The sequence below is a fragment of the Pelodiscus sinensis genome, chromosome 3 (genome assembly GCF_052426305.1).
Source record: "Pelodiscus sinensis isolate ZL-2025 chromosome 3, ASM5242630v1, whole genome shotgun sequence".
Taxonomy (NCBI): Eukaryota; Metazoa; Chordata; order Testudines; family Trionychidae; genus Pelodiscus; species Pelodiscus sinensis.
In genome coordinates this window covers 188,242,551-188,386,729 of record NC_143054.1, presented here as the reverse complement: position 1 = coordinate 188,386,729, position 144,179 = coordinate 188,242,551, and the positions used below count along the sequence as shown (strand labels likewise).

At 43.2% G+C, this 144,179-nt stretch overlaps 1 protein-coding gene across 2 annotated transcripts; it reads left to right on the top strand.

The window, feature by feature from the left end:
• The first annotated feature begins 30,855 nt into the window (after nt 1-30,855).
• On the top strand, nt 30,856-140,904 carry COMMD1 (copper metabolism domain containing 1). Of its 2 annotated transcripts, none has more exons than XM_075925619.2 (3): nt 30,856-31,155; nt 70,570-70,851; nt 80,901-87,019. In XM_075925619.2, the coding sequence occupies exons 1-3, from the start codon at nt 30,970-30,972 to the stop codon at nt 80,913-80,915; spliced, it is 483 nt and encodes a 160-aa protein (XP_075781734.1). In that variant the 5' UTR covers nt 30,856-30,969; the 3' UTR covers nt 80,916-87,019. The 2 variants fall into 2 exon arrangements, with proteins under 2 accessions (XP_075781734.1, XP_075781733.1); XM_075925618.2 differs by lacking the exon at nt 80,901-87,019 and adding an exon at nt 140,759-140,904 and having other exon boundaries at nt 30,862-31,155.
• The last annotated feature ends 3,275 nt before the right edge of the window (nt 140,905-144,179 follow it).

Genomic DNA, 144,179 nt, shown 5'->3' with positions numbered 1-144,179 from the left:
AACTGATTAATAACTTGACACAAGCACAAAGTTTTCAAAGGTGCCAAATGACTAGAAGCACAAATACCTTTGAAAATCAATAGTTTGTGTCCCTAAGTCATTAGGTACCGTATTTTCCGGCGTATAAGACGACTTTTTATACTAAAAAACATCCCCCCAAAATTGGGGGTTGTCTTATACGCCGAGTATAAACATACTGTAGCTTCGGCTACTGTGACGGGGTGCCCCCGTCCCTGGATGCGCCTGCGGACGACCCCGGCAGCGGGGGGAGGAGAGCAGGAGCCAGCTCGCTCCCCTGGCGGTGCGGCGCGTGCGCCCGAGTCTGCCCGCCACGTTTAAAAGGCGGACGGACCAGTTGGTCAGGGGCGGAAGTGGCGGAGAGCGTGGGGCCGGCCGGGGCGTCCCAGGGAGTGACCGCAGACGCTGGCTGGAGGAGGATTGTGGCGGGCACGGCTGGGAGCAGGGAGGCAGCCAAGGGGCCTCCGGGGACGACTGTGGACGCCGGCCGAGGGAGGAGGCCGGCAGAAACCCCGGGCAGCGGCGGCGGGGGCAAGCAGGGAGCACGGAGCTGACACGAGAGGCAGGCACCGCGGCAGGGCGCCCCGGGGTGCCAAAGCGGCAGAGGTGGCCCGAGAGGTCACGAGGTGGCGGAGGACGGTGACGCGAGGGGAAGAGAGTTCCAGACCCCCGGACGTGCACTGGACCCGGAGGCGAGGCAGCCCGAGACGCTGGCCCTTGGAGAGACACTTCCAACAGACCCAGAGGGGCCGTGAGTAGCCCCCCTGACGGGCGCCGGGTCCTCCCCATCCCAGATTACGGGGACTCTCCCCCAACCGGGGAAGCGGACGGCTTGTTGGGCGGTAGGTTGGTCTCTCCCAGATAAATGGGCGTAGACCGCAACCTAAACCCCCCTGTGCAAGCAAACCTAGAGCAAAGCTAGGGAGTGGAGCCTCCGTGCAGTCAATGCGAGGACCCGTCCCCACAAGGGTTTGGGCGGGGGGAAGGGCGAGGCGGGCTATTTTACAACCTTTGCCAATCCGAGCAGGCTTTGTATGCATTAATAGAATACACTGCTTGCCGGGATTGGCTCAGCGCGGTACATACAGTATCAGCACAGGGACGTTCTGTATAGGGGGGTAGTCTTATACGGCGAGTATAGGCCAAAACCTATGTTTTAGCTGGAAAATTAGGGGGTCGTCTTATACGCCCAGTCGCCTTATACACCCGAAAATACAGTACTTTTGAAAATTCCACGCATAGGCATTTACAATTTGGTTGAACTCATTAAGGGGGTGTTTTTGCCCAAGCAGAGACTCCTGTTAAAGTAAGACCTAGGCCCTGGTGTCCAACCAGTTCTGAAGCTATAGCAAACTAGCCATACTGAACTAGCCAAATAGCCACATGTGGCTAGTGGCTAGCGTGTTCGACACCACAGACCTAGAGTTACTATAACTGATGCTAATTGGAGAAAAAGCTGCATCACAGAAAAGGGCTAGTAGGATGATGAAAGGAATAAAAAACCTATCTTATGAGAGCAGACTCAAGGAGCTTTTTTGTTTAACCTAACCAAATGAAGGCTGAGATAAGATGCCATTGCTCTTTATGCCCTGGAAGAAGCAGAGCGTCCATACTACCAAGCCTGTTATTTCGAAATAACAACTCCTACTTTCCTTGGGGAATAAGCTTATTTCTAAATAGCTATTTCAGGAGTTATTATTTCAAAATTAGTTATTTTGAAATAATTTCCTAGCGTGGACATGCCCTATAATACAGCAGAGGAAAATCCCATTGTTGACACAAGAGTAAATGGATATACACTGGCCATCAACAAATTCAGGCTTGAAATTAGGCAAAGGTTTCTAACCATCAGAGGCATAAGAACATCTATACTGGGTCAGACCAAAGATCCATTTATCCCAGTATCCTGTCTTCTGACAGTGGCAAATGCTTAGTGCCCCAGAGGGAATGAACAGAACAGGTAACCATCAAGTGATCCCTTCCCTATCACCCATTCCCAGCTTCTGACAAACAGAGACTAGGGTCACCATTCCTGCCCATTCTGGCTAATAGCCATTGATGAACCTATCCTCCATGAATTTATCAAGCTCTTTTTTGGAACCCTCTTCATGTCCTGTTTCTTCACAACATCCTCTGGCAAGATGTTCCACAGACTGACTATGTGTTGTGTGAAGAAATACTTCCTTTTGTTTTAAATCTGATACTTACTAATTTTATTTGGTGACTCCTAGTTTTTGTGTGACGAAAGCAAGTAAATATTTTTTTCTTACTTATTTTCTCCATACCAGTCATGATTTTATAGACCTCTATCATATTCCCCTTTAGTCTCCTCTTTTGGAAGATGAAAAGTCCTTGTTTTATTGATCTCTCCTCATATGGCAGCCATTCCAAACCCCTCATAATTTTTGTTGCCCTTTTCTGAATTTTTCCAATACCAAGATATCTTTTTTGAGGTGACCACATCTTCATGCAGTATCCAAAATGTGGGCATACCATGGATTCATATACAGGTAATAAGACATTCTCTGTCTTATGATCTATCTTTTTAAATTATGCCTAACATTCTGTTTGCTTTTTTGACTGCCACTGCACATTAAGTGGATATTTTTAGAGAACTATCCATAATTACTCCAAGATCTCTTGAGTAGTAATAACTAATTTAGTCCCCAACATTTTATGCATATAGTTGGGATTATATTTTCTAATATGCATTACTTTGCATTTTATCAACATTAAAATTCACTTGTCATTTTGTTGCCCAGTCACCTAGTTTTGTTTGAAGCTCTTCACAGCCTGCTTTGGACATAGCTATCTTGAAGCGTTTAGTATCATCTGCAAATTTTGCCACCTGACTGTTTCACCCCATTTTTTCAGATAATTTTTCAATATGTTGAATAGGATTGGTCCCAGTACAGACCCCAGTGGTACATCTCTAGTTATCTCTCTCCATTCTGAAAACTGACCTTTGTTTTATATCTTTTAACCAGTTATTGATCCATGAGGGGACCCTCCGTCTTATCGCATGACAGTTTACTTTGCTTAAGAGCCTTGATAAGGGACTTTGTCAAAAGCTTTCTGGAAATCTAAGTACGCAATGTCCATCGGATTTCTTTTTTCCATATGCTTGTTGACTCCCACAAAGAATTCCACTAAATTAGTGAGACGTGATTTTCCTTTAGAAAAACTACGTTGACTTTTCCCCAACAAATTATGTTCATTTATGTGTCTAACCATTTTGTTCTTTACTATAGTTTCAACCAATTTGCCTGGTACTGAAGTTAGACTTTCCAGTATGTAATTACCAGGAACACCTCTAGAGTCCTTTTTGAAAATTGGTGTCACATTAGCTATCCTCCAGTCATTTGGTACAGAAGCGGATTTAAAGGATAGGTTACAAACCACAATTAGTAGTGGGCCTGCAATTTCAATTTCATTTCTTTTAGAACTCTTGGGTTAATTCCATCTGTTCCTGGTGACTTACTACTGTTTAGTTTATCAGTTTGTTCCAAAACCTCCTCCAATGACACCTCAATCTGGGACAACACCTCAAATCTGTCACCTAAACAGATTGGTTCAGGTTTGAGAATCTCTCTAATATCGTCATCCATGAAGACTGATGCAAAGAATTCATTTAGTTTCTCTGCAATGACCTTATCATCTTTGGATACATCTACACAACAGTGTTATTTTGGAATAACTGACATTATATCAGAATAACAAAATGTGCATCTACACAGCAAGCCATTATTTCAAAATAATGTCAGATCCATGTACTCCTCCAAACCTGTCAGCTTAACCCCAGTCCTTAGTTTAAAAAATACTCTATGACCTTTTGAAGTTTAAGTGCCAGCAATCTGGTTCTATTTTGGTTTAGGTAAGCCTATTCTTCCTGTATAGCCTCCCCCATTTCCCAAAAGCTTCCCTAGTTCCTAATAAATCTAAATCTCTCCTCCATAGACCATCATCTCACCCACACACTGAGAACCTGCAGTTCTGCCTGTCTACCTGACCCTGCACATGGAACTGGAAGCATTTCAGAGAACGCTACTTTGAGGTCCTGGATTTCTTTCCTAACACCCTAAATTTGGCCTCCAGGACCTGTCTCCTATCCTTCCCTGTGTCATCGGTACCTACATGTACCACGACCACTGGCTCCTCCCCAGCACTGTACGTAAGTCTATCTACTTCTTTGCAAATGCCTTCCAAGGGAAGCAGTGAACTTAAGGAAAACCTAAATGATTTCAAGGCTGAACTTGATACATTTGTGGAAAGGTTGATACGAGGAGACTGCCTAAAATGGCATGTAGCTGATCTTCAGGGCTCGACAAATAATGCAATCTACTCACCTGTGGCGAGTAGATTGCAACCCGGAAGAGCTGGGTTCAGGTGATCTGTGCATGTGCAGAACGATCTGCGCATGCGCAGATCACCAGACAGTGCGGCTGGCGAGCGGGGCTTGCCACGGTTCAGCAAGCCCTGCTGATCTGAGACTGCTAGCAGCAAACATCTCCAATGACCAATTATGGGACACTAGTTGGAGCAGGGATATGAATTACTATGTAGAGCTGTATTTCCAGGGGTCTGGCTTGTGGGTCTTGCTAACGTTCACCATTTGGGGGATTGGGAAGAAATTTCCCTCCATGTCAGTTGCCAGAGACTCTGTGGGGGTTTTGCCTACCTTTGCAGCTGGGGCATGGATCACTTTCAGATTAATGGTTTCCCCTGTCCACTGGAGTTAGGATAAGACATAATGAGCTTAATCTACAGTAAGGAAGATTTAGGTTATATATTAGTGTGATAGGGTGGAGAAGGCCCCGACATCCTTGCTGAAGGCCTTTCCGCACACTGCCCAGCAACAGGAGCAGAAGAGAGGTCCTCCAAGCAGAACAGACTGGCAGCCTCTGCTGTAGCAATCAAGGTGCAGCAGGCTGATAGAAAAGAAGCTGCTAGACCAGGTCTTGGCAGTTCCTTCCCGGAGCTTGACCCAGGCAGACCTCAGGGCTGACTGGGAGAACATCAGCACTCTGGATAGCGCCGAGTAGGAGCTGGACTTCATACCTGATCTGAACCAGGTCCCACAGCTGGCCACAGCTGAAGACTAGCCAAGAAGCCAATGCCAACCCTTGCAGAAACCTAGACAAGGGGAACGTGGTCACAAGGCCCTAGAGAAAAGACTGAATGGAGTAGCTTTCCGGGGAAGTGGCCCAGGGACATAACGGCAACCAATCACTTAGAGACTCAGCAGGTAACTGCTACTTATAGGGTCCCTGGGCTGAGACCCAGAAGAGTGGGTGGGCCTGGGTCCCCCCTAACTTCCAGCAACCATACCAGGGAGTAAAAGAAGAGGCCAGGTCCCAGGCCAGATACTGGACACTTCCTCTCCCACAGACAGTTGAGTAGAGACTATAAGACACCCACCCTCAGCCATTGAGGAGCGCTCATAAAAAGGACAGAGCCCTTTACAATTAGGAAAATCTTTCTAGCTGTAAGAATAGTTTATTAGTAGGAAAAGAAACCAAGGTTATGCAGTTCCCATCATTGGAAGCTTTTAAGTACAGGTTAGACAAATTCCTGTTAGTGATGCTATAGGTATACTTGGTCCTGCACCAACCAGTAAGGGAATATTAAAATGAGACATATCAAAAGACTTCTTTTCTCAAAGATTAAAGAATAAAGTGGCTAATAGCAGATTTATACTTACTTATAATCAGCTATCTGTGAATGACAAGAAATATATTGCATGAGACTCTAGAGCAAAAGAACACTAGGTCCTCCCTATATAGTTTCTCTCATTTTTTTCACAGCTACCAGCTTAATTAAGGAATTAAGTGAAGCTGACAGAAATAGCTGATGTGCATGTATATCAATAATTCTTTTTGATTTACTTTTTTAGACTAGTTCAAAAGATTCCTAGTAAAAACCATTTAAAAACAGGAGACTAAAGTGCAAAGAAAAAAAAAAGTTATGCAATTTCATTACTCCCACATAGTGTATGATGCAAAGCCCCTGGACGTCTATAGAAGCTTATAAGGAGAACTGTGTAAAAGACAGCTTCTAAAAATACCAGAATATGAGATAATAGGGTCTAACCTGGCATTAAAGGAACCAGAACCAAAAGTGCAAGTTAACGTGTTGGCTGCAATGTACAGCACACCCTGGGCTGTAGTTGTGCTGCTGGTGCTGATATGGGATGGTTAACTGTAAGCATCACAGGAACAAGTGAGAAATGTCAAACACCTGTGAAATTTGACCATTACTTCTCATGAAACTTTGTACTCTATGGTTTTGTCAGGATTTCCCTGGCTTTCCTGCACTTCTCCTAGGTACATCTAAACTTGCAGGAAGATCAGCACTATGGTGGTCAATCTTCCAGCATTCGATTTAATGGGTCTAATAAAGATCCGCTAAATCGAACACTGAGGGCACCCCATCAGCACTAGTACTCCTCACTATCCCGTCAACCTCCCAGGGGTGGCCCGTGAGCCTAGGCAAACTAGGCAGTTGCCTAGGGCGCCACTGGCCCGGGCGCCTGATGATGATGTCACGGCCATTGATGGCCGTGCAAGCGGGGGCACCAATTGCACCTTCTGCCTAGGGCGCCAGCTGTCGCAGCCAGCCTCAGACCACTCCTGCAACCTCCCACTGTGGGAACAGTGCTGAGGTTTGACTTGAGGTACATTGACTCCTGTCATGTTATTTATGTAGCTGGAATTGCATACCTTAAGCCAACCTTCCCCCATAGAATAGATCTGGCTCTAATGAGACCAGCTGATATGGCTTTCAAAAGCTGAAGACTGATGTATAATGTTTCCCCCTCTGCATATGTTTTTGCAGAAGAGAATAATATGACATGATGTTATTTGTAACAATGTAATAATTTGCTATGCAGATACAGTATGAGGCCCTAGACAAACATTTCCTACTATAAGAGGAAGATAATCCTATCCATAGTACAGTACTGAAAATCACCACTCTCAGAGCTTGTCTACTTACCGGGAGATCAACACTGCAGAGATCGATCTCTCAGGGTTCGGTTTATTGGGTCTAATAAGGACTTGCTAAATCAACCACTGATGGTGCCCCCCATCAACTCCAGTATTCCATCAGGTTGCAAGGAGTAAGGGAAGTCGATGGGAGATTTTCTCCCATCGACCTCCCACAGTGGAGGTGCCATAGAAACTCCACCAAAGGTACATCAACTCCAGCTATAGTATTCAAATAGCTGGAGCTGTGTATCTTAAGCTGACTTTTTTCCCTAGTGTAGACCTGGCTTCACAGAAAGTGAGCTGTAAGCTTACCTTCTCATTTTACACTGAATTTCATAGTAAGAGACAGTAAAGCTTCCTTGGGATCCATTTTGGTGTAATTTTTTAAAAATGACATTCTACATATCTATCAGTGAAGTGACCTTCCCAAGTTCCTGCGGGTGTATTCATGTTTGCAAATGATATAGATCTCCTGTCTTTGAATGCAGAATTAAAGTCACAGCTCCATTTCATCCAACCTGGGCTTTGGTATGGTCTCATTATGGTTCCCTGGCAACAAAGTTCACTACGGCACTCTCATGAATGTTAACTATTCTTATTCATGCAACCTTTAGTCACTTCCTTAGCGTTTTGCAGAAATAAATGAGTGTATCAGTGTTATCTGCTCCTTCCAATATCAGACTCAAACACAAATCATTTTCTGTTCAGAGAGAAAATTATTAATAGGATTTTATCTAACAGTGTAGCTTCTATTTTTCTCTATAGACATTTAGTGCTGGAATCATAGCCTATTACTTTATCTGAAAAAGATACAACAGTAATCCCATTTCTTCTCACATCGTCTAAAACAAACCTGACTGTTGATATCTGTTCTTCGCGAATAGCATGAATGTGTGCTTGTATGTGACTATCCTGGGTATATAAATAAATATTTTTTAGAAGGGGGAAAAGTACCATTGCAATTTTAAAATTTTTCTAATAATGTTGCATCTAGAAAAATAAAAAGAGCAACAAAGGATAGGATCATTAAAAGGTTGCACTACCTAGTATGTATAAGCATTCTTTTTTTTGTGTGTGTGTGTTTTTTTTATTAATGAACTAGAAGGCTTACCCGGCATTGTCTGGGTCCTTCAGGGCAGGGGCTGGCAGTGGGAGCAGGGCGGGTGTAGGAGTCAGAGCAGGGCCTTGTGGATGTGGGGGGACAGGGCAGGAGGCTGGGGGGTCTGAGTAGCTGAGAGAGAGAGAGATTGGGATGAAGAGGATCTCAGGATGCAGGGGTCCCATCCACCAGGGCTGTCTCTCACCCCCCTCAGCGAGCGGGGTCTTTTCTCCCCTCCCTCAGCTCCTGCAGCTGACAGGAGTTTTCTCTCCCCACCCAGGCTCCTCAGCCAGCATAGGTCTTCTGTCTCCTCCCTCCCTCCCCCTCAATCCCTCCAGACACCAGTGGCCTTCTATTCCTCCCCCACAACTTCCTCGGCTGCCAGGGGCCTTCTGTCTCAGCCCTGCCCACCATGGCCCTTCTCTCTCCCCCGGCCATCCTGGCTGCCAGGAGCCTTCTGTCGTCCCCCAGCCTCCCCTCCACCCAGTGCTGTGGCTGGGGTGGGGAAGGGTTTGAGGCAGGAGGACTTACCAGGTCTGGTAACAGGCAGGATGGTGGATCCCCAGCCCTGCTGGCCATTCTCTTTGGGGTGCAACTGCTCTCAGTGATCTCTCTGCAGGATAGCTCTACCCTGTGCTTGCTGCCTCCAGTGGCCACTCTCAGTATCACATCTCTCCTCTCTGGGCCTCTCCCTTTGCATGTTATGGAAAACAGTCCCATTCCTGGCACTTCCTATTTACTTGGCACAACCAAATCCTGACCTTGCTTTAAGTTAGAAGAAAAGGAAGCTGCCTACTAAATTTGGTGATCCTAGCTCTTATAGTTGAGGAGTTCTTGAACAAACAGACTTGCAGACAGACACATAGACAGATGGATGCAAGACAGACACACAAATGCCCTTTCTGCTAGGCATTGCACATAAATGTAGTAAAAGAGAATCTCTCCCTTGAAGAACTTACAGGTTAAATAGAGAAAGACATATAAAGAGTGGGAGGGGAAACAAAATCTGAGAGAGTGAAGTGAATCTCCTAAGGTCACATAGGAGATCAGTGGCAGAGCTAGGAAAAGAATCCAGCTCACTATTCTATCTATATGCCCAGGGGCTGTACTCACACAGCTCCTCTGATTAGGACTGATAGTGAGTTTAAGATTATACTCTTTTAAAACAAACACATTAGAAATGGGCCTCACACACAAAAGATGAGATTCTAATTTGGTCTAAATCAGTGTAGGTCCTTCTGTCAGACATATATGCCTTCTACAGGAGAGAAAGTTTTGAAATTTTAGACAGAAGATATGCAGTAGAAATGGTACATTCAAAGCATACTAATACCTACAAATCTATTTCTGATCACAAAAATTCCCCATGGCAGGAAGCACCAAATAATCCTCTGAGGGCAATCACAGCAGAGAGTCCAAGAACTGAATGGAGATCAGGAAACGCATAGTCCCTGAGGTGAAACTGGTTGGGAGAAGGTGGTAAGAAAACTTGTCTTGCCACTGACTTTACTGAATGTGTTGTGTGAAAAGTGTAAACAAAAACACTTGAAGTTAATAAAGAACCGGTTGTTTATAGTGGGCTGTGAATCAAACCCTGTGTGACTAAGTATATGAGTAGTCCTATTGAATTCAGTATAAAGTTAAGCAAATACTTACATGTTTGCAGGATGGGGCCTATGTCATTTAAAGTAAAATCTCTTAATTACCCAGCCTATCCTTCTCCCCCAATTATTTTTAATTAAAATAATACTGAGATCTTATATATTCAATATATCTGTGGCCATGTTGGTCCCAGGTTATTACAGATGTAAAGTGAATTAGGTAATATCTTTTACTGAACCATTCATGTTGCTCAGAGAGAGAAGTTTTCAAGGAACTGGTTCAAAACTTGTCTCTCAGCAACAGAACTTGGTCCAGTACATATAATACCTCATTCATCTTGGCTCTCCAGCTCTTATATAGCACTCTTTACCTTAAGAACTCAGAGCACTTCAAAAGGAAGAAAATAATACCTTGATTTTTCACCGTGTCACTTTATTACTCTATTAGGGTACGTCTACACTTGCTCCCTAGTTCGTACTAGGGATGCAAATGTAGCCGACCAAAATTGCTAATGAAGTGGGGATTTAAATATCCCGCTCTTCATTAGCATAATCTTGCCCGCGCGCTATTCTGCTCACCAGCTGATTCGAACCAGGAAGTGCGCTTCAGGACGCATTAGTTCAAATCAAACCCCTTAGTTCGAACTAACATTACTCCTCAAAAAATGAGGAGTAACGTTAGTTTGAACCAAAGGATATTTAAATCCCTGCTTCATTAGCAATTTCAGTTGGCTACTTTTGCATCCCTAGTTCGAACTAGGGAGCAAGTGTAGATGTACTCTTAGAGAAGGAATTCCAGGGGAAAACATCCTAGAAAATTGAACTGTGAACACAGGCCTCAAAATTCTCTTAAGTTAGGAGTGCCAGTTGTCCAGTTTTCGACTGGAACTTCCAATTGAAAAGGGACCCTAGTGGCTCCGGTCAGCATTGCCAACCAGGCCATTAGAAGTGTGGTTGGAGGTGCAGTGGGGCTAAGACAGACTCCCTACCTGCAGTAACTCTGCACAGCTCTTGGAAGCAGTGACATGTCCCCCTTCCAGCTCCTATGAGTAGGGGCAGTTGGAGGCTCCAAATGGTACCCCTGCCTCAAGCACCGGCACTGCATTTCCCATTGGCTGGGAACCATGGCCAATGCGAGCTGAGGGTGATGCCTGCAGATAGTGCAGTGTGCAAAGCTACCTAGCTATGCCTCTGCATAGGAGGTGGTGGAGGTACATACCACTGCTTCTGGGAGCTGCTTGAGATGAGTGCCATCTGGAGCCTGCACCCCTGAGGCCGCCCATGTCCCAATGCCATACTCCAGCCATTAGCCCTTCCTCCCTTTGAATCCTTGGATCTCAGCCTGGAGCACACATGCACCCTTGTACCCCAACCCTCTTCCCCCACCCAGAGCTCGCTTCCATACTCTCAACTTCTCATTTCTAGCTCCACCTCAGAAACCACACCCCCAGCCCAGAGCCTGTATCCCCTCCAACACCCCAATCCCCTGCCTTAGCCCAGAGTCCCCTTCTATACCCCAAGCTCCTCAGCTCCACCCCCCAATCTGGAGCCCGGTCCCACCTCCATACCCCTTATCCCCTGTGCCCAGAGCTTGCATCTCCAGCTGGAGCTCTCACTTTCTCTCACATCCCAACCCACTGCTTCAGCAGGAAGCCCCTTGCCACAGCTTGAACACCTCATTTCGGGGCCCACCCTGGAGCCCACAGCCCCAGCCACATCCCAACCCTCTGAGCCAGCCTGGTGAAAATGAGTGAGTGAGGGTGAGGAGAGTGAATGACAGAGAAAGGGGGGGATGGAGTGAACAGGGGCAAGACCTGGGAGAAGGGGGCATGGTGAGGGCAGAGGAGGAGAAGGGGCTGTGCAAGGGTGTTTGTTTTGTGCAGGTAGGAGACTGGTAACCCTATTTACGGTATAACTATATGACCCTGTAACTTCACACACTCCCGTCTCCCTGGGGATTCTGTTCCCCTATGACAGCCTGCATTAGCTTTTTGGAACTATGTCACATGCAGCTACCTTCTCATTATACTCCACTGTTGGGAGTTATGCAGGCATGCAAGCCCCGGCAGGTGGGCCTCACAACTCATAGGAAAGGCATGAGTATTCAAAGAATACAATGAGAGTTTCCATCACAATACAACACGGCCAAGGAAGTCTGACATTTCGTCAGGAACAAGAATGCACCTGCAAACCCTGTCACCTATCCCTCAGCCCAAAGAACTACTCATGGTTCCATAGGAGAGCGTGCAAACCTACAGACTAAGCACAGAAGGCAAAGGTGACTTTATGCCCTCACTGTGCCATCCAAATAGTGGACTATAGTGGGGGCCAGAATGTGCATAAGTTTGCACAGCCCTAGGGGTTTGCCCTTTAGTTTTGACTCCTAGTGTACTCACTATACTAGGCCTGTGAGGAGGTGCAGCCAGAGTCATCCCATCCATAGGACAGTTCAGGGTGGGGCCCAGAGCAACCTGGAGTGTTGTGGGGGTGGTCCTAGAGCCAGCAGCAGGGGTCAGGTCCATCCCCAGCTTGCTCTGCTGCTTCATCTTCCAGCTAGGTCACTCTACTTCCCACCACCATAGTGAGTGTGGGGGGGAGAGCCGACCCCCACTGCCAGCGACATGACCCCTCATAATCCCCCAGGTCATGTCACTTGGGGGAAGGGGGCATGACAGGAGCAGAGCAGAGGTGGGAAGAGGTGGAGAGGAGCAAGGCCTGGGGCAGAGGCTTGGTTGTCCTTGGCCCCATACCACCCAAGGGACAGTTCTGGGAGCAGCATTGGGTCTTTCCAGTTTCTTTGTGGCCCATATGCACTATGAGAACAGCATAGAGAGACCAGAGCAGAGGGACCAGAATACAGCCTTAAAATTGTGAAGTTTTGCCATTTGGCTTAATGCAAAGCTACATGCTGCATTTGTGGCTCTACATGGTGCAAAGGGGGTTGATATCAGATATCATTAGCACTCCTATGCTTACTGACATGATCTAAAAGTGTTTCCTTCAGCAAGCATGCCTTGATTTTCTTGAATTTAGCAGAAATGCAGAATAATATTAACATGCTCTGATGTAGGTATGCCTGGGTGCTTGCAATATAAGGGCAGGAGAAAGGGGAAAATAGGTCTCGAGTGCCCCTCACCATTATGTTAGGACGCTAGGTAAGGTTTCAATTGTGGTTTCATGAATACTCTTCTGTATTAATCCTTTCCAAACTGGCTATTGCATCAACACTGGTGGCTCTGTCAGAGAAGATACACACTCATTCCAACGCCACACAGAACCAGTTTATCCATTAGAATTGCTACATGGATTTGAATTGATGCTGTGAATATTGATAACATGCTTTTCTGTCACATTTCTTTTTAGCTTGGAGAAGGAACTGAACAAATTCTGGGATGAAAGATCTTTAGGTTTAAATTTCCAGCAGTTGGCCCTAGTTCAAGATGGGTTTAAGAAGCCCATTGAATAATTGGGACTTTTTTCTTCTCCACATTGTTTGGATATAACTATCTAGAGAGTGAGAAACTGTTTCAATCTATTTAGCTGATATAAGAGATTAGAAGCCTCTTTCGGTAATATATACCTTGGTCTGAGTTAGCCTAAAATGAGTTTAAGATGAATTCCCTGAAATAATGGTTCCTGGTATGTGATCTGGATGCTGAGTATTAGTTCTTAAAGCAATTGTATTCTGATCTGATTTCTTCACAGGCTGTTGTTGTTTAGCAAGGTTTATACAGGGAAGGTTTATATGGGGACACTTCTTTCATTTAAGCAAGGATTGGGCATCACATTTCTCAAATAATTTAAAGATAGGGCAAGGAAGCATTTGACATAGGAGCCAAAGGTCTGATTTTCCTTGCCCTACATCTTGTGTAGTCATTTGTACCAGTGAAAAGTGAGATCAAAAGGCTACTGAATCAGAGCAATAGTGTTTTACGGCTCCTTTTCACTGGTGAAAATGACTAGACGGGATGCAGGTCAATGGAAAATCAAGTCCCAGGCATCTAGGAAGAGTGTTTATTTTTTATCCCATTGACACATCCACTTAGCTAAAGTCATAGAATCATAGAATCATAGAATAATAGGACTGGAAGGGACCTCGAGAGGTCATCGAGTCCAGCCCCCCGCCCTCAAGGCAGGATCAAGCTCCGTCTACACTATCCCTGACAGATGTCTATCTAACCTGTTCTTAAATATCTCCAGAGAGGGAGATTCCACCACCTCCCTTGGCAATTTATTCCAATATTTGACCACCCTGACAGTTAGGAATTTTTTCCTAATGTCCAATCTAAACCTCCCCTGCTGCACTTTAAGCCCATTACTCCTTGTCCTGTCCTCAGAAACCAAGAGGAACAAATTTTTGCCTTCCTCCTTGTGACACCCTTTTAGATATTTGAAAACCGCTATCATGTCCCCCCTTAATCTTCTTTTTTCCAAACTAATAAAGTTAGAATAACATAGTTAGAATAAAGAAACTATGAGCCGTCTATTACTTAGGAGTGATAGTAAATTTACCATCGTCAAGTCCTTTGACTGACAACTCTTGAAGCCAGGCATTGTCTTTACTAAGTGGCTGTGTCTACATTGGTGCGATCTTTCGCAAAAGCAGTTGCTTTTGCGCAAAAACTTGCCTGTCTACACTGGCCGCGAGTTCTTGCGCAAGTACACTGACATTCTAATGTGTGAAATCAGTGCTTCTTGCACAAGAACTCTGATGCTCCCACTCAGGAATAAGACCTCTTGCGCAACTGTTCTTGGCAGGCAATACGAATTTCTTGCGCAAGAAAGCCCTATGGTTAAAATGGCCATCAGAGCTTTCTTGCGCAAGAGAGCGTCTACACTGGCATGGATGCTCTTGCACAAAAGTACCTCTCTTGTGCAAACGCACATGCCAGTGTAGACACTCTCTTCTGAAAGAGTTTTTGCACAAGAACTCTTCTGCAAAAGAGTTCTTGTGCAAAATCATGCTAGTGTAGACGTAGCCTGTGTGTATGCAGTGCCTAGCACATGGAGTCCTGATTTTGTATCAGGCCTTTAAGTGTTTTTGTAGTGCATATAATAAATAATATTGTCTAAGTTCACCATATACATCTTCTTTCTAGCATATCAAATATTTTTTCAGCAACCAGACTTTGATTCTGGTAAGTCCTTAGCAGTGCTCTACAACACTGTGATTAGACCCTGATGGACAATCTTTCACTGATATAGCCAGTATGATCATTAATATTTTACAATCTAAACTGAAAAAGGAAATTGAACATGTCCTCTGAATGAAACTGTCTGCTCCAACTTATCTTTTCCAGGCTTGTGGAAGACTGTGAGAGATGAAATAATAAGATGGGATGAGAAAACATCACCCTGTAAGAAAATGGTATAGGTTGTAAATCATAGGGACAAATGCATCTTGGAACATTCAGAGATTAACACCCTCAAAAAAACCTTAAAGCAAAATCTCAAGAATTGGCTAATAATAGAGATAGCTAAGCACTAGATTAGGTTCCCAATTTCCAAATTTCAACAATTTTTTTCATTTGTGGAAAAAAGCTTTTTTTTTTCTTTAAATTACTTTTTATTGAAGAATTTTAACCACCTCCATTTGCAGTACAGTATTTCCCGTTGGTACTAAATATAATCTAATTTAGGCTGTGGCTGAAAGGTGTTGCACAGCTTTAATTGATATTCAAATGCTTGGAGCAAGTTACAGCCTTTCCTCACCTAATGGGCTCAAAATTTTGCCTTTGGAATCAATGGCAGTTTTCTTACTGACTTGTACAGGAGCAGGATTGAACCCCTTAATGCAGTGGTCCCCAACGTTTTGAGGCTGCCGGGCGCCTGGGCGTAGGGCCGCTCACGCGCTGCGCGTACGGGGGCGGGGCCGCTCACAGGCCACGTGACTGGGGCGGGGCCAAGCATGCACCACACGCCCGAGGTCGGCACCAGCTGCCTAGGTTCCGCGCGGCCAGGGCTGGCGCGGGCACGCGTGGCGCCCCCGGAGCCGGGGCTGGGGCCGGGGCCAAGGCCAGCGCCAGGGCCGGCAAGGGCACGCGCGGCGCCCCTGGGGCGAGGGTCAGGGTCGGCACCGACACATGCGGCGCACCCGGGGCCGGGGCCAGCCCTGATTGCTCCTCGGGCGCACGTAAAGGGCCTAGCAGGCGCCATGGCGCCCGCGGGCACCAGGTTGGGGACCACAGCCTTAATGTAATCCAAGTCCCTTCCTACATCCAAATCAGCCACTAGTTTACTTCCCTTGGTATCTCTGGCTACATCTACACAGCTTCCCTCTTCTGCAAAAGCTGTGCAAAAGAGATTAGCATATTGCCACAGATTAGCATATTGCCACACATAATTAATTAGGAACCATTTTTGCGCAAGAGATTTTTGCACAAAAAGGTACCATCTACACAGCGCTTTTTGTGCAAAAACGCCCTCTTGCACAAGAGCCATTCTTCCTCAATTTTTCAGGAAGAATGGCTCTTGCATGAAAAACTCTTGTGCAAAAATGGCTCCTAATTAATTATGCAAATGAAGCACAATAGTATGTAGCAGTATGGTAATCTGCACTTCATTTGCATAGGCTTTTGCAGAAGAGGGAAGCTGTGTAGACGTAACCCATCTGTCTAGTACCTGTCAGCAGGATGTCTTGAAAACTGTTGTGCTGAAAGAGAGAAGCTTTAGCATTATCTCAAAACACTGAAGAATATGAAATATAATGGCAATTTAAAATGATCTAAATATTTTTTCTAGAGCTCACCCTCCCTCATGTGGGAATGCAAATGGAGAGCAATGGAAGAAATAGGCTTTATTTATAAAAGTAAACATTGCTTCAGCTTTAAATCCATGTTTGCATATATACATGTCTGTGTCATGTGAGGCTGAAGGCATGTACTCCCAAGGAACTGTTCTTATCTTACCTTTTGGGGTTGGGGATTTGAGATTTGTTCTCATCTCACTATTTTGGGATGGAGGATGTAAAGGTCTTGTTTTACTATGTGCATCTGAGGATATATGCACTCAGGGTCCATTTTCTCATGCCTGGTTATGGTATATTATAACTCACGCCTGTAGTCACTACATCTACGGGATATTGTATGAAGAGAAGGTACATGCAGAGTCATGTTCCAGTATGAAATTCTGGCATAAAGAGATGGAAGCTGTAGCTGGTGTGAATTTACTTGTATTTCTTTTATTTGGGACATGTTGCATAACCCCCAGTATCTGTCATCCTGGGAGAGAAAGTTTATACTGTACTGAGGCTAATATATTAACACAGAAGAGATGACTCCTGCCATGGCTGCAAACATAGGGCAGCACAACATTTACCAAGGTTTTCCACAGCCCATCCAGCTGTAGGACAGTAAATACAGTGTGTGTGTGTGTGTGTGTGTGTGTCTATATATATATATATATACATACAGTATATTACAGCCAACTTGAGTCTAACAGGCAAATTTACAGCCAGTTTGAGTATCAGAGCTGGTGTGATTTACCACCAGCCTCTCAGTGTATTCTGTGACTGAAAACTATCCAGTTTAAGTCGATAAATGTTTGAAGGAATGAGACACAAGCAGAATAACTCAAGAGGCTTTATTAGTATCTATATAATGGACTGGCTGAGTCTCAACCCAGTCTCAGACAGAATTTGTTAAAACCACTTATTGACATTGTTAGTCCTAAGTGTAAATATTAAGCACCAAACTTGTAATGAACAAGCTTTTTTATTGCTTCAAAGCTTGACCCTGACATTGCTCTGAGTTAGATCCAGACTGGGCTGGCTTGAGAAAGAGACTCTGGGAAAAAAAGAGAGAGCTTCCTTTTAGGAAATAGAGGTCACAAGGTACTGTATTTAATTCTATGACATATGCCAGTGGTTCTCAATCCTTTTTATACTGTGGACCAGCAAACCCATTCACAAACTTTTGGTGGACTGGTGTCAAAGTCAGACACAGGACTCACAGATTTGTCCGACCGCTCTGTTTATTAGCAAAGCTGCTCTGCTAATACACTCAGAAAATGTGAGTACCATACAAGGTTCAAACCCTTTGATTTATACAGTCAAAATAAAGCCAAATTAGCAAGATTAAAAGGTGGCAAAACTTCACATGATTAGTATGAGGCTAGTCAAGTATCTTAATTTCCATATCAAGCACACAGCAATCTCCTGTCCATATCTCCCTGGTAATCTCAATTACTTTGTGCCTAATGTTAGAAAAAAAACTGCTCCCCCAGTAAAAAAGTTTGGCCAGGCTGCTCTTGTTATAGGGGGCTGCAGTACTCCTTGGGAGAAACCGGCCGCACTCTTCCTGCATACCATTGCCTTTAGAAAAAGGGAAGGTGTGAAAAGGGGAAAATAGCCTCAGACTCTCCCACCCATCACCTTGGCATGAGAACTGCGGGGCTTACCTGGTCGCATGAAACCTGCACAGTTTCGGCCCAAACCCTGGGACACAGACCCCCCACTTGGTGACCATTGGGCCATATATGGTAATATGCAAGCGCAGGAAAGCGATGTGCAGATTTGAGGATAAATACCCATGGCACAGTTCGCTCTAGGAGGTCTTCGCAACACACGTACCAACGTGCGTGTGCCTTCCCGTATACTTCAAAGCGCTGCCGGCCTGATCAACCAACCAGCCACCTCCCCCAACTCTCGGGCATAACCAAGGCCTTCGCAACCGAACCAATATCTTTGAAATGTTCCGTGTGCTGTGTAAGTTGGAATATATTATTTGATTTTCTTTGTTGTATAAGCTTAGTGTTGTAGTTGTTTTGGGTAGTACATAGAGTTTGTAGTTATCACTCTTATTTAATTAGTGTAGCTGGATATTGTTAGAATAGAAACTATTCCCCTTGCCATTCCCATCCTTATATCTGTCCCAGCGAAGATAATGGAGCAGGTAATTAAGGAAATTATATGCAAACACTTGGAAGGTAATAAAGTGATAGAGAATAGCCAGCATGGGTTTGTGAAGAACAAGTCATGCCAAACTAATCTGATTGCTTTCTTTGATAGGATAACAAGCCTTGTGGATAAGGGAGAAGCGGTGGATGTCATATACCTAGACTTTAGTAAGGCATTTGATACGGTCTCGATGATATTCTTATTGATGAACTAGGCAAATATAACTTAGATAGGGCCACGATAAGGTGGGTGCATAATTGGCTGGATAACCGTAGTCAGAGAGTTGTTGTTAACGGTTCTAAATCCTGCTGGAAAGGGATAACAAGTGGAGTTCCTCAAGGGTCTGTTTTGGGACCCGTACTGTTCAATATCTTCATCAATGATGTAGATATTGGGATAGAGAGTACGCTTATTAAGTTTGCAGATGATACCAAACTGGGTGGGGTTGCAACTTCTTTGGAGGATAGGGACATAATTCAAAATGACCTTAGCAAGTTAGAGAAATGGTCAGAGGTAAATAGGATGAGGTTTAATAAAGAGAAATGCAAAGTGCTCCACTTAGGAAGGAACAATCAGTTCCATACATACAAGATGGGAAGCGACTGTCTAGGAAGGAGCATGGCGGAAAGGGATCTAGGGGTCATAGTGGACCACAAGTTGAATATGAGTCAACAGTGTGATGCTGTTGCAAAAAAAGCAAATATGATTCTAGGTTGTATCAACAGGTGTGTTGTAAGCAAAACTCGTGAAGTCATTCTGCCGCTCTACTCTGCACTAGTTAGGCCTCAGCTGGAGTACTGTGTCCAGTTCTGGGCGCCACATTTCAAGAAAGATGTGGAGAAATTGGAAAGGGTACAGAGAAGAGCGACAAGAATGATTAAAGGTTTAGAGAACATGACCTATGAAGTCAGGCTTCATGAACTGGGCTTGTTTAGTTTGGAAAAAAGAAGATTAAGGGGGGACATGATAGCGGTTTTCAAATATCTAAAAGGGTGTCACAAGGAGGAAGGAGAAAATTTGTTCCTCTTGGTTTCTGAGGACAGGACAAGGAGTAATGGGCTTAAAGTGCAGCAGGGGAGGTTTAGATTGGACATTAGGAAAAAATTCCTAACTGTCAGGGTGGTCAAATATTGGAATAAATTGCCAAGGGAGGTGGTGGAATCTCCCTCACTGGAGATATTTAAGAACAGGTTGGATAGACATCTGTCAGGGATAGTGTAGACGAAGCTTGGTCCTGCCTTGACGGCAGGGGGCTGGACTCGATGACCTCTTGAGGTCCCTTCCAGTCCTATTATTCTATGATTCTATGATTGCTTATAGATACATAGATTATTTCCTTATGATTTTGATTATACGTTTATTATGGTAAGTTACAGTAGGTTTATAGTGGCAGTTTGGCTGTATCTCGAGGGACTTGTAGGCCACATTCTGTATGTTGAGCTAAGGCAAAGCTACCATACACATGCCTGGCACCTTTCACCCAGATTGGAAAGCCAATGCTTAGTTATTCAAGATCTTTCACCTAGTTAAAACAACCTTCAATGGCATCAGGGCTTTCAAAAATACCCTAAACTTAGCAGGTCCAGCATTACTTGGAAAAACTCCAAATAACTGGTTAAGACCAGACTAAAAACCAGGTAGGAGAGAAATAAATGTCATACATAACCACAAAAGGCCCAGGGTAAATAATAAGTTGAGATCAGTGATATACTGAGCTATAGGAAAAAAGACACTTCACCGTTAGTAAGGTGAGGAAATGCAAACAAGGAGAAAAAGGAAATATTCCTTAATGAATATGTATCAAACATAATAATGCCAGCATAACATATTATAAAAGTGGCAATCTAGCCTGGAAGTGGTAGGAGAAGACAATATAATCTTTGGGACATGCCAGAATTGTGGCCATTGGTGAAGATGGCACAGAGAGGGTGAACCACTATTTCAGTGTATAGCCTGGTCTATCAGCTGGGGGGGAAAGAAAGTGGGGGGACAGCCACCCCACATCTTGGCTCTGCATTGTGGGCATGTGTATGTGAATTCATCGCCCCAAACATTCTGCCCACCAGTTGTATAGAACTCACCGGGCAGGTTTTATGCAGACTGAATGGATGTAATCCTAGGTTAGATTGTGGCATAAAACATATAAACCGGCAGAGATTAAATTAAAGAAGAACTAGAAATGGGCAGTGCTATGAAAAAATATATTTTAAAATTATTTGGAACAATTAAGTGAAGCCTATTGTTGGACTGTATAACTTGCTAATCTAATTATTCCTACCCTAATGGTCCCTCCTTGTTTGCTAGATTCAACTTGTTACATCTTGTTTTAGGTTGCAAACTCTTTGGAACAAGCCCATTGTCTTCCTAAATATTTTTGTTCTTCACAAAGCTCAAAGTTCCCCTGTTTGGGAACTTTGGGCATTACTATAGTAATAAAAAGCAATCATCGTCTTTGATAACAGAAATTGAAGAGAAACATGTTTCTTCATTAATACTGTCAGATGGGTTTTGCCAAACTAGTTACGTGTGTGACCCTTTTGAGATTCATGAAGTTCTGTTGATTTTCAGCACAGTTGATAAAACACAGAGATGAAAAGTACTTATTTCACAGTTTATGCTAGATAAAACTAATTAACTATAAATGTCAAGTAGCCACAATTTAATTAATTCTGGTTCATTTATCCACCATAATTAGATTTTTTTTCACAATGCAGCTGTCTTGTTTTCCAAAAGTATATCTAAAGAAGCATAACATGCTGCACAGTTTTTCAGATAAGAGGACCAGGGGAGGCAGGATGTGGTGAGGGAAGGAGACAAACAGCAATAATTATAATCATGACAGAATGATTTAGCTCTGAAATAACAGGAATATAAACATTGCTCCTGATTGTACTCTCACTCTTGCTGGTGTAACTCCTCTGACTGATTTACAATGGTGTAACTGGGAGCAGTATCAAGGCACTGTACTTGTAAGCGATTATTAAAAATATGAATTAACTGAAAACACTGACATTTCAGATGAGCATGATATTTAAGCTGATCAATAATACATTTATTTATTTTAGTAATTATCAGACAGCCTCCATTATAAAGCACTTTCAATATTATTTTTCCATTTCATTCTGCATTTTTTTTGGTTGCCTTTGAAACTGCTACTGCACATTTAGCAAAGGTTTTCTTTGAACTTCTCATAGTATCACCTGGATCTTCTTTCTGAGTAGTTACAGTTAATATGTATAGGTGGTTCAAATTAGTCCTTCTAATATACGTGTCAGATTATTGCTTCCAAATGCCTTGCGTTTGTCAACAGTGAATTCATTTGCCATCTACCCATAATCTGTAAATCACTGCTGCCGCATCTGAGCCGCCTTGTAATTTACATTCACAGAGAGTATTCTGTCTAACAATCACTGATTATTGGGCACTCCAATTTTCTGTTTGTATCAACAGGTTGAATATAGATCATTAAAATGTGCGACTTTCAAGGGACATTTTCTGTCTAAAATTCTAGGATTCATGCATATTACATCTTTCTAGGTATAAAAGTAAAGTGCCTGCACAAAATGATTTAATATAATTTCTGCTGTGGTATTTTTATAGGCTTAATTTTATTTTAACTTGAAATGCTCACTGCTAAACAATTGAGGACGGATGGGGGAAATTTGTCATGTTATCTTTCCTCTTCGTACCTCAGAGCAGAGCAGGCCAAATGTGGGACCAAAAATAAGGAGCATCCTAAAGTTGACGACAACAGGAAACAGCAATCCATCAATGCACTCAAACACATGCTTCCTTTCAACATGTGAATAGTCCCATAGGTGAAGTATTAATAATTCTATACTCTTTAAGTCACTGCACTGCAGTAAGGAAAAGCAGAATATCCCACTGCATATATGTGGAAGAAAAGAACAGTTGCAAAGATTGAGGATGCTATGAAACACTCACCATTGAAAACTTCATTAAATACATCCTATGATTAGTATTTTATTTCTTTCAGAGAAATACATTTAATTTTAAGACAGAAGTTAAAAAATCCAAGGCCAACTTTATTGCAGGTTTCATAACAAATAAAATACCTGGTTTTCACAGTCCTGAATATTTTTGAAGAGGTTGAATAGGGCACAGAATAATGACTAAATATAGAAGTGTAAGAATCGTATCCTCTTCAGTTTTGCTTCTCCCAGCCTAACTATCTGACTCTCTTACAAAGATATGTGTCCATTAAAAGCAAGAAGTACATTTTCAGCTCATTTTATGAGTGATGCATTGGTATTGTTTAGTAAGTTTCTACAGTCATCTAGTTAAAGAGTTTAAAATCCTTACAACAGTTAAAGCTTTAAGAGACTTTACCAAAAAAGAATGTTCTGGCTGAATATAAGAGCACTGAAGCACTGTAATGCTCTTTGTTTCAGGATTAAGGAAACTAAACATAATAAAAAATAAATCTGGAAAAACTTGAGGAATGAATATCACTCTTAATGAGCTGGCAAGCACAATGTGAAAACCCACCTAAATAGGGAAAGCCAGAGCTTTGCTGCTTTATCTTCATTCAAATTCATGGAAGAATAAATCAACAGTGGGTAAAAAGTCTCTGAGCAAGCCTGAGTATGACATGCTGCACCACAGGAATTATGAAAGCTATGAATTTTTCTTTACTTTGTGTTTGCGTTTGCTTAATTTAAACTGTCCAGAGAGAAATAAAAGGCTCCTTTATAGGTTGTTTATAATGAGCAGATAGAAAGATGTTTTGTTATAGTAACTATCAAATTACTTTAGCTCTGATGATTAAATTAGAAATAAGGTATTGTCAACTGTGTTACATAACTCGTAGTTATGTGAACTATGGTATTAATCAGCACAAAGAACAGCACATGTATAGCCCGGATGGAAAAACTGTTCTAGTGGGTTGTTCATTCTTGGATTTCAAATAATATTTCAGCTCCAAAAACTACTTCTAGTGCCGTCAATAAGGAAAAAAACAAAGATTCTTTAAAAAATCAAAACTATATATTGAAATTTGTGTGGAGCATCTGTCTGGTATGATTTAAATTTGTTCTTTGCTTGTCTTGAATATAGCATTATATTTGCACACTGTCTCATATATGACACACAGCTATAAACAAATAAAAGATCAGGCTGTTCCATTCCAACAGTAAATAGGATTAAGGGTTTGGGCTTTTTGTTTTTGTATTCAACTCATTCCTTATCCTTTATATAGTGAGTTTATTAAAATCAATACATTGGTTGTTTGATTTCCAGGAAAACTCAAGATAGGTTCTGAATTTGAAGTAAATGCTACTTTTCCAAACTATAACAGGAAGCAGCAACTTTGCTTGCCTAATGCTCCCATACTGGTGGACAGCCTCTTGATATGTAACCAGGCTAAACCCTTGCAACATTAAATCTCTTGTGAAAAATAGCTCATTCATACAAACTGATACTTTTGCGTGCAGAATGCATCCCACATTTACAAAGGATGCAGCTGAGAATCTCTTCTCTGTTTTTATTCCTGACCTAATGTTACCACAGTCAAAAGAATCTAAGATTTTTTTCAATGATCAGATAAACTGTATTTCCAATCTTTCCAAGTAAACAAACAGAGGTTGTCTGTTAAATGTTGTCTATTTGCTTTTTCACATTACTACCAACAGTTCATTTCTAGGGAGGTGGTGGTTGTGGAATCCATCACCGGAGATATTTAGGAGCAGGTTGAGTAAACATCCATCAGGGTGTTGCATAAATTGCAAGGTTTCGTCCCCTTGGAGGCTAGTCTGATTTACCCCAAGAAGAGAGTCACACTTTCAGGCTGGGTCCAACTCAAGTTTATTGGTTGCAACCACGGTACGGCTAAGGAACTCAATGTTCAAATCAGAGCCGACCCCCAACATCTCATATGCAGGGGTTTTTATAGGGTTCACATCCTTCCTGGTTTAGGTGCCTTAACATGATAGGTTACTTCATTTTTTGACGTTTAGCATTCCTATAGGTCAGGTTAATTTTCCAAACGAGGTTAAATACAGTGCCTACTTGCTGACTTTGCGGTTACAGCTGTATTACATTCATTCACTCTTGCTGAACAATGGGCAAGCCATACTTCCCTTTTCCCTTTCCTGCTTGAGCCGGTCACAAGTTTAAAGGATGTGGAATCTATCCATATCTCTACTTAACAGAAGACTGGTTTCACCTCCCCTCGTCTCCTTATTATAAGTTATTACCTGTGACAGGCCTTGACCTTTGTCATGTCTTACTCCTATACAAATAGCAAATATATCTAAGCATTAGCAATGTATGTATATTGTACGTGCCCCTCATAGGGGAATCAATGGCTCCGGGGGATTTGACTTCCCTTTTACACATCAAGGGAAGATCTAGAGATGCTTTTGAGTGGCATGGAACAGGAGCTCAGCACCCCCTCATCCTTCGTGCAGTGGGGAGCCCGTGCTGCCACTGGAGCCCTCTCTCTTTCCCTGTGTCTGGGGCCAGCCCCGGGGACTGCATGGCCATGGTGCCTCTAGGGCCAGCCCAGGAACCATGTGGCCATGGTAATGGCGCCCCCGGGGCCACCACCCAGGACAGCTGGGAAGTCACCATATGGCTCTGGCCCCAGCTTCAGCCCTAGGGCATGGGAGTGCTGGGGAGCTGCTGTGGCTATGGCGATGGCTGCTGCTGCGGTGGGGGATCAGGCTGCTGTTCTTACTGCCATCATCACTGGTGGAGCAGTGCTGGAGACAGAGGCTTGTGTGCTGCTTAAAGTATCAAACGACGAACCTGAGATCAGAGAACTCAGCAAGGAAAAGCCAGGCCAAGGATCACACTACACAGTAAGATTTTCATCTTACTTTATTAATGAAGCTGCTAAAATCTAAGTAGGACTATTATTGACTTCTAAAAGTATCAATGGCACACAGACCTGTCAATAGAAGTGAGTAAGTTAAATCTCGGCACGCTGTTTCTGAAAGATTGCCGACCCTTGATCTAGACCAGTGTTTCTTAAACTGTGTTCCGAGGCACACCGGTGTGCCACGAGGCAGTCGGAGGTATGCCGCAGAGAACAACAGAGTTCAAAATGGCTGCCCTTAAAGGGGGAGGCAACCTCTTTTTTTTTTTTTTTTGCCCAACTTTCCCTGACCTTTTGTTTGGTGTTCCTTGGTCTTAAAAGTTTAAGAAACATTGATCTAGACAGTATTTGGTCCCCACTCCTGCACCCTCCCTTCTATCCAGACTCCCAGCCTCCAGCCCACTCCTGCACACTACTTGTCCCAAACTCTCGAGCCCATTCCTACATCCTCTCTGTCTCCTACCCAGCCCACTCCTGCACACTACCTCATAAGATAGCCATACTGGATCAGACCAATGGTCCATCTAGCCCAGTATCCTGTCTTCTGACAGTGGATAATAGCAGATGCCCCAGAGGGAGTGAACAAAACAGGGAATCATTAAGTGATCCCTCTCCTGTCATCCATTTCCAGCCTCTGACAAACAGAGGCTAGCATTCCTACCTATCTTGTAATAAGTATTGATGGACCTCTCCCCTCCATAAATTTATCTAGTTTTTTTTTAGCCCTGTTAAAGTCCTGGTCTTCACAACATTCTCTGGCAAGGAGTTCCACAGATTAACCTCCTTCCCAGCCCCCACACCTTGCTCCTGCACCCTCCAGCCCACTCCTGAACTTACCAAATCTACTAGACCTAGGCCCCCAGAAGAGTTAATATGGCCCTGAAAAAAGCCTTGGCACCCTTCCCCACCCCCATGGGGCTGGAGTGCAAGGGGAAACCTGGTGCCCCGAGTTGTATGAGTGAGGTAAGGGTTTTTCTGCTTCTTATTTGGGGGTCTTTGTCAATGAGGGATTTTTTTCCCCTCTCCTTCTCACTTGTGGGGCAGACCAGGGAAGGTTTCCTTTTGGCTGCTTCTTATTTGCGTGTGGCCCCTGACCCCAAAAGGTTCCGCACTTGTTCTCTAAGTGGTCTTGATGCCACTAGATGGGACAGAACATCACACCCAGCTGGGGTGTGGGTTACATTTTCAATATATGCTACTTACCCTATTAAAGTTAATTTTTGCATGTGATTTTAAACACTGTCCACATCAAAGGTGGGATAGATATCTTAAGTTTTTAACTACAATACCACGAGAAAAATAGATGGGCTGCAGCAAAATAAAGAACTAACTGCAAGTGATTTGCTTTTGAAAAAGAATTTTATTGCATCTTCAATGGTCAACATAGTTCCATCACATTTGGGATTGCATAGAGATTTCCACCAATCTTGGTAGAGATTGCAGGGTTTGGTCATGTGAAGCTTTGTGTGAAGTCAGGAAAATCTGTAAAGGATCTACACTGCAGGGTTTTTGTGCAAGAAGTTTTCTGTGGAAGAGATCTTCCGCAAAAATGTCTTGCACAAAAATGCGTCTACACCTCAAAAGCACATCGCAAAAGCGATGTGCTTTTGAGCAAGAGAGCGACCACACTGCATGGATGCTCTTGCGCAAGAAAGTTCTGATTCACAGAATGGCCATCAGAGCACCTGTGCTTTTTGTGATAGGCTCTTTTTACGCAAGAAACCCCTGTGGACCATACACACGCACCTTTTTGTGCAAGAACTCTTGCACAAAAAGGATTTATGCCTTATAGAAGGAGGTATACCTACTTCGCAAAAAGCCCTCTGTTCTGTCGATTGACTGTAGATTTTCTTGCGCAAAAACACGCTTGAATTGTGGACGCTCAAAGGGTTTTTGCACAAAAACCCTGGAGTATAGACATAGCCTAAGTGTTTGCTGCACCCCAATGCAGATTGACTGCTGGTACCAGTGGTAGAACTTCCATTTTAAGTGGTGGCTTGTGCTCTGAGCACAATGCCTGCAGCAGCAAAGGGAAGATTTGTGCCATCCAGAGACTGGGTGCAGTATGCATGGTCTTCTCCCTGCCTGCTCAATTGAGTTTAGTGCCAACAGTGTTGCTGGAGCAGAGCATCTTGTCACTCAGAGGAGCCCAAACGCTGCCACTGTGACTAGCTTTTCTGCAGGCTCAGGAGGTGGTACCTTGTTACATCTGCCCCTTGCACATTTCCACAGAAGTCACTGGTGCCCTAAATGTACAGAGTCAAGACCGCTCCCTCCCAGCCTTTAGGGCAGCAGTAGAATTAGCTTGGCTGGCCAGCTCCAAGCTGTCAGCCTTCTCCTCTGGACTGAAATTGAGACAATCTGCCAGTCATTAAATATGACACCTATTCAGAGAAGGGGTGTTTACAGTGCCTCATATAGGCAAGTTTTATGAGATGGACGGAACTGCCTACAGAGAACTGCCATCTACAGCCAACTTCCCTCTACAGCTAAAGCCCTGTCCAGCACCCTCCCTTCCCCTAATCCTTTGTGTGTCTCATTCGTGTGTATCTCTCCCGCTTAATGAGATAATTAGTTCTTTGAGGCAGGGACTGCCATGTTAGTTAAGTGTCTAGAATAATCGGTGCCCATTGACTGTGGTCAGTAAGGTTTCAACAATATCTGTAATATATTTGAGAGAGTTTGTGTGTCTGACTGTTCATCCATCTAGACGTACTCTGTGTGCCTGTCTGTCTACTGCACCCCTCCCCCGGCTGTGCCCACTTCAACTCCACCAGCCAGGGACAAGCACTTCTCACTCGGCCCCAAGCTGCTGAAGTGAGAAAGGCCTGGAGTTGTCTTCTCACCCTGGGACAGCCTGCAGACTGAACTCCTCTTCCCCAGCCCCACCCCAGAGCAATAATTTAAATGAAGAAAAACAAAAATTATCTGAGTAAAGGATAGGGATGTAAGCGACTAGTCGACTACCCAATAAACATAGGCTTATCCGGTAGTCAAGTCACTGCTCAACTAGTTGCTCCACCCACCCCACTCCGCGCTGCCTCTGTATCAGAGGCAGCAAGGGAGGAGAGCAGGAGCCGGTGCCGGGGTGAGCTGGCTTAAAAGCCGGTTCCCTCCAGTACCGTTGGAGGGTTGGGGGGAACAGGGGAGTCAGAGGTGCAGCGGGGAAACGGCTTGAACAGGAACTCAAGCAGTCCCCGCTTGTGCTGGGTCTTGACTGCTAAACCTCTTTTTTTGAAATGTAATAGGAGCCCTGCCGGGTTCTTGCTACATTTCAAAAGCAGAAGCTCTGCAGTTCCCTGCTGTGCCTCTGCCTTTTAAATGTAGTAAGAGCTGCAGGTAAACCCCAAGCTCCTAAGAGAAAAACTGAAGAAGATCTCTGATTTTTTTCCCCAGAGCTTCCTCTATGAGATTTTCCACAGGAGGAGGTAATCTTTTTTGTGTGCAGTAATGTTGCAGTTGCATCAGATTTGGATCTCTTGACTAAGAAAGGGTACTTTATAATTTAACTGTGTTCCTTTGAACTTTACCCTTATTTTTACAGATTTCGCAGGGCACATATAAGGTCAGGAGAGATTAATTGGAAAGGATGATAGTGTTTTGGTGAAAGATTTTATGACACTGGGGAAATTACCTTAATTTTTGTCCTTAACCATGCAGCATACATATAACAGCATACATGCATTCTGAGCAAAAGAAGGCATGAAGGAGTCTCAAAGACACTACAACAATTTCCTATGTTTAATAAGGGTGTCATGAGATCTTTAATGAGCATGTAGAGAAAACAAGATTTTGCTAAGATCTATTACTTTCTGGAATTCAATTTTTCTCCATCAGAGGATGATGAACTGCAGTATCCCTGCCAAGTTTCACGTCTTTAATTCTGGGAAATGAATGTATTTTAAGCTTGATATTTAGACCACAATACCACCACCTGCTGCTGAATATTAACATATAGCTCTCTTTCTAACTTGGCACCTTTTAATGCTCAGATCTGGACAACACCAAAAAGTTGCTCCAACCAGACTGATTCATGGGATTGTTATCCCAGACCCATGCAGTAGGAAACTGACATGTTAATTCTTTGATTGTGTAAATTTGGCTTTGGTGTTGACATGGGGAACAGTGGAGTTTCAGGTCTGCTAGAATGGCTCAAAGGAATGGAAATCACCTTTCCCCAATGAAGCTCCAAAGTCACTGTCCAGTCTTCATCAGGAAATGTCAATGCAATATGCAGAGTAATAAATTGAGCAGTACAGGTTGAGCAAATGTTGCACTTAGAGAAATAGAACTAAGAAAATTTTGTTTGGGGGCTAAGGTAATATGTGCCACATTGATTGTGAATACAGAATTCATTTGCTGTCCCTACCTACTAAAATTATCTACCACATACACATAATTCTCTGGATGAGATATAATTACCAGCCTCAGTTGCTCATGCTAGTCCACTGGCCAGGTGGTCTAGAAACAAGGCGGGGAGCTGGGTCATGTCAGTGCACAGTGATGCTCCCGGATGATCATAGACCCAAAAGACCTGACCCATAGGGCCTGTCCTGTCCCATTACCCTAGGGCACTGTATGACCACAAGCCATCAGTTAACAGCAGAGGTGACTTTCTTGATCTTTTGCTTGATGAGGCATTTGTCTCTCTCTTCCTTAGATGGGTTCTTTTGAAGGGCCTGCATTGTTCTTCTGCCATCAAGATATGCAGGCAGCTGGTCACTGAGATGGGCTGGCATGGAAATTGGAGGGTGCGGGGGAGAGGAACTGATCCCATTACACACCCACCCACATTAACACTTTTAAATAAGATTACACTCCTCACACACCAAACTTTAAACAGAGTTAAGGCAATACAAAGTTTAATATGGGGTCTGTGCTCACGAAAACTCGTGATACCATTCACATATTTGGTTAGTCTATAAAGTGCTACCAGACCATTTGTTGTTTTTTAAGTTTATCCTGTACAGACTAACTTGGCTACCCCCTGGAGCTTCTGCTTTATATCCGTGGGTATCCTTATCCGCAGCTGTGGCTACTGAGAGCTGTGACTAATTTTGGGGGATACCGATGTGGATACACATTTTGCAGCTATCCAGGACTCTGTCTATAAATTCATCTTTTGCTTCAGCTGGCCCCTGGGAATTGTCGCCTGCCTGAAAGGCTCAGCCCTGAAATGAACTGGCACACCAAGGAAAACACTGCAGGGAGAAGGGACTGCCCCACTGGCCCTGCAGAGCGAGGGGAAGGCGGCGGAGGGGGAAGCCTTTGTGCAGGCTTGGGTAAGGCTGGGGCTGGGAGAACTCCGGGACTGCTGGGGAGGGGGGCGGGGCCTGGCTCCTTGCGGCGCGCTGCAGGAGCCGCCAGGGGGCGGGGCTTGGAAGGAGGGAAGGCCTCGCTGGGGCCGGAGCCGCGCGCACAGGCGCCGGAAGGGGTCGCTGTGCAGAGCGCGGGTTCCGCTCCTCGGCAGGGTTTGTCCCCGCACGGCCCCCGTATCGTGTGGGGCCGGCGCGCGCTCTCCCCCCGCTGGCATGGCGACGGAGCAGCCCCCGCCCGAGGGCGCCAAGCCGCTGAGCGCGCTGCTGAATGGCATCGCGCAGGCCGCCTACTACGGCCAGGCGGGCATCACCGAGGAGCTGCTGCGGGGCCAGCTCTACCCCGAGGCGCCGCCGCACGAGTTCCGGGCCCTGCTCGCCAAGATGACCGGCGTCCTCAAGGTAGCGCCCCGGCCGGACAGACGGACGGGTTGGGTTGGAGGGCCGGGGGTGTGTGTGGGGAGGATGGACAGACGGACGGGTTGGGTTGGAGGGCCGGGGGGGGGCGTGGGGAGGATGGACAGACGGACGGGCTGGGCTGGAGGGCCGGGGGGGCGTGGGGAGGACGGACAGACGGACGGGCTGGGCTGGAGGGCCGGGGGGGCGTGGGGAGGACGGACAGACGGACGGGTTGGGCTGGAGGGCCGGGGGTGTGTGTGGGGAGGATGGACAGACGGACGGGTTGGGTTGGAGGGCCGGGGGGGGCGTGGGGAGGATGGACAGACGGACGGGTTGGGTTGGAGGGCCGGGGGGGGCGTGGGGAGGATGGACAGACGGACGGGCTGGGCTGGAGGGCCGGGGGGGCGTGGGGAGGACGGACAGACGGACGGGCTGGGCTGGAGGGCCGGGGGGGCGTGGGGAGGATGGACAGACGGATGGGCTGGTCGGGGGTGGTGGGGAGGACGGACAGACGGACGGGTTGGGCTGGAGGGCCGGGGGGGCGTGGGGAGGACGGACAGACGGACGGGTTGGGCTGGAGGGCCGGGGGTGTGTGTGGGGAGGATGGACAGACGGACGGGTTGGGTTGGAGGGCCGGGGGGGGGCGTGGGGAGGATGGACAGACGGACGGGTTGGGTTGGAGGGCCGGGGGGGGCGTGGGGAGGATGGACAGACGGACGGGCTGGGCTGGAGGGCCGGGGGGGCGTGGGGAGGACGGACAGACGGACGGGCTGGGCTGGAGGGCCGGGGGGGCGTGGGGAGGATGGACAGACGGATGGGCTGGTCGGGGGTGGTGGGGAGGACGGACAGACGGACGGGTTGGGCTGGAGGGCCGGGGGGGCGTGGGGAGGACGGACAGACGGACGGGTTGGGCTGGAGGGCCGGGGGTGGTGGGGAGGACGGACAGACGGACGGGTTGGGCTGAGGGCCGGGGGGCGTGGGGAGGATGGACAGACGGACGGGCTGGTCGGGGGTGGTGGGGAGGATGGACAGACGGATGGGCTGGTCGGGGGTGGTGGGGAGGACGGACAGACGGACGGGTTGGGCTGGAGGGCCGGGGGGGCGTGGGGAGGACGGACAGACGGACGGGTTGGGCTGGAGGGCCGGGGGGGCGTGGGGAGGACGGACGGACGGACGGGCTGGGTTGGAGGGCCGGGGGGGGCGTGGGGAGGATGGACAGACGGATGGACTGGGCTGGAGGGTCGGGGGGGTGTGGGGAGGACAGACGGACGGGCTGGGCTGGAGGGTCGGAGGTGGTGGGGAGGACGGACAGACGGACGGGTTGGGTTGGAGGGCCGGGGGGGCGTGGGGAGGACGGACAGACGGACGGGCTGGGTTGGAGGGCCGGGGGGGCGTGGGGAGGACGGACAGACGGACGGGCTGGGCTGGAGGGTCGGGGGGTGTGGGGAGGACGGACAGACGGACAGGCTGGGCTGGAGGGTCGGGGGTTGTGGGGAGGATGGACAGACGGATGGGCTGGGCTGGAGGGTCGGGGGTGTGTGGGGAGGACGGACAAGCTGGCTGGAGGGCTGGGGGGGCGGGTGTCTGGTCGGACACATGAAGATGCTGGACTGGAGGGAAAGAAGGGTGCCTGGACAGACAAGCTGGGCTGGAGGAGAAGAGGGGGTGTAAGGGTGGACATACGGGCAAGCTGGGCTGAGGACTGGTGTGGGGAGTGTTGGGACAGACAGTTGATGTCATCATTTAGCAGGCATGACACTGATTTGTTCCTTGATATCTCAGTTGCGAGTGCTGGCAGAATAGCCAACTGGTGCTAGCTATGGTGGTTTTGTAATATCAGCTGCTGTCCATTGAGACCGCCAAACCAGTTTACATAGACATTGAAACTGGAATCAGATGGAGTGAACATTAGGTGTTACAAGTCTCAGGCCTTGTGCCTGCAATCATCTACATTTGGAACAAAGGTCTATCAGCACAGATGCAATTGTAGGGTTAGATGTTTCACTGGGATGTGAACCAGTGATTTAGAAATCAAGACTCTATTGTATTTCCAGTTTCTGAGCAGTCTTGATCTCTCCAGGACATTATTTCTTGAACAGTATTTTACTATCCAGCATATCAGTGACCATATTGCCTAAATCATTGTATCTAGCCAGGCACTCAGCGAAACAAATAATGGTGAACAACATACAGTGCAATGAAGGAGTTGTCAGAATGCTCTTTGCTCTGTGGTATTACTGCAGCAGATCGGAGTGGGCTGCAGCTGAATTTTTACACTGTGGCACATCAAAGGAACAGGAAAAGTTGTACTTAGGTATGATATTTGTACCCTGGTATGTTATTGACATAGTATCTCTCTGTGCTGCAGGTAGGGAAATAGAAGTGACCAACTTGTATAAAAATGTCAAATTACTACATGAAGTCACTGTACATCTCATTATACAAAATAAGTTACATCTGTCAGTGTAATTCATCTGGGATTCCTAGTAAAAGAGGAAAGCCATCATCTGACGTTAGGAGTTGAAAGGTTTCTCAAGAATGCATATTTGGGTATTTTAATCTCTAGATCCTATTGGGTCTTGATCCTGCTAGAAGGTTGTAGTTAGCAGATTGCAGCAAATAGTGATGCTTTTATTAAGACTCTAATTAAGAGGTCAGCAGTAGTGAGCCCATTGGTTCAATTTCCACTTGCTACAGGTGGCTAAATCATTGCTGCCACCTGGTGGGGAGAGCGTTCGATTTCTCAAATTATATTTCTGGGGATATTTATTATTACTAGTGGCTTTTGGGGATATTCGTATCCAAATGTACTTTAAAACATGAGTTGGCTTGCATGCTAAACACAGTGTTGTGCAATAAATGTTTCTATTGTACTTCCCCCCAAGCATATTTTTAACTTTTATTTTTGTGTAAATACAAAATGAACACATTGTAGGGATATAAATATTAATCAAAACTTTTAACCAGTTATATGATTAAAATTATATCGTTTAACCAGTTAATCATTGGTGTGTGCAGGGCAGCCAGGTAGGGGGGAGGATTCTTACTGTTGCTATGGCAGACATTTTGATCTGGATCTCCTGGGATTGGGGCCACCAAGAACCAGGGCCATGGCATGGCTGGGAGCTCGGACAGTTGGGGCCACCGAGAACTGGGGCCGCATTGCAGCTGGGAACTGGGCTGGGGAGCTACACCTGCTGCCAGACCCAGCGCTGCTGGATTCTGATAGCTCTCAAGCTCCTTTAAAATTCAGAGCCGCGGTGGGGGTAGGAGTTGAACCTGGCGTGAGTTTGGATTGAGCAGTGTGCCTGCCCATTGGCTCTCAAGCTTCTTTTAAATGTGGAGCTGCAGCGGGGATACCTGCTGGACCTGGCATGAGCCGGGACTGAACCAGCATGCCTGTGCGCCAGCTCCGAAAAGACTTTAAATGCAGAGCCACAGGTAGGAGAGAATGCTGAGTGTAGCTGGTAGTGGATGCTTATTGGTTAATTATTTAACCAGCTACACTATTACATCCCTAGTACTCAGATCACATCTACATTACAGGCTTTTGTCAGTATAACTATGTTGCTCAGGAAAAGTCCATACCTCCTGAGTTATGTAATTATACCTTATCCGCTACATAGATAGTGCTACCCTGTTGACATAGCTACTGCCTCTCAGGAAGGTGGATTAGCTGTGTCTCTGTAGCCCTACACAAAAGTAAGTCCTCAGGGCATGTTCACACTTAGGCTATCTGTACACCTCAGAGTTAAGTCAATGCAAGTTAGGTATGTAAAATACCGTTTAAAATCTTAACCAGTTAAACCATATGTTTACCAAAGGCTCTTGTGTAAATTACATTGTCATGGGATAAGAGGGAAGGTCCTTTCATGGATTGAGAACTGGTTAAAAGACAGGAAACAAAGGGTAGGAATAAATGGTAAATTTTCAGAATGGAGAGGGGTAACTAGTGGTGTCCCCCAAGGGTCAGTCCTAGGACCAATCCTATTCAACTTATTCATAAATGATCTGGAGAAAGGGATAAGCAGTGAGGTAGTAAAGTTTGCAGATGATACTAAACTGTTTAAGATAGTCAAGACAGAAGCAGACTGAAAAACTTTAAAAAGATCTCACCAAACGGAGTCATTGGGCAACAAAATGGCAAATGAAATTTAATGTGGGTAAGTGTAAAGTAATGCACATTGGGAAAAAATAACCCCAACTATATGTACAGTATGATGGCGGCTAATTTGTCTACGACAAATCAGGAAAGAGATCTTGGAGTTATTGTGGATAGTTCTCTGAAAACTTCTACACAGTGTGCAACGGCGGTCAAAACGGCAAATAGGATGTTAGGAATTATTAAGAAAGGGATAGAAAATAAGACCCAAAATATCTTACTGCCCCTGTATAAAATTATGGTACGCCCACATCTTGAATACTGTGTACAGATGTGGTCTCCTCACCTCAAAAAAGATATTTTGGCCTTGGAAACGGTTCAGAAAAGGGCAATTAAATGGGTCCCATATGAAGAGAGGTTAAAGCGACTGGGACTTTTCAGTTTAGAAAAGAGGAGACTAAGGAGGGGATATGATAGAGGTGTATATATAATCATGAGTGGTGTGGAGAGAGTGAATAAAGAAAAGTTATTTATTAGTTCCCAGAATAGAAGAACTAGGACACCAAATGAAGTTAATGGTTAGCAGGTTTAAAACTAATAAGAGAAAGTTCTTCTTCACACAGCGCGTAGTCAACCTGTGCAACTCCTTGCCAGAGGAGGCTGTAATGGCTAGTACTATAACAGAGTTTAAAGAGAAGCTAGATAATTTCATGGAGGTTAGGTCCATGAAAGGCTATTAGCCAGGGGATAGAAATGGTGTCCCTGGCCTCTGTTTGTCAGAGGCTGGAGAAGGATGGCAGGAGACAAATCACTTGATCATTGGCTTCGGTCCACTCCCTCTGGGGCACCTGGTGCTGGCCACTGTTGGCAGACATCCTACTGGCCAAATGGACCTTTGGTCTGACCCAGTATGGCCATTCTTATGTTCTTATGTACATGAAAGCTTTGCTTAATTTCTTGAGTAGCTGCATGAGATTTTTTTTTTTTTTTTTTTTTGCTTTTCCATTGTTGAACTTTTTGTTATCTAAAATTCTTAAGACTAGAGATGTAAAAAACTGGTTTAAAATGTAACGTGTAACTGTTAAAAATCCTAGTTACACACATTGTGAATCTAGAGCAATACACACAGAGCTTGTACTGCATAGTCCAAAATACAGCCGGCTCCCTTGAAGCTGGACCAGCAGCTGGTGCAAGTGTGCACTGGGAGCCGGCTTATACTATAAACCAGCCCCCTCTACGCACTGGCTATCATCCCTGCTCCCGGGGAGCTGGCTACACTGCAAGCTGTGCAATATAAGTTTTCTACTGCAGAGCCCGTATAACTGTAATGGAAGCCCATAAGCTGATGTTGATTGGTAGACCATTTAAATGATTACACGGTTACATCTCTAAGACATTCTATACCTTCAGAACACTCTGTGCAGTCAAGAACAGATTAAACCATCTTGTAGGTACAGCTGGAATTGCTTCCTTACCAGGTTATTTTCAGTTTTTGTTAATTGTCACTTGCCACATCCTGATCATGAGCTACAGTATCAGATGATTGGAGCACCTCCCTAAATATGTCCTCCTTATGTCTGCTTCAATTCCTTGATCTTCACAGAGTATTGATGGGTGTCCTGTTCATGGCCTTTCTCTAATATGCTGTAAAAAATCTTCCCTTGGGTATGAAAGTTCGTATGACTGGAGCAGATCCAGCAGATCTAACTCCTCCTGTATACTCCAAGCAAGAGAGTTTGAAGCTACCATGGTTTGTGGGAAGGTATGTATGTGAGCTCTCCACACCAAGCAAACAGGAAGTGTGATTTCAAAAATTCCCATCCCTTTTAAGGGATAGGGAGAGATGCTTGTGTTCCAGGATGTAGTTCAGTAGAGTTGAAACTGCTGACCCAAGCGGTCAGGATGCGTATTGTGGGAAACCTGCTGAAGGCCATTTACAGTGAATAAGCAAGCACAGTGTGTACATAGATAAAGGATGTTAAAAGGCAGATAATTGGCTAATCGTGTAGTTGATATAATTTGTATTGACTACACAGTTAGTCAGTAATGGACGGCTCTCAGTCCTAGCTCGTGCCAGGTGCAGGCGCTACCCCCACTGTGGCTCTGCAGTTTATATGTAGTGTCAAAGTCAGACAGAACTCACTCAGATTTGTCAGACCGCTCTGTTTATTAGCAAAGCTGCTCTGCTAAATGCACCCAGAAAATGTGAGTACCATGCAAGGCTCAAACCCCTTAGATTTATACAGTCAAAAGAAAGCGAACTTAACAAGATTAAAAGGTGGCAAAACTTCACATGATTTGTATGAGACTAGTCAAGTATCTTCATTTCCACATCAAGCACACAGCAATCTCTTGTCCATATCTCCCTGGTTATCTCAATTACTTTCTGCCTAACACCTAGTGTTCCTTTTCCTATTATCTCAGGCCCACCTGGCTAGCACTCTGATCTGCATACCTACAAACAACATTAACATACATTTTCTTCTTGTTCAGAGACAAACAGTATTCCTTCAACTTATTCAATTATTACAGCATAATACATCTTTCTCTTACAGTATAATTCTTTCTACTTTCACAGTAGCAGGAGCCAGTGTGCAGGCAGCCCAGCTCTTACTACATTTAAAATGCAGAGCTGCAGTGGGTGTAGCTTGTGCTGGGTCCAACAGCTAAGGATGTAATAGTGTAGTCAATTAATCGATACGCAAAAGCTTATCAGTTAATGCTATAAACTATGTGCATTCCCCTCTCTCGCTCCCGGCCCACCAGTAAACTTTTTAGCAGTCTGGCCAGCAGCCTGGCTTAGTCCCGACTTGCGCTAGGTCTGGGACCTACCCCGCTGCAGCTCTGCATTTAACGTGTATTAGGAGCCAGATAGGCAGGCAGCCTGGCTCAGTTCCAGCTCATGCCAGGTCTGGGAGCTCAGACTCCACCCCTTCCTCCGGACAAGAACTGCTGCCAATCTGCGCTGCTGCCTCTGTATCAAAAGCAGCAGCACAAGGCTGGTCTGCGAGGGGAGCTGGGTTTTTAAACTGGCTCCCCTCGCAAACCAGCTCTCGCCTGGCACTGCATGCTTTTGCCTCTGGTACAGAGGCAGCAGCACAAAGTGGCAAGGGGCTCCTCAGGAGTGGGGCCGAGTGCACTGGCTGCCAGCCCCATCCCTGGGGACTATAGAAGCTCAGTTCCTGCTCACACCAGGTCTGGGAGTTCACACTCCCCAGGATAGGGACTGCTGCCACCCCGTGCTGCTGCCTCTGTATCAGAGGCAGCAGCGTGGGATGACAGGCAGCTGGTCTGCGATGGGAGACAGTTTTTATACATCATCTGACGAAGTGGGTCTTTGCCCACGAAAGCTTATGGTCCTACACTTCAGTTAGTCTATAAGGTGCCACAGGACCCCTCGCCAGTTTTTATCCAGACTCCTGCTGTGGCCCAGCTTCCACCTGGCACCCCAGTGTGTGGGGGCCTGACTGCGGTTACTGCTCTGCACTAGCCCCCTCAACCCCAGTGATCCAGCAGGGAACTGGGACCAGCCCTGTCTGTGGTAGCTGGAGCTGACTGCAAACAAAGGCTCTCTGGCAGTAGCACCTATCTGCGGGGGGTTCCAGAGGCAGTGGGGGGGAGGGGGGGAAGAGGTTGCAAGTAGTCGACTCGTACCCAATCAGCATAGGTTTACTGGGGAGTCGACTACACGCTTATATCCCTAACACAGATACTGCATCAATTTAACTTTATTGCAAAAAGTTCTATACTTCTTGTTGAGGTGCTTTCATTTTGTTGGCGTAGCAGGAGAGTTCAGCTGTCAGGAAGAACATTATAGTTTGTACACCTAACTGTTTTGTTGATGAAAATTGACTTTTGTCAACAGAATTGTGTTGTATAGACAAAGCTTTATAGTGGTGTGGTGGTACAGCTGTACCAGTACTACTGCGCTGCTGCAGGGAGTGTGAAGAAGACGCTCTATGCTGATGGAAAGTGCTCTCTCGGTGGCATAAAAATACCATCCGTGTGAGCAACAGAAGATATGTCAGTGGGAGAAGCTTTACTGCTGACTTAGTGCTGTGCACGCTAGCCGGTATAATTTATTTTGCTTGGGAAGGATGGTTTGTTCGCTGGCAAACACAAGCGCTCTGAGGAGCTCCAAAGCGTGTGACTCACCAATAGAAGTTGGTCCATTAAATGTAATTCAATCACCAACCTTGTCTGTGTAATATCATGGGACCGTCAAAGATACAAAAACACTGCATACTACCATGGAAATATAAAAATCGTCAGTAATTATATTTGACTTGTTGTAGAGTATTTTGTATTGGGAATAGTTCCATTCTCTTCCTGTAGATGGCAATAGAATACCAGCTTTGCTACAAAAGATTACCGGATAAATGTGTTGGAAACAATGCATGGTTAAAATATTCTTGTCCATCACTGATATGCTTCAAACCAAGCTTTGTATACATAGGCCACTTGACAATACAAATATTTCATTCACCCTGAAGATTCAAAATATTTGGCTTTGTATTTGACTTCTTAATACCCAAAGTTTGCAGAAATAAGTATGTTAATTCTGTAATAAATATTCTGGTGTTTCACTGGTAAAATATAATCAGACTTTTATAGAAATTATATGTGCTAAATAAGATACGAGATGCATCCAACATCAATGTAAGTTTTAACTCCTGTTACATATATTAGTCATTTTCCTTGGTTAGATCAGGGGTCTCAAACTCTCAGCCACGAGCCATCCTTGACTGGAGCCATTATGCTGTCCGGTCCAAGACTCCCAGCAGGCATATCTGTTCCAGATCAGGGTGGCTTAATCTCTGATTGCCACCAAGAACAAATTGTCTGGTACAGCATGAGACGTGGCCAAATTGAAAAAAGGATGATGTCACTGTAAACACTTTTCCTGGCCACCTACGTGTTATTTATGAGTTGGGGACTTGTCTGAGGGGTCTCCAAAACTAAAAGGCTGATGTACTAAACTGTGGTGCCATTTAACTTAATTGAAAATGTGCTATTTTTATTCGTCTTAGCCTAATTTCATTTGTGGTCTTGTGTGGTATCTGATGCATCAAGTACATGTCTGGTTAGCAAAGAGAAGGGAATAGCCAGATAAGCAGTATTTGTTGTATCTTAATGCATTGAGGTATGGGAACTGTTTGGCCTTATTAGGAGCCATTACAAGCTATTGTTCAATCAAATAAAGTGCTTTGGGCACAACTATGAATTTCTTGAATTTAAATCTTGAAAATCAGTGTTAAAATCTCTAATGACCTTTTGTTAATGATGTGAAGTACAGATTCTTAAATGATGAATTTCCTGATGTTTGTCATTGCTAAGAAGTTGGAGACTCTTTTAATAGTGCTTTGTATAATAGAAGATTAGATTTCAAAGAGACCTCGAGAGGTTTAGTCCAGCCCCCGTACTTGAAGCAAGACCAACCCAACTAAATCATCCCAACCAGAGCTTTGTCAAGCTGGTCCTTAAAAATCTAAAGATGATTTCCCACTGAAATCGTTTTTCCTAATATCCAACCTAGACCTCCCCACTGCAATGTGGCACCATTTTTCCCTGTTCTGTCATCTGCCACCACTGAGAACAGCTTAGTTCCATCCTATTTGGAACCTCCTTTCAGGTAGTTAAAGGCTGCTATCAAACCCTCCCTCACTTTTCTCTTTTGCAGACTAAATAAGCCCAGTTCCCATGGCTTCTCCTCAAGTCATGTGGCCTACTCTCCTAATCATTTTTGTTGCTGGCTGCTGGACACTGATCAATTTGTCCACATCTGTAGTAGGGAGCCCAAAATTGGACACAGTACTCCAGATGCAACTTCACCAGTGCTGAGTAGAGGGGAATAATCATTCCTTCCATGTGCTGTCAGTGCTCCTATTAAAGTAGCCCAATACACAGCCTGCTTGGCAACAAGGGCACACTGTTGATATATATCCAGCTTCTCATCCACTGTAATCCCCAGTAGGGATGCAAATGACTAATTGACTATCCAATAAGCAAAAGCAAATTTCAAAGCAGAAGTGTGCATGTGGAGCCTGAGGTCAGCAGAGGATTCCCCACTGGCCCCGGGCTCCGTGCAGAGTGCCAGCTTTGAAATGTACTGTCCATTTCAAAGCGGAAGTGCCCTCATGGAGTCTGGGACTAGCGTGGGACTCTGAGTCCCCCTCTGGCCCCGGGCTCCATGCCACGTTCCAACTTTGCACAAGAGCCCCTACTGGGGCTCTTGTCCATTTAAAAGGTAGAACACTGAAGTTCTTATTGACTAATCAAATAGTCAACAGAAATCCCATTGACTATTCTATTAGTTAATTAATCAAAATGTAACATCCCTAATCCCCAGGTCCTTTTCTGCAGAACTGCTGTGTAGCCAGTCAGTCCCAGCCTGTAGCAGTGCTTGGGATTCTTGTGTCCTAAGTGTAGGACATTCTCTGCTTGATATTAGCTGCCAGTTATATATCAAGTCATTGATCACTACTTGTTGAATCAAAAAATCAGTCCAGCTTTCTATCCACCTAATTCCATTCAGCCAAGCCAGACTTGTTTAACTTGCTTGCAAGAATGCTGTGAGACACAATATAAAAATCTTCGTTATAGGCAAGGTATAACACATTTACCACTTTCTCATATCCACAGAGCCAGTTATCTCATCACTAGAAGATTTATCCAGGGTTGTTCAGGTCCTTAAAGATTTTGTTTTTCCTCATTTAAATTACTGCTCTTGGGTGGAGCTGGAGATCAGAAGTTCAGTATGCAGGCTCCCTGAGGGAGAGAGGACAACCCCAGTCCTCTCTCACTGCAGCAGCTTGGGGCCAGGTGAGAAGTGCCTGTCCATGGCCGCTGCAACTCCTGCGGGTGCAACTGGGGGTGGGAGGTATGTCCCCTGGCTGGGGTAGGTCCATTTTCATTTGCCCCCTGAGCTCTCCAGCCAGATTGGAGAATAGAGCAAACTGTGCACTTTCCTCCCACTCCCTGATAAAAGGGAACTGCCAGAAATGTTCCCATACAAGTGGCTTCACACGCCCCTTCCCTAGTGGGTGCCTGGACAGTGGAAGGCTCAGGACTGGGGCAGTCCCAGATGGAGAAGCATGCCCCCACCTGGCCCCTTTCACTTACCTGGTGATTCTGTCTTTTGTATGGTTTTGTGCATCTCCGTATGCATGGGGGCAGGGTGGAGCAGGAACTTCAGCCCTGCCCCCACACTCAAACCCTTATCTTGCTTTCAGTTACAAAAGGAAGTTGCATACCAGATTTGGCGGTCCTAGCTTGTATTGTTTAGGAAGTGTTCTTGAACAGACAGACAGGTGGACATGCTCATTCACAAACGCTCTCAAAAATATAATAGATAAAAGATGGTCAAGTTAGTTAAGCATGACTTGCCCTTCATGAATCCACATTGACTGTTCCTAATCTTTCCTCCAAGTGCTTCAAAATGGATTCCTTGATGACCTGCTCTATGATTTTTCTGGGGACTGAGGTGAAGCTGACCAGTCTGTAATTCGCTGGATTCTTTTTCTTCTCCTTTTTAAAGTTGGGCACTACATTTGCCTTTTTCCAATCATTTGAGACCACACCCAGTTACCAAGAGTTTTCAAAGATAATGGCCAGTAGCTCTGTAATCACATGAACCAGTTCCCTCAGCATCCTCAGATGCATTGCATCCAGCCAGTGGACTTGTGCACATCCAGCTTTTCTAAATAATCCTTCACCTGTTCTTTCACCACTGAGGGTTGCTCACCTCCTCTGCATACTGTGCTACCCACTGCATCAGTCTGGGAACTGACCTTTTCTGTGAAGACGAAGGTAAATAAATAAAAGAAGCATCAAGTACTTCAGGTTTTTCCACATCATCTGTCACAAGGTTGCTTCCCTCATTCATACTTTCCCTGATCTCCTTTTTGCTAACATACCCGTAGAAACCCTTCTTGTTACCCTTCATGTTCCTTGCTAGCTGCAGGTCCAGTTCTGCTTTGGCTTTCCTGATTATAGGCTTGCATGCTTGAACAGTATTTTTATATTCCTCCCTAATCATCTGTCAAAGTTTCTACTTAATGTAAGCTTCCTTTTTGTGTTTAAGCTCACTAAAGATTTTTCTAAAAAGCTTTAGTAACCCAAAGGTATAATCCAGAATACTTTCTTTATCCATTATGAAGCAGGGCACTTGTTTTCCTAAACAATAATTTGACACAGGCCTGGTTTTTTAGCTTAACATGCTGGGACTGCACGTCTCAGTATTAAAAATGACGATGACCTTGGAGTATGTTTGTTCTACTGGCTACACTTCAGCAACCTCTGCACTTACCAATTTACAACCCTTACCTATACCTGCATTTAAATAAAAGTAAGCCTTACTGCAGGAGACCAGGAATATATAGTTCAGGGTGAGTTTCAAAATAAAATGTGCATGCCTGACATGATCTGACATTTTCTTTTTAGAATTATAACAGTTGGAGGGGAGGTCACAACTGCCTCCTTGTAAAGATGACTTTGTTTTTTAAAACAATATTTCATAGAGCTAGTTAAAAGAAGTGTTTGAAAACTAGTTACAGTATAAATATAGTTTGACTGAAATTCTACATTTTCCTAATAAGGTTAGATTTTTTAGTCTTGAGAAGATGTTTGAGTTTCTGCCAAAAAGATCCTGCCTCATTTTGGTGGGTGGTTGTGTGTCTAGTCTATCTGAACTCTGGTGTCAAGATTATAAAACATGTTCCTTGAATAAAAGCACACATAAAGGTATTATTTTTGCAAAAGGCAACTAGGCAGCAGACAGTTTTACTTAATCTCTTCTGAGAATTATAAATGCATTTCCTTTCTCTTTCCCAAGAAATATTACATAAAATGGTCATTTTTCACTCCTTAATTTTCTATATTTTTATTTCAGGGATAGTTATCAGTGTTAACTTTTTTATTTGTGATTTGAATTTTGTATGGTGCAAAGCCTTGGGGAGGAATTTTATGAATTGAATTATGTCATTTCTTCCTATTTTTAAAAAAGATTCACTTGTATAAGTACTCTAAATTACTAAGCAAAAGCTAAATCTAACACCAACTATATCTGCGCAGTGTCAATTTATCCAGAGGGGAAAACTAAAATATTTTACTAAAACAGACTTATAACTATCTTGGCATTGACAATTAGCTATTCAATAGTCAGAAAACTTAATGTAGTTTTGAAGGTGCTCTCACTCTGAATTCTTCTTAAGCACTTTTATAGACAATATACAAGTTAAAGAAACATAGTAATATCTTTTATTGGACCAACTTCTGTTGGTGAAAGAAACAGGCTTTCTAGCTATATAGAACACTTCAGGGAAAGATACTCACAATGTCACATTTAAATACAAGGTAAAACAGATGGGGAATGAATACACATTCTATAAGAACAAATAGTCCTGTGGCACCTGGGGTACATCTACACAGCAGTCTTATATTGGAATAACTGATGTTATTCTGAAATAACAAAGAGAATGTCTACATTACAAGCTGTTATTTCGCAGAAATGGCGAGCTGGAGGACTTCTTACTCCAACTCATTTCATGAGGAGTAAGGAAACTCAAAGGAAGAATGCTCTTTCTTCGACTTCCTGCTGTGTAGGCAGCGCCAAAAGCTGAATTAAGCTATTTTGACTTCAGCTACGCAATTGACATAGCTGAAGTTGTGTAGTGTAATTTGACTTTAGACCTGTTGTGTAGATGTGCCCTTAGAGACTTAAATATATAGAATCATGAGCTTTTGTCGGTTAAGTCTACTTTGGGTTTTACCCATGAAAGCTCGTGATTCTATATTCTTGTGTTAGCCTCTAAAGGTGCCACAAGACTACTTGTTGTTTTTAAAATTACAGGCTAACACTGCTACCCCTCTACGTTGAATTATCTTGTAGAATGTCTCAAAGTGTCCCATTAACCTCTACAGTCACAGAACAAAAAAAGGGGGTTAGCAACTGACAGATTGCTGTAATAAATCATAAATCAAGTATCTTTATTAAGACCATCATTTTTCGTGTCTAGGAGACGCTAAACTAGGAAATTTAGTTCTGTATAACTAGAGCCCTTCAAATCTTTTGCCAATATCTGCGGATATCTGCGGGTATCTGCATCCTTGGATGTGGATATTCATGGCTCACTTTTTGCAAATTTTGTATCTGGAACTCTACACATTTGTGGATATCTGCTTTATATCTACAGATAGCCACAGGTCTTTTTTACGGATGTAGAGACCAATTTTGTGTTTGCAAAGAGCTCTTTGTATAACTTCCATGCAGTTAAAATATCCTAATCCCTGATGTAGATAGTTACTGCCGCTCAGGGGCTGGATTACCTACGTTGCTGGAAGCACCCCGCTCATTGGTATAGTAGTGTTATCACTGAAGCACTGCTGAGACACTGCTGCATCATTTTAAGTGTAGACAAGCCCATGTTTTTGTAACTTTTTACCCACTCTTCCCAGAATTTCCCCTTTTGCCTTCTAGTCCAGGTTCCTTGTAAACAAGATTAAAGAAGGATTGTGCTCTCCTCCAGCAGGACAACAGTGTTTGTATTCGTAGGACTACTTTAAATCTTAGCATGTCCACAATGAAGCAGTTAAGAATCCACTAGGAAGTGTCAGCCAGATTTTTCTTGTTCTTCGGGAAAATGGGCTGTTCATGTTCAAGAACTTAATATAAGCTCCCTAGTAAGTTCTGTTGAAATCCATGTCAAATAGGTGATAAATATTAAAAGTTCTTATGTTGCTGGGACTACACCATTTAGTTTGTCTCTACAGGGTTAACCCCCCCCCCCTTTGGCATTACATAAATAAAATGATTAAATGCTAGAGTCTCCCTGTTGCGGGGTTGTACATGCACCTCCTCTCCCCAGGGGAAATAGTCCAGTCCCTAGGGCTCTTAAGGTTGTACCACAACCCCGCACATTCAGCAATTTGATTCTTAACCCCCCGTCCCCCTCTTGTGACCGTAGGGCCTAACTGCAGCAGTTAGTACTCAACACCCTGCTTGCCGGGGCAGCACATCTGAGAGGCTGGGGTCATGAATTAACACCCCTCTCACTGGGGCAGTGTGGCCTAGTAGCTGGAGTCACCAATAAACCCCCCTCTCACTGGGGCAGTGTGGCCTAATAGCTGGAGTCACTAATAAACCCTTCTCACTGGGGTAGTACGGCCCAGTAGCCGGAGTTAGTATGGGCCCCACTGGTTAGGGCAGAGAGGCAAAAGGGAGGTAGGAGACCCTGGGCCCTCCCTACTCCACTGGGTCCCAGTCTAAGGCCCTAATAGCAGAGGTGTGGGCCACTGCTCATTCAGCAGGAAATCCCACCGCAACATGCTGATCTTCTTGGGACTCAATCTCCCGTCCTGGGCTACTTCCTCCTGTGTTAAGCTGAATTCCCTCCAGGGTCCTTCCTCCAGTCTTCCATCCTGCTGGCTGGATTCCAGGGTTGGTCCCTCTGGTGGTTTGCCTGTAGGAGTTCTAGCAGTCCCTCCTTCCTCCTGGTCTGCGCCTGGCACGGGTGTCCCTCTGGCTGTGTCGAGACTGGTATCCCAGAAAAGCTCTGCCGAGTCCAAGGAACACATCTGCTTTTTTGGAACAGTTTCCAAAAATGAAGACGTGGTCTTTCGGCATACCTGTATTCCTTTCGGTGAGAGGAATAAGGGATGTTCCAAAAGAGGAGTTTTTCCCGAAATCTGGCCCTGTGTAGACGGGCCAAATTTCAGAAAAGTCTCTTTCAGAAAAAAAGCAGAAAAAGATACACAAATTGTGATTTGCAATTTGCGTATCTTTTTCTGACTTTTCTCTGCAGTATAGACATGACCTCTGGCAGTTCACCTGTAGGAGCTCTGGCAGTGCCCTTCAGCAGCCAGCCCTGACTGAGCCTCTCTCTAGGCTTTTATACCTGGGCTGCAGTCTGAGCATGCCCAGCTGGGCCATGGGATAGGGCTTATTCAGCCAGGAGAGCCTGTTTAAGCCTGGCTTTCCCAGTGTGGGGCTGGTAAACCCTGTCACACTCTGCCTTGTTGGAAAGAATGGTTAGTAGAATACTTTGCTTTTATCTATATCCAGGCTAGTCAGATTCAGCAGCCCTTCCCTAGCTTAACCTCCAAGGGAAAGCTGTATAGTTCTTGTCTCAGAAAGATGATGGCTGAGCTGCTTGGCAGTTGAAATACCCCATTAAACTCGTCTTAGGATGCATGTTCATTTTAGAAGCAAGAGGATTGTGTCTTTCTTCTCTTGATGTTTTTTATTGAGTTCAAGCATGAGGAGGAGGATTCTACTGTCAGATTATTTTAAAACACAGTATTATTTGAAACTCCTACCTGCCTCTCTCATATAAGTCCCAGTACTGTATTATGAAATAAGTCTTATCCGAACTAGGAAAGATTTCACCAGCCAATATCACAGTACAGTTTTCTCTTATTTTGGGTTTTGCCTGTCACTTTGGTTAAAATAATTAGATGATATCTGTCTGTCTGATTTTACACACACTCTTTCTTTGTCTCTCACCTCTCCCCTACTTCTGCCCCCTTCCCTCTTCGTAACATCTTTTATTATTAACTGGATCTTTTTTGGGTACCGTCTGTCTTATTCAGAAGTTTGATTTTTTTCTTCACTTAAGTGACAACTCTCTTCTCGGATTTTTTTTTTTTTGCATGCCAGTATTGTTATCTAATTCAGTTATAAATGATCAAACTTTTAAAGGGTGTCTGTATTTGTTTTTAATACAGTTACTTTGGCTTTGAAGTTTAAAACTAGCCTAGAGATTGAGAGTAAAGTTGCTTTACTAGTATAAATATGTTGGCATTTAAAATATACATGATGTAAGGTTTGTTAGCTCTCCATTTGCTTTCTTAGTGGTATTTATGAAAACTAAAAAGGTTCCTTTTTATACGTCTTTATTGCTTGTAGTCTATAAGATTGCTGTTGATAAATTAACAAGTGCTTGATCTGTCTTTTTGACTTGGGAATTCCAGAAAATGTCAGATGTGGGATATGGTTACTTTCCACTCTGTTTCATGAGACATCTTTGAAATCAGACTGCTTAGATTTCATTCAACTGACTTTTGCATCTCTTAAAACTGAGGGGAAGTCTACACTTAAAATGCTGCATTGGCACAGCTGCAGCACTTCAAGATGTACTATGCCAACAGGAGAAAGCACTCCTGGCAGCCTCTTCCGCTTTCCCAACAGGCCATAGCTTAGCTGTGGGGAAAGCTTTCCCATTGACATAGCACTGCCTAGGTGGGCAGTCGAGTCGATATATGTACACATAGTTAGGCTGATATAGGTCAGTAGTGTGGACCAGACCTCAGATTCATCTGAAATGTATCCCTCTGTTTCTGGATGAGCTGCATTAAAATCAGAATGACTGCCATTGATTCTTTTTTCTTTTCTTTTTTGGTAATGATATGATTAGTATTTTCCTTAGAGATTTAATCGTTGCCATGGATGATTAGAATGTATTTTAATTAAGTTCCTGTTTGAAATCAAACAGCAGGCTCTTGAATCTGGACCTCTCCCATCCCTGGAGGTGCCCCCAGCCACTGAATTATTGGCTGTTTTGGGGCAGGTCACAATTTCTTATGCTCAGATACTTTGTGACAAGACTCATGTACAAATATTAATTAAGATTCTAACTAGTATCAAGTGATCTGAAAATTCATACCCAGGTGCATTTTTCAAGTCCAAGGACCAAAAACAGCTGTTTGCTGAGTTTCAGTCTCAAAGCAAAGGGCAGCAACTTATTATTTATAAACATGCATAGCACTTTATATATCTAAAGAAAGTCAAGCCTAGATGGGTAACCAAGTAAAAATATTTGTATTATTGCTTATTGGATTATCACGTCTATACAAGTTTTATTAAAGACACACTCTACTTACACACAACTGCAATCTTCATTCAGCTGATTGTACTAACACTTCACAATCTTTATACAGTAAAACTCCGGTGGTCCGGCATCCAGTGGACTGGTACGCCTGATGGTCCGGCACCAACTGCAACCCGGAAGTGCTCCGGCAGGTGCTTCAAGTTGTTAGAGTAATTGATTAACTGCGGCTGGATCCACAGCCGACACGCAGTTAATGTAATTTTCCTCTCTACTGCCGGGGGGCGGGGGGGGGGCAGGGGAAGGTAGGGGTCGGTGGGAGAGGGGGAGGGGAAGGTAGGGGTCGGTGGGAGCCCTTCTCCCTCTCCCTCCCCCTCTCCCACGGACCCCTACCTTCCCCTCCCCCTCTCCCACCGACCCCTACCTTCCCCCCCCCCACTCCCGGCAGTAGAGAGGAAAATTACAATAACTGCGTGTCGGCTGTGGATCCAGCCGGAGTGACTGTAACTGACCAGAACGTCCTGAATGCGGCTGCCTGCCTGTCACCGCCTCTCCTCTTCCGCTCGCAGGCTCTGCCTCCCTGAAGCAGGAGGGAGGGTTTGGCACACCCCCGCCCCCTCCTCCGCTTCTCCTTCGACGAGACCCGCCCCTGCCAGAGTACCTCCTGATAGTCCGGCATTTCTGATAATCCGGCACCACCTGGGTCCCAAGGGTGCCGGATTATCAGAAGTCTACTGTATTAAATTTCTTTTAAATGTTTCTTATAATGTATTACAGTGTATAATTTCTAAAAAATATAATTACTTATTTTGCACCTACAGTAGCCAGATCCTGTTTCCTGCTCTGGCTGCTTTTGTACTACTTCAGTGCCCTAATTGGGAGGCTGAAGGTTCACTTGCTATGGTGGGATCCCTGGTTGTCATAGAGCCAGAATCATTATCTATTCAACACTCCCATCAAGATCTCCTGACCCAGTGCGTGTAACAGCTGAAGTACAGATTATTCCAACAAGCCCTGGTTAATGTAACTAGTGGGTGTAGGATAGAAGAACAGCTTCAGGAGTACATGTCGTGCAATGGGGGCTAGCATGCTGCAGCAGCTCTCAGAACTGGGGCAATATGTGTCTTAAGGCAACCTTTTATCCCACTTCACCTTTGCAGCCTGTCTAAAACCCATCTTTCCTGGACAGAAGAATTATGTTCTGTGTGTGTGTGTGTGTGTGTGTGTGTGTCTCTAGCTGTATGTGTCTATTGCTTCTACACACTTTATTAAAGATACTCTACTATAAAGTGTATAGAGTATCTTTAATTATTTGTGTATAGAAGAGAGAACATAAATCCCCCCAATGGTTGCTCAATACCGTGTTTTCTTCCTTCATGTTCCCCCTTTCCTCTTTTTTCCCTTTGTTTGTTCTCTATGGTACGTCTACTCTTCAACACTATTGCAAAATAACTAGCGCTATTCTGAAATAACTTAGTCTGCGTCTACACAGAAGGCAGTTATTTCGAAATAGTGTCAAAATACTGTCAAGCTGGAGGACGACTTACTCAGATTCCTGAAACCCTCATTGTACGAGGAATAAGGGAAATCGGAGGAAAAAGTGCTGTGTAGACACTCCCTATTTTGAAATAAGGTATTTCGAAATAAGATACGCAATTGACGTAGCTGAATTTGTGTAGCTTATTTCGAGTTAAGCCCTGCAGTGTAGATGCACCCTAACTCTCCAAGCCCCTGTTTTCTCTTTGCCGCCTCTTGCTTTCTGATGTCTCAGCTGATATGAAAGGTGGCATTGCCAGGCCAAAGATAATGATAGTAGCACCTATAAGAATTCCTACTTTCTTCCTGTCCCATTCCCACCTGGCTATCCGTGCTCTGGCTGTGCCCAGATGCAGAGTACCACCATAGAAAGTGGGTAAGCAGGATAGAGAGCCAGAATTGGCTCCATAGCATCCTGTTTGGCAAGGTGATGAACAGCTGATAGGCATTTCACCACATTCTTTTCAACCAACATGACTAATAGACACTTCAAGGTACTAGATGAGGAATGGATTGTTGCACCCTGGTGATGGAAGGTTGTTGGTTGCCATTATAGTTGTGTTGGTTGATGGCCTGATATCACTTGCAGCCTATAGCTCTATTTAACATATGATCAGCAATATTTTGAATTGGGGCAGACTCTAGCAGATGTGTTCTTAAAAGCTGAACATCCTGAGTTTCAAAGATGCAGAGTTAATTTCCTGTCCTAACTAAAGAGTAGAGCCCTTAGAATCGGTGAATAGATGCTTTATATTCACAGGTATCTGCATCCGCAGATGAGGATTTGGGATGTAAGAGGTGAACCAGTTGTCCGCTTACCAGGTAATTGGTTAGCTTATCGGCCTGCTTACTAGTTAACCTGGCTGGCTAGATCCTTCCCATAGGTGCAGTGAGGCTGGGGCAGCCCCCCACTGCCTGAGGCTGCAGCAGGGCCGGGGCCAGAGCAGTCCCTGCCCCTGGAGCAACCTCTGCTACCAAAGGCCTTGGCAGGGCTGGGAGTGGGGCCGGAGCTGGAACAGCTGTTGGAGCAACTCCTGCTGACTGAGGTCACAGTGGGGCTGCATCCAGAGCAGCCTCCAACGCCAGAGGCAGCTGTGGGCAGGGGAGGGGCTGCTCCTGGGTTAAATGGTTCCATCTATTATTTAACCAGGTAATATTTAAAATGTTAATTAACATTCCTAATATGGATGTGGGTATCTGCGGCTCATTTTTGCAGATATGGATACGGATTAGATATGTCAAAATGTATGTCATTTGCTAACCATGTAACCTCTGAAAAATGTAGAGGTTGCATGCAAGTCAGCAGTCAGCTCCCTGCAGCTAGACCGGGAGCCACATGTAACTATTCAGCTCATGCTTATCAGTTACCCATTTAAATGACTACACTCCTACATCCCTAATGCAGATACAAATTTTGTATCTAGAATCCTGCAAATTTGTGGATATCTGCATCCATGGATATCAGTGGCTCATTGTTGCAGATACAAAATTTGTATCCGCATATGTATCTGTGCAGAGCTGTACTGATGAGGTCCTTTGAACAAGAATTAACATTGATGGATGCAGGAAAATGAAGTATTGGTTCATTGTCTTTGCTGTGATTTAAGTAACCGAGAGAAAACCACTATGTAAGGTATCCATAGATTGATACCAATCAACAGAGCATCCAAATGTAAGTTTATAAATTAGCAAATATCAAGAATCAAAGTAAATTGGGTAAAGTCAAATATATTTCTTCATTATCCTGATTTTTTAATTTAAAGTTTTGGTTCATATTGAACGAAGCACTTTATCTGATTTAATTTGTTGTGAGACCACTGATATGCAAAATAATACAGTAATAATTGCCAAGAGTGACCCCAATTAAACCATGCCTCATGATAAATTTAGAGAACTAAAACTTCCTTTCCCTCATGTCAATATGAGCTGACCTAACTTCTATTTTTAACTGTACTGGGTGAAACCAGATTAGATATTAAGCATCAGTCCAGAGCACCAAGCCCTTTTCCCAAAACACTCGGAAAAAACTGATAAATGCAGTGCTTATTATTTTATTTCTCAAGGAGAGAGGAAAGGAGAAGCAAGGGCAGTCACATGACCTTCTTGAAACAAGGCAGGTCATATAACAAGCTCTTCTGCTTCCTCTTGCTGTTTCTTTGCAGCTCTTAGTCCTTCCCTGGAGTTTTCTGCTCTCTTCCCTAACCTTGTTCTGCTCTGTCTGAATCTGTTTTTGCTCCTATGCATTTTTATATCTGCCTTCTCTTCATTTTAAGAGATTGTGCTGCAAATGGTCTCAATTTGTTGAATATTTTAAATCTCAAATATAGCTCCTCCGTGGGGATGGGGAATATTGAAATATAAATAGATTTGGACTGAATTATAATAGTATAATATGATTAGAACAGGCCTACAGAACATGTCTTCTGGTTATACGGAACCATACGGCATTTGTTTTTTAATAAATAAAATGGTTATGGGAACCAGGAACCCATGAACATTAAAGAGCTCCAGGGCGTCCTTGATATAAGTCGCTCCAGTTTATGTCCGTTCCACACTAAAGTCGTTGACACTTGTAGGAACTGATGAGTTATAAGTCCTCCCAAACGGAAATCAGCCGCAGGAAAAACAGTTCCGTGCTTTAAGTTGTTTTACTGTAAATCCAAGTGTTTTGGAACATATCTTGGACTTTAGCGAGGATGGCCTGAACTGAAAATGCAGCAAACTACAAAACCTCTCTTAAACTGTCAGAGGAAGTTGATGTAAGCTGTGGAAGAAATGATAGTAAAGCAAAAAATGAAGTTTATGGCAATTGTTCAGTTGAGTACCTGGTAGGATAGACAAAGCATTTCAAATGTTAACATCTTTATTATCCTTACAGTAATAATTATTCTGTTCATACGTGCATTTCATTTTTCTTTCCCTAGGTATGTGCACACATATTCTGTCTCTCGCCTGTCCATAGTGTATATCCTCTCACGAAAGCTCTCTCCTTAAACTTTTCACCAAGTATGCACATAACTTTTGATGACACCTAGCTATAATTAACTTTATTAATAGGTGAGGAGCATTCTGTGTTTAATTGTAACTCATTTGGTGTAAAGTACTGAAGAGGAACTTTTAAGTTGATCCAAACAAATAAGCCATTGGGACTAATCCTTTAATTAAATAACATTTTCTTTTTTGCTACACTTTTCAGTCTTGATTGGTAGGTTTGCAGAAGTACTATTTGTGACCACAGGTGAGGATCTCCTATTCTTCACCGAGTGGTTGTCTGTTTTAATCAATACTTCATCCCTCTTCTTACACCAAAACTACTCTTCATGCCACAGTGAAATAGCAACTTTAGGCACTGTTTCACTGAAATGCCAGTTTAAAACTCAGAAATGTGAGAGAGAGGCCGGATGAAGAAAATATAAGGCCACTTTAGAGCAATGTTTCTCAAAGTGGTTCACGGATGCACTCTGAGAGACCTGCTAACTGGACGCTCCAGTTTGTTTGTTTTTACCGGCTCCACAGTGACGGAGCCTCGCGGCTCCCCTTGGCTCCGGTTCACGATTTGCAACCAAGGAGAGCCACAGGAAACATGTAATGGAGCTATTTTTGTCTGAAATTTCAGATATGAATATTCAGATATGCAAGTCAGGTATCCACCTTCCTGCTCTGCAGCTGGTGGAACCTCTTCTTTTGGAAGATTAAAGAAACCAGAACAACTTGGGGGAAAAAATTGCGCACATGCATCCATTGAATATCCAGTGTCTTAACCCGGGCAATCTCTTTTCATGTCCAAATAGCTGTACAAATCAGCATTAGAAAATATTCCAAGCAATCTTATTCTCTAGAAGAAACTTCTGAGTATTAAGTGATAATGCTTCCTTTTGAATTTACTGATGACATATCTGGCATTTATTTCATTTTAGCTATCTAAAAAAAATCTGTTCTTCCCTGCAACTAAACACTTTGGCTATGTCTACATTGGCAAGAGTTTGCGCAAATACTCTTTAACGCAAGAGTATTTGCACAAGACAGCCTCTACACTGGCATGTGCCTTTGCACAAAAGATGTGCTTTTGCGCAAGAGCATCCGTGCCAGTGTAGACACTCTCTTGTGCAAGAAAGCTCCGATGGCCATTTTAACCATTGGGCTTTCTTGCGCAAGAAACTCATGTTGTCTGTCTACACTGGCCTCTTGCGCAAGAACAGTTGTGCAAGATGGCTTATTCCTGAGCGGGAGCATCAGAGTTCTTGCGCAAGAAGCCCTGAGTTCACATATTGGAACGCCAGTGTTTTTGCGCAAGAACTCCCCGCCAGTGTAGACAGGCAGCAAGTTTTTGCGCAAAAGCAGGTGCTTTTGCGCAAAATCATGCCAATGTAGACACAGCCTTTTTCTTTTTACCTTTAAACATGCATCACCACTCAGGAAGAGGTTGAATAAAAATAATTTTGTGATCTACAGTATAAATAGAATAAAGTAAACCTTTAATTCTACTGCTCCCAATGAATTAAAAAAAAACAAAAAAAACAAGAGAACAGTTAAAAAACCTACTAGGCTGATTAAAGGTGTTCACTTTTTAATCAGAAGGTCATTCACCACATTCACAGGATAAGAAAAAAGGAATGGACAGGCCATTGTGTCTAATTTGCCTTAATGCTGAAGTTCTTAAGAATGCTATTACACTCAAATAAATACTTTAAATGAAGCACAGTCTACCAAATAATTTGAAAACTGCCGCTGTATCGTGGGAAACTTGGGAAAGTGAACTTGACTGATATTCAGGGCACATCTATGGGAAAGAGCTTAGCGTAATGGAGATCAATGTGTTAGTAATGTGGGAGAATCTGGGGTGGAAATACAGAATTGGAGAGGTAAGAGAGAATATCTGCATATGGAGAAATTCTGTGGTGTTTCTCCTGACAGAAATTCTTGTGGAGGCTAGAACATGTATGACAGTGCTATGCACATGGTTTGATTGCCCAAGGACCCCTATGTAGGAGGATAGTGAGAATTGCTTGGATCCTACGAATGTTTCTTCTTCTTTCCGCCACATGTAGTAGAGATGCAAGTGATATTGAGGCTGCATGCCCTGAATGATGGCATGGCTAGAGCCAGCATTGACTCTAAATACAACAAATAACCTATTTCAAGAATACTTTATGTAAGAGATACGTAATTGCTTAATATTAATTGGGATTTACTGTATGTAGAATTATGAAGTATTTTTGACATACTGGACCAAATTCAGAGCTATTGTGAGTAGGTGCAGCTCTGTTAAAGGGCATGAGGCTGCATCTAGTCACTTACATCTGAATTTGGTCAGGCTGTCCCTAAATGTGCTGAATTTATGAAGTTTTTAAAGATTATACTTATAGGTGAATCATTATGAAACTATTTGTGACAAAAAAACCATCTCCCACCCTTGCTGACAAGAAATCCAAGGAAGCAAATTATTAATATGGTACATAGTACAGAATTGTTTTTGTTTCTATGTGCCTTTGATTTCATTGTGCTAAAAATTGGCAGCAATGTACAGTTTTGAGAGTTAGTTAAAGACAATGCTTGCAGGTCTTGCCCTGGCAAATTCTTGGAACCTAGCCGTAACTGTTGACAAGTTTTGTGTCTGTAAACTAAGGGTGTTTTCCCACTGGATTTTACCAATTGTTGTTTCTCACTGGTATTACATGCTTGTCAGACTCTATTTCTCAGAAAAGATAATGAATTTAAATCTGTATTTCCTGCTGTGCATACCAGAGCCCATGTCTAATGTTTCTAATGAAAATTAGACAAATTCCAACCTCTGCAGATGATCAAATATTATTCCATTAAGGAAATGGTATTTGAAGTAACATTTTTGTTGGCTAATTTAATGGAGTTAATGGAAATATGCTGAAGATGAATGAAAGGAAAAAACCATGAAGAAACTATTTGTTATTGTTAGTGTACAATTATCTGTTCTCTATAAAGAAAGCTGTAGCCAGTACAGGAATTTGAATGTCATAATAAAGTGCAAAATGCTTTCTATAAACAGTTTCCATTTAAAACATCCGTTTTTAATATTATTTGTATTTTCAAATCTGTAGCAGATCACCATGCCTGTGAAAAAGTGCATAATCTGTTCACAAAACAATGATAGAATTGGTGCACACTTGTGATACTTGGTCAGATCTTGCTTTTCATAGGGTATATCTATACTTGCGCCCTCTTTCGAAAGAGGGATGCAAATGAAGACATTCGAAATTGCAAATGAAGCCGGGATTTAAATATTTCACTTCATTTTCATAATCACATTATGGTGCTATTTTGAAATAGCTCTATTTTGAAATACAAAATGCGGTGTAGATGTGATTATTTTGGGAAAATACCCTTCTTCCAAAATAACCCTTATTCCTTATAAAATAAGGTTTAACAGTTATTTTGGAAGAAAGGTGTTCTCCTGAAATAACCATATCTACTCTGTGTTTTATATTTCTAAATAGCACTATTTTAAAATAACGTGATCATGCAAATGAAGCACGGAATATTTAAATCCCAGCTTCATTTGCGATTTTGAATGTCTTCATTTGCATCCCTCTCTCAAAAGAGGGTACAAGTGTAGACATACCCGTACTTGCTTATTTAAATTTGCATGACTATTTACCTGAGATTACTAATCTGAATCAAGTGAGTATCATTTGGTTCATTGTTAATGGACTCCTTTCCTGCCATCATTGCTGGTGGTCTTATAATAAAAAAAAACCTTTTCTATTGGAATAATAAGTATTTTATGTGAACATAGTCCATGTGCAGGGTGAGTAGCATCACCGAATTGCATCACACAGTGCATCACAAAACTGCAAAATTCGGTGACAGCGTTTGCTTAGCAGAGTCCCTGATATTGTAATAGAAGTGTGATAGGGCATTGATGTGGTGGGGGCAAAGTTTCCCTAGGGAAACTAGTTATTTCTAAGGATAAAAGGTTAATCAGTTAACCGGTAGGAGCTGGAGCATCTCTCCACTCATGGGTGGCTCTTTCTACATTTCAAGGGCAGAGGTGCAGTGGGGATAGTAAGTGCCCCCTTCCTCCTGTATTGACTAATTGAGTAATCCATGGAAATTCCATTGACTACTCAATTAGCTGATTATTGAAATTTAACATCCATAGTAGGGATGTGAACGGTTAACCGATAAGCCTCACCCTTAATGGTGGGGGCTGCTCCAGTCCTGCAGGGCCTGTTGCGGGCTGGAGGTGCGCCAACCTAACCAGAGCAGCCCCTGTTGTCATTTCAAATTTCCATTGATTTCTCAATCAGTTGATGGGGTGGGTGCTGCTACCTCTGCTGTGGCTCTGCAGTTTAAATGTAGTAGGAACCAGACGGCAGCAGTCCTGGCTTGCACCGCCCCCAGGAATTAACCCCACTGCAGCTCTGCCTTTTAAATGTAGCAAGAGCCACTACATTTAAAAGGCAGAGCTGCTGTGCCTCTGCCTCCCTTGCTGGCCCCCCCACTGCATAGACGGTGCTGGGGGGAGCCAATTTTTAAGTCCCCCCCCCCCCCCACACACACACACATACCTTGTTGCTCTGGTAATAGAGACAGAGGAGCAGGGGGAGAGAATGCGAGTAGTCGACTCTACTCTTTTACATCTCTAGTTGTGTGACTGCTTTATGTGGCACTGAAAATCACAACCTCACACTTGATCATTTCCAGCAGTCTTGCAAGACCAAATAGTGTTTTAACCATATTGATTGTTGCCATGTTGGAACTTTGTAGCATGGGGGACTCTTGCTTCTGTGAACTCTAAAATTCTTCTTAGTCAAAATAAAAAATATTTTTGGCTTTGAAGCACCTGCATTTACCCCATTTGAGCACTGGAGGAGGAGCTGCATTATTGGTGCTGACCAAACATGTTATGAAGATAATACCCTGACTCAAAGTGCTTTCAGTTGAAAAAGATGAGAGAAACAAAAAGCTGAAAGGGGAAATGGAAAACAGAGACACAGATAGGTGAGGTGACTTGTCCAGGATCATGAAATAGAGCCATAAACAGAGCTTAGCTCTCCTCATTCCTATTCCATTTTATTATCCACTGGATGAGGCATGTCAAACTCAAAGCCTACTGTGGGCCGCACAAACGAAAACTGATAGCTTTCAGGGCCACTTAGGGTTTCCAGATGGTTGTTTTTTTTTTTTTTGCTCAAACCAAACCACATTTTAGGTGCCGGGCAGAAAGCACCAATACCGGACACCTGGCAACCCTAGGACCACCAAAGAAAATGTATTTTGTCAGAAAGTCGTAGTTATTTATTATAGATTATGTTTTAGGTATATTTTATAATATTACAATAATTTGATGTGTAAAATTATTTGCTGCTTAAATAATTTTTAAATTAATTTTACACAATTTTTAATTTAAATATAAATTGAAGGTACTTTTAAATGTTGTATATGATACATAACTTGTTTTATTGAAATAAAAACAAGTATAGACCATGGTTAATCAAATAGAACAGGCTTCTTTGAAAATGTCAGATACTTTGTAAGTTTGCTATTTTGCATAAAGATATAATTATTCATGCAATTGCAAAATATCGACATATTTATTGATATAAAATTAATATACATTTTCTGATTTTTTTTAAATTTGGGAATAAATAAAATTATTAACTAAATAACCCCTTCCTCTCCCCCAGAACCAGGCACTCCCATACCCCCATTCTAGCCCAGCCCCCCCCACCTAATGCCTCTCCCTCTACCCCAGAGCCAAGCACTCCCAGCCCCCCCAACCTAATGCCTTCCTCCTCCCCCAGAGCCAGCCCTCCCAATCTAATGCCTCCTCCCTCCCCCAGAGCCAGGCTCCCCCAGTCCTGCTCCCCCCCTCCAACCTAATACCTGGGTACCAGAGTCGACATTGCCACCTGAGGCGCTGGAGTGGCGTGAGCACAGCGGTCAGCTGTGAGCACCTGCTGGAGCACCCAGCCGGCCTTGAGCGCATACTGGAGAGCCCAGCGTATAGCACCCAGCACATGCGCAGAGCACGTGCACAGAGCAGCCCAGCTGGCCGTGAGTGCCTGCAGGAGAGCTCAGCACAGGGCACCCAGCTGGCCATGAGCACGTGCACAGAGCAGTCTGACCGGCCATGAGCAGTTGCTGCGGCGCAGAGCGGCCCATCTGGCTGTGAGCAGGCACTTAGCCATGTGCTCCAAGCGGACAGCAGGCCGTACTTCATTCTTTTATGAAAATGTTCTGGCGGGCTGCAAAAAATTGTGATCGGCCCATATGCAGCCCTCCAAATGCCAGTTTGACATGCCTGCACTAAATCATGTTACTGCCCACTTTCTCATCTGTTTGGTGTTTGTCAGTTAGAAGGGACAAAGTGCTTTTATAGTGATGTTTAATCATTATCTTCAAATATACAGTACTTAATAATTAATGGACCTGATTCTGATGTCACGCTGGAGTAAATCAGAAGTAAGTGTTGAATTCAAAGGCGTTAACCCAGTGCAAAATTCATCAAACTTGCTATTATAATTCACTATGGGTTCCCCAGAGAATGAAAGGCTCTGTACAAGTGCTGAGTCTAATTACATTATGCAGCCTGGCCAGAAGTACTTCTTACCAGCTGAATTTTGTATGCTGTGCTCAACAAAATGAGTGTAATTTTCTTAAAACATGTCAATTCTGTAAAGGACATACCATAGGAAAAATACACATCTACAGGCAGTCCCCGAGTTACGCGGATCCGACTTATGTCGGATCCGCACTTACGAACGGGGCTTTCTCGCCCCGGATCTCGCAGGCAGCGGGACCGCCCAGAGCGCAGCGGTCCCGCCACCTCGACCTCCAGGGCGAGAAAAGCTGCTCCGGGTGCTCCTGGTCTGCTGGGGACCGTCTCCAGCAGACCAGGGACACCTGGAGCAAAGCCGGGGAGGCGGAGGGGTCCCGCGCCTCTGAGGCTTTGCTCTGGCAAAGCCTCAGAGGTGCGGGACTCCGCCGCCGCTGCCGCTTTGCTCCCGGTACCCCTGGTCTGCTGGGGACTGTCTCCAGCAGACCAGGGACACCTGGAGCAAAGCCGGGAGGCGCAGGGGTCCCCCGCCTCTGAGGCTTTGCCAGAGCAAAGCCTCAGAGGCGCAGCATCCCGCCGCCGCTGCGGCTTTGCTCCTGGTGTTCCTGGTCTGCTGGCTGGTGGGGGGGGGGGGGGGGGCGCAGCTAGTGCTCCCCCCCCCCCCCCACAGCAAACCAGGGAGACGTGGAGCAAAGCCCCGGGCCTGTGGTAGAGCAGGTGGGGCGCTGCCGGTTGGTCCCGCAGCACCGCTCCTTGGCACTACTGGACCGACCCGGCAGCACCCCAGCTGCTCTGCCCCGGGAGTCCTGATTCAGCCGCTGCTGATCAGTTTCAGCAGCGGCTGAATCAGGACACCTGGGGCAGAGCAGCTGGGGTGCTGCTGGGTTGGTCCAGTATAGAATCATAGAATAATAGGACTGGAAGGGACCTCAAGAGGTCATCGAGTCCAGCCCCCCGCCCTCAAGGCAGGACCAAGCTCCGTCTATACCATCCCTGACAGATGTCTATCTAACCTGTTCTTAAATACCTCCAGAGAGGGAGATTCCACCACCTCCCTTGGCAATTTATTCCAATATTTGACCACCCTGACACTTAGGAATTTTTTCCTAATGTCCAATCTAAACTTCCCCTGCTGCACTTTAAGCCCATTACTCCTTGTCCTGTCCTCAGAAACCAAGAGGAACAAATTTTCTCCTTCCTCCTTGTGACACCCTTTTAGATATTTGAAAACCGCTATCATGTCCCGTCTTAATCTTCTTTTTTCCAAACTAAACAAACCCAGTTCATGAAGCCTGGCTTCATAGGTCATGTTCTCTAAACCTTTAATCATTCTTGTCGCTCTTCTGTGTACCCTTTCCAATTTCTCCACATCTTTCTTGAAATGTGGCGCCCAGAACTGGACACAGTACTCTAGCTGAGGCCTAACTAGTGCAGAGTAGAGCGGCAGAATGACTTCACGAGTTTTGCTTACAAAGCTCCTCGGCGCTACTGGACCAACTCAGCAGCACCCCAGCTGCTCTGCCCCAAGTGTCCCCAAGTCAGCCGCTGCTGAAACTGACCAGTGGCTGACTCCAGGAAGCCCCTGTCCCGGGGCTTCCTGGAATCAGCCGCTGATCAGTTTCAGCAGCAGCTGACTTGGGGATGCCTGGGGTTCTTAAGTTGAATCTGTATGTAAGTCAGAACTGGCGTCCAGATTCAGCCGCTGTTGAAACTGATCAGTTTCAGCAGCGGCTGAATCTGGACGCCAGTTCCGACTTACATACAGATTCAACTTAAGAACAAACCTACAGTCCCTAACTTGTACGTAACCCGGGGACTGCCTGTACTTGAAAGACTCCATGATGTATACTTTTTTTTTGAGTGGACATATGCTTGACTTTCTGTTCTCGTTCCCTTTTGTAAATGAACAACAGTTTGTTTTTTAACAGCAGCAGTTTGTGTTTCTTCCTTCTCAGATTGAATCCCTAATTTCTTTTTGAGGAATATTTTCAAAGACCTAAACAAAAACTTAAGCTAACATCTCAGTCTCCTTTCCACTCTCTACCCTTTTTTCTGTTTTTGAAAAATGTTCTGATTCTCTTTATTCCCTGAAGAAACACAAGAGATTCCAGCTTCCCCCGTCCATTCTGTCTAGCTACCCCACCTCCCCCCACTTTGCACCAGTAAAGTTAAAATGTGTTTTAGTAACTGTGTAACTGCTGACAATTTTAGTGGTTACAGGGTTACATGCAGAGTGGTAGTGGGCTTCCTGAGAGCTGGTGTGTGCTCCCCATGTATACCAGCACCTGCCTACGCCCCTTCCTCCCTCATTGTGCTGCCTCAAAGCTGAATCCCAACATGTACCAGGAGCCTTCGTGTAACCATGAAGGCTAACCAATGAGCCCAGACTCATTGGTTAACCATGTACATGGTTAAACTTTCACATCCCTACTTTGCATGTCACCTTTACGTCTCAAACACAGGAGATGTCATTTTGGAAAACACTGCTCATCAAGTCAGATATCTTGCCTGATGTTTTTAGAGCAAGGTCACTGGAATTTCCTTCCTGACCACTTCAAGCTCCACCTACATTAGGAAACTAACTGTAATTAGTTGTACATCTTCCTGAATAAGGATTGAAAATGAATTTACTTCTAGAGCCAATGGAACAAAGTCGTCTTTAGCTAGGGATGTGAATCTAGTCGACACACTAGTCGACTAGTCACTCCCCTTGCTTCCCACTTGCTGCCTCTATCAGAAAGAGGCAGCGGGAGTAGGAGAGACAAAGAGGTGCTTTAAAGCAGCAGTGCCACGTAGGGCCCAAAGTCAGCTGGAGACTCCCCTGCTGACCTCAGGCTTCATGCGGCGCTGACACTTTGAAACACCATGGGGAGCACGGGATCAGCGGGGAACTGCTTGAGTCCCCCACTGGCCACATGCTCCCCGCAGCGCTTTCGCCTTTGAAGTGTAGCAACAGCCCTGGGGTTGATTCTACACTTTAAAGGTAGAGGTGCCCTTATCGACTAATTGAATAATCGATGCAAATTGCATCGACTATTTGATTAACCAATTAATCTAAATTTAACATCCCTATCCTTAGCACCACTGAATTTCAAGAGCATTTCCAGTAGTACAGTATTACTGAAATAAGTGTATGCTGATTTTGTTGTCTGTGAAACCTTTTTTTTATCTCTGGTTTTGGGATCCAATAGGTAGCAATATCCTAGTACAGACTGAAACTCTCTAATCCAGCTCACTCTGGTCCAGCAACTTCTGTGATCTGGTATGATTTTAGTTCGTTGGATTTCCATTACTCATGGGTGTGTCCAAGTTTCCTGTGGTCCCATAAAGTTTGTTTACAGCCACCAGTCATGGGTCTGTGTTGTTGTTTAGTTTAGTGCTGTTGTTTAGTTTTAATTTAACCCTAAATGTCTTCTAAGAGCCCGGTAAGCAGTGGAATTGTTGGCAATGCTGCTAGGCAATATACACCTCCCAAGGTTCAACAAATTCTCTGGTTCCACACAGGTCTGATGCTGAGGGTGCTGAACTGGAGAAATTAATCTGTGTAAGCTGAGCTTTAAATGATACTCATAGGTCCCAAAACATGAGAGTGTCAGGGTGAAATGCACAAACGGGGATGAAGATGCTATCTTTAGATTAAAACCTTATAACCTAAATTAAGGTTAGTCCATAAACACTGCAAAGAGTGTTCACAGTACTTATGCATTCTGGTTGGTTACTGAATGGGCATTATTAAGAATAGTTGCTGTAAGAGCTGATAGCTGAAAGACATGTTAATGATGCTGCATGCGCTATGAATAGGCTCGTGTCTTGAAGTAAATTTAAACATTAACTCAGACTTAATAAAGTGATCAAGAATTGAGCCACTGTCATTCCTTTATAAGTAATGAAGTTACAAAGAAATTATTAGTGGATACTGAAAGAATGGATTGCATAAGTAGCAGGAACAATTTATATCCCAAAGGAAGCAAAGCTTTGTCAGCCACCTTAATTGCTGAGCCAGATTCTTTATTCTTTATTCATCTTGGCTCTAAAGAAAATACAGAAGGAATATTAAAATGAGATAATGCTGTAACATTGTGTTTTGTGAATGTCTTTTGTTTGATATATTTTGTTGTCACTGAAAGTAGTTAAGAAAATATGCCTATAGTTAGTGAGTATATATACAATTAAAAACAGAAGAGTACGGACTTGTTCTCTATGCCTCTCCAAAAACCAAAATGCTTCCTCCATAGTTGTAAATTTATATAAGTTTTTGGAGACTGATGTGTTTCTAAACTCAGGTATTTATAGGTTTTGAAGATATACAGAATTGTTGTTCTATAATGCATTTGATAAATGCAAAAATACTTTAAAAATCCACAAAGTTAAAGCCTCCTGATGGTTGCAAATTTAATACAGTTGGAATAGGAAAAAATAAGGTTCCTGTTGCAATGCTAATAAGGCCACATTGTACATATGTCATTTCATGGCTACCTAGGATGTTTGCTTTTTTCCCTTTGTTTCATACTATACTGTTTATGGTAGCAGGAACTACAGACAGGCTCTGACTATATGAAAAGATGAGGTTATAAATATAGTTAATATTGAAACCTCTCTAGCAGTCAGTATATAGATCATATGTGCAATAAGTTAGTGGTGCTCTGGATAAGTTAGCGATGCTCTATAAATTGTCATATTTGTTATTTCCTTTCATCCTTGAGTTTTAAAATGGTAAAATTATCAATAAGCTTTCCTCTCTAATGGACTCATTTTTGCAAAGTTCCAGTCATGCCACATCTTTAGGTCAGCAAGGAGCTTTGCAATAAAATGGACCAATTTAGCAAGTTCTCCTTTGTCCTTTTTAGGAGCTCTTTCTGTGCCCCTTGATTTGTGGCAAAGTGTAACTTGACAAAGAGTTTTGTTTCACTGCAGAGTCCCTTTCTGTGCTGTAACTGAACTCTACTTATTTTTCTTTTATGGGCATCTCAGTATGTGATGGCTTAAAACTTACCACATTCTAGGACAAGTATTAGTGCACAAAAATGCATAGTGATTGACTTGAAGCCCCCTTGGAAATCAGTCTCTAAAACATTAGTTTGGAAGGATTATCTTTTCAAAATTGGAAAAAAACAAGACCAATATTAGTTGCTTAACATTAAAGCTGCTACAGGAGCTTGGTTTTTTCTTCTCGGGATGCCAGCTTTTAGTCCTGTGGCAGTTAAAAGTTGACTTAGAACCAATAGCTAACAAAACAAAAAGAGCCATAAATCATATTGTAGGAAATGCAAATATAGGTTAGGGATGTAAAATCATGTTGAATCCCGTGGGTGAGGAGCTGCTCCAGCCTAGCTGGGCCTGTTGCAGCAGAGGAATGCTCAGGCTGGGCCAGACACACTGCATCATGCCACAGGTAGGGGGCTTCTCTGACTGGGCCTACCACACCACTGGAGGGCAGGCAATCCTAGCCTGCAGCATGGCACAGTGGGCCCCCCTACCTGATGCAGGCAGAGGGCTGCTCCAGCCCAGCTGGGCTGCTGGTTAACCGGTAACCAGTAAGCATCACCTGATAAGAGTGATGCTTACCGGTTAACTAGTGACATGCCTAGACTAGGTAAGATTGCCTGCTGTTTTATCAGATCTTTGCTTTCAGTTATTTACAACTTTGCTGAATATAAAATATTTGGATTGAAAATTTCTATGCCAGGTGTTTCCCTTAGTTTATTTCTTTCTCTCTTTTTTTTTTTTTCCATTTTCTTGTTTCTTTTTTTGGGGAGATATGAATGGGGTGGTAGGTAAGAAATTTATGTAAAACATGTGACCCATTTCAGAGAATTAGGTTGGGGAAAATGTTTTATCCATATTTAAAAAAAAAAAAAAGCAATGTTTTCGATGGTAATTTTATTGAGAAGGTCTAGCTCCCTCCATGCATTGGAGGAGGAACTCAGAATTAGGTATCAGCATCTCCTTAGTGTCAGGGGTATATTTCTTGCTATCTGCATGAACATCTGTCCAAAATTTGGCCAAGATATAAACCTTTAAAAATCTCAGTTTACACTTTCTCGGTACACTAGTTTTGTTAGGTTAGCAGTTCATCTGCACTGTGTATGTTTAATAGAATTGATTTGGTTTTTATTCCAAGGTGGAACAAAACCAACTTGGAAATATTGAAAAACTCAGTTAATTGTGTTTGTTCTCTGCACAGCTTCAGAACTAGATCCCCACATGGCAAATACGTGTCAATGAGATTTCAAAAGTACCACCTCAACAGATAAACTGAACATGCTCCATCTCAGGCCAGCAGGGGCTGAGCAGGACTTTCCCTACAGTTGTGCTTCCTGACTGCCAGGAGCTGCTGTAGCACCAGACAAGTAACTGAGAGCAGGGAGCTTCAGGGGGTAGCCAAGTTAGTCTGTTACAGAAAAAAACAACAAATGGTCTGGTAGTACTTTAAAGACTAACAAAACATGTAGATGGTACCATGAGCTTTCGTGGGCACAGCCCACTTCTTCAGATGGCCAGAGTTATGAATAGGGGATATGAAAACTCAAAATAAATAGGAGATGATGTCCATGTGTTTGCAATTGGAAAGGAAAATGATGTCAGTTTGGATCTGTGTGAGTTTGTTTCTTTGTGAAGTTGATGGATTTCCACTCCATAGGGCTGAATGAGACTCCCTTCTGTGCCTGGATTGCAGAAGGGTGAAATATAGGGGTCAGGGAAACTTGCCATGTGCAGGAGTAAAGAGAGGAGCTTGGAATGTGATGAGATATGGCAGAAGGGGACTGAGAGGCCTGCGGGAGTAGGGCTGAAAGGATAACCACTAGACCCTGGTCCCCTATTGAACCTATTACTGTTGAGGATCGACATTCTTTTGCCATCTAGCAAATACGTGTGAAATTGGCAAAGTCTCTCTCTCCATCCTCTCCTAGTGGCAGGTACACACAGAAGATTCCAGCCTTCTGCTACTACCACTGGTTCTGTTAGCTAAATGGTGTCAGTGAGTGCTGAGGGGCCAAGGATCCCAGTCCAGCTGATGACCTTTGTGAGGGAGTCCATATGGTTCCACAGGATGGATTTTTTTTTTTACTTCTGTTTTTTTAAACATAGAAAATTATATTAAAAAAAGTGTTAACATTACAAAGCTAAGCACTCAAAGGTGAGAAGTCCAGAATTAAGGCTGCCTGTGGTCCACTTGTGCATATGCACTAAGGACATTAAATTTAGATTAATCAACTAACCAAAATGTCGATGTAATTTGCACTGATTATTCAACAAGGGCACCTCCGCATTTGAAATATAGCAAGAGCCCTGCTGGCTCTTGTTACATTTCAGAGGCAAAGTGCTGCAGGGAACATGGCCAGTGGGGGGACTCAAGCACTCCCCTGCGTTTGAAATATACAAGAGCCCCGGGAGGATTTTAACAGAGCTAGACAGATATATGGAGGTTAGATCCCTCAATGGCTGTTAGCCTCTGTTTGTCTGGAAATGGGTGGCAGGAGAGGGATCATGTGATGATTACCTGTTCTGTTCCCTCCCTCTGGGGCAGCTGGTATTGGTCACTGTTGGCAGACAGGATACTGGGCTAGATGGACATTTGGTCTGACCAAGTATGGCTGTTGTTCTATATATTTCAAAAGTAAAGCGCTGCCGGAAGTGTGGAGCCAGCAGGGGACTATTTGAGTCCTCCGCTGGCCCTGTGCTTCACTTTTGAAATGTACAAGAGGCCTCCCAGACTCACCACAGGCTCCCTGCAGCGCTTCTGCTTTTGAAAAGTAGCAGGAGTCCTGCTCTTGCTACATTTCAAAGACACAAGCGCTGCCAGTTTCCCCCCTGCACTCCTACCCCTTCTCCCTGTGGAGATGGTGCTGGGGGGAATCGGCTTTTAAGCCAGCTTCTCCCAGCATGGGATCTGTGCCCCCCCTCCCCCGGATGCTCTCTGATAGAAGCAGCAAGGCGGGGGAAGTGACTAGTTGAGTCATTAGTTAATTATCCGATAAGCATTTGCTTATTGAATAGTCAACTAGTCACTTACATCCCTAATATGCACTAGGATAAGGGACTTTAATGATGTGATCATATAGTGTTTTTCCCCAAGACTCTTACTTTGTAATATATCTTACTGCTTTGGGGGGAAAACTGAGCAGGAGCCAATTTTATGCATGCCGAACTGCAGTGAACTTATATCTCAAGTTGGTCTTGCTCTTTATTTGTGTTGATGTAAACAAGTTTACATAGGATTTTTTTCAGCCTCTTCTATTCTCCTTGCCCTCCAAGTTTCACAAATGTCAGATAACTGGTAACACACACACACAGACAGAATATTTTTCATATTGATAAAATCACAGAAAATATTTCCTATTAACCAACAGTCTTCTGCATGAAAAAAGACATTTGAAACCAATTTTGTTTTGGCAAATGAAGGCTGATGCTCTTTTTCCACTTTCAGGACCATTAGAATTAACTAAGATTAATATCTCTGCCGTAAAAGTAAACAAAGTCTGCCCAAACAGTGGTCACATTAAACAAATAAATACCACAGATGTGTACCAGACATTGGAAGTTTATTTCCATTTTATAAGCCTTAGTCAGACACTTCTGTTGAACTGCAGTGATAGCAGAGCAGTTGCATCTAATGTAGATTGCCCTTGCTTTCAGTCACACAGATCGTGGCAACTAACTAGTTTGCAAATTCTGTGCACAGGCTCCAGCTTCCAACTTTCTTTAATAGTCCTCAGCCTCAGCCCCTCCTCCACTGCAGCCTTTCTCCCAGCCCCCACTCCACTCTACACCTTCCTGCCCCCATTCCTCCTCTTCTGTCCCCTTCCCTGAGTGCACCCTGACCGTGTTCCTCCCCCTTCATCCCAGCACCTCCTGCGTGCAATAGAACAGCTAATCTGCAGCAGATGGAAGATGCTGAGAGAGTGAGTCAGGGAGTTGATTGACAGAGCTGTCCAGGAGCGGGAGGTGCTGGGGTCAGCGGGAGGCTGGCTGCATGTGGGTGCGCTAGCCCTGGCACACCCACAGAGACAGTGTCTATGATTCTGTCAAATAGGGGCCGCCTTAAAAAAATTGTCAAAGGTTCAGAAAAAAAATGCTTTATATTCTAATAGACCAAACAGAATCCCATTATGAAAAACAGCTTGTTTTCCTTCTGGAGAATACATAGGTAATGGAGTGTGTGTTGTTAATATGCTTAAATGTAAGCATATACTGCTATTGACTGTGTGCTTTGTGGCTTGCCGACATCCTGCTGTTATTCTCCATAACCTTTTTGGGGGGGGGGGGGGAGTGTGTGCGTGTGTGGGTATTTTGTTGTACTGGACTATACATATATGTTTTATATACTTTGCCAGCCAGTCTCATTTAAAATAAATCTAGATTTAGAGTATCAAATACAGTTACACTGAGCCAGTTAGTAATAAAGTAATGTACCCTGCTTGAGCAGCACAAGAATAGCCGTTCTGGGACAGACCAATGTTCCATCTAACCCAGTATCCTGCCTTCTGAGAGTAGCCAATGCTAGGTGTTTTAGAGGGAATTTAATAGAACTGGGCAACTATCGAACAGTCCATCCTCTCTTGTCTAGTTATAGCACGTGATAGCACGTGCTTCTGTCAGTTTGTGATTTGTCCAAAACCACACACAGTGTCAATATCTGAGTCGGGATTAGAATTTGGGAATAAGATGGTTATTCCTTTCTTCTCTGCATTGTTTAGGCCCAGGTAGGCGTGGTGGTTCGGTTTTTGGCAGTGCAGTTTTTTAAAGGAATAGACAAATTGTCCTCTTTTGTGTGGTTGCTGAGAGACGTCAACTCCCACTGATTTTAGTGGGATCAGTGCTATTTAGTCCCTTCCAGGCTTGTACCCCTAGAGCATGGAAAAGCACACAAGAATAAAATGACATGGAAATTAGACTTGTCAATAGAGGTTAAAATCTGAAGGTTTTTAGTCTTGTCTCCCTCTCTTTGTTTTCATAAAAAACAATACTTAGTTCTCACATGAGTGATGGGGTTGGAGTAGATGCCCATCTGTGTGGAAGAATGGGCACTATAGTCAATCAGGGTGTGCTTCCATGTGTCTCAGTTTTGCTTGGGGAAACACTGCATGCTCCTTCATCATATTTAACAGAAAATCTCAGTCTGCTCTCCCATACTCTCACCACAAAGACACTCTTTTGGTGCAGGCTACCTAGTTCTTGACCACTGTTCTGTGTGTGACTGAGCTGCTCCAAACATTGTGGTATAAGTTTGGGGGTAATTAAGAGGCAGAAAATTGCATACAACCGTGTTTGCAGGGTTCCTAGATTAGCCCACGACATTTTTTTTTTTTTTTACAAAATGACTTTTATAAAAGTCTGAAAAGACATGCACGTGTTCTCTTGTAGTATTGTATTTACATTAAAGCAGGATTTTCTTTCTTTTTTCTCCCCTTCCCCCCCAGTCTATAGCTTCAGCAGACATGGATTTGAACCAGCTGGAGGCCTTTCTGACTGCCCAGACCAAAAAGCAGGGTGGTATCACAGCAGATCAGGCTGCAGCCATAGCAAAATTTTGGAAGAATCACAGAACAAAAATTCGAGAGAGTCTGATCAATCAAAGTAGATGGGACAACACCATGAAAAACATGAACTGGAGAGTGGATTTGAAATCACAGTCGAGACACATCGATCAGATAAATACCCCTGTTGCAATTGTTGAAATGGAGCTGGGTAAAAATGGACAGGTGAGCTATCTCTTCATTTTGTAAATCTTAAACGATTAAAATCTTAGAACACTCGTACACTAAAACTGGGGTAGAGAACCTCCCGCCCCCTGCTTAATTAGATCCTGCCCACGACACATAGGCTTGCTGCAGGCCAGGAGCCCTGAGTATCGTCTGTCTTGCTTCACCCCATGACCCCCGTAGGGTTGGAATTGCGATTGTCAGCTCACCAGCTGCATCGGCGGGGGTTAGGTTGGCTCCCTGTGGTCCCTAAGGCTATGTCTACACTGCCCAGTCTTGTGCAAAAACATATACAAATGATGCATAAGTGGCAGAATGGCTATTGCGCAAGAGGGGTTTTTTGCTCAAGAAGGAGCAGTGTAGACTGCTCCTTCTTGCGCAAAAGCCCCTTGCCAAAAATGGTGGCTCATTAAGTATGCAAATGAGGCACGGCGATATTCCTTGCCTCACGTCATTTGCAGATGTTCTTGCGCAAGACTGGGCAGTGTAGACGTAGCCTCAGGGTAGGAATGCCAATGTACTATATAAACAAGAACAGCTATGCTCCAACGCTGTGTGTACTGCTCTGCCCCCGCTTTTCCCATTGGCCAGGCAGCCCTCATCTCCTCCAACCCTGAGCTTCCTCCCACAGTCCAAATCGCTCAGCCCCACTCCTGCCACAGCACACATCTTCCAGGAGTGGCATAGGATCAGGGCAGGTGGGCAGCTTCCTTTAACCCAGCTGCACTGCCTACTGGGAGCTAGCTGAGGTAAGAGGTGCCGTGCAGAGCCACTACTCCTCCCCATCACACCCTCCAATTTCCAGCGGTGACCCAAGTTGATGCATAATGTAAAGACCAATCAGAAAGTTCTGTTTGAAATTTTCTCATTGTAACTCATACACTGTGTAGTCATGATCTGTTTGACAGAGATGACTTCTTCCACTAGTGGCAGGAAACCTGAGCTTGGATTCTCAATTTTTAAAATCTGCAGCTCATTTTTTTAAGCATTTATAATTCAGTTATACAGATAACCAAATAATATGTTTTCCCATTATGAATTTCTATGTTCTTCTGATTAAGATATGGTTTTATACTTGGTATCTCTTCCTTCACAACATTTTTGCAACCCCTGGAATGTTTTACTTTAACGGCATTGTTAGTAGTTAGTAACAATTCCTATATTTGGCAATGGCATCCTATGATTCACTCTCCACTTAGTACAAAATTAGAAAAAATCCAAATATTACTTTAAAGCATAACCAAATATATGCTAAGTATGCAAAGCCAAGTTTTACCCCATTTCATCTGCCCTTATTACCCACTGACAGTTTTAACTGAGATCACAATGTGGCTGGAAGGTGTGCAAACAGAGTGGATGAAAATCCTAATGAAGCAGCATTCACTTTGCTTAAGGAATGTCATTTTATGTGAAAGACTATGTGTGTTCAAATCTCATCTTATTTGTCCAGGTTTCTTGTACATTTTCAACACAGCCCCTCCCATGTGAGGTGGTAGACATTCTATGCATTTCTAAAGTGACCATCACTATAATGTGTAAGAGCTTGGAATTTTTTTTCTCTATTTCAATCATAACGACAAATTAATGTACAAACACTTTTGAGGGGGTCAGGCAAAGGAAACATGATGCAGCAGGAAAAAAGTAACAGGAAAATAGAAATGTGATTACTATCTTTAAAAATTAGAGCAAAAGGATTCCATTATGTCATCAGCATTTCATAATATTTTATGACTCACTTGAATTATTTTAGCAAGCTTTAGCATATTTGAAATATGGAATAAGACTGGACTAGGAAAATATTTCCAACTACAATTTTTCTAAACTAGCATCCAGTAAAGTCTCTTTTACTTTATATTAAGGTCAAAATCTGATGCATCCACTGACTTAAGGGACTATTCAATCGGAATACATTGTATTCTGTGTTGTAATTGAAATTAAAGTGTACAGTGCTCACTTTATATGATTAATTTTTATTATAAATACTTGCACTATAAAAAAGAAATAAAAGTGGTAGATTAAAATCATAGAAGTCCCTGTGGGCTGTCCCCCCAGTGTACAGATCATGCCATTGTCACCTGTATTCCTGCTTTCTGGGGCTCCCCAGCACCTTGGCCTGCTGGCCTGGATCCTCTGATGTCCCCTAGACAAGACACAGATTAGGGGTTACTGTCCCCTGGACCATTTCAGCTCTTGGACCAGTTCAGTTGCTGCTGCCTGTTTTTCATGTATGGTTTTCAAAGAAGCATAAAAATATTAGTTAGCCCTACCAAATAGTCAGCTGTAAAAGCTCAACACCCTGGAAACAAATCCACACTTCATATTTCTAACTTCACATACAAGAATGTACATGCACAAAAATAGGATATACACATTCAACAGATTGTAACGTGAAAATTGATAGGTTACATGTAGTATTTTATCTAAAGCATCTTTGAGTTACTCATATTTATATTCACTAGCCCATTCTCATAAACCAGGCATGGAAGAGGGGTCATCACAAAAATAAATAGTATTTTTCAGTTCAACACATACAAATACACTTGGTCCTACTTCTTGTTCAGCCAGTTGCTAAGACAAAAAGTTTATTTACATTTACGGGAGACACTGCTGCCTACTTCTTGTTTACATTGCCACCTGAAAGTGAGAACAGCCATTCCCATGGCACTGCTGTCGCTGGTGTTGTAAGGTATTTACTTGCTAGATAGGCTAAACATGAGTGTGCCCCTTCATGCTTCAACTAGTAAGCTTTAGATTTTGAGAGCAGTTATTTAAAATAATAATAATAATAGTTATACGTGTTTGTAAGTTGCACTTTCACTACACTTGTACTTACTTGTAAGAGGTAAATTGAAAAATACTATTTTTTTCTTTCTCTTTTACAGTGCAAATTGAAAGCGATATATTTGAAATTGTAGAAAAACATCAAAAATATTTATAATACATATAAATTGATTTTTTTATTATTTGCTAATAGAGATTATTCAAGTTTTATTTTTTTCTATCATTTACAGCCCTAGAATAAATATATTGAATTTGGTGCTTAATGAATGAGCAACCGAACATTGCTTAATTGGGTTTTTCATCAACTGGTCACATTTGAGTTAAACTCTGTATATGTTTTTAAATATTCCTTCACTGAATCTTTGGGTTAGGATTACAATAGCTTTGTAGTTTTTTTCACTGATCTCTTTATGGGATTTTATTCTTAAATGCTCATTGTTGCATTCTTTTCTTGAGTAAATTTGGAATCTGTAATACTTTTATTACTGTGATCAAGAAAGTACAAATGTTAGTGGTAGAAAAAAGTCCTACCTGCTAAGTGGCAGACTGACATAAAAATGATGATGATATATTTGATGAAACTTTTGAAGTTCTTTTCTTGCATTGGTTTAAGATAGTTGATGATTCAGGAGGAATACATTATTCAGAACAGATTGTTTTCTTTGGACACCTGATAGCAGGAGGCATATGTGTGTGTTGATGTATAACACATTACCTTTAATATTTTATTTATTAAACAGCAACAGTGAAAAGCTATGTAGGAAATGCATCTTTTCTACAGGCAGAACTGTCTATGGGTGACTGGTTCAGTAGCAACAATGGACCAAGTTTTTAGCATTTAGCCTGCGTTGGCTCATTTTATTAATGCTTTCTGATGGATTTTATTTTATGCATATTATTGAGATTGAACAGTAAAATCCAGTTTCCAGAAATTGTTACAACTCATAAATATGTTACTTAACTGAAATTATTTTTTTTTCATTTGAATAATTGTTCTGGGGTGGGGCTGGGGATGAGGGATTCAGTTTGCAGGCTGCCGAGGGGAGAGAGGACTTCCCCAGCCCTCTCACCACAGCAGCTTGGGGCCAGATGAGAAGCACCACTCCATGGCCGCTGCACTTCCAGTGGGCACGGGTGCATGTCCCCTGACTGGGGCAGGTTCAGGTTTGTCTGCCACCTGTGCTCCCCCTCCAGATTGAGGAATGGAGCAAACTGTGCATTTTCCCCTCACTCCCTGATAAAGGGGAAGAGCCAGCCATTTTTCCATACAAACAGTCCCCTTTCTGCATGGTTTCATGCACAGCCCCCCCCACACACAACCAAACCCTTACCTTGCTTTAAGTTATAAGAGGTCCTAGCTTTTACCATTTAGAAGGAGTTCATGAACAAACAGATGGACAAACTCTGCCAAATATATTGTAGATTGATGTCAGTTGGATTTGGAGCTGTGGCGGTCAGTGCTTACAATGAATTGTGTTGCAAGGGGATGGCTGACCTAGAAAAAAGATGGTAAAAATTGCCCTGGGTTACTGATGAGGTGTATTTTAAGCACTTTTACCAAAGCTGCTGCTCCCAGATTTTTTTCAGACCACTTTTAGGACTGTTGATAATATGGGAAAATGAGTTATTTTCCCTTCACTCTGTCCTGGTTTGGCATACAAATTGCTAAAACTTTGAGAGCTGCATACAAACCAAAATCAGAGATTTACACCTCAAACTTCAGAAAGTTGACATCTGTATTCTTAATTTGCATTTTGGCTCTTTCTCAAGTGGGGACTGTACTTGAAGATTTTGTCTCTTGTATGTTCAGAATGCTGCTGCTTCCTGCTTTTCATCTGTGGTTTTCAAAGAAGCATAAAAATGCTAATTATCCCCACCAAATACTCAGCTTTGGTGGCTCTCCATTCATGTAGGGGCTGGCTGAAAGCTGCCCTAAAATTGCCTTGGCTCAGCCTACTTTGTTGACTTTTCTTTCCTTTCTAAGCTTACTCTGTTGTGCTTATCCCTCTTCATAGCAGAGACTTATCGTCTATCACTGAAAAGTGTCTCTTGTCTCTACACCTCATTTAACTCTTTCATCCTGTGCTGATACCTCTTAATCTCATTCTCCCTCTCTGTTATTAATTGATAAGGGTTTTTTTTTTTTTTTTTTTTTTTTTTTTAACTCTGATGTCTTTTTTAGGAGGATACATTGTCAGTGACATAAGAAGGTAAATGTTTTGATTTTTAAATCCCCCTTCGTCCGAACTCCGTGCCCGCGGCTACACGCGGCATAGAGTAGGTAGTTCAAATTAAAGATCCTCATTCCACGTAGAGTAACGGTAGTTCGAATTAGGATCTTTAATTCAAACTACCTGCTCCGTGCCGCGTGTAACCACAGGCATGGAGTTCGGACAGAGGGGGATTTAAAAATGGCGGCGCCCGGGAACATGCAAATGAAGCCCGGGATATTTAAATCCTGGGCTTCATTTGCAACTCCGCTTGCCCTAATTACCCTACCTTGCTTGAACTAATGAGCTAGTGTATACATACCCTCAATCTCATCATGTGACTCAGATTACAGATGGAGAATGCTGAAGAGTTCCCAGAGGGTGTTGCTTCACATAGTAAATCTAAGAAATCTGGATTCTATGGTTTGTAGTTAATTCCAGCAATAGCTTTCACTGCTAAAAATCAGGATGAATAAATGTGAAGACTAAATCGTGCTATGGGTAGGAAAAAATAAATCTGCCACTGCAGCTGGCAAGGATGGCTATTCACTACAGTTCATATGTCAACCTAGCTATTCCTTAGAGAACAAATTTCCTATTTTTAATATACTGTATATTCTGAAAAGGCAGATCTGTTTTCATAAGATGCAAAGAGATGCTAGTTATAGTAAGAGTTCCAGATTCCATAACTGCAGAATACAGAGAACATGGTGTGCAGTGAAGAAAATGCAATACCTGTTCTCCCTACATCCTTAAACTAGTTTAAATGTGCATTATTGGAGCTATTGCTTCTGTCAAAAATTAGAAAGTGCATCCAGTTAGAGCCGAAACAAATTGATCAGCCTAACCACAGCAAGTCTAATAGACTTTGCGATTAAAACTGTAAAAAATCACTGAGTAGAATTTAGTGAAAAATCACCTTAGTGACAAGGATGAACATAATCACTTAAGCTTTTGTTCGCTTTGGAAATTTCCAGGTTAGAGGGAACAGTTACATAACTGAGCACAGTGAAAAATGAATGTGAAAATATCAAAGGGCAGCAGGTCACATAGCTCATAGAGAATTAGAACACAATTGATTTATTAACCTGAATTTTGCTAAACACAACACATTGTACTGTTGGTGGTTCTTCACTTTGCTGATTCAATTGTCATCCTTATCCTGAAAGCTCAGCAAATAAATAAATAAATATCACTGACAGCAGAACTTTAATGTCTTTATGTAGTATGCCATGGTTCTAACAGTACAGGATCGAGGTGTCAGCTAACAAAAGTGTAAATATAATTCTAATTTTCATTTTGTCAGGGCTCATGCTTTTAGATCAAGAGATCCTGCATTCATTTCCTTGCAGATGACCCAAATGGGCATTTAGTTATCTTTGCTTTCTCTAACTACTAGAACAGTTGATTTCCAGAGCCAGGAACAGAACTCAGAAATTCTGATACCAAATATTCTGCTGCTAGTTTACCAGAAAAAGTCTCTCAATATGGATTGTTTGTCACAGAGATTAACAGAGTACTTCCTCCGTCTTCACAGCCGGTTACTTAGCTAAAGGAAATAAAAGGTCTGTACTTTTGTGAAGAGGAGCTGTCCTTTTACGAACATGGTGTGCCAAGCTGAGTATATTTGAGACTGAGAGAAATGTTTAGAAGATTTTGCCTGTGTTCACTGATTGGTAAACCCAGTCTGTGCATACTCCAAAAATCTCATATACAGCTATATTGCTTGAGGGTCCATAACATTTTAATAGATTGAAAAGGGATCCATATGCTTGACAAGGTTGGGAGCTGCTGTTCTAGAAGGCACCTCTTTTCCCAGCAAATGCCTATGGAAGAAGTTTCCCTCAAATTAAGGTTGTTGAGACATGCTGGAAGAGTAGTTTATGCAAAGTGTACCCTGCTGCAGATAGAGAACATCATTCAGAAGGGCTGCCTTTCACCAACATGAAATCCACACAGTTTTTAAAGACTGAGTTTGAAGACTGAGTTTGTCTTTATAAGCAAATTTATTGTAAATTTTTACAAAACATATTGTGGAGCTGCATGAAACTCTGCAACTAAATCACATAATCTGGCGGGCCAGCCTGAATAAGGCCAGCCTGTTCTGCAACCTTATTAACTAAGTTCTAGTCCATTGTTTCTCAACTAGGGATGTTAAAATGTGTTTATTTGTGTAAACATTTATCCCCTGAATTTTTCAGCAGTTGCATGTTTACATGGGGTGGGAGGGGAGGTGGGAGCCGGTGCTTGTGGGGAGCTGGTTTGAAAGCCATCTTCCTGCGAGCACTGGCTCTTGTTTCCAGGCTCCCGCTTGCCCTTCTCCCCCTATGAGCTGCCTCTGTGGGAGGAAGCCAACTCCCTGTGGGAAATCTCCACAGGAGACTTAAAAACTGACTCCCTGCATGTACCTGCTCCCGCCTTTCCTCTCCTCCCTGCTCCCCCCCCCCCCCAACCTCTGATACAGAGGCAGGGGGAAGGGCACTGCGTGTAACCAGAAGTGTTAACCAATGAACCCAGGCTCATTAGTTAACCATGTTACTTGAATACATGTTCACATCCATAGTCTCAAGCTTTTTTATATCAGGGACTGGCTTGCTGTCTCCCTAAACTATGTCAGGGAAATATCAGGGACATCCTACAGACTCTATGAAACAGCAGTTAATGATGGGCAGGAGGCACAGGGAGGCAGGAGGAAGAGGAGTGGACTTGCGGACTGCTGGTGGGCAAGAGGCACAGGGGCAAAAGGTGAGCCAGGTGTGTGTGTGGCGGGGTGGGGGGGGGGGCAATGACCATGGATGTGTCATTGAGAAACACTGTTCTAGTCTGGTCACTACCTAGACTTTAGAGCAGGCATGTTCCAACAGTCCGGCCCCCTCTGTGCTTACCAAATGGAGAGTTAACCTGGCTGTGGTTAAACTTCAGATTTAAATGGTCATGTAGTTAAAGCCTGGGTAGGTAGATCTGAAATGTTGGAAGAAGTACATTTATAGACCCAGTCTTCCGGTGATCAATATGGACAGGGTCAAAGCAAACTTGATCTGATGGATTAAACCACAGGCACAAACTTCATGGATGCTCCAGGGTAGGAACAGCCATGAAGAAAAATTAGCAGTGCTCATCACCCACCAGCAGCCAGCTCCTCCCCCCACCCCCGCATCCTCATACATACACCTAGCTCACCTTTTACCCTAGCACCTTTTACCCACCAGCAGCCCGCTAGTCAACTTCTCTTCTTTTCTGTGCCTCCTTCCCATCACTAACCGCTGTTTCACAGTCTGTAGGATGTGCCTGGAGAGAAAAGGAGAGGGTGTGGGATGTGCTTGGGAGAGGAGGTGGGAAGAGATGAAGTATGGCAGACGCTTGGGGTTGGAGTGGGTCAGGGCGTGAGGTGAGGAGAGGATGTTGAGCAATCCCTGGCTAGAGGGGAAGTTGGTGCCTGTGGATTAAACAACCAAATAGTTAATATAGTTCCTGTGGCTAACAGCAAATGTGCAGTTGCAGTGGATTAAACAACCAACTCCTTAATATTGTTCCTGTGATTAACAGCTAATGTGCACATTCAGTAGATTGCACTTCCTGTTTAGTAACTGCCTGCTTGCTCATTGAAGATATAGTACTTTACACTCAGATTGTGTATACAGAGTGCTGTATTTCTAGCTCTTGAGAGTCCAGATAGCCCCTTTCTGGTGTGACACATCTTCACTAAAAGAACATATCAGTCAGTAGTCACGTTTGGAGCTGAATAAACTTTTTACATTACAAATGTCTTTCATAAAACTGTACATGTGAGGGGTTTTGTTTGTAAAATAACATATCTCTGGAATTAGTAAATATTAAAGGGTTGAGGGATCTAACACTTAACTAACCTTGATAACTTACTTTTCGCTCTCTCCCTCCCCCCCAAAAAAAATTTCTCTCTGATTTTGCAACACAAAGGATTGGAAATGTTCTTTATTGGCAGCCTGTACAAAGCAAATCCAAGGTGATGGTTTTCTTTGTGATTTTGTTAGTTGTGCTCTATCTTAGTCTGTCAACATTCTTGGGAACATTCTGGGTATCTAAATTTACAAGAAATTGTCTCTTAGGCAACTCAACAAAGAATTCTTCTTGCAAATGTGAATGCTTTTCACATGGATGAGCAGGCATTCTGAGATTATAGGGATGGCCTGGCCAAATATGAAAAGAGCATTTTACCAGGCAACCAACCTTCCCACATCCTGGTAGCTACACCAATCAGAAGTGGCCCAGCAGGGCCCTGGTGTACTAGTTTCTGAAATGACATTAGTAGGTGTGAGTGTGTGTGTGTGAATTGTGTAAACAGAATTGTTACAGGTTTTGCTGCAGGGAAAGGTGGGAGGAGTGATCAAGTTTGGAAAGCTAACGGTTAGTAAAAAGAATTATTACGTGGTATTTGGAAAGCTAGTGGTGAATTAGGAAAATACCTATAATTCAACCCCTTCCTCCACTTCCTAAACTCCTTTGCATTGTATTCACCCTGTGTAAATATTAAGGAAGGTGTACTTTTTTTTTATAAAATCTAGAAATACTAGAAAATATTTGGGAAGAAACTAGGCCCCTTTTTAAGGAGAGAGAATGAGAACTGTAAAGGTTGAACCTCTCTAGTCCGGCACTCTCTGGTCCAGAAACATTCATGGTCCAGCATGAATTTAGTTAGCCCAGGGGCGGGGAACCTCAGGCCTGGGGTCTGGATGTGGCCTCTAGCTTGCCTGGATCTGGCCCCTGAAGCTCAGGGCTTCCCCCATCCCTGCCTGCTCCAGCCCCCACTGTGGGGCTGGAGCACAAAAAATCTACTAGTCTTGGCCCCCTGGTCTGCGAGGGGAATGTGAGGAGTGTCTTTCTCCTTCTCATTCATGAGCCACATCAGTAAGGGTTTGGTTTTTTTATTTTTGCTTCTCACTTGTGTGCGGCCCCCGACTGATTTTTCTGTGGGTCAGTGACCGCCAATCCAAAAAAGGTTCACTAAACCTGAGTTGGTTGGATGTCCACTTACCATAGGTATGGCCAAGTTCCTCACAGCAAATTAATCTCTTGTTGCAGAGATGGCGCATATGACATCAAGTGCCAACAATGCCTTTCTGCCATGTATACTGGCCAAACCAGTCTTTCTGTGATAAAGGATTAATGGACACAAATCAGTCACCAGGAATAGTAACACAGGTAAACCTGTAGGGAACATTATAACCTCTCTGGACATTCGATAATGGATTTAAAAGTATCTATTCTTCTACAAAGGGTTTTTAAATCACCTAATTACAGAGGGATACTGCTGAACTAGAATTCCTTGACAGATTTGACACTATCAACTTGGGCTTGAATAAAGATATTAACTGGTTAACGCACTACAAAGGCAATTTCCCCTGGCCTTGAAATTCGCATTTACACATCACAAGCTATGAATCGGACAAATCTGGCCTGACTCAATTAGCATCATTAGCACTGGTCCTACAATTTACAGGTAATTGTTTTGCTATTATATGTTTTCTGGTTTCTCTAATTTCCACTCCAACTCATCTGCTGAAGTGGGTTTTACCCACAAAAGCTCATAATATATTTATTAGTCTTTAAGGTGCCACACGACTGCTTGTTGTTTTTAAAATGATAGAATAACACAGCTATCCCTCTGAGACTATGTAACAATGAAGTTAAAATCTTTAAATGTCTGCTTCTCTTCTACTTTATGGGTGTGTCTAGACTGGCAAGATTTTGCGCAAAAGCAGTTGCTTTTGCACAAAAACTTGCCAGCTGTCTACATTGGCCGCTTGAATTTGCGCAAGAGCACTGACGTTCTAATGTAAAAATTCAGTGCTTTTTGAGCAAATATTTTAACACTTCCACTCAGGGATAAGCCCTCTTGCACAAGAATACTTGCGCAAGAGGGCCAGTGTAGACAGGAACCTTAATTTTTTGTGCAAGAAAGCCCGATGGCTAAAATGGCCATCGGAGCTTTCTTGTGCAAAAGTGCTTCTAGACTGGGCACGGATGCTTTGGCACAAAAGCACTTTTTGTGCAAAAGCATCCTTGCCAATCTAGATGCTCTTTTGTGGAAATACTTTTAACTGAAAAGTTTTTCCGTTAAAAGTATTTCCGCGAAATCATGCCAGTCTAGATGCAGCCCATAGATTTAATTTTCAGCAGGTGACTGGTGGAATTTGGACAGAACATTTGTATGCTTATTTTTAGAATTGTGCATCTGCAGGTATAGTTGTTTCATTAGTATGTGCAAATTCAATAACGCATTTGCATACTGGTCTTTTCCTCCTTTTTCTGAAAACGTGGCCTACTCTGTCAACTGCATAATTAAGCCACCCCAATGAGCAGTAACTGTGTTGGCAGGAGCATGGCACTGCAACGTTAAAAGTACGTTGTGGGACTGAGTCCTTGTGTATGCTACCAAATTTTGTCATCAAAAACTGCCTTTTGGCAACTCAGCAGTGAGAGTGTACACTCTGCAGTGCTACTTTGGTGGGGAGGGGGGAGCCTGGTTTCAGTGACAAAAATATTTCCTCTCCCCTTATTATCAATAAAGAGCCTATATAGACACTGCTGTTTGTTTTTTCTACAGAACTGGCTTCTGTCATTATCCCACAATGCCTGCCCTGATCACTCTGCTCAGCGTTATGATCTTTGCTGCCCTCCAGGCATGCGCCTTTCTCTTTTCAAAGCTTGAGGAAGTATCTGGCAGCTGTGTGTGCTGCTTGTTTGGGGAACCAAGAGCCAAATCATTGGACTGCTCCTGTTCTGTCCTGCACTAGGAATAAAAGGGAGAGAGAAATTGCTCTGCTGCTTTGACGTTCCTTAGCGTGGCGAGCTCACAGAGCTACTTATGAAGCCACTCCTAGTAGCTGAGGAGCTTGTGAGAGCACTCGGAGGGAATCCCAAGGTGCACAGTGATCATCTCCACCTTCCCACAAGGCTGCACTGTGGATTACATACCCACAGTGCTCTGCTGACACTGTTTATGGGGGTGCCCCCAGTGTGGACATGATCTGTCAACAGAGGGAGCAAGTGTGAACACCCTCTGGAAAGTTTTGTTTTTTCGACTTTTAAGTTTTGTCAACTAAACTTGGTAGTGTAGACAAGGTCTAAGAGTCAACCCTACTGGAGTACATGTGTTCAGCTCTAATGTACATTTGGGAAAACACTGAGAAATATTGAATTGAATATTTTAAAGGTTCTACTCATCTATAATATCTCACATGGATGGTCTTTGCTGTTTAAACTTGTTTTAATATAAACATTGTCTAGTTCAGTTGCAGAGCATTTCAACTAACTGTATTCTGTATTATTAGTGATAACTTTTATAAAAATGATTCAATCAATTCACTAGGCCCCAAATTTATCCTAATTATTCTTGTATGTTTGATATTCAAAGACAGCTGCTACCTAAAGGAAATTGAGGCAGACTTCCATAGCACTCACCTACTGTTGGAGTCTCAACTCTTGAGGAAGCTTTCGAATGCTGTGTGCATGGATTTGGACACAAAAACATAGTGAATAACAAAACAGTTTTATTTGTTGATTTGAACGAGCAGCCTTGCCTGTTTCCCTTACTCTCTTCGATCATACAAGAGTTTAATAAAATGTTTACATATACAGCATCTTCTAGCCACCAATCTCAGTGAAACTCATTGAGAACTAGTAATAAATTAAGCATCACTGCACTGTCTGAGGGAGGGAACTATTATTTTTCCCATTGCAGATAAGGAAAACTGAAGAATAGATTATGTAACTGCCTTGCCCAGGGTCATACTTGAATAAAATCCAGGAGTCCTGACTTCTAGATGTGGCTTTGAACTGCTCACCTGCCCTTGTTTTCTATTCCAAATGTGACTGGGTACTGCAAATGTATCTGTTATTACTTCTGTTAACACCTTCAGAAAAACCCTTACTGCATTCCTTTCCCCCATTCTTTTTCTTGTTTCTTTATTTCTTAACATATATAGGTACAGTCTATTTGAAGTGCAATGTCCCTTGTCCTCTCTGTGGGGGTAGAGACACATTTTGTTTTTTTTAGAAGTAGTTGTGCTTCGGTGATTGAAGATTTGAAAGAGAACTTTTCTGGGCAGGATGCTGAGGTGCTAAGTTCTCCTCTTTTGGGGAAAGCTCTTGTTTTTAATTTTAAATCCATTTTCAGAATACTTTAGTGATATGATTGGTGCCATTTTCCAACAGCAAAACGGGGCGGGGTTACTCCTAGTTCAAATCCAGGACCAATTATACATAAAAAGTTTTAATATGTACTTACATTCTGAAGTTCCTTCCAGAGCATCTAATTCTTCTGTCTGAGCCTAGATTTCTGGCTAGGACTTGGGCTCCGGTAATGCAGAGCAGGATTAGGGTTGTCTTTCTAGTCAGCCATCATCAGCTTCCTGAGGCCCCCTCTTCCCCCTCAAAAAATCCTAGCTCTCGGGGCATCTCCTCTCTGGTATCCTTCTGTTCATCTAATGATGGGTTGGGTAGGTTGTCCTTGGTGCTGGAGGAGACCATGGGTAGCAGGTCCCAGACAGTACCTGGGATGAGTCATACTGTAGTGAAGAATTTTGTTCATTTCACCAGCAAACAGACTGAACATATGTCTCCTGCAGGATTGCTTAATGTTATCCCTCATTTCAGGATACTTCGTTTTGAGCTGCTGGATCTTTATCTGGCCCTGGTTGCTGTTCCAGCCATGATTCCTCACACACACCTGCTTTGCTATGCCCACAAAAAGTCCTTATTCCTGTTGCTGGCCACAGAGCTTTCTCAACCAACTTCTCCCAGATGGTAGTGAGATCCAGAGCCTCAGCCCAGCTTCAGGCAGCTGTGATGTTGTGGGGCTTTTGGAGTGCTGTCAAAATTATATCACCAGAATAATAATATAATGAGGTCTAGAAATAAAGGGGGCAAAATCTGTCTCTTCACCACCTTTTAAAAGGGAGAAGGGCAGTCCTGGAAACTTTACACCGGAGCAGAGAAAGAGCAGCCAAGTAAATGGACAAGTCAGTGACTGTCAACCTGAAAAGCACGGTCACAGAGCTGTTGGAAGCAAGCAAAAAATGGTGTACAGCAATTCCATGCACATGAATAAAAGACCAAACTAATCTATTTCAAAGAGAACCCATTTCACTTTGCAAGAAGACTCTAATAGGGATGTGGAAGGTTAAGTGGTAAGCATCACCCTTAATAGGTGATACTTACTGTTCCAGTTAACGGGTAACTAGTGGGGGTTGGAGCAGCTCTCTGCTCCATCCCTGCTGGGGTCCTGCCACAGAAAGGGGCTGCTCTTGTCGGGAGTAGCCTCTGCTCACGGTGGGCCCAGATGCTCTGCAGGCAGAAGCTGCTCCAGCATCTAGAACAGTCTCTGTCTGTGGGGAGCCTGGCTAAGAAAGGTTAAACTCCACTGGTGCAAATCACATCTTTCCTTGTCTGCACTTGGAGTGTCACTGGTGTAGCCACAGCAGTTGCTGACCACCAGTTCCTGGAACTGGGACAGATCGCCACTTGTAGTTTGGCTTTTGAGCCTCATAGGAATTTGTAGGACTTCTGGTAATCAGTAAATATTTTTTACATGTAAACTCATCATATTTGATCACTGACAGATGTTCAGTGTTAAATCTATTATGCCATATTTATAGACTCACTTTGAAAAGCAGAACCTCACTTTAAGGTACTGTAAAATTTAGGAGCTCAACATATTTGGTCTTCAGTAGTGTATGAGGCATGGCAGATCATCAGTGCTGTGTATCATGTTCAGAAGCAATAACCTTTTTTAGAAAATTACATTTTTGCTCAAAGTAGTCATTTAAATAATCTGTGGTTAATTTTAAATCACCTGCTTTTATTGCTTTTATGGAAATGGAGCACTTTAATTTCCCGATATCATGGTGCTTAGAGAGATTGCTCTGAAGTAGGACTGTTTGTGAAAAACATGAATGTGATCAAATTTAATTAGATTGGAACCTGATTCTGCTTACAGATATTTTGTTTGTATGTTGGGAACAAATGGACAGCACTTGAAAAACTCTTCTTTATAGTGCAAAGCATTGTGGATATTTGCATTGAACACTTGACCCACCTGTTGTCTGTTCACTTTGCATGTACCTACAGTCAGATAACTCTTTCCTCTCTTATCTGTGTTTGGATATTTACTGTTTGTTCCACCTGCAGTAAAACAGCTAACATTTAAAAAAAATATTTCTGATACTCTATCAGAATACTTCAATAATTTGTCAATATCTGCTTCTTTCATAAGCCAGTGTCTCGTATCAAAATTATTATTGAATTTAGATAAAATTGATGTACAGATGTACTTTGCATCTCCATTATTCATCACATCACTGGCAGTTAAAGATGTTTCATTCCCCTTCTTCCTCTGATGAATCTGTATTGGCCACTATGGGTGTGTCTACATAGCAAATGGAATTGCTGTATAGACAGGCGCTCACATAGTTATTCCGAAATAACTATGCGAGCGTCTACACATCAATTCTGTTATTTCAAAATAATTTCAAAATGACAGATGGCTTATTCCAACTTCTGTAAACCTCTTTGTACGAAGAATATCACCTATTCTAGAATAGCTATTTTGAAATAAGGAGTGTGTACATGCTCCACTGCTGCTATTTCAAAATAGCCCCTCACTAAGGCCATTCTAAGTTATTTCTTCTTGGGCTCTAAAGCGAGATAGCACATCTACACTATAGGGAAGCCTCAAAATTAGTCCAGTGCAGGGTTCCAGATGTGCTATTTCAAAATAAGCTATTTTGGAATAACTTACCTTTCTGGAATCTTCATTTCCTAACTTTGGAGTGTTTGACTATGGAAATTTAATGTTCTTTTCATATAGTTTTTTAAAAATGTAGTGTATGCAGTTACCTAGTTTATGAAAAATTCAAAATTTGATAATCCTAGTCTTTACTAAAAGTACCAACATGTTTTCTTTTTGATACAGAAAAAATCTTACTTTTGGGAAAGCCTGGCCTAGTTTACCTGGTGTTTAAGTATCTTCCACATCAGGATGTTTTAAAAAGTTAATTGTGTTAACTGATATTCAATTTGAGCTCTCTGCTGTGATGGGAAATATATTTGATTTGTCATACAGAGAAGGTATTCACATAACAGAGCTACTCTACTGTCTGGTTTTTTTTATCTGTCTGGTTTCTAACTGAATTTTCTTGGGGGGGGGGAAAAAAAAAAAAAAAAAACCTAACAATGTACATAAGGAAAGAAGATTCAGATCCCAGAAAGGTATTTATTTGACTTGAGCCTTCTGTGTGCACAGATGAACATTTACTTATAGTTAAAGACATTTATTTAAGGATTATATGCAAATAAATGAAGAACACTTTTGAAATGTATAAGCCACAGGAGAAGACATTGCTGGGACAACTGTAGCCAAAGAAAATTCAAGATGAGGGTGTTTAGAAAGGAAATATTAACCCTTCCTTGAGCATAGCATGGGAAATAGTTTAGAAGCCCTTCTTTCCCTAGTAACATCTTCCTAGTCCATCCGCTGACCTGACTTTAAGTGTTATAATATGCCAAGAATCTAGTACTTTTATATAAAAATAAATATATAAAACAAATTTTAGAAAATATATAAAATATCTAGCTTAATCTTTTCTTTGTAGCTTCCATTTTCCACTTTCCCTGTGACAAACATGGAACTAGCATGTAAAAATGTAATCATTTTATAAACAGTGTATGTGACCTAGTCAGTGATATCCAATTATTGTGTAACTAGGATTCAAATTCAGTAGTGTTGTGATGGGTAGCGGTCACAGAAAGCCTCTTCAGGGTGCTGACAAAGCCACTGACACTCGCCTTCCTGCTCTCTGGGGCTTCTTACCATCTTGTCCTGCTGAGCCAACTCACTTGGTCTCCGCCAGTCAGGGCACAGAGCAGAGATACTGCCTCTGCCACCTTTCCTCCAAAGAGCAATACAGACACTGAAACTTTTCAGGTCCAAGGAAAATGCAGTTTTGGGCTCACCTTCCAGGGAGACCATTCCCTGGGGAAGGGAGGGGAGATGGAGTGAGAAGGGTGGAGCCTCAGAGAAGGGGCAGGGCAGGAGACAGGGCAAGGGTATTTGAGTTTGAGGTAGATCCTGGATTGCACTTAAATTCAAAAAGTGATTCTGTGCTTTAAACAGTTGGCGAGAGAGAGAGAGAAGAATCTTTCATGCAGGTGGCCTCTGAGACCAGATCTAATGATTTGAAAATAATGTTTCAAATACATCTTCTGTAAGAGAAGCAATTATGGAACGAGTTAGCTTTAAATGCTTTCTTGAGAGGAATGTAAAGGCTTCATTCAGTATTAACTGCAAAAACATTGATAATTCATGTGTTAGAAAAAACTAGCTTGAATGCAAAAGCTAATGGAAGAACACTGATGCACAGTACTTGCACTGAAATCAAGGGCAGTACTTTTCTTTTGAGAGCAGAATGGGAAGACAACATATATTTTCAAGGTGTCATGAATTTTGTTGTTTTATCTCATTTTGGCTTTAATGTATTTCTATTTTGGACATATCTGCACATGAGGACAGAATTGCTTTCATTACTGTCCACTGGCATAATAGTACCTTGTGATTCCAAATAAGAGGATGTTCCCTGTCTCTAGGATCCTATTCTTAGGATGGGTGCATGCTTTTTTTTTTTTTTCTTTCATCCAGGTCCATACTTTGCAAATTTTCTGGCTGTCCCACTAAACTCTGCAGTCAGATCACTCTGTAGAACCTAAGAGATCGTGGCTGTCTGCTTCTGCATTGCTACCCATTTTTACATTTCTGTTCAGGGAGCTGAAGGTGGATCTAGAAAGAGGTTTCCTTGCATACTGTCTTGTTAGATCCGTACTAGGAGAATCGAATAGGGGCTGTTAGGTCATCTGAACAACATGTTTTGTGTGGGTTGGTGCCGGGGGTGTGTGTGTGTTTGTTTGTTTTTTTATTTTTTTGCTGCTTAGGAAAATAACTCTAATTAGGCCGACAAATTGCTCCGTTAACACACAGTCTTTGATTCCACTAGGCCTCTTCCTTTCTTTGCGACTCCATCTTTGATGCATGTAGAACGTGATCATGGAGTAGCCACAGGAGGGTGTGATCATATCTGAGTGAAGAACTGGTATGCTGAAGTGGATGCAAAATTCATAAACAACGGTTAAGCTATTTTAGAACAACCAAAAGACACAATCCCATAAAGACCTGCTACCCTAGCACTCTGGAATCTTGTTCCTTACCCTCTTCTGAACAGGATGAGAAAAGTCCCTTCCACTTCTTTCAGTGATAGATTCTTCCTCCTCTTTCTCTTTGTTTGTTAAATTTGCTTTCATAGCATTTTTTCCTGGATCAAACAGATGGGGAATACTGAGCTCTATAAGTTCAACTCAGAAGTGAACACATAATTCAACAAATTCCTTCTTCCTACCTGCCCAGTCTTCTCAGAATGAACGACTTGTAAATATTAAATGTGTTTAAAGTCCTTTTTTCGTTCAGAAGTTGAGAAAGTTGACGTTTGTTTTGAAAGTTGCAAAACTACTATTACTGGATGGGCAACGGACTTCTTTTACCCGTTTACAAGCCAGTCACATATCAGTGTAGAACACTGCTAGTGAGATGCTAGAGGGTTCATGACTTCCTGGGCTATGAGACTGAAGCCTCCACTTTCAAGTGTAATATGGTGATGGTGTGGCTCACTATGCAAACGTCCATAAAACAATGTCAGCTAGATCTCTCTGCATCTCGGGATTTCTTTCTCGGTGTTCAAGTGCCACAATAAAGACATTTTTCCATCTGTTGCTGCTTATTACATCCATATTGGCTAGATGTGAAATGCTACATTATGTATGACAAGATTACTCATTAGAAATCTCTGTTGGTGCCTTTTCTTCTCCCATCTACATCCTTTCCCTAGGCAAAATGCCTTTATATTCTTATACCTGTCCCCTGTTTCTCTTTTACATCTCACTCTACAAATGTCTCTTTATGGAGGAGCTTATGTCTCATGTGCAGGGATTGATGGATAGACTATTTGTTAGCTTCCTTGCTGTTAGCAGGAGTGATTATGCTGTATAATCTTGATTTTTCTCTAGTGGTAAGTAAAAGAAGGAAGGATGTACTGCAAAAGCAATCCCAAATGAGTAATATCTTTGCTTCCCTATTTCATTTTACTCCAGCTACAAATAACACCATCTGTAACATTATCCTAGTTCTCAACTGATCCTGAATTTGTCCTCTTTCTCCAGTTTTAGATGTGATGTTATGTTTCTATTGAAAGTTGCATCCGTTTGTCCTTTGGACTTTAGGTTTTTTAAACAAATTTAAAATTGGATATAATGCAAGGTAATATAGTTTGTGAGTAAAATTACACCTTTGAAATATGTCTACATTAAAGCAGCGGGAAGATGAATAATTATTTTTCAAATTAGGTATAGACGAGAAAATATTTTTAATTTGACAGGTACTAATGAAACAAAACCCTCAAGTACAAATGGATCAAGTATCACTAATAAATACTTACTGTGCAATTCTGCATCCAGAGACTTAAATTATACTTGCCTCTTCAAACTCTGTATCAAATCTGTTGTGCCCTTTACCTTTTTAATGCTATTCTATCTTTTTTGTTGCTTTGACTGGGATATTATCTTACTGCCTGTATTAATTGTTGCTAAATGTAAAACTTTTGTGTGTCTTCAGAATTCTGAAACAATAACTGAATGCTTAATTTTTAAATGAATTTATCTTCATTATTTCTGAAGTAAAGCTTTTAATGTTGTCTCACGTTACTTTCTTATAAACATACTAGGGAATTGCAATCTTGATGCAGCTACTATAATGTGGGTGCAAAACTAGTTGGAAAACCATTACCAAATAGTAATTATCAGTGGTTTACATTCATGCTGGAAGGCCATAACAAGTGGTGGGACCAGGAGCCCAGCATGCTGGGAGCTAGGCTGCCTGGTGTAGCAGGGAAGAGGGGCGGGACAGGAAGGGAAGTGGGGTTGGCAGCATGAGGGGGGACTAGCTGTGAAGTCAGTGGCCAGTCCAAGGTTGGAGGAACGGTAGCAGGGGGGCCAGATATGACTGCCCCTGGTCTGGCAAAATCCCTCATCCAGGACCGGTCAGGTCCCGAGGGTGCCAGACCAGGGAGCTCCAGTCTGTGCTTGTAAAATGTGATGTAAGAATTTTTCATAGTGAGGAACCAGGGATTTGACTCTTGTTTTTGAATCTCTCTCATATATCACATAGAACAATGTTGCTGAAAGTGCACCGCGAAACCACTTTGAGAAACACATTAACTGGCCATCTCAGTTTGTTTATTTACTGGTGCTGCAGCCATGGAGCCTCGCGTCTCCCATTGGGCCAGGCCACCGCTTCCCGCTGCTCCGCTTGGCTGCAAAGAGCGAAACGGAGCCAGTGGGAACTGCGAGGCTCCATGGCCACAGCATCAATAAATAAACTAACCGTAGCAGCCAGTTAATGTGTTTCTCAAAGAGGTTTACGGATCACTTTAGGAAATACTGATCTAGAAGATACTAGCAGTCAGGAGTGAAAATAACTTATATGTCTTACCAGTATCAGCCCACCCTTCGGTGCTGTCTGGCTTACACTGCCTGGGGCTGATTAAAGGGCCTGAGACTCCAGTCACTTCCATAGTAGTAGTGTGGTAGAGGTTGGTGCCCCTTTTAAATTTCTGGGCGCTGGAACAGTTACCCTCCCCCCCCCCCATCCTCTCTCCTTCACTAGCAGCACTTTAATGTTAGCTTAGCCATTTTCTTATTGCTTTCACCTCTGATAGCAATAGGAAAGTAGAGTGAAATTTTCATCCCTTGTTGTTCTGGGCTGAATCTATTTTGTGTGTTTCCTGCACTGCAGGTTAACTCTATTCAATGGCTATTTAATTATGTATGTGCTAAGTGATTTTTTTTCATTTAATAAACCAAAAAGCCGCTGCAAATCAAATATCTATTCTTTAACAGAAGACTGGATTTTCTATACATGTCTAAGAATTTTAAACTGATGTTGAGAAAGGAGGAAAGGTGCAGTAGGTAAATTTTTGCTTATTGATTTGTTGACTTGAAACAGTCTGAAAAGAAATACCTGAGAAGTTCTGTATTGTAGAGCTGGTGAGATCTTTTCTCTAACCAATAAGAATGAAGGTTATGAATTAATTTTAGCTCTGGCTAATTGCTTTAAAAATTTAGTAATCTGTAACTGGCCGCATAGGATATCAGTTTAGAGTCTAGAACAGTGTTTCCTCAGCTTGAAGAGCCACAGTAGCAAGATTCATTCATAGATCTCCTCCTAACTCATTTCCTTCAACTCCCATTAATAATTTCTAAAAAAAACTTTATTCTGAGATCAGAAGGGTTTCTGAACACAGGATGCTGGCAGACTATAAACTTGAAATGACTGGTTTAGGGAATAAATCATGTATGTCTTGAAAATAAAAGCTATCATGCTGTTTCCCTTTAAATTAATTTATCTAATATTTTCTGACTTCCTATCTCCGTCATATTTAAAAGGAAACTGTCAAGTGACTAGGCCCACATTTTTACTTGAAATAAAGATTGAGTGAGGTGTTTGAGAGCAGAATTCATGTATACTGTTGCTCATTTTAGTCTTGAAGAGATCCAGAATGTTCAGGAACAAAGCAAAAGCTCTTGACTTACTGAAATAGCAGGTAGAGTACAGTATGGCTCACTTCACTGCACAGACTGTATACGTGCACTTGAACAAGCACGCTCTGTTCTCATCCCAGAGGGTAAGTGCTTGAGTGCTCAAAAGAATGTGAATGAAAATACAAACCGCTGATTTAGTTTGATTGTACAAGCACAGTACAAAGGAGTGGGCAGAATTGTTGTGATTATTAGAGTGGCTATCAAAGAGGTCACTAAGCATTGTGGACAGCCAACAAGCAGTTCTGCTTTGTGAAATCTTCAGTCAGGTAATCAATAGAAGCCTATAGTTAAATGTAGAAGAATTTCATTTTATTTGATTAATTTTTAGGAATATCTAAGTACTGCTTGAACTCTCCATGAGCAGGCATGATTTTAGTTAGGCTGATGTTCACTTGTCATGGGTGTGGCCAAGTTTCCTGTGGTCCCAAATGTCTATTTACAGCCCTGGCTCTCAGAGTTTTGTGCTATTATTTAGCTCTGATTTACCCCTAAATATCTTATAAGAGCCCAGTAAGTGGTGAAAGTGTTACTAATGTTCCTGTAGTTCAGCAAAGGCTTATCGGTTAATTGGCTGTCCGCTCTGCTCCTGGGGAGGAGGTTTCCCTGGCACAGCAAACCCTCCTCCCTGGAACCCGGTTGGCAGGGGCTGACAGCCCAACTCCCAGGGAGGCTTTGCTGCAGGCTATATAAAGTTTTGCTTTATACTGCAGAGTGGGTAACTGTGTAACTGCTGATATTTTCAGTGGTTACATACCTATCTCATAGAGCTGGAAGGGACCTCGAGAGGCCGCTGAGTTACCCTGCCCTCACGGCAGGACAAAGTACCATCTCTGACAGATTTGCTCCAGAACCCTTAATGGCCCCCTCGAGGATTGAACTCGCAACCCTGGATTTAGCAGGCTAATGCTCAAACCATAGAATCATAGATCAAAGAATCATAGAACTGGAAGAGACCTCAGAAGGTCATCAAGTCCAGACCCCTGCTCTAGGCAGGACCAATTCCAACTAAATCAACCCAGCCACGGCTTTGTCAAGCCAAGACTTAAACACCTCTAGGGATGGAGACTCCACTACTTCCCTAGGCAACCCATTCTAGTGCTTCACAAACCCTCCTAGTGAAATAGTTTTTCCTAATATCTAACCTAGACCTCTCCCACCACAACTTGATACCATTGCTTCTTGTTCTGCCATCTGTCACTATTGAGAACAGCCTCTCTCCATCCTCTTTGGAACCTCCCTTCAGGAAGTTGAAGGCTGCTATCAAATCCCCCCTCACTCTTCGCTTCTGCAGACTAAACAGACCCAAGTCCCTCAGCCTCTCCTCATAAGTCATATGCTCCAGCCCCCTAATCATTTTGGTTGCCCTCCGCTGGACCCTCTCCAATGCATCCACATCCTTTTTGTAGTGGGGGGCCCAGAACTGGACACAATGCTCCAGATGTTGCCTCACCAAAGCCGAATAAAGGGGAATGATGACATCTCTGGATCTGCTGGCAATGCTCCTCTTAATGCTACCTAATATGCCATTAGCCTTCCTGGCTACAAGCGCACACTGTTGACTCATATCCAGCTTCTCATCCACTGTAACCCCCAGGTCCTTTTCTGCAGAACTACTACTTAACTGGTTGGTCCCCAGCTTGTAACTGTGCTTGGGATTCTTCCGTCCCAAGTGCAGGACTCTACACTTGTCCTTGTTGAACCTCATCAGATTTCTTGTGGCCCAATCCTCCAATTTGTTTAAGTCATTCTGGACCCTATCTCTGCCCTTAAGTATATCTACCTCTCCCCCCAGCTTAGTGTCATCCGCAAACTTTCTGAGGGTGCAATCCATCCCCTCATCCAGGTCATGAATAAAGATATTGAACAAAACCGGTCCTAGAACCGAACCTTGGGGCACTCCACTAGAAACCGACCGCCATCCTGACATCGAGCCATTGATCACTACCCGCTGGGCCCGGCCTTCTAGCCATCTTACCATCCATCTTACCGTCCATTTATCCAATCCACATTCCCTTAACTTGCTGGCAAGAATATTGTGGGAGACCGTATCAAAAGCCTTGCTAAAGTCAAGGTATATAACATCCACTGACTTTCCCATGTCCACCGAGCTAGTTACCTCATCATAGAAGCTAATCAGAGTGGTCAGGCACAACTTGCCCTTTGTGAATCCATGCTGACTATTCCTAATCACTTTCCTCTCATCCACTGAGCTGTCCTTCCCCCATGTATATGGTTGCCCTTTTACAAGATTTTTAACATCCCTAATAACAGCTAGGGTTTGATTACGTAAATTGAAAACTTGCCGTTCACTGCTTGTGAATAACCTGTGGAACAAAAATTATTTACAAAAATCATGTGGTAAATTTGTAGTAAATGGTATCCCTTTGACAAATATGTAAATAGCTCACAGACATGAAATGTGGCTGAATTTCTCAAATTATTCTCACAGATCTGTTGGTTGTACAATATCTTGCATGGACAGTGAGATGCAGTTGAAGATTTCTTGCAGTTACAAACTTTTGACTTTCATTTCTGTGACTATATAATACAGACTACTGCATGCTGAAAGACCAGACTATTTGCTGTACATGTCTGTATGTTTTGCAGGAGATGAAACTGCTGTTTTCATTTCTAATTTCTTTGCCAGCGTGATATCTTGCAGGTGAGGGAATGGTGCTTATTATAATGGCTAATTTGTGTTTGTCAAAACTCTAAGGGCAAACTATTTTTAGATCCTATCTGTAGCACAAATTAACATAGGTGCTTTGAGCCTCTCTCTAGAGAGACATGGATCACTTTCCTGAAAAATACAAATGACATTGCTCCATAAAGTGATTAAATACACATTCAAAGTATTTATTAATATATTCATGGGTCAGCATAGCTGTCACAGGATTCAGGGTTTACATGAGAGATAGTGAAACAAAATTTATTTAGCATAAAGAGAAGCACATTGTAAGAGATGCTGAACAGTGCAATAATGGATGACCCCCTTCTTTTTGCAATAATTGAAATAATTACACTTTTTATATACTGCATGTAGATATTTTTAGTATCACCTAATTAATAAATGGGCTAGCAGAAACTCAGAGGAAGGTCAGCCTTAACAAAACTTACTTAAATCATATAGTAGCAGATTCTATAGACCTGCGTATACATAGGATTTCAAGAACAAATAGCTGGACCTGGTATGTAAACAGAATCAAACCAGAGTAAAGTCATAAGGCTCTGTGTTCTTGTTTGTACTAAGTTAGTTTCCCATGTGCAGGACAGGATTACGCCACTGGGGCTCAGCTGTGATTCTGGGAGCAGAATGGCTTCCAGCTGCACTGTAGAGAATTCAACACAGGCATTGTTGTCTAATAAAACTGTTTGTGCTTGGAGTTTTGTGACAGTTTTCTTATACCAGGAAGGGAGGAGCTGGAGATCAAGGACTTTCTGTGGGGACTGCGGAGCAGAGAGTGGGAGAGGGATTGCTGCGGCGTAGGGGTCAGGCAATGAGGAAGGCTGCTAAGTAGGGTGACCACCATTTCAAAAAGCAAGAGCAGGACAACTGCAAGAGCCCCACCCCCTCTGTGGCCCTGCCTTCTGCCCTTCCTTGGCCCTGGCCAGGCCAGAAGCAGGAGCTGGGCCATGGTAAGAGCTGCCCAGTGAGACCAAGCCATGGTGAGGTGTTATGGATTCTCCACCTGCCCTGGGCAGACGGCTGGGGTGCCTGAGAGCAGTCCTTGGCATGTGTGCAGACCTCACGACAGTGGTCTGGGCTCCCAGGGTGACTCTTATTACATCCAAGCTCCAACTTCTCCAGGGGAGAAGAAGTAGGAGTTTAGACTCATGGAGGCACCTTGGCCTCCACCCAGTCACCGAGGAAAAGTTTGCTGCTGCTCCTGAGCCTGATGCAGGTATGAGATGGCATTGCAGGAAACCGGGACAAATGCTGTCCAAGAGTCATTCAGCCCAGGAATGGAGTTTGAACTAGGCATTTCGGGATTGTCCCACCCCAGCCAAGATGCGTGGTCACTCTAGTGTTGGGCAAGCCAAGATGGGTTATTTGAGAGAGTCTGTACTTAGCTGGTGCTTAAGGGGGAGGAAAGAAATGTAAATCTTGATTAAAAAGAAAAGCTGCTTGAAATATCATCAAGGTGAAACCCATTTGAAATTTTAAAATGTATATTAAGTCCGTATACCCATACAATTTAATCTTACTTTATACAATAATGATGTAGAATTCTGTGTAGCCGGTGGTCATTGAGTCAAATACTGTATTACTTAGAATTTTAAAAAATAAGGGCTGGATTATTTCATGACTACAGATAATATAGTTAAAATAAGATTGGTGATAACCAGTGTTCTCTGTAAGCCAGGGTGGGCAATAATATTAAGTAAGGGAGCCACTTCACACTTTTTTGAAGTGGCTTTGGGCTGCCACTGATGGGAGAAGACCAGGACACTTCCTGTGCTCCCCCGCCCACACACTCTGATTGGCCTGGGGGTGGAGGGAGTGTGTGAAATCTGTGCCCCCCCCATTCTACCAGCACCTAAAGAGAACAGAACAGCTGGCAGTTCCCTCTAGGCACTGTGCGCCCCTGGCAGCAGGAGTATAGTTAGCCTGCTCTCCCTGCCCAGTCTGTGAGTGGGGAAGTGAGTGAGGTATTTCCCTCCCACCCCCACTTGCAAGGGATGCACGACACCTAGAGTGAGCTGCCATTTGTGCAGCTCTCTGGTAAAATGAGTCCTATCTATAAATATAATTGTTCCCATTATGAATAATATTTGCTTTCCATTGCACTAATTACCATACTTCATACCAAAGATGCAAAGATCGAATTCTTGGTAAGAAAATTATTCCTTGATATAATTACAATTAAACAACTGCTCCTGCAACTACTTTCTTTAGTTATTTATAATTTGATACGGTGGATATTTTAAACTGTCAAATATGTATTATATGTGCTTAGTGCCACGATAATACCGTAACATGCATTTTTGTCTGAGCTTGTCTAAATTCTACACACATGACTATACCATTTTAAGAGATTGTCAGAAGTGTTGTACCAAATAAAAGCAAACAGGATCTTATGAGGGGGATAAGGCAAAAAGCCACATTTATTGTAAAGATAATAATAAAAACAAAGAAAAGATAGAAGCAAACAACGTTGTTTAACTACTTATTCCTAACACTACTTAACCCTTATACACTTATATATATATATATATATAAACCATTCATTCATACATCCATTCATTCAAGTTCTGTGTATAGTTACCAGCCTGGAAGTTGCTTGTGACAGGATACTGGCCAGGTACTCTGTACACAAGTGATGGTAGTGGGGAGCGAAGTCCTGATCAGATGCGCATCTGAAGCTCCTGGTAGGCTGGCAGCAGAACCTTGGACTCTGATTCCATAGTTTTTTAGTCCAGTTCTTATAGGAATTTCTTCCTATGCCAGTCTATGGAAATTGCTGTATCATGCTGATGTCTCCAGGGTGGCTGCCAGGTGCTCATCAGTGATCTCATCGGGTGGACCTCCAGTTTCTCCACTTGACACCTTTTGGTTGCACTGGCACCTGACGCCTTCTTCAGCCCTTTGTTGCTGTATTCTCAGGCTGGCACCTCTCAGAGCCATTCATTCATCATCCAAGCACTCTCTCATACATTCATACAGTATTTTGTATAATAATAAAAGTTGTAGTTACAGAAAGTTTCTGGGTGGTATTGCTTAAAACATTCTCTGAGTGCTGAATAAAGTTACAATGTTTTAAAGAGAACAGGCCTCAATTAAGTAACAATGCTCTTAGTCAATTACAGGGCTTGGCTCCCATAGCAGAGTTAGTGGCTTGACAATGCATTGTTACAATGTATCTCTGCAATGTCAATTTCAAGCAGCCGCTTGCACAAGCTTGAGCATGCCCTGGAGCACAGAGGGGGGGGGGGGGGCTGTTTCTGGTTACATAGGATTATATTTTTAACAGTTCTAAGTTACATTACCTAATACATTATATTCTAAAGGGGGCAATAATAATAATAAATCTAAACATTTAACAATCTTAACAAATAATAATAATAATAAGAATTAATAATAAATCTAAATACTTTAAGTTGTGGGGAACAAATTATGGGGAGTCACTTCCATTTGGAGGAATCATTTTCAATACATTAATATGTTATCCCTACATACTGAAGCTTCAGACAAGCAGATAATGAAACACTATAGTAAAATTATTTCCTGTAATAGTATTAATTAGAGGATCTCAACTTAATAGAATGGGAATCTGCAGCATCCAGATGGAGTCAGTTCTTGGAAACAATCAGTTGTAAACAAAGGAGGAAAGAACAGTTTTTCTGTGCATGTGGTGTTTTGCTAATCTTGTGTGATAATACTTTTGAATTGCTGGCACACATTACGCATTGAAAGAGTTCTAGTGAATATTATATTTTCTAATGCATATTACTGAGAACAAATATCTGAAAATTGAAGAGGCAAACTTTCATAGCCAGCCTTTATAAAATGTGGGAGACACTTTTCAAGTCAGTAAACTTTGAAGGTGATTCAAAACTTGGTTTTCCCTCTATTTATTGCATTGTGCACCATGAAAAATAAGTCTCAGTAGTCTCATTCAGCTGTCCTACTGTCTCCATGTGATTACTTAGACCAAATGTAAAAAGAAAAACATTTATTCTGGGTTCCTTTACCTTGAAATGTTTAACATTTGTTATGTATGAGTTCTTGGTGAATGGATTTGCAGTGTGTGGCATGGTAAAGGATATAGCAGGAGCTGTGTTTTTTCCCTCTTGCAAATAAGGATAATTTCCACATTAATTTCACAGGATGATTGATTTAGATGTCCTAATCAGCTTTTTTGCTAAGGGTATGAAAGTAATCAGCAAAAAAATCTGAAAAAATATTTTTCCTGTGTGGATCTACATATAAATATGTAACTTGGCTGTTTTCCTAAGTTGCTGCTGTAGTCACTAATGAATCTTACTGTTAACAGGCTAGTGGCTGTCTCCAGAAAACAAACTAGCTATTTACTGTTACAAAGACACAGCACTGCCACTGTAGATAAGGTTGTGTCACAGCTTTTGTTTAAAATTGGGTGAGATTAGTAACCCACATTTGGAATCATTTGAGTTGGGATTTGTGGAGAAACAACATCTTCCATCCCCTAATAGCTGTTTTCAAAAGGATTCTAGGTTGGCTTTCTTGCTCAGACCTGGAGATGAAACTATTCATGTGATCTTAGAACGGTCTCTGTCAAGGTTTCACTCAAGGTTGTGCATGGCATCCACTAAATCTTTGGTGACTCCTTTAGAGAACGTACCTAAGAAGAAATTAAACTCAATCCCCCACCCTAAGACAAAAGGAGTTTACTTTTGTGGCTGGGTGTTGCTACAGTTTGTGTCATGTATGAAAATTTAATCTTTGGGGGAAAAATCAGACATGTGACTGCTTCCTGAGAAGGGAGGCAGACTTGTTAGGAGTTTTGCAGGTGGGTCTGTGGGCTGGATGGCAGGAGAGGGGAGAGAGATTGAGGCTCATGAAATTTGCCTCCAGAGTGTAAAGTAGGATTAGTGACTCAAATGATGGGGAATTTGAGCCAGGGATTCTAAAGATACAAGCCCTAAAGCATAGCCCCCCTTTTTTTCCAAAAAGTTTCTAGGAATGGGTTTTTTATATTTTGTATTTTGGCCAGTGCTAGAGATCAAACTATTACAGTACTGTGATTTAGGACAAACTTCTCAGTCAATTTTTATTCAAAATAGTGTATAGTACCCACTAAGGCTTTGGAGGACTCAAATTGTGAATGGTATTTAAGAACAAGGTCACATCTTCCCTGGCACATGCACCAACAAAGAGGAAAAAAATGAATGCGTTTCTCTGCATCCATTTTATGCTTGCCTAGGGTAGTTTGAGGAAATGTGCCCAGTCACTGACGTTTGTCTGAACTTTTTTATACCTGTGTAATAGACTTAATAACTCTTGTTGCTTTCTACATGTCATCTCTGCTGTAATATCACATGTTCTTTTTTGGGGGAAGTTGACTATGAAACCATCAGAAAAGTCAGCAGCCATTCTAAACAAAATTGTTCTTACGCTGGGTGGGGGCACGCAGGAGACAAAGGACTTGCTGAGGAATGGGGAACTAAGAAGCAGAATCTAGCAGAGGGGTTGCTGCGTGAGAGGGGTCAGGCAGTGAGGAAGGATGCTAAGCAAGCCTGGGGTTGTTTATTTGAAAAAATTTGTATTTTACTAGCCCCTAAGGGAAAAGGGGACATAAGTGGCTACTTTCCGATTTTTGACAAATTAATGTCATGAATAGTGATTTGTGTAGGTGTGATACTGGCAGTTCCAGTTACCTGATCCACTGAGGAAAAAGAAATATGTGCACTGCCAGTTCCCCAACACGTGAATTCCTGGATCAGAGGTTTGCAGGAGAGCAAAGATTAAATAATGACACAGAGATGGCTGGGATTCCCAGATGGTGATGCTGAGTCCTGGACCTGGGCTGAAAGTGTCTTGGAATAGTGAGTAAAGGAACTGCTTCCTTTGCTTGATGCCAAAAAGCAGCATCTGACTTCATCACCAGTTTCTTGTCCTGATGGAAACAACCCTTAAGTCCCTGAATATTGGGGTAATAGTATATACCAGTGTTAGGCTTGGAAGGAGTCAATTTTTATCAGTAAATAAGTAATTGTCAATTTCACCATACACACACTCATGCCAATGAAAAAAATAGATTATAGTTGAAATTTACAGATAGACAACGTTAGCAAATGCTGCTTGAGAACTTTTTGAATATCATTGGTTGTTTAATAAGTCAAACCACCATTGGTGGATTTCCCCATAGTTTCCACAGCTGTGAAACTTTTAATAAACTAAAAAAAAACCCTTTAAAACATCAATAGTACCGATCAAAATTAGGTTTAAAAATCAAATTCTGCTATGCCTAGCCATTGTATAATTCCAGACTCAGGGTGAGATACAGCATTTCATGGTAAAAGTTAAGAATTTGTAGGGGATTCTGTGACTAACTTTCTTCCATATGCAAAACACAATGTACCACCTGGCTACCTAATATCAGATTGTAAAAGACCTAACATGTATTGAGTTTGACTGTGTCAGCATAAAGTGGTTCAGATCTCTGAATCTAGCACAAAGTCTGTATTGTTAAAAAAGAAACTTTTATAAGGCCTCTGTGCATCAGGAAAGAATGTGGTGCTCTCATTTTAATAAAGGATAGTGCTACTGTAGCGGTAGGGTAGAAATACTAAGCAAACATTTGCCAGCTGTTGCAAAAGCATTGCTGTTAATCTTCAAAGGAAGTTTCTCTCTCTCTCTCCTCTCTCTCTGATTCAGTTTTACTTTTAAAAAATATGTCTTAACTATTCTATCACAAATTGCTTCATCTGAGCTGGTAAGTTAATACTTTTTCTACTTGTATGTCAGCCAAATCAGTATACCAGCCCTTGCAGGGTTTCAAAGATAGAATCCCTGAACAATGTGTAACCCCTCCTGTTGGCTAGCCCAATGTGAGGTTATTCAGCTTGTGACTTCTTACACCACTGTGTGTGTGAGGGAGAGAAGGGGCTAGGCCTGAGGCTGCTTGGTGTGCTCTGCGTTGTATATTGGTAGAAATGCATCTGACGAAGTGGGTCTTTGCCCACGAAAGCTTATGCTCCAACACTTCAGTTAGTCTATAAGGTGCCACAGGACTCCTCGCCATTTTTATATATTTGAGAGCATCTATGTGTCTGTCCATTTACTTGTTCAAGAATTCCTCCTAAACAAATAAGAGCTGGAACCACCAAATTTGGTTTTCAGCTTTCTCTTCTGATGACTTAAATCATTGTAAGGGTTTGGTTGTGCCAGGACAATGGGGTGTGCCCAGAATGGGATTGCTGCTCATAAAACTGTACAGAAAAGAGACAAAATCACCAGGCAGGGGAAATGGGCTACCTGGGGGGTCCTCCTCCCTATCCGGGACTGCCTGAGCCCCGGATAAGGAGCTGCAGTTTGCTGCATTCTTCATTTTGGCTGGGGAGTGCAAGGGAAAGGCTAACCTGGACCTCCCCGAGCCGGGGGACTTGCACCCGTTCCCCAGTTGTCTGCTACAGCAATCATGGAGAGGCACTTCTCACCTGGCACCAAGCTGTTGCAGTGAGAGGGGCCCTCTCTCCCCCAGGTCAGCCTGTGTACTGAACCCCTCTTTCCCAGCCCCACTCCTGATCAATGATTTAAATTTAGCATGTACAGTGTCATAAGGTATACCCAGTGACATTAATAAAAAATGCCAAATCTGACAAGTTTAAAGTTGTCTGTTACTATTTTATTGTCCTTGGAGACTCTAATGAATGTTTTAAACCATCATCAATCCATTAAAAATAGCACTTTTCAAGAGCACCTTAAGAGAGGGACTTTTAAGAAGGTTTCCTGGGTTGTTTCACTTGGTATTTTCTATCATATTCTTCAGAACTACAGGAAAAGAACGTGTGTGCTTGTGTATGTCTTACATAATGTCCTTAGAGCTTTTGTTATAAGCTTTTGGCAGAATTAGTTTTTATTTGAACATACTGAAAACCAAACCATTATTAATATTAACAAAGCCCAGCATCAGCAAAACACTTTCCTCATCACTATTGATGGGCCCAAGCCAAATATTTCTTTTGTTAACTTGTCCCATTCTTTTACCCCCTATTTATTCATTTTTGGCATATCTCAATTCAAGGTTGTGACCTGTGAGGCAGAGACTGTTTATATGAATTATACCTATTACAGCAAGGCTCTAATTTCTTTTTGAGGGTCCTAAGCACTGTTTGCAATTAAAAGGAAAACACTACCTGTACTGCAGTTTGAAAAGGTGGGAATCTGAACTTTGTAATATCAAGAGGGGTGATTTTAATAAAGACTCATTAATTGAATGATGAGAAACAAACTCAGTGCAGTTAGGTACATGGATTAAAAGTCAGCTCCCCCATAGAGAGACAGCAGCATGGAGGGTGAGGGGGGCAGGCGGGAGCCAATATGCATGGAAATCTGGCTTTCAAGAAGGTTCCCTGTACATGCTGGCTCCACAGACTTGCCTCTTCCCCCCCTCCCCCTTGCTACTTCCTATAGAGGCAGCGGGGAACCTGCTTAAAAGAGGGTGCTGGCATCCCATGCTATCAGAGCGTACCGCATCCCATGGAACAGCCTCTGTCTGTGGCGAGCATAGGCCCACCGGGGACAGAGGCTGCTCCATGGCAGCAGCCCGTACATAGTGGATCCAAGTTCCCAACAGACAGGGGCTGCTGCTAGGGGAGCAGCCTCTGTCCGCAGGAAGCTCAGACCCCTCCCTCCCCCCACGGATAAGAGCTGCTGCTTCAAAGTAGCCTCTGTCCATGGGGAGCTCGGAGCCCCCGTGACACAGGGTCTGCTACCATCCCATCATGGGGGGCATCAGGAGGGAGCCAGTCTGCACAGGAAGCCAGTTTTTAAATGGGCTCCCTGCCTGGACCGGCTCCCGCGTGCAACCCTGTGCTGCTGCCTCTGTTAGGAAGGCAGCAGTGTGGGGGTGACAGGAGGCTCCCGGCAGTGAGGCTGGGAGCCAACTGGCTGCCCACCCTGCCCCTGAGGACTATTGAATAGTTGTGTAATTGCTAAAATATCATGTAGTTACATGACTATTCAATGACACACTATATAACATCCATATTAGAGAGAACAGATGAGGAATATTGGACATTATATTACTATACAAAGTAATTAATAATGTAGAGAAGGAAGATGGGGTAATTGGTAGGACCCATCTTGTAATTCAAAAGCAAGGATACATCAAAAAAGTTACCAAACTGAAAATCAAGACATGTAAATCCAATAAAAGGAAACATTTGTGTTCCCACAGAGCATTGTTGGTCTGTTGGAACACATAGCCGTAATGCTCTCTTGTGGCAAAGAGCTCAGTAACACTGAAAAAGGATAGCACATTTATATGACTATGGGGCGCACCCTAGAGTTACATCTGTAAGGATTAAAAAAGTTTTAAACACCTCAGAGTTGGAAAGGGATATCAGCCCCTAAGGCTTGAGGACATAAGCCAACCTATGAATTGTTTTGGGGAAGTTATACAACAGCTCAGACTAGATGATTACAACTGTCCCTTCTGGCCTTGGAATCCCTGAAGAATAAAGAGTTTTTCATTGAAAGACATGTTTATTCTGTCAGTGCCCAGGGGCCAGCCAAGAATGGGGTTGTGCCTAGACATTATACAACACAGTATGGCAGTTGCTATGTTCCTAGGAAGGACTAGAGTGAAATATGCTGCAAATTATCCTAACCTCCCAAACCCATACCACTATCAAGATTAAGACAGGAATAAAGGAAAAACCTGACTGACTTGTGCTATTTTAACGTTACGGGGTTCATTGCTGTCTCTCTGAGGTCATGTACAAGATGATATTCAAGGAGAGTTCTGTTGTTTGTCTAAATTGTGCTTTCTGCTCTTACTGAGTTCTGATTTCTTGTCCTAGGCTAGGTCTACACTACAGAGAAAAGTATGAAAAAGATATGTAAATTGCAAATCACAATTTGCTTATCTTTTTCCACTTTTCTTTTGAAAGTCTTTTCTGAAATTTGGCCCATCTACACAGGGCCAAATTTCAGAAAAACCTCCTCTTTCGACACATCCCTTCTTCCTCATACAATGAGGATTACAGGAATGCTGAAAGAACACGTCCACTTTTTCGGAAGTTGTTCAGGAAAAGCGGACGCATTCCTCGGACACGGCATAGCTTTTCTGGGATACCTGTGGTATCCCAGGAAAGCTCTGCAGTCTAGACATAGCCCTACTCACTTTCTGGTACTCACTTTCTGGTGGTCACGCAGGCCTAGTCTTGTTGAGTGCCTCATGCAATGTACAGAACATTCTTATCTCCTATTGAAGCCAGCGAGAGTTGAGGACCCTCCGCACATCAGAGGATGAGACCCAAATTGTGAATAAATAAATGATGTAGATGCCTTCCACCTACAATGTTGTCTGTTAGCAGGACCCTAATATCTCAACCAGTTTCACAGGTGAACCTTCCTATGGAACATATTGTTCTTAATCACTCACTTCTATTCAGTGAGTACTGGACAGTTCAGGGGATGGTATTTTGGGAAAGTTTGGTGGAATTTATGACTTTCTCTGAAAGCACTGAAGTGAGAAGTCAGCCTGATGTCCTTCAGGAGTGAGTACCAGAGTAAGTTTTCAGGTGGCTCTTACAACATTTAAAAGGCAGAGATGCTGCGCCTCTGCCTCCCCTGCAATCTACCGCCCCCACTGCAGAGACTGTGCTGGGGGAACCAGCTTTTAAGCCAGCTCCCCACAGCACCAGCTCCTATTCCCCTCTTCTTCTTCTCTCCCCCCCCCCCCGCCGCCTCTGATATAGAGGCAGCAAGGGGAGGGATGCGAGTAGTCGACTCAACTACGGTAAGCCTAAGCTTATTGGGTAGTCAATTTATTCCACTATACTTTTACATCCCTAGTAGAAATTACTCCAAATTAACTCAGTCATTCACATACACCTCTGCACTTGAAATGTGGTTAAGTCCTCACATGTTTTTCAAGGTCCCGTCCTAATGATATTTTAAGAACATGACTTGTTGCTGAAGTGGAGGGGCAAGGGAGAGAGTTACCTACTAAAAATAGCTCCTAGGGATTATCAGAAGTTTGTACTTTCCCAAGCACAAGTATCTGTGGTTTTCCTATGTGAGTGACATTGTATGAAAAATGGATCTCTCTTAAAGTTGTTAAATGGCTGTTCTGCAAATCCCAATGGTAATACTTGTCCTTGAATTTAAACAGGAAGGTCAATAAAAATTAGAGCATTTTCCTCTGAATCGGCTTTCCTTATAAAAATATGCAGTTAAGTTTGAAGTCTGTCAAAAGGAACACGGAGTATTATGTGTTTAAAAAATCTTCCATGGCAAAGCTACTTTTTTTAGGGCAGAGTGAAAAATGGTGTTCTATTCTCTCCTGATTTATTCTGTTATTTAAAAATCTGATGCATGGTGCAGTGACTGCAATGCAGATGTTTTATTTCACTCCTAGCTTCATTCAGTCCTCTAACAAATTATGAAATTATACATTTAATAAAACAAAGTTAAAACATTGATGAAAGCAAGGGGCGCTCTGAGCATAAGGCCCCTTGAATTCAGTGGGACTCTATGGCAGGCACATAGTTCTATATAGCTTCATCTGTTGTCCTGTTTCTTACCTTTTTCTCCTTCTGTGCAGAAAGAGACACACATGGGTAGCTAAATATTATAAATATTAGCTAGTCTGAGTTGGAGTAAGCAGTGGAAAAATTTGCAAATCTTTAACTCTTCTTCTCTCCAACCTTCCCCCAACCCCTCCCAAAAAAACCTTCTCTTTTTCAGTATCTCCATGACTGTGAACCGTGCTGGTGTCTGTCAGTGAGCATGATCAAAAGCTTATTGAAGTCAGTGGAAGGAGTCCTGTTGACTCCAGTACCCACCAAGAACTCCAGTTTTATGGATACTTCCCTGCAGAAACATCTATCCTCTGATAATTTTGAAGCTATAATAACACAGTGCCTCTTTGTTTTAGGTTATAAGATGGCTTTCAATAAAGACTTGATTTGGGACTTTCTCTCTAATCTCACAACTGTTACACTGACATTTCTCATGGTTTGTGTAAGACCAGAAGACACATTTTTCTGGTGTCTTATCCTTTTAAAAATTGCCCTCTTATCTTTTGTCTGTAATTATTCTGTACAACTAAGCTCGTTATGTAAGTCCTAATAAGGATTTGTGCTTTGCAATAGCAATATAACTCCTCATAGTTAGTTATTTTCTCAATTGCCATGGTGTTTTCAAGACTTCACTGTAGTAAAAGGAAGTACTCATGTCAGTGGCACTTCTAACAGTTCAGTCTTTTTGTTGATAGTAACAGTAGGTAGAAATATTGCAGACATGCTGGCTAGTGCCGCATGACCTACTTTGTGTTGTCATTGTTTGAGCACTCTTGACCTGCTGGTGAGATTTATATAGTTTTTCAGGTGTCTGATAACATTTGTAATGGCTGTTGAATGGGGGGAAGCAGTCTTATGAATTTTAAGTTGTAATTTTTAAAGTTGCTTAAAATCAAATTCCATGATATTGGAAGTCCCACAAGTTCTCTCAAAGGTTATGGGTGGTTATGTGCTTGTTTAATGTGCTTGGTGCTGTACAATAGGGATGATCCCTGTCCTGAAGAACTTGAAAACTAAGCAGTTGTCACTTTTATAATGACTTGTCTACAGCAGTAAAAATGTATAAATACATTTCTAATATTTACTAGCCAAGGTTCATCCTCCAGTAGTTACTCCTGGGAAAATTCTGCACCAGTGTGCGCATGCAGTAAATATGTGGCCCTGCAGATTTTTTTGCTTCCCTGCAGAAAAGTGACAGGAGAGCTTAGGGAAGCCACGTCAGAGGATTGGGAAAACACTCATGGGTGTAATTTGGGGAGCCTTTCTCCCAAAACAGGAAAGGCTGGGCGGGGCCTGGTGTCACATGGTGTCACTTCCCCTCCATTTCTGTAAGCACAAAACTGCCCAGCTACAGGAGGGTGCCACTTGGCTCTGATGACTGCAGCTGGACACCACCTCCCCTTCTTTGTGCTGGGAGCCATCCCATTTTCCCCTCGGGGTTGTCCCCTGGTGTGCTGATCATGCCACTGATGCCTGCCTTCCTGCCCCCCTGGGGCTCCCAACCACCCTGTAGGGTTGCCAGATGGTTTAACCAAAAATACCGACCCTTCTCCTACCCCCCCCCCCCCAAAAAAAATCAGGGAAAAAATTCTGTTGAGGGGGGAAAAAGAGGGGGAGACCAAAGTTGTTGAGCAATACATAAATAAAACCACATTAAAACAGCATGGCCCCTTTACGTGCATGCAGAGTCAAAATAGGGATAGGAAGAGGGGAGAGGTTGAGCACTAAAACCCAAGGAAGACATTGCTTCTGCTTGCTTCACGTCTTTAGGCTTTTTGCTGGTGGCCATCTTGTTTTCTTGATGGAGCCAAAACCAGGGTAACCAGGTAAGCAGGGGTTGGAGACCTGCGGGGGGCCGGGCCCAGTTGCTGAGTGTGTGTAGTGTTGCCAGGTGTCCAGAATTTTTGCCTCCTAGCAGGGAAAACCCCCCCAGAAAATATCAGACATTTTAGGTGCCCGGTATTTTCTGAATTTTTTTACCAGACAGGAGGCGAAAATACCGGACTATCCGAGTCAATACCAGACACCTGGCAACCCTACCACCTTGACCTCCTTGGCCAAATCCTCTGGTTTTCCCCCAGACAAAGCACAGAATTTGGGTTAATGCCCCCCCTGCAGAGCAACACAGACACTGCATCAATTCAGCTCCAGGAGGAGGGCTCTACACTGCTCCTGGAAGCAGCCAGTGCCTCAGGGAGAGAAACAGGGGTCTCCGCACACTGCTCCTACTTGCAGGCCCCCATAGCTCCTATTGGCCAGGAATGGGGAAGGGCAGCACACACAACTGTGTGTCCCTTACCCCACAACGTAGGGCCCATCGGGGTGCGTTAGTCCCTTCTGGGAGCGGCATGGTCTGGTGCAGGCAGGAAGCCTGGCTTAGCCTTACTGCACTGCTAATTGGGAACCATCCATGGTAAGTGCCACCATTCAGGAGGCTGCATCTCAAACCTCAGCCCCTTCCCAGAGCCAACACCCCATCCCTACTACTGCTCTACCTCCCAGAGCCAGCACCCTAAACCCACTCCGGCATCCCAACACTCTGACGCCTTCTCAGAGGCACTCCTCACCCTCTTCTGCACCCCAAACCCTGCTTCAGACTCAGCCTGGAGTCCCCTCCCACACTGCAAAGTCTCTGCCCCAGCCCAGAGCCCACACCCCCACCTGAACGCAAAGTCTCTGCCCCAACCCAGCTCAGTGAGGGTGAGGGAGAGCAAGTGACAGAGAGGCAGGTCTGGCTAAATGCCTGGATTTAGGATTTCAGGTGGGATTGAGTGGGCAGGGGCCTCAGGGAAGGGGCAGGTTAGATCCTGGGTTGCCCTTAAATTAAACAAAAGGGATCGTGGGCTTAAAAGTTTGACGACCACTGATCAAAACAATCCTGTCTGCCCTATATACACCAACTTTTAACTAGGCTTGCGGCTAGTGACATGTTCTGTGTTCATATGCACCACCACTCAATGTTGGTTAATGTGCATGGCAGCTAACCTTCTGTTGCCCTTACCAGTGGCCTATGCTTGTTGATAGGTGATGAAATACTGCTTTGCTGTATTGCCATGCCTGTGTATCTAGGTATGCCAGTCTTTCCTTCTCCTAGCACTGTGAAGTAGGACAGCCTAGAGCGCAGTGGCTCATTGCATTGCTGTGCTGTTATGAAGACTGTTACCCAGAGACAAGGTGGATGAGGTATTCTCTTTTATTGGATCAGCTTCTTTTAGTGAGTCAAGCTTCCAGGCTACAACACAATAAAAGGTATTGCTTTACTCATATATCTAATATCTTGGGACCGACCTGGCTACAGCAACACCCTGTTACATAAAGGCAGATGCACACCCAAGCTTGATGTATTTCTTATGCAAAAACTGCTGTGTGGCCAAAACCATGTGTGTTCAAACCAGGTCAAATGAATGTCAGATCCCAGTAACAAAAACCTGATTGAACTTGTAGGATACATCCATCCACACTGCAGCTGGGAGGTATGATTCCTAGCTCGGTAAGAGGCTAAGTTTGACTGAGCTAGGACACCAAAAATAGCGGTGTAGCCAAAGCAGGTCAGGCTAAATGCCTCAGCATTTGCCTAGAATTTCAGGTGGGATTTTCTAAGCAGGCCATACCACTATTTTTAGCATGCTAGCTCAGGCAGAACTTGGATTTATACCTGTCAGCTGTGGTGTAGCCCTATCCATCGACTGGGTTTTTGGAAGTTTGGCCTTACAATACTCAAATAATTAAACTTAACAGGAGAGTCTCATGTTCTTACTGTCAGTGCAAATCTGTGAATCTTGCTACAGTGTTTATTTTTTATAGTCACATTTTTCCCTTTAAAATATTTTAAAAAATTAAACAATGGAAACTCTGTTCTTCATCCTTCTGCTTTTTTGCTCCCAATCAACCCATGTGACCTTACACTTTCCATTAAAGACGAAAGCACATGTTGTTCTAAAACTTCTCTTTTGTTCCTTTCAGAACTTCATGTCTTTAACGTTTGTTAAATTAAAGTAATTTAATCTTTTGTTTGATTTTGGAATAAACCACTAATAGAATCCTTGTTAAAACTGGCAAGCTAAAGCCAAGATTTGAAATCCAGTGACATTGCTCAACATTTTGATAATCAGGCTTGTTTCTTAGGTACCTTGGGGCTGGTTTGTATGGGCTTTTGTGCTGATATAATTATTTCAGTTAGCAGTGTTATTTTACTTACACACACACACACACACACACTCTCTCTCTCTCTCTCTCTCTCTCTCTCTCTCTCTCTCTCTCATATATATATGGATATGCAGTTATAACAGCATAAAGGCGTTCTATTCTAGTATAGCATATTTGCCTGCCCACACAGGAGTAAATTGTAGTGGTATAAATACAGGCCTATATTGATATTACTGCATCCATATTAGGGGAATTGTTCCAGTATAACTATACGGGTTATTGCATGTACTGATATGCCAATAAAATGAATGTAAGTAAACTTTTGTGTGTATAAAAACTTGTAATATGGGTTTAGGAGTCTTGACTAAATATACATATTGTCCTGTCTTGGTTTGAATGTCCACGCATTCATCAAATAAATTAATTTAGTTAAATCTGTAACTTTTCTGGGTAGAGGTCCGTGAAAGTGTCAAGAGTAGTTGAAATTTTATTCTAAAACTGGAGACAGCATATGTATCTGGGATCAGCTTGGTTTTCATTTTAGATTTGCTCTTCATCTTTAACAAACTCAGTGCTATTTTAACATTTTATTTTAACTGCTTTTTTTATTTAAATCTGCTCTGAGGTGGGTTAGACTATGTGGTGATTTATATGCTGGTGACAATATCCATGCTGAATTGGCAGAAGCAGTGGTGGGAAATAGAACAAAAAATCCAAGTCTTGTGTAGACAACTCCAGTACTCAGAGTAGATGCTGGATGTTACAAGACCTGAAAATAGAAAATGACCTGGATTTTTAGTAATTGAGCACCAGCTGATAAAGCTACTGGCTGTGATACTTCAGCTTTGCAGGTGTGGGTGTTTGTTTTTTTTGTTTGCTTGTTTGTTTTTGAAGCCTAACAACAAATTAAACAAAGCAGCTTCATAGAGTTGTCAACCAGGAATAGAAAGAAACTTACAGATTTGCATAGGAGGGAACACAGTAAAGTATCTAAGCAAAACAAGTAAGGAAATGTACTTCTAGAATCCAGTATCCCTCAATGGAAATTTTTAGGCGACTTCACATAACCTTGCAGCAGTTGCTCTGACAGATTCTTCGTTAGTTAATAGATGATGCAGCAGAACTCCAATAAATGATGATGGTGATTTCTAATTTTCAGTATCCTTGTGAAAACCTGCAGTGGGAAGTCTAATAATGCTGGATCACCTTCCTCTATCTGGAGAAAGTGTAATTATGTGTCTATTATACACAATTTTCAGCAACATGGCCGTGTCACTAAAAGGCAGTGTAAACACTGTCAGCAGTTTTGCTGACAAAAAAAACTTCTACCATCTCCTCCCCCCCCCCCCCCCCAAAGGGCAAAGGGAGGAAAGCAACCCCAATACACAGAAAAGTCAATATCCCTCATTGTCAAAGCGGTTCCTCAGATCCTTCCTGATATTGATGGCCACCCTGTGGGCTTCTCTGACAGCAGAAGGAGGCTGTTCAAACTGTGCATCCAGGCTCCGTGTCTTATTGCTCCACCAGTGGGCAAATGCTTGATTCTTATTCTCACACAAATGATGTAAGCAACAGCATGTGGCTACTACCTTGGGGATATGATCCTCCAAAAGCCTACTGTAGAGAAGCTTCCATCTCCCTTTCAATCTGCCAAAGGCACATTCATCAACCATGTAGCATCGGCTTAGCCTGTTGTTTAACTGCTCCTTACTGCTGTCTAGTGCCCCTTATGAGGCTTCATGAGCCAGGTCAGTAAATGGTTAGCTGTATCACTTAGGATCACTATGGGCATTTTCACATCGCCCACTGTAATTTTCTGGTCTTGAAAGTCCTGCCGCTTTCTGGACAGGGCACGGTTCCTGAAGGTGCGCGCATTGTGCATCTTTCCAGACCTCCCCACATTTGTTTGAGAAACACCCACGTTGATCAACAAGTGCCTGAAACACCATGGCAAACTCCTTTCAATTGATGTACTCTGTGGCAAGGTGGGGTGGCTATAATTGGGATGTGTCCCATTTATCACCCCGCCACTGTTTGGAAAGCCTATTTCTGCAAAGCCATCCTCTAGGTTAGAGGTGGGGAACCTTTTTTGGATCAGGGGCCACTGACCCATAGAAAAATCAGTTGGGGAGGCCACACACAAAAAGCCCTCACTGTGGCCTCTAATTGAAAAGCAGAAAGACACTCCCCACATTCCCCTTTCACACCAAAGCCTAGGAAGGCCCAAGCTAGTAGACTTTGTGTGTTGCAGCCCTACGGAGAGCAGCAGGAGGGCTGTAGCGCCAGTATGGACTTGCTAATTCTGAGGGGCCCCTGAGCCTTGGGCGCCAGACCTAGGCAAGCCGGGGGCCACATCCGGCCCCCAGGCTGAGGTTCCCCACCCCTGCTCTGTCATCCATATTTCCCAGAGTCACAGTCCTATGCAGCAAAACTCCACTTGTGGTTCTGCACACTTGCAGAAGTGCTGCCCCAACTGTAGACTTCCCCACTCCAAACTGGTTTGCACCTGAACAGTAGCAATCAGGAGTCCCCAGCTTCAACAAAGCAATTGCAACGCACTTCTCTTCCAAGAGAGCAGCTCCCATTCAGGTGTCCTTGTGCCACAGTTCAGGGGCCAACTCAGCACACAGTTCCTGAGCAATGCTTCATACATCCAAAAGTTCAGTAGCCACTGGTCTTCATTCTGTACCTGCATGACAGCACAATCCCGTCACTCAGTGCTGGTGTCCCTAGCCCAAAAGCAGCGCTCTAGGGGCACAGCTGCTCCGTGTCAGCCCAATGTAATGCCACTTTGCTGTTGTCCCAGTCACTCAGATTGTCGTCTGCATCCAAGCCTTCATCCTCTGCTATTCATTGCATAAGTAGCTCTGCTGCAGTGTGTGATATCCTAAGCACATTGAGCACAACATGGGAGAGGAGTCTGGGATCCTCAATTTTTCGCAGTAGATGCTGGAACTCTCAGCAAAGCCTGTCATTCAATTGGCACAAAAATAAGCCAGAAGCCCTTATTTCTTCTGGAGGGCTGGGAAGTAAAGAGGTGGTTGATGGGACATTTTTCACATTCCCAAAATGCCTAGCACTATGTTCCCACCATGCTTAGCGTCTAAAGGTGATAGCAGGCAGTATGGGATGCTTACCCCCGTTGCTTTGCTCTTTCTGTCAACAGGGGAGCTAACAACAACAGATGGTGGCAGTGTAAATATGATTTGTCAACTTTCTTTCTGGTAACTTATGAATGTTGACAGTACTTTCATTGCCAAATCTTTCCAGTGTAAACATAGCCATAGATTTTGTCATTTCCAGGTGCTTAAACCTCTTCTTCCCTGCCCCCCCAAAAAGGACAAAAGCTTGGTTATGGCAAATACAAGTGCTTTTTTGTCAAGAGTGCTCTCTTATCAACAAAGCAAATGCCACTCATGGGGGATAGAAGTTGTTTTGTTCGCATAAGTGCCAACAAACACTGCCTGACTTTTAGCAACATGGCTGCGTCAATAAAGCCATGTTGTCAAAAGCTGTGTAGTGTAGACCTACCTAAATGTGGCAAAGTTTTGGTCCCTTCGTGGCAGGGGGGAGGGAGTTAAGCATTTGTGAACAACAAAAACTTTGTTGCTCAATTGCCAATATAGACAAAGCCTAAGAAATCAAATAGGAAGCTAATGCTCTGCCAGAAACATAGCTTATCCCTTAGTTTTTCAATGGGTGTGGCATTCCAAGTCAGATGTAAATTAGTTGTGAAAACCCTGCCAGTGTATAATGTCAACAGTGCCTGTTTTGTACAGCTCTTGGTGGGCCTGGCATCTGCTGCAGTATTTTAAATTTTTTAAAGCTTCTTATACCCTGCTAGTTTTTGTAGCTCAAGCTGTCAGGGCACTAAGAATGAGCAGATGGAAAACAGACTGTCAGAAATTGATGAAAAAAACTTGGGCAAAAAAAGCCCAAATATAGCAAGATTTGGGAACAGCAGTACGCCTGACACAGGGGAGTGAGGGTATGAGGTAACTTTCTATCCATCCAGTTAAGCTGAGGGATAGAATGGTAAGTCCCCAGACATAGGCCAGTGGCTCTCAACCTCTCAAGGCTGCTCTTACTCCTTTCAGAAATCTGATGTCTCTCATGTACACCCACGTTTCACCTCACTGAAAAACCATTTGCTTACAAAATCAGACATAAAAATACAAAAGTGTCATAGCCATTCGAAAAAATTGCTTACTTTCTCATTTCTACCCTATAATTATAAAATAAATCAATGGAAATACAGTAGAGTCGGCATTATCTGACCTTCAGTAATCCGACATTCTGCTTTATCTGACCCTGCAGCTCCCGGGGATGAAGTGGCGCCGACAGGAGCAGCATCTGCGGTTCCAGGGTGCGGGCCGGGAGAATGGCCCCCACTTGCTGCCCCGTCACTCTCCTGGAGCCGCTGATGCCACTCCTGCTGGTGCCGCTTCATTCCCGGGTGCTGCAGGCATCAGTGTCTCCAGGGCGTGGGCCGGAATAGCTGCCCTGTTGCTCTCCTGGAGCTGCTGATGCTGCTTCTGCCAGCGCCGCTTTGTCCCCTCCCTGCAGCACCTGGGGATGAAGTGGCGCCAGCAGGAGCAGCATCAGCAGCTCCAGGAGAGCCATGGGGCAGTGAGCGGTGCCAGGGCCAGACAGGGATGGGACACCAAGCAGTGCCAGCTACAGTAGAGTCCCTGTCATTTGACGTTTTCGCTAATCCGACCACCTGTCGATCCCGTTTAGGTCAGATAATCGGGACTCTACTATATAAATATCACATTTGCATTTCAGTAGATAGCATACAGAGCAATATAAACAAGTCACTGTGTGAAATTTGAGTTTATACTGACTTTGTTAGTGCTTTTTATGTAGCCTGTTGTAAAATGAGGCAAAATCTGGATGAGCTGATGGAAGAATACGTCTGTGTACTGCAAAGGGTATATAGACTCCTAGTTGGGAACCACTGGCCTACAGGATAGGAGAGCGTAAATTAAGTGCCCTCTGTTCAATGAGAAGATCCATTGCCTTTCTATGTGTATGTTTAAGGTTGGATATTGACCCTGATATGTTCGCACACTAATGGGAGGCAGGTGGCTGCTCCCTGAAGATGGGGGAAGATCAAATGTCATGATTTGTTGTAGTCTCGCAGTTTAAGGTTTAGGATTTTAGTAAGAGTGTGGCAAGTAAGAAAGGCAAAATCTGACTTAAATGGAAGAAATGTGGTTCCATACAGTGCTTTTCATGCTCAAGTTGCTGTGTTTTCAAGTGTTATCTGAAGCATACTATTTCAGTAAGACCAGTATTTATAATATCTTTCCAAAGAAGGCCACAACTTAACTCGCATTTATTTATAGTAATAAATAGGAATCTGTCTTAGTTTGCAAAGGGTTTGCTTGCTGCTTAATGCTGGGAATCCCTCCCATCTCCACTGCAGCAAATTCAGAATTATGTGAGAGGGAGAGAAAGCATAAGGAAAGAAGCTGAATTGATCAGATCTCCCAATGGGACTCAAACACTAGGTCTTCCCCTGAAGAAATCATTGGAAAACACGTGTAGTCTTAAAGCATGTTAATGACACCTATTTCCCAATTGAATTTTCCTACATTAGGTACATTGATTCTAGCCTTTGCCTGTTGCTTTTGCCTCATCTGGTTGCTGAATTAATCTTTTTTTTATAGGTCAGGCATCCATCCATGACTTAGAGTGTACTGTTTAATAGGATGTAATTTTTCCGCAGCTTTCCTCTTCCCGTTTTCCCCTTTTTTGTCTTCGCCCCTTCCTCTTTTTAGGCTTTGTCCACACTACACAGCTTTTAGCAACATGCCATTTCCCTGAAAGTCCAGCAGAGTGAACGGTGTTTGCCTCCACTTTTTGCCAGAAAAATACTTCCACTCCGTCAGAGCGGGGCTCCTGTTGTCGACAGGAGAGCACTCCTAGGACCAATAAACCATTCACGCTGCCACTTGCTATGGCAGAACTGTGGTCTTTGCGGGAGGAGGGCTATTTATGCACCTGTGAACGACAAAAGTTTTGTCATTCAGTTGGCAGTGTAGACAAAGATAGTGTTCCGCAGTGGAGGAGGAAGTACTGAATCTTTCTCTCTGATAAGACATGTTGGATTGCCTGTTCCTATCCTAAACGTTAACCTTGGGGCTTTGTTTATAGCAAGGATCAGCAACCCACGGCCGGGGTCGCAGTGCCGCGGGAATCGGGCCCTCGGGCCGCGTACTCTTGGCTCATGCCTCACCTCAGCTATGCAGTGTCACCACTGGGGCCTGAGTGGCTGAGCCTCCCTGCTGCCATCTGAACCTGCGCACTGGGTGCATGAGTGGCACTGGTGCCTCTTCCTCACAGTGCGCCCTTCACAAGGGAGCTGCTTTCCTTTGGGAGGTGGGGGGATTCAGAAAAATGCAGGGCTATGGGAACCCCAAAACCTGGGAGTGTTGGTTGGATATTCCAGTACATGCCCTGAGAAGCACCAGCCCCGAAGGAGGTTTGGCAGCATCCCGGCTCTAGCTCTGGCTTTCCCTGCCTCTCTAAGTTCCATCTTCTGCTGCTCTCCTGCAAAGTTTCTAGGCACCTGAGATCTTCTCTGTGATTTCTCTCGGACCTCATGGCCATGGCAGTGGCTTCTCCAGGGCCAGCCTGGGACCTCGTGGTCACAGCAGTTGTTGCAAGGGGGCTCAAAGCCAGGTAAGGGTCCCCCCTCATACCCAGAACTCCCCACACACTCCAATTCCCTCACTCGCTTCCATCCCCCACCAAGACCCCGCACTCCCAGCTTGCTCTGACACCCTTCCTTGGTCCTGCACCCTCCCTCCTGGCCACACACTACACGTCCCCTTGCTCCTGCTCCCTCTATCTGGCCAGACACCTTACTCCGAGCCTGCTTCTGCACCCTACCTCCCACCCAGACTTCACAACCTCTCCCCCTCCTCTACCCCACTTACCTCTCAGATCCTGCACCCTATCCCACTCGGCAGCCTTCTCTCACACACTGAACCCCTCATATTTGTCCCTACCCCGGAGCCTAAAGTCCATCAAATCCACAAACTCTGGAACCCCAGAAAAGTGAATCTGGCCTATGGGAAACCTTTAACCTCAGTCCTCCCTGTCCCTTTCCCTCACTCCGTGAGGCTGGAGCATCAGAGGAGTGAGGTGTCTCAGTTAGGGGCCATATCAATGAGGGTTGGGGGGTTTTGGAGGAGTTTTTTTGCTTCTCACTTGTGTGATCCCCAACTGATTTTTTCTGTGGGACGGTAACCCCCATTCAAAAAAGGTTTCCCACCTCTGCCATAAATAAAGAAAACATTTAAACCTTTTGTGTTGGATATAAATTAATATTTTACTTTATTTAAAATGGAGTTTGATAAACTAACATGAAAAGTTAACACACTTATCTATTTAATCATTTAAGTTAAACCGTTCTCCCTAGCTACAGCTGGTTCAGAAAATATGATCACTGTACCCCGCCTGCCCCCTCACCCTCTGACCTCCTATGGGTATACAGATCTGTGAATAAATTCAGTCTTGGCATGCCACTTCTGCTTTAAAGCAGCAGGGTCATGGCAAGCACACTGGGAGAATGGTCTCCAAACACTCTAGGTAAACCACCTGCACGATGGGAGTACTAACAGATGGGAGCCTGTTTCACAGGTGTATTACAACACTAACTTGCTGTACCTGAGGTGGGGAGAGAAGGGTATCACCACTGAGTGAGAAAGTTACAGCATAGTAACTTGCCAGTGTAGACAAGCCCTGGGATTCAGGCAGTGAGTGATAATGGAGTGTAACTGCTAATTCTGTAGTAGTGATGTCTGCTTCGTCTGCCAGCTACCACAGAACAGGATTTTGTTTTCTTAAAGTTTTTGCTAGTATATAAAACAATGTATGTGAATATGAACATTGTAACTGACCTGGTAGATATTTTTGTGCTCATTCTAGGGGTATGTTGATAGGAACATAGACATTTTGTCAGTGAGTAAAGCTATTTTGTCAGCTTTTGATTTTATACCAGTGGTGTTGGAGTTTGTTCTTTTTATGTCAGTACAATAAAGGTTTGTCTGCACGGGAGCACTCAGGAACAGAAAGGTGACTCAACTGCCTACACTACAGTATGCAACTTAATAACAAGGCTGTGCTAACACAGTTCTGTCACAAAGTCAGGCAGAGTAAACGCTGTTTGTTGGCACTTTTGTTGCCAAAATACTTGTAATATTTTCTAAACGCTTCCTGCGGAAAAAAGCACCATTTCCACTTGGCCCAGCCAAACTCTTGTCATTCGGGGAAAGAGGGGTTTAGGCACCTGTGAATGACAAAAATTTTGTATCTTAATTGCCAGTGTGGACGTATTTTAAAAGCGTGACATCAGGCACATTAACATTCCGTTCCATCTCACCCCACCTGGATGCTTTTATTCCAAAGTAAAGTGGCCTTAATTCGCTGCAATTTAAAGATGGGGTTACACTGAATGAAGACTGCTTTACTGCTGAGTGAGAGCATCTATGGGCTGTAGTGCACTGTAACTGATGCACATTACCTTCACACCTTTGATTCACTTTGCTTTCCTATGTGTCCCCATGTTGACCTGTCTTGAGTGAAGCACACAGTGCTAGTACCATAAAGGAAGACTGGGCCACTCCGACACAGCTATTATGAGGGAAAGGAAAACAGTTGTTAGTTTTGCTCTTTGAAAAATAAATTATAGTTAACTGTCCTATCATACTAGCATTACTGCAGCATTTGGCGCCATGGTTAAAGTAGTATGTAGTTATAGTATTTTAACCTGAGTGTAGAAAGGTTTATATTACATTTAAACAGAAATCATATGGGCTAAATTTATACCTGGTGTAACTTGATTAGTTTCCATTGGGTTACATTAGTGATGAATCTATCTTTCAGTAATCAAATTTCTGCTTATTAGAATTATGAGCCAGCTCCTGAAAATTGCAAAGCATCTGATTCTCTCACTGAAGTTAATGGAACACAACCTGGTATAGAGAGAAAATGAAAAGTCTGAAGCCAAATGATAAGCTTTCATTGTTGGGTGTTGATTGGAAGATGCTATGCTAGAAAGATCTGTAAGAATACTACATAGAGGGATCATGTAACAAAAACTATTTTCAGTTCAGATTACTGGTTATTTTTCAGATGGGCCCTGCTACACCTTCAAGTGGTTTTCTACTAAAAGGTTATATTCTAATACCCTTTAGGGGTGTAAAATTTCGATTAATTGGCTAATCAAATAGTCAAAGCAATTTGCCTCGACTATTGGATTAGTCGATAAGGACACCTCCACCTTTCAAGTATAGTAACAGCCCCAGGGCTGTTGCTACACTTTAAAGGCAAAAGTGATACAGGGAGCACGGGGCCACTGGGGAACTTTAGCAATCCCCTGCTGGCCCCATTCTTCCCATGACTGTTCAAAATGGCAGCACCACATGGAGCCCAGGGTGAGGCCCCGGGCTCCAAGCAGCAATGCCACTTTGAAGCACTCTCTCCTCTCCCTCCCCACTTGCTGCCTCTTTCTGATAGAGGCAGCAAGCGGGGAGGGGGAGAAGCGACTAGTCAACTATCTGATAAGCATTTGCTTATTTGTGTAGTTGACTAGTTATTCACATCCCTAATAACCTTCCCTTGAGTGGTTCGAATTAAGTCATTTTGATCATTAGGGCTACGTCTACATTGGCAAGATTTTGCGCAAATACTTTTAACGCAAGAGTTTTTGTGTTAAAGTATTTGCGCAAGAGGGCGTCTACACTGGCATGTGCTTTTGCGCAAAAGATGTGCTTTTGTGCAAAAGCATGCGTGCCAGTGTAGACGCTCTCTTGCACAAGAAAGCTCTGATGGCCATTTTAGCCATCCGGCTTTCTTGCGCAAGAAATTCATGTTGCCTGTCTACACTGGCCTCTTGCGCAAGAGGGCTTTTTCCTGAGCGGGAGCATCATAGTTCTTGCGTAAGAAGCACTGATTCCTTACATTAGAACGTCAGTGTTCTTGTGCAAGAACTCATGGCCAGTGTAGACAGGCGGCAAGTTTTTGTGCAAAAGCAACTGCTTTTGCGCAAAATCTTGCCAATGTAGACGTAGCCTAGAAGTACTCATGGAATAAGATACTAGAACACGAGTAGCAATATCAGAATCTAGGTCTTTTATTTTAATTGAAGATTTTTCCCTGTTTTGATGGTTTCATTAGCCTAGTCCATGTTATTAGTGAATTCAAAACCGATATGATGACTTATGTTTTATCTTTTTATGCCTCACGTTCCTCATCTGTGTAACCGGGGGGAATGTCCGGGGTGTTTCAAGGCTTAATTCATTATTGGGTGAAACTCAGCATGTCGCAGAGATCCTGCACAAGGCCTGAAGTCATGTAAGCTTCACTTATACCCTTACTGGGATTCTAAAGAGGAGTCTAATTTAGGGAGGTAATAGCATAACCATTTAAACAGTTAACTTTTAAGCATGAGCTGATTGGTTACTGTAACCATTGGCCCCTGCTTCCGAGGAGCCAGCTGCCACCCCACGCTGCTGCCTGTATCAGAGGCAGCAGCACGGGGTGGCAGATGGCTCCCTGGGAACAGGACAGCAGGTGCTGGTGCATACCAGGAGCTGGCTTAAAAGTCTGCTTCCGCTGCATGCTGGCTCCTGGAGAACCGGCTGCTACCTTATGCTGCGGGCTCTGCAATATAAAGCTCATACAGTGCAGCCAGCTCCCCAGCAGTGAGGCCAGGAGCTAGCTGCCAGTGCAAGCTGGCTGCACTGCAGGCTCTGCAGTATAAGCTTTATACTGAAGAGCCCATACTGTGGAACCTCTGAGATTTTTAATGGTTATACAGTTACCTAATTAGTTGCTTTTTAACATCCCTAATCGAATTAAGTGGCACATAGCCTCTAGTGGGTCCTTGGCCTGGGTGAATTTCATCCTAATGCTTCAAAGCACTTTGGGATGCTTGGATGGAAGGTGCCATCAAAATGCAAAGAACCTCGGATTTTGACAGTGATAACCTCATCTCCCATTTTCCCTTCTAAAGCAAAAGTTGTAGAACGTAAAACATTGAGCAATATTTATAATCGCTTGTACAGAAAAATCATACTTCAGAAGGAGTTCTCTGATAAACACCGAATGGTTTATATATGAAAGGGATTAGTTCAGGTTTTAATGCATCTTGAGTCTATACTTGTCGTAATTGTCCACACTTAATTAAATGAGTCATCCAAGCATCATTGTAAAGTGATTTTTACTCAGCAGTTCTGCCAACTCATTGAGTATATCAGTATCCAGACGTGGACATCCAAGAAAGCAAGCTTAACAAAGAAGAATGTAAGTGATCTATCTGTTATGCCAACATATAAGTTTATTACTGTAATTTCTCAATGCCTGTACCAAACAATAGTGACCATCCACAGTTTTCACAATAAAAAATAAGTTGGTTTCATATGTACTTTAATATGAGAATTGAATTGGCATTCTGTTGATGATTATACATATCCATTTTCTGAACCTCTGCTATGAGCCATCCTCTTAAATTTTGACCCTAATTTTTCATTATCCAGAATAATAATCCTATATCTAGAAGACTGGTTTATTACTCATGCTATTTCGATGTACTCCTGTTGTTCTTTTATGCTCTTACACAACACATGAGTAATTTTTGTCCAAAACAGTTAATCCAAAGGTTCAGATAATCTCAATCAATAATGAATGAACAGTGTCCTGGCAACATCTGGAAGCAGATATTCCCAGTAATTGTGACTCAGCTCCTTTTTCAGTAATGAAAAGAAACATGATATGGATAATCACAAGTGCAAGATGATTAGCTGGTTTGGACATTATAGATACATGACTTGTGTGGTATCAGGCTTCCTATTTGCACAATGTGGTTTCATTACATATTTTTCCTTAGTTGGTACAATACATAAGAAATCCTAATTGAAAGGTATTGGAAGAGTAGATGGCCATTATTCTGCTTAGGCATGTGAAGGACTAGTCAGCGGATAGTCAACTAGTTGCTCCCCTCTTTCCCCCAGTTCCGCCTTGGTGATTATCAGATAGAGGCAGCAAAGTAGAGGGGGGAGAAGAGGAGGTACTTCAAAGTGGCAGTGCCGCTTGAAGTCTCAGGCCAGACCCAAGGCTCCACGTGATGCCACTGCTTTGAAACACCGTGTGCAGCCCAGGGCCAACTGGGGTGTCCCCAGGCTGCACGCAGCATTCCAAAGCGGCACTGCGGAGTGGAGCCTGGAATCAGCTGGGGATTCTCCAGCTGATCCTGGGCTCCATGCGGTGCTGCCGCTTTGAAACCCAACTGCACATTTCAAAGCAGCAGGACCGCACGGAGCCTGGGGTCAGCCAGTCCCTAGCAGACCCCGGGCTCCTTACAGTGCTTTTGCCCTAGTGCTGTTGCTACACTTCAAATGTAGAGGCGCCCTCTCAACTAATGCATCGACTATTTAATTAGTCAGTTACCTGATACTTAACATCTTTAATTCTGCTAGCAGGGTTTAAGGATCCCCTAGGGTAAAAACTTTATATAGGAGTGAGCAACTATTTAAAAAAAGAGAAAACAGCAAGTTAAATATAATCTTTAAAATAGGAAGAAGGCAAGGGCTGAAAATAAGAAAATCACATATGAAATAGTCACATTCAAAAAGAACATAAACTAACTTCAGCATCTGACTGTTAAGATGTCAGCTTTCTGTTTATTTATTTTATATAACATTCTCATATAGATCTATATTCCTCTAATTAGATATGCTGATTAAAATCTATTTTATGACATGGTAGAGTTTTCCTGTAACACTTTGAGAGCAAAATTTTCCCTACATAAAGTTAGTGGAACAGTTTGAGAGCACTAGTGTGTGAGTGTGTGGGTACGCATACTTGCAAATAATAATTGGATATTTAAAGCTCAAAATGATAGATGGAAAAATTTCAAAAAAATAATAACATAAAAGCAGTTACTGCACAATACCCAATAGCCTTGTGCTCCTGGAATTTCTCCAGCCTTTGTAATCTTTTCTATTTAATCTGTGGTGATTGATTCTATACTAAAAGACATTTTTTAAAACATCTGAAAAGTAGTAACACTTTTTCTGTGCTGACTTAATTGTTAGCTTAAGGGTCTCCGTTTGTGTAATACCAAAATAATAAAGAGAACTGGGAGGTGCTCTGAACACCATGTTGTCTGTTGGATGAAGAATTATAGAAATGCAGTGTACTTTATCCCAGAGATTTTGAATGACACAATTAAAAAGTATTGTAAAAATAGCTCTCAATTTTGATTATAAACAGAGTCAAGTTGGGTCAGAAATGTGTTTATATCAAACCAATTGGGCAAATATGATTGCCCATCCCAATTTTCTGGGATTATTCAAATTTTTATGTGGTCATCCTATATCCTGTTATATCTTGTAAGATATCTATGGATTCTGTGATGAATGGGATGGGTAATACCCTTTTCTAGACATTCCAGCCATTCATTTAACTAAAGTCTTTTTTCATAGTGGGTAACTCTTGAAACCTAACCCTGTCTTGCTTGTAAGGGTTAAAACCATAGGTCTTAGAGCAGGGGTTCTTAACTAGTGAGGTGCGCCTTCCCAGGGGAGGTGTGAAGGGGATACATGGGAGGTGTGAGGTGCCTCCCAGAAAATTTATCACAATTGCCTTCTCACTGGATAAAATTCTAAAGTTTAGATTTCTTCATAATTAATATTATGAATTAAAATTATAAACATTAATTTCTTAACTTCTAGAGATCGGCACACTACAATAGCAGTGCAAATCAATCAGACCGATGTGATGACACACTACAATAACAGTACACGAGCATTGCCGACTTTCATCTTCAAATATTACGTAAATTTGTTAGGAAAAGGTTCAAAGTAAAAAGCTCATATTATTCTTTTAGGCATTGTTCACTCACCCTACAGCGCCACCAGCCGTGGGTCTTGGGAATTAGCTTGGATGGCTGCGTCCAACATCCAGCTGGTTCACCAAGTCCCAGGGTTCAGGCAGACCTCGGGGTTCGAGCCGGGCCTTCAGCTCAGGCTGGTCCTCCGAATCGCCAGGCACCAGTAGAGCCTTGGGTTCCTCTAGGTCAGAGAGTAGCCCTGCTGGCCGGCTTGGCCAGGCCTCGGTGGCACAGGCAAGGAAGCCTTCGTTGGCCTGAGGGAAGGCGACTGTGGAAGGCCCAGGCCAGGTCTCAGTCTCGTCAGCCAAGAGCTCTGGGCAGGTCTCTGTCTTCTTCAGAGACAGGGCCCCGACTGAGCTCCCTGGCAGAGTTCTTATAGTCTTAGCCACGCTCCTTAGGTTCCTGTCAGGTGAGGGGACAGGGCTAGGATGTGCACAAAATGGCTCCCAGGGGGATGAGAACATGAAGTTCACTTTCAGGGGAGGTGTGAAGGTAAAAAGGTTAAGAACCCCTGTCTTAGAGAGTCTTCAGGAATGCTAGGCAAGCAGGAAGTGAGTTGGCATGAGAGCCAATGGAAACATTGAATTAGAAGTAGTGATCTGACTGAGCCAGTCTTTGTGTGACCAGAGGAGAGCCTGGGATATATGAATTAAGCCAGAAAACATGGAAGATTTCAGTGACCTCCATACTTACGGAAGGACTGAGTCTTGTAACAACCGATATGTGAGTAGAATAGGGAATGTTTAGTCAGATGTGATCAGGTTATTTTCTTTTTTGAGGCTTTTTGTACTTCTCAGTGCTGATCGTACATAACTATTCCCCTTACACTGTAACTCTCCAAACTGAATCCCAGTGATGCAATTCCCTTAATTTTAATCTTTTTTTTTTTTTTTTTTTTAGTTTCTCTGTAGCACCTAGCAAACAAGTAATGTTTTACCACTTATGTTTGTCGTAACACCATGATCTGAGTCCTATGTCTTAGAAGGCAGAAGGTACTGTGTGCACGTGTCTAAGACTGCAAGGCCAACTATTAAGGAAAATTACAGGTTTTTTCAGCCTCTCTCCAGAGGGAGGGATAAAAAGCTTGAGAGTACCCCACAGGAAGGAATTCCCAAATGCACTTCCTGGGTTCTCGAAGGGGTTTTTGCATTTTTGAGGTGGCAGCAACACCAAACCAAGGCCAAAGATTCTGTGACTTTGAGGAGTTTTTTTTAAACAGAAGCCTTTAAACTACAGGTTGAATCTCTCAAATCCAGTACCCTTGGGACCTGTCTAGTTCCAAACCAGAGAATTTGCTGAACCAGAGGAGGTCAGTATTGTCTAGCAGCAGTACCAACACTTCCCACTGCTCACTGGGCTCTTAAGGACACTTAGGGGTACATTAGAGCTACATAACAGCACAGAATGCTGAGAGTCAGAATTGGTAGGCTGGAAAGAAACTTTATGGGAGTGTAGAAAACTTGTCCATACCCATGATAAATAGACATCCAGCTAACTAAAATCATGCCAGAGCCTGGATATTGCCAGACCAGAGTGTGCCGGACTAGAGAGGTTCAACCTCTATGTGCTTGCTGCCACTCGTGCTGAATCATGAAAAAGCAAAAGTAGGCACAATTCATGTTTTCCCCCCCGTTTCAGGGTACTTTTCACACTTTACAATGTCATATTTATCAATTTTTAACATCAATTTGTTGTGAATGTGTTCCAGTAAGAATGACAGGTATCCTCAGGCAAAATAAACTCAGCAGAGCAGCAGCAACCAGTCTCTGTGTAGCTATGCAGAGTCAAGATGGAGTAATCTTCCAGTCCGGGACTGTGAGAGAGGACCGAGCATGGCTTACTTATGGTTGCATAACATTCCTGTGATTGCTACAGGAATTGTTTACTTGGAAAAGTAATATTAGAACAGTATTTGTGTAAGTAAAACAGTCTTTTAGTCCTGTTTAGCAGCTGGAAGTTAGACGAAACAATGCCATGTGACCAGCCTGCTCTCCATGCCTTGCCATCAAGGACTGTAAACTACAGTCAGAGAACCAATGGTTTGCAAGTAGCATCAAGAATGAAAGGCTAAGTGTCTTAAGACAACAACCATTAGAGAAAGGAAAATTAGAGGAAAAGATGAAAAAATGGAAGTTTGGCTCCCAATGGAATACCCTCCAATTTACCTATGTGCCCAACTACATCTTAAAAATATTTTATCGTGCAATAGTGACGTGTATGTAACTCCACGTCTCTGAAATAAAGACAGGTTTCAACACCAGCACATGAAAATCCTGGGAAAATATCATATGCTATGACAGAGCTTGATTTTAATAAGATTTTTGAGACCGTACCACCTGATTCTCTGATAAACAAACTGGAGAAATGTGCTGGAGTTGAATTTACTGTATGTAAGATGCATAACTGGGTGAAAAAACACATTCAAAATAGTGATCAGTGGTTCATTGTCATACTGAGAGGACTTATCTAGTGGGACCTAGAGATCTGTCCTGGGTCCGGTATTATTCAACATTTTCAGTAATGACTTGGATAATGGAGTAGAATGATTATAAAATTTGCAGATGACACCAAGCTGGAAGGGGATTAGAACTCCAAATAGTCTTGATGAATTGGTTGGAAATCAACAAGATTTAAGTTCAGTAAAGACAAGGCACTGCACTTGGGAAGGAAAAGTCAAGTGCACAAATACAAAATGGGGAATAAATGACTAGGCAATAGTTCTGCTGACAAGGATTTGAGGGTTATAGTGAAGCACAAATTGAATATGAGCCACAATGTGATGCTGTGCAAAAAAGACAAATGCCACTGAGGTGTATAAACAGGAGTGTTATACATGGGAAATGAGAGGTAATTATCCTGCTGTACTCAGCACTGGGGAGACCTCAGTTGAGTACTGTGTCCAGGACTGAGCACCGCTCTTTTAAAAGATGTAGACAAATTGGAGAGAGTCCAAAGGAGAGCATCAAAAATAGAAACAGGTTTAGAATACCTGGCCTATGAGGAAAGTTGAAAAAAGGGGGGGAGGCATGTTTTAATCTTAAGAAAACAAGGCTCAGAAGGGGGAGGGGATCTGATAGGTCTGCAGATAAGTAAACGGTTGTTACAAAGAAAGCAATCATAAGTTGTTCTTAATGTCCGCTAAATAAAGGATAAAAAAGTAATGAGCTTAATCTGAAGCCAGGAGATTTCAGGTTAAGTATTAGGAAAACTTTCTACTGTGTGGATAGTTAATTACTGAAATAGGCTTCTAAGGGAGGGTGTAGAATCCCCATCATTGGAGGTTTTATGAACAGGTTTGACAACCACCTGTCAGGGATGGTCTAGGTGTAGTACAGGGGGTTGGATGAGGTAACCTGTCCAATTCCCTTCCAGCCCTACATTTCTATGATTCTATAAACAGTGCATTGTGCATATTTGATGGCAAGATAAAAATCATGAATAATGTTTGACAAAGAGGTTGCACTAACAGTATTCAAGCTGTGATCAGAAAAGCATAGCTTATTGGACTGGGCATGGCTTCCTTCTATTCTTTTTAGGATATAGACATGAACAGGTGAGAAGGTATAGCAGCAAATAAATTAGGATGGCAGGTGAAAGTGATGTCTCGTGGTAAAGGTTTTGAAGTACAATGTGAATCAACAGCAGTGTTCCCGCTAAGCTGCCCAGCAGCACAGCTTCACAGGTAATTAATCAGACATGCCCAAGTCAGTCAGCTCCCTGCAAGATAGCTATTGTTTCTTGCCGCATCATCACTTGCTCGCCTCTTCCGCCCTTCGCACAGAAGCACAGGAGGAGGAGCTTGGGTAGCCTTGCCTCATTTCCAGCTGAGTCACCACTCACTCACCTCTTCGCACCACCCGCTGTGTCTCAGCAGCTCTTGCAGCCTTTTTTTTTTTTCTTCAAACGGCTGCAGCACACCTGTAAGTTCTCGGCGGAACACCAGTGTTCTGCGGAACACAGTTTAAGAAACAAGGATGTAGATGGTATCATAAGCTTTCGTGGGCACAGCCCACTTCTTCAGATACTTCATCCTAGGAAAAAGGGAATGCTACATCATGGCTACCAGTTTCTCTGCAAAGACGTGTTACTACATTAAGATAGATATTTGCATTTTAAAATGTGTATTTTTACACCAAGATAGCTATCTTAGGTTTTTAAAAAACACCTTTTTGCAGAGGAGACAGAGCCACATTTAAAAATGCTGCCTCCCCAGCCTGTCCCTGAGAGCAGCCAGCAGCTAGGTAGCACAGTCCCTGCTACCCAGGGCTGGCCCCACATCCCTGCCCTGACTCCTGCCCCCACTCCCTCCCCTGAGCCTCCAGCCCCCTCTCCTGAGTCTCCCACACCTTACCACCCCCTGCCTTAGCTCCTGAGCCTCCCTGCCCTGAATCTTGCACACCCCCACAATCTCTGCCCTGACTCCTGCACTCCCCACACATCCTGCCCCCTGCCCTGTAGGACCCGTTTTAGTCTATAAACATTTTACTTTAATCAAGTTGAGTGACATTTTTAATAGGTGTATCTTCAGTTAAGCCAAAGTGAAGAAAGTACATTGAATATATCAGCTGATAGTCATATAGGATACTGAATCTTTTTTTAAAAACATTCTTTTTCTCTTTTTAGCTTAATACCCTGGAAACTAACTTTCTGATATTTGCTTCTGCTTCTGGATGTTGCTATGCAAGATGAATTTTTCTTTGGATATTTCAGTCACTTAAGTGTTTGCTGGAGGCACATGATCATGAAGAACAGTATTAATGTATTAATGACTTGCTGTACTACTTGCAACCGTGTGTTTGTGTGGCTTGAATTATATAATACAAGTTGGACCTCTCTGGTCTGGCACCTTCGGGACCTGAGTGGTCCCGAACGAGGGAGTTGGCCAGACCAGAGGAAATCAATTCTGGATCTCCCCCTTATCGTCGGTCAGCCCCAGACGAGCTGCAGGACACTGGCCTTGCTGCTGGACTTCAGCCCTGCAGACACCAGCCCATCCCTGCAGGTGCTGGCCCCACCAGTTTTCTGGTCCCCCCTACTGGGCTGTCAGCCCCAATAGGGCTCCCCGCCACCAGCCACCCCGCTGCCAGACTGGTTGAGATCCCAGCCACCAGCCCTCCTGCCAGTGGACTCCGACCGCTGTGGCTCTCTGGTCCAGGAACATCCATGGTTGTTCCTGGACCAGAGTCCCAGTTTAGAGAAATTAAACCTGTAGTTTTATCTACCCCCATCTAGCTGTTTTGTTGCAAACTTTACTCATGTGATTGTACCGAAAGCAAGCTTTGTTTAAGATACTTACCAAGTACTAAAAGCTCACTGATTTACTGCCAGGGCCCACTCCTCCTGTCCTTATGCAAACAAATACCATTCCATTTAAGCTTGAAATAGAAATGTAAGCAGTATATACATCTGAAATATTCCAAGGGCAGATTCTTGTTCTATGTATTTCACTAGAATAGGGCTGGGAGACAGACCAAAAGGACAGAGGCCCCAATCTTTCAGTATAATACTCATAGGCGAGTCCATTGCAGCTGGATAGAGTTGAACTCAAGGCAGCTGTTTACCTGCAAAAACTTGATGGCAGGATTGGAGACAGACTAACCTGCACACAAACTCTTGGAAACAAAACAAATGTGTTCCTTGGTCACATTTCATAGTGTTTCCTGAAATCTTTAAACAGATACCCGGACTAATGGAGCTATCTGTTTTGCCTGATTACCTTCCAGCATGGTTTGGCAAAATATTGTTATATTAGAGAAACAGTAACAGGAAACTTGGAAATGGCAGAGATGCTCAATGACTTCTTTGTTTCGGTCTTCACTGAGAAGTCTGTAGGAATGCCTAACATAGTGAATGCTAGTGGGAAGGGGGTAGTTTTAGAAAGTAAAATAAAACAAGAACAAGTTAAAAATCATCTAGAAAAGTTAGATGCCTGCAAGTCACCAGGGCCTGATGAAATGCATCCTAGAATACTCAAGGAGCTGATAGAGGAGGTATCTGAGCCTCTAGCTATCATCTTTGGAAAATCATGGGAGACAGGAGAGATTCCAGAGGACTGGAAAGGGGCAAATATAGTGCTCATCTATAAAAAGGGAAAGAACAACAACCCAGGAAACTACAGACCAGTTAGTTTAACTTCTGTGCCAGGGAAGATAATGGAGCAAGTAATTAAGGAAATCATCTGTAAACACTTGGAAGGTGGCAAGGTGATAGGGAACAGCCAGCATGGATTTGTAAAGAACAAATCATGTCAAACCTTTTGATAGCTTTCTTTGATAGGATAACGAGTCTTGTGGATAAGGGAGAAGCGGTGGATGTGGTGTACCTAGACTTTAGTAAGGCGTTTGATACGGTTTCACATGATATTCTTATCAATAAACTAGGGAAATACAACTTAGATGGAGCTACTATAAGGTGGGTGCATAATTGGCTGGTTAACCATATTCAGAGAGTAGCTATTAATGGTTCACAATCCTGCTGGAAAGTATAACAAGTGGGATTCCGCAGGGGTCTGTTTTGGGACCGGCTCTGTTCAATATCTTATCAACGATTTAGATACTGGTATAGAAAGTACGCTTATTAAGTTTGCAGATGATATCAAGCTGGGAGGGGTTGTGACTAATCTGGAGGATAGAGTCATAATTCAAAATGACCTGGACAAATTGGAGAAATGGTCTGAAGTAAATAGGATGAAGTTTATAATAAAGACAAATGCAAAGTGCTCTGTCTGGGAAGGAGTACGGCAGAAAGGGATCTAGGGGTTATAGTGGACCACAAGTTGAATATGAGTTAGCAGTGTGATGCTGTTGCAAAAAAAGCAAACATGATTCTGGGATGCATTAACAGGTGTGTTGTGAGCAAGACATGAGAAGTCATTCTTCCGCTCTACTCTGCGCTGGTTAGGCCTCAGTTGGAGTATTGTGTTCAGTTCTGGGCACCGCATTTCAAGAAAGATGTGGAGAAATTGGAGAGGGTCCAGAGAAGAGCAAGGAGAATGATTAAAGGTCTAGAGAACATGACCTATGAGGGAAGGCTGAAGGAATTGGATTTGTTTAGTTTAGAAAAGAGAAGATTGAGGGGGGACATGATAGCAGTTTTCAGATATCTAAAAGGGTGTCATAAGGAGGGAGAAAACTTGTTCATCTTGGCCTGTGAGGATAAAACAAGAAGCAATGGGCATAAACTGCAGCAACGGAGGTTTAGGTTGGACATTAGGAAAAAGTTCCTAGCTGTCAGGGTAGTCAGACACTGGAATAAATTGCCCAGGGAGGTTGTGGAATCTCCATCTGTGGAGATATTTAAGAGTAGGTTAGATAAATGTCTATCAGGGATGGTCTAGACAGTATTTGGTCCTGCCATGAGGGCAGGGGACTGGACTCGATGACCTCTCGAGGTCCCTTCCAGTCCTAGTGTTCTATGATTCTATTATTCTATTTTGGAATTCTTCTTAACTATGGTGCAGTTCAAGAGTCTGGAAACTATGACTCCTGAGTTTTTGTTACCCAGCCCTGTTAAACACGTCATCTTAATATCTGTGCTTCTGTTTACTAATCTGTAAAATGGTATACTTTTATGTGTTATGAGTCTTGATTGATTTTAAATCACTCTGGTCTTGAAGGAAAAATGGTATCCAAGTTTAAAGAAATCATTATTTATTGCTTAGCCCTAAAGAAATCTGACTTCAGCAAAGGAGATGCAATAAGTGAATTCAAGTCATTTACAGAGGTAATTAATTGGTTCAGCCTTTCTTGCATCACCTTGCTATGAAAAATGATCAACTTATTTCTCCTATTATTTAATCACACGCTATTGAATAATTTGACTTGAGACTGGAACAAAGGATGATGCTTCTGAATTCAAGCTCTTACGATATTACCTTTTAATGAAATCCCGGTTTGCGTAATTCCACTTTACTGTCAGAAAAAAACGACACACTATTAATAGATGGAGATAATAGAAATTAATGTATTTATCATTGTGTGAATTTAAAACCCCTTTTTAACTCAGGAGTCACAGCTTCCATAGTCATGAACCATGCCACCTCTTAACAGCTAGTGCTTTTTAAAATCATTTACAGTTTTTGATAATGAGCTATGGGAAGGTCAAAAATTAATGCTGGTCCTTAATTTCTAACCTAGAGATTCAAGATGTTTAAGATGTTTGGAGGTTTCCTGTCCCACTTTATATTTGAGTTTTTACCTTATGCAGCCCAAGCTGAGGTCTCAAAGAAATCCCAGTCAAGACAGCATTTCAAAAAAATTGGCAAAAAAAGTTAATAGAGGAGGAAATTAAAGATGTTAGATGAGTTCAGACTTTTGCAAAGTGAGCAGTTAATATTAAAGTCTAGGGAATATCACTTGTAATAAAAAGAGCGCCATGACCCCAGAAACCAGGTCATGACATTCTCATCTGTTCCGGTTACAACAAAGGAGGTCGATTTGTGCCCACACAGCTGCTATTTTCACAACAGGAGTATATGCCTCTGTGCATCTGCTATGGTGCCTAACTGTGTTCGTATCAGTGTACTCTGGAGATCATGGACAGCTGTTCTTCATTGCCTCAGATGTAGCCAAAGCAGTACACACAGCAGCATGGGGAAATGTAGACCATCCTTGAGTGCATTGCGGAGATAAGATATCTATGTAATTGTGTTAGTTTTCTTTGCCAACATTTTGAAATCTTATCAAAAAAAATAGGTGCTAAACCCTATTTACAGGATGATAACTATGTGTCAGCCAGTCCACTGATATGGTTGACTGTGTAGTTAAATGTCATAATTACTATAGAGAGCAATTATTCATGATATATGTAGACTCAGATGATGTTTAGAGCCTACCATTTCACTACCATTACACATTTTGTTTAGTTATATTGTAAGTAATGCATAAATTCCATGAGTCTTAATATTTTTAGAAGCTCTCTAAATAAAGAGTTAACTAATGTAAATAACAGTGTCTGTGAGTGCAAAGGTTATACCTAACTTACCAGATGGCCTTGCAGTAATACTGTGGGTGTGATGACATTTCTGTGAAAACTCAATGGCTGGCCCATCCCAGCTGACTTGGGCTTGTAGAGCTCAAGGTAAGGGCAGGGCCGGCTTTAGGCACCAGCAAACCAAGCACGTGTTTGGGGTGGCACATTGCCAGGGGCGGCATTCCGGTTGCCCCTGAGAGATGCTGTCGGGAGAACTCCTGACTCTTACCGCCCGATGCGGGCCTGCCTGTGGATGCCCAAGGCAATGGGCGGAGCGTGCGATGGGCCAGCAGTGAGCCATCCTCTGCAGGTGGGGTGTGCGGGGGCAAGTTGCACTCGTAGCCCCGCCGTGATTGGCTGAGGCGCCGTGACATCACGGTTCTGGAGCTGCCTCAGCACCACGGAGAAGAGTGCTCCCCCTAGTTAGTGCGAGAGGGCATTGTGGAGGGGCGGGGTGGCCCCGAAAGGAGCACTGGCCACGCGCCGCTCTAGTCACCTTCCCGGCGCAGCTGCCGCTGTCCAGCACCCAGGGAAATGCCCAAGGAAATTCCCATGAAGCAGATTCTGGTGCCCAGGGATCGTTCGTGGTCCTCTGACTGGCACCAGCCAGCGTGGCCCGTGCAGGGGGGGGGCCTTTGAGAAAAGCAGCGGCACCAGAGCTCTATGGCCCTGGTGGGCGAGCCACTCTCCCCGGGCTGTGCGGGGCAGGCTGCACAGAGTGATCCGGGGCTGGGCAAGGGGCAGCCTGGATCACTGCAGCCAGGGACCACGCTGCGAGCCAGGTGCCTTTGATCATCTCTCCACTTGCCTTGCGCTTACTAGTGACCCCTCCAGCCGGAGCGGGCGCCCTTGGCCAAGGAGTTTGCAGGAGTGTGGGGGGCGGGGAAGAGGGGCGACTCTCTCCCCCTTTTCTCTGCCTCAGCGCTGGGCATGGAGGGAGGGGAGAGCTGCAGCCTCAGTGGTGCTGGGCAGAAGGAAGGCCCTGCCCGGGCCAGGATGATTCAAGAAGAGGCACCGGGGGGAGGGGAGAGCTACTTTGCAGCTCGATCTGGTTGGTCTGGCGCAGCGGAGCCGCTGGCAGGGGCGGATATAGGGCAGGGCAAGCGGTGGGCATGGAGTCCAAACTAGCGGACATTTAAAAATTGCAGCGCCCCTCAATATGCAAATGAAGCCCGGGAAATTCAAATTTCGGGCTTCATTTGCAACTCCGGTTGCCTACATTAACCACCCTAGTTCGAACTAGGGTGGTAGTGTAGACATACCCTGAGGGGTCAGGTTTGCCTGGGAGGGGAGAGAAGGTGGAAACTGGGTTCGGTGAGTGGGTGTGGGGGAGGTCGGGATGTGTGTGGATGGGAGACAGGACGTAGGCTGGGTTTGACTGGAGGGTGTGGTGGGAGTCAGAGCCACAAGGTGAAAGGGATGCTTTCCTCCTCAGTGCCTATCCTGCAGCAGTGGGACAAGGGAGGGGGAAAGGGGCGGCCAAACATTTTTTTGCTTGGGGCGGTAAAAAACCCAAAGCCGGCCCTGGTTAAGGGGCTACTTAATCATGGCGTAAAGTGTAGATGTGCAGGCTGAAGCTGTAGCCCCAGCTTTTGGACCCCCACTGTGCAGGGTCCTAGAGCTAGGGTGTCAGCCTGAGCCCAAATAGCTGCACTCAGTTAAACTTCCCCTTAGCCTGAGACAGTGGGCACAGTCCAGACATGAGTTTTTAATTGCAAGGTGGATAGACCCTCTGTTTCGTGGATTGAAACCTCAGTTTCAGTTGAAATCCAGACCTCTATTTCACAGACTTAATCGTCAACTTTAATCATGCCTCCGATTTTCTTAAGACATTCTTAACTTTGCTATATATGTAAAATACAAACTTTTTTTTTCTGTTCTGTGTTTCTTTCCCATTCTTTTCTGCAGGACTCTTTAGAGCATTAAAAGTTGAACTACAAATTTTCTTTGCTCTCAGATGAAGGGATGAGGACTGAGTCTCTCACAGAAAAATCTATTTTTCCTCCAGTGATTGTCATGAACTTGAATTAAATAGCTTTTATATAAAATACTAAACCACAAACCAACACTAGATTGATTTAAAAACCTTGCTCCTCTCAATTGCTCAGGTTCCAGGTCGTGTCTACATACAAAAATTGCTCTGATTTCACTAAGGCCTTCTGTACATGAGAGAATTTTACTAGATATACTGGCTTTAGTTATACTGGTACAGTTACACCACGTGGACATTTATTCTGTTATAAGAGATTACTTTTTTCAGTTATCTTGTACTCCTTTTCCAAATGATGGTACCTAAACTGAAAATAAAAGGGGCATTGTAACCTTGAAATAAGTGTGTCATCACCAAGTGGAGGTGGGGTAGGGTAGTTATATTGGCATAATTGTAGCTGTTTAAATGTATACCTTAGGCTTTAATGCAAAACCTTTCCTATGCAGGCAAGACCTAAATACCTGAGAAACGAGCGTAGTTAAATTTAATTATATCTCTTTCTAAATAAATGTTATTTAAACAGAGGGAAGCGGCTCACCTTTGTGTCATAATAAAGGCAACAGGGCCCAACTTTCTTTTTGTCCTATTTGCATGTTATCTTTTAATGCATTTACTGTGTGAGTAGGTAATGCAACTGACAATGTATGGTCCTTTATCATACTACAACGGGAAGATTGCATTCCTTTGGTAGGTAATTCCAGAAGTGGGGCCATTTACTTTCTCTTTCATATCACTTCTAGAAGGCAGAGGCAAACACTAGCCCACGTTAAGATAAAGCCATCACGGCCACCAGTTATTCTAAGCTATGAGCAGCCTGTGGGTGTCTCCCTTTGTTTGTCTTTAGACTGTGCTCCTTGGACTCAGTTCCTGACTCTGACCATGTAACTGTGCAGTGCCGCAGGCCTCAGCCCTGATCCACGGTTGGCTCGGCACTGATACCAGCACAGGTGCACTAGTAAACTAAATGTAATGGGCCTGATCTTAAACGATATTAAATGCCTTTGTCCCAGAAGATGGTTCGATCTGGAAACCACCGTATCTGTCACCAGCGGATTTCTCAGCTCGAGTCCGAATAAACACAGGCACGTATAGTGTTCAAATTTAACAGTATATATATTGTAACGTATAACAGGTAAGTTAAAACAATAGATTATAAACACTGAACAGATAAAACAGCCCCTCATCCACTGATATAATGGAAGATAGGATAGATATAACAAACGGCAGAACTTAATACTCAGTCTGTCTGAGGCAGCTTGAAGCTCACGACCTTCGACCCTTTAGCTGGTGGTAGCTTTCAGGGGAGGAACACTGAGGCGTCCTGATGCTCCGGTGTTAGCGGTGGTATGGCAAACAGTTCAGTTCACTGCTTTCACAATGGACCAGTGTACAGTGTGTGGATCGCAGGCAGAGCAGTTCCGGGTGCCTCGAAGGGCCTTCTCCACAGCAGGTGCGGAACGATGGAAAGAGCTCTATGGTCACAATCCCAACGGTATAGGGAGAAGCGGGTAGCTGAGGCTCGCTGAGCTGTTGCTACAGCTGTGGACCAAAGCACCCTGTGGGCAGCAGCAGAGTCAGGTCAGGTCTGTCACTGGACTGGGCCTTCACCACGGTCTTTGATGACGGAACAACTCTCCTCTAGGATGGTACAGGAAACTGCCGACCCGATCTCCTCAGGAATCCAGCTTATAAAGAGCTCAAGGCAGGAAACTTAGCTGGAGTGCTGGGTGCATCGTGTAGAGTGATATGTGCAACTGATCTGTGTCCAGTGCAGATTTTCGTGTCGTGTACATTGCCATGGTACTGTGTGCACAGCCATGTGCTGTGTGCAAACGATGGATTTTGGCAGCAAAAGTCTCAAGTCAATCATGGACTCCATCTTAGAAATCCTATCATGCACCACAACTCCATTTTGAATTGTCTCTCAGTCCACAGACTCCATTTTGATTTTGCACTGTTCATAGCTAACAGCACGGACAGACATTTTGCATTGATATGGACTCCAGTGATGATCTGATTGCATAATTGTGGCTCTTGCTCCTTAAAGATTGAAATCCCAACCTCAAGGAAGTGAACCCCACTGAAATCCCAGCCCCATTGACAGTTTTGCCAGTGAGTTATGGGGACCAGGATTTTCACCCCAGGACCGTAGCATGGCTTAGTCAAATTCCCTAAAAGTTCGAAATAGAACTCTGCCAATGGTTTTCCTAGTGCATTTTTTGGTTTTGGTTTTTGAGATCAAGTCTGTGAAACAGATTGATAACATGTTAAAAACGAGGTTTGATTAAGTCTACACTCTCAAGACTGTAAAAGAGACTTTTTTTATAGATGTGCATAACGTTATTTCCTTGATATATTTTAGATAAAAAGTGCTAAAGCTGTGCAGTCTATGACTTGAAAGTATAGTTTTTATTGAATCGAAATTGGCTTTGTGTGTTCCTGTTTGTCGTAGGGGTGTTAAATTGTGGTTATCTGACTAATTGTGTAGTCGATAAGGACCGCTCCACAGAACCGCAGCAGGTGTAGCTTCAGAAGCCGGCTCAAGACAGGACTGAGCAGTCCCATGCTCACTCCAGGACTGAGCAGTCCCATGCTCACTCCGGGAGCCGCCAGGTCTGTGACTCTGCATTTTAAATGTAGTAAGAGCTGCTGGGCTTTTACTACATTTAAAATATAGAGGTGCAGTATCCCGCACCAGCATGAGCTGGGACTCCTCAGTCCTGTTGTGCACTGAGTCCAGCAGCCCCTGTTTGTGGCAGCCAGGGCTGGCCGAGAACAGGGTCTGCTGCCAGAGCAGCCTCCCCTATCCCCACCCTCTACTGCCTCGAATAGAGTCAGCAGAGGGTGGGGGGACAGGTGGCACCATGGAGCCGGTGCTGGGAGAAACCAGCTTTTAAGCTAGTTCCCCCCAGCACCACCTTTTGTTTTCTCTCCCGCCCCGCCCCATTCCCTCCAGTGCCTCTCATAGAGGCAGCAAGGGGAGGGAAGCGAGTGGTGGGTACTCCAGTGGACTACTTGCTAATATCTCTAATTTGTAGTGGTTACACCAAAAGCTGTGGATTTGAATTGCAGATTGCCTATGCTTGCACATGCAAATATTGAACAGTTTACCCCATCAGGAGTAAATGATTGAATTACAGCACAGGAACACTATAAAGTCTCAGATGATTTCATAATGGGTCATTTGAAATACTGCTTTCTCAAGATGATTTACCTATCTAAATGTCTAGGAAGTGATTTCTAAATTTTAACTATGTCTTGTTGTTCTCTCTTCCCCATGGGCACGAGGAGAACTCAGTCAGTTCCAAAGGCACTTTGAGGTATGCGAAACCTGAATTTTTTCCAGTGCACTCTAGCCAAGTGGAGATAAGCTGTCAAATTCCATATCACCCACTTTAATACCACAGACTGATCAGATTTAACTTTGATCCATAAAGGTGTGCATGTATGTTATGTGCATCTGCAGAGTGCCCAAGTATTTTCTGTAAATGTTTCATTAATAGGCATTGCAATGGATAGCTGTATATTTTGCAAAATAATCTGCGATTTCCAGTCCTTGCCTTCAAATCTATTAATGCAATTCCTTAGTGGGGTTTTTTCAAATTACTGAGCTATCATATCGATAAAAATCATATTGAAAACTCCTTGCTTGAAGATAGTAACCTGAATAGCTAAAAAAAATTTCTACAACACCAACATAGTTTGTTGAAAATTACATGTTTAATTATTGAGGCATTTATTTGTAGTTGTCTTATGAATCCTGGACCAATGTGAATGTAGTTCTGACTATGATTGCACAGCATTGTTTGTCACATTTTTTTAAAAAGCTCTATTTTAAAAAAAACGTACAATTGTAGAAAATTGTCAAGGGAATGCCACACTAATAGGCAACCTGATTCTAGGTTGTGTATTGTTTGCCTGTTGGATTATTTAGTAATTAGAAAATAAAGATGTAAAATTGGATTTAGTAGCAATTTAAATCAGTAAATGAATCAGTTTTTAAAAGTGCAAATCTAAAACAATTTATTTAGAAAGAACTGTCCAATATAGTTGTAACAGAGAAGTTACCACTAAGTGAATGAGGGGAGAAAAAGAGGCAATAACTTATGAAAAAACATGATAAATATAGAGTTAAAAATTTTAGGGTCTGATTTAAAAAATGTAGATGCACAATTGCATTAACCATAAATGTGCATAAAAATTATTCCAGTAACCTTATTAATTGTATCTGTTAAATAATTAGTTTAGTGCATAGAATTAAGTCTGAAAATACTAAATGTTGAAACAAATATATTTTGAAATAATGGTAAAAGTTTAATCTAACAGAATTCAGCTGAACTTCCATTCTCAGTAAACTGTGTGGTTTGTGTATATTATTATAAAATGTAACATAAAAGTGAAACCCCCATGAATGCTATTTTTGCTCTTTTTACTTTCTCACCTTGTCATCTGAGGTGAAGCCCCCTCGCACTGGATAGTAACTGTGTCTGCACTAGTGTTTTGTTGTTTTACAGACCTTTGGTGCAGTTTCATTTGGAGTTGCATTTACAATGCTGCCAGGTACATTTGCTGTAACTAAATCTTTCAAAGGATACAAGGAATTTTTTCCAACTCTGATATATTGTTGGGTAGGACCAATGAACACTTTTTTCCTGCTGTTTTTTATGAATGTGGTTAGAATCTTTTGTTTTTTCTTATATGGTTTATTCTCTCTGTCCTTGACAAAATCCTTTCCACTCCGTTGATCCTGTTTTGTACCCTGCTTGAGAATAACTATTTTTTGAATGATGTGTAACCCAACCTTTCAGAGTGAATTGGTGCTGCTGCATAATTGTCTGCAGGCAGAACTCTTCAGTGATGTAAAGCACTGCCAGGGTCTCCCCCAGTGAAGTGCAGTGTCCTCTCCTGCAATCATGCTGACCTATACCGTTTTGCTTGACCAAAACCAGTTTTCTTACTCGGCTAAATAATACTCTTTCCCTTTGTATTTTCTAGGAATCTGAATTTCTCTGTTTGGAATTTGATGAGGCCAAGGTGAATCAAATGTTGAAGAAACTATCGGAGATTGAAGAGAGCATAACAGCGCTGACGCAGACTACCTGACTGTTGAGCTAAATAAAGAGATTGTGACTCAGAATGTAGATGGCCTTAATACTTGTTAATAATTTCTATTTTTATATATGAAATTGTTGCCATAATCTTCTAGGGGCATTTGATCATAAAATATTGTGAGCTCGTTCTACCACTCTGACATTAGTGAGCACTTACTCAAAACAGGAATCCCATTGGATTCAATGAGACTGCTTATCTATGTGCGCAACAGCTATGTAAGTCCTTGTGTGAGTAGCATGGCTTTCTTTTTCATGCCTCTTTACATTGTGTCAAATCGTTTTCTGATTACTATGACTCATGAGATAAATTCTGGGCCGTGGTCAGTATCCATGGGAAACTAAATGGTTCTGTGGCAGAGGAAGAAGGAAGACAGTAGCTGCTCAGAATTTTCCTTATAAAGACCCACTATGATTATTCTTTCCTGTTTTTATTACCTAAGGGGGCAAACTGGCATCTGAAGTGTGGGGTGCAGCTCTCTTGTGATTGTGAATAAAAATAAACACAACGTCAGCTAACTACGAATAGGTGAGACAAAGTGTAATTGCCACAGGTGGAGAAAAATGTCAAGGAGAAACAATCAGGAAATGTATGCGAATGAAGTTTACTAAACAGTCACATGCAGAGACCTGAAGGTCTGGTTAGACTCTGATTTGTACGTTGCACCCATCACACCCTGAATCTGTTTAACTTGCTTACTAGCACATGCATTTAGTGCACTATTATAAAGTTGTTAAACTCTAAAAGGAAGCAAATCCATCAGCCTTTCCAAAACACAGGGAAGAACTCACGGCATACATTATATTGAACCCTCTCTTTTTCTCAAATAGGATATAAATAGCAGAGCAAAAATCCTAGCTCCCAGACTGCGAATCATCCCCAGTCACTAATAAAGACTTTCCTACAGTTTACCCTGTACCAATGGCTTCTAGTATATATTTGCCAAGTAAGCCCTACTACTCTCCTTCTCATTTGCTATTGGTTAGTGTAGGGGGCTCCCTGCTCATTTGCTGGTTTTGTGCATCCCTTTCTTAGGCACCTCACTCTTCCCTATCAGTCCTGGATGCCTAAATTCAGGATGAGGAATCATGATGGGGGCAAGCCGCCTAAAATTTCCCTTTGTGAATCTAGTCTTTCCCTCTCCTGCAGCTCTGCCTGCTCTCCTACATTCCTTTGTGCTGCTCAGTAGAGACTTTTCTTTTCATCGGCAGCGGAAAACAGGCACATATTAAGGGTAGAGGTTCCAGTGAGGCTTTTGGCTTTAAGCAACATACAGAGCTAAACCTGCATTAATTGCTACGACAGAAATAGTGATGACCGCATAAAACACAGTAGTGCCAGAATTAAAGTGCATTTCATTGTCTTGCCAAGTGCTTGTGAAGATGCCAGATTGATTGCACTTAGAAACTTCCCTTCTCCCTTCACAGTATGGGGAAGGGACTGGCTTTCCTGTCCTCCCAATCAGAATATAAATGTACCTCTCTGGTTAATCCACATCATCTTCTTTGGGGCCCACTTCTCTCCATCTGTCTTCATCCAGCACTACTACTACTCAAGAGCTGTCCCTTCTGATATTTCCCCCTCCTGTGTCCGTTTTCCACCTTGAATTCTCAGGTCCCTTTTTACCACTTCCTGGGCCTTTGCCACTTCTGTGGGCTTCACCGCACAAGAGTCTGAGCAGAAGCTACTCTGTCACTCATTGCCAATTTATATCCCACAAAACCCACGTGGAACACCTCACCCCAGAAATTACAACTGCCCAAAAGGCGAGGCTCCTTCTGTCACCACCATGTGATCTGATGGTCTCTTGCCAAAGCAGTGTGTGGTGTAGTGCTTCCTCTTGTCTCCAGCTCTGCAGGGGAACAAGGAGAGGAAACAGGACACCAAAGGGACACTGAGCTACCAGGTGGAGGTGTTTTAAGTGTGTGTCTTCTCACATCTCAGGAGAGGGAACCAGTAGTGAGTGGGACCTGAAGATTCTGGTATCTCACTAGAAAAGGAAATGTCAGAGCTAAGCAGGAGATTATGCTAGTCTGGGCAGCAGCAAGGCCTGCTTCCTTACAGATCCTGAATAATGTGCCTAACCCCAGTGCTTTTTTGGTGGGGGAAAAAAAAAGTGCCAGTACTCCAGGGGAAAAGTTGCTGAGCTCTGACTGAAGGTGCCGGTACTGCGTACTGGGCAATACCATCACAAAAAAAGCACTGCCTATCCCAAGGGATCTTTTCTATCCCTGAGTCTAACTTGTCTGTAGGCTAATTCAGCTCTTGACCTCTGCAGAAATGGCCAGCAAAGTTGCCTGCTATAGCGGTTTGTGGAGGATGATACATGTGACCGGGATGCCCGGTGTTGCCTACTCACAGTTTTAATACAAATCTTGCAACATTTGGAGATCTTAAAGCCCCAGTTCCAGGGGTCATGTGAATACATGATAATCTCAGCTTTCATTTTTTTTAAATCTTGTTAAGTTTCCTGTGCTCATGATTGGGGAGGGTGGGGTGGAGAGAGCTTGAAAATGTGTCCTGAGTGCACCCTAAAGCTTCAATAAAGCAGAAGGCAAATAAAGAGAGCCCAAACTTTAATATTTTTCAGATAATCTCAATATTTTGGGGGCTTGTTTTGTGAATTTTCAGTGATTAAGGTTGGCATCACTAGACACCTGTCAGCGAGCAAATGGCCTGTGACCACCTAACTCATTTCTCATATAGGGCCCTGAATTTTTGTTTACTGCTCATGCCCTGGCCATGACTTTTACTAGAAATACCTGTGACCAAACGGTAGCCTTAGTCTAATCAGCATGAACTGGGTTTGAAATGGACTCAAAGCTGATTATCTGAGCTAATGAAAGTTCATTAAAATGACCTACTACGTTTCAAGCAAGGTTTTTTTTTTTATGGGTCAGTTAATGCTCATAATCTTAAACCACTTGTGAAGTGTAGTAATTGTTATACTTTAACATGCATAGGAAAATGGGATATAAATGGAAGTTAAAGAGAAACAAACTGAGAACAGATGTCAGGAAGTATTATTTCATGAAAAGAATAATAAATATGTGAAATGGCTAACCAAGTGAGTTTCTCAGGAAAAAAATCCCTGGGTTATTTAAGAAAGAATTGGGTACTTTCCAGCAAAAACCTGGGAAGCTAAAAGGAGACATGTTTCCATGGATTTCAGTAACTTTCTCCCTGAGATGTATTCTCTCTCTAATACAATGCTTTTAACTTGCCTCTTCTGGGTAGTTGTACATTATCTAGCAGATGTGAGAAATATTTTGTGCATCTTGAGCCAAATTCTGTCTGGCCATCAGTG

Excerpts from the sequence above, each read along its gene's own strand:
- COMMD1 (XM_075925618.2), top strand. The coding sequence starts at position 30,970 with ATGGCGACGGAGCAGCCCCCGCCCGAGGGCGCCAAGCCGCTGAGCGCG. Across the intron at positions 31,156-70,569 it reads AGATGACCGGCGTCCTCAAG|TCTATAGCTTCAGCAGACAT; the intron begins GTAGCGCCCCGG and ends CTTCCCCCCCAG. Across the intron at positions 70,852-140,758 it reads AGCTGGGTAAAAATGGACAG|GAATCTGAATTTCTCTGTTT; the intron begins GTGAGCTATCTC and ends TGTATTTTCTAG.